Source organism: Podarcis filfolensis (assembly GCF_964270895.1).
Source record: "Podarcis filfolensis genome assembly, chromosome: 1".
Classification (NCBI taxonomy): Eukaryota; Metazoa; Chordata; class Lepidosauria; order Squamata; family Lacertidae; genus Podarcis; species Podarcis filfolensis.
The window spans coordinates 124,611,526-124,755,704 of record NC_139604.1 but is presented as its reverse complement, the minus strand read 5'-3'; the positions used below and the strand labels follow the sequence as shown (position 1 = coordinate 124,755,704).

Sequence of the window (144,179 nt, the reverse complement as noted above, 5' to 3'; positions counted from 1 at the left end):
AAATTACCTTTCTCCTTCAACTAATGGCCATAGTGATACAGAGATCCAGCACTTGAATGGCAGGGCCTTCGAAAGCGAAAAATGAGGCTGGCACAAATAGAGAGGAGATGCAAGCTCTCTCCACTGATGCAGCTGGAACACCACCAACCTTTGATTCCTCCTCTGCTTCAGTTGTGTCCGTCCCATGTAGTCATTGGACGAACTTGTACCTAAGAACTGGCATCCGAGTTTGCTTATTTCCTCCCCGCTCACATTCCTTTTTCCTTTTGTGCCGTGCCTTTTTAGACTGTACAACTGGGTTGCAGGGACTGTCTCACTTTCATTGATCTGGAAGCCATTCTGTGAGCCTTTATACGTAAGGGGAAAGTTTCAGGGTGAAACCTGGCCTTGAAACCTCTACCGATGTGCGAGACCTATCCCACCGTCAGCACCAGATTTAGGGCAGTGTGGGTGGTTCCCCCACATAGGGTGCCGGAGCCAAGGGGGCAGAAAATGATGATGATGATGATATTTTTTTAAAAAAATACTTAAGTACAGAGGGTACCTCAGATTAAGAACTTAATTCGTTCCGGAGGTCCGTTCTTAATCTGAAACTGTTCTTAACCTGAGGTACCACTTTAGCTAATAGGGCCTCCCACTGCTGCCGCCACGCTGCTGCTGCATGATTTCTGTTCTCATCCCGAAGCAAAGTTCTTAACCCGAGGAACTATTTCTGGGTTAGCGGAGTCTGTAACCTGAAGCGTCTGTAATCTGAAGCATCTGTAACCCGAGGTACCACTGTATTTGTTTGGGGTAACTTGGACCATTTGGTTTCCAACCAGTTGGTCCTGGGTCTCAACAACAACCATATTTATAGAGGTACCCTATATGTATACAGGTACCTACTCAAAGTTAGGGGTTGTCAAATTTTGTCCTCACTTGGGGCACCATATTACCAAGGTCTGCTTCTGTCATTTTGTATGCAGCCTACATGCTGGGAAGCCATTCTGAACTGCCCCTAACCTATCAGTGACTCAGGTTATTCTGCCCCAATCTCGCCTTTGTTGGCCTTTGTTGGGAACAAAGGTCCGTATGGTTAAAGCCATGGTTTTCCCAGTAGTGATGTATGGAAGTGAGAGCTGGACCATCAAGAAGGCTGATCACCGAAGAATTGATGCTTTTGAATTATGGTGCTGGAGGAGACTCTTGAGAGTCCCATGGACTGCAAGAAGATCAAACGCATCCATTCTTAAGGAAATTAGCCCTGAGTGCTCACTGGAAGGACAGATCCTGAAGCTGAGGCTCCAATACTTTGGCCAGCTCATGAGAAGAGAAGACTCCCTGGAAAAGACCCTGATGTTGGGAAAGATGGAGGGCACAAGGAGAAGGGGATGACAGAGGACAATGGTTGGACAGTGTTCTCGAAGCTACGAACATGAGTCTGACCAAACTGTGGGAGGCAGTGGAAGACAGGAGTGCCTGGCGGCTCTGGTCCATGGGGTCACGAAGAGTCGGACACGACTAAACGACTAAACGACAACAACAATCTCGCCTTATAAAACCATAGTTGTTCTTGCCATACTTCTTTAGTCTCAACAACTACTCTGCCCACCCAACCACTTCTTCCTCAGCTTCTGGCGCATGCACAAGCTCTCCCTCACCTTGCCCCATATCACAGCTCTTGTCCCTATGGCAAGAGCTTGCAAGGAACCCTCCGTTTTGGTGTGTGGGGTTATGGCTGCCAGATCTCAGCCAAGATAGCAAGGTTCGGTGCATCTGCTTATCACATAAGCAGCGATAGTTTGTGAAAGCATCTTTGCCGCGACAGATTTGTCTCTCCCAAAGTAGCGCTGACAAATGCAAATGAGGGCTAATTAATGTTTTCCTGCAGTCATGTTGGCAATGATAGCCCGGTATTCATGTCATTTCATTGCGGGTGACAATGTTGCTAATGGAACTGGGTGCAGATGGGTGGAATTGTGTTGGAGCCCACATGGTTATCATGGAAAAAAATCATCCAACAGAGAGCCGAGTTTGTGCGTTGCTGGGAAAGAGGTGCGGTTCACATACGGGAGGTGTGATGGAGAGGGGCGATGGGAGCTAGATTCCAGCAACACAGAGCCTCGTGTGTGCTCTGAGAAACAGGACCCCAGACAAGGCCATGCTCCTTTGCAGAACACCTTTGCTGATGAAACAGAATTCCCCACACAAAATGCCTCTGCCAAACAGAACACCTGCTGCATCAGAAGAGAACACATTATTGGATCTTTCTGCATCCTCCTCAGTCTGTTCTGTGCTCTGCTGTCACCTAAACCATTGCATTGCTCCATCTTGCGCAAGAGAGTTCACCATAGTTCATATTAAGCGTCCTCTTAAAATCATATTTGCTATACAGCAGCCTTACCCAGAAAACCATGTTTCTGGATGACCAAAATATTTGTGGTCACCAGGTCCACTCTCCTAATCTCATCTCTGACCTCGTGCTTCACTTCCAAAACGCAACTCGACACCGGCGACAAACCCAAGAGTTGGGGAGTAAGGGGATTGCACCTGGAATTGAAACGAGACCCACAATTCATGTTTTGCTAGATAGGCACATGGTAGAAGCTGAAGCCCAGAGAGCTTTCCTGTAAGTTTGCTAGAGAGAACTCTGTGAGAGACACTCCCACTCCTACAGCATAGCTATACAGTCATACCTCAGGTTAAAGACGCTTCGGGTTAAATCTTTTCAGGTTGCGTCCCGTGGCGACCCGGAGGTACTGGAAAGGGTTACTTCCAGGTTTCGCCACTCGCGCATGCGCAGGCACTCAAAATGATGTCACGTGCATGCGAAGAAGCAGTGAATCGCGACCAGCAGATGCGGGTTGCGTTCTGGAACGGATCCAGTTCGCAACCAGAGGTACCCCTGTATATACAATGGTACCTCGGGTTACATACGCTTCAGACTCCGCTAACCCAGAAATATTACCTTGGGTTAAGAACTTTGCTTCAGGATGAGAACAGAAATTGTGCAGCGGCGGCACAGCAGCAGCAGGAGGCCCCATTAGCTGAAGTGGTGCTCCAGGTTAAGAACAGTTTCAGGTTAAGTACAGACCTCCAGAACAAATTAAGTTCTTAACCCGAAGTACCACTGTATTCTCTTACCTGCCTGGGCACATCCTTTCTGTTTCATCACTTTCCACCAAGCAAGCAATGTGAAAATGTGAGCCCGAGCTACATGATGGAGCTCCGACAGCACCTTAAGCTAGTATGTCTTTGTAACTGAATTACCATTTTAAGCCTGCCTGATCAAAGCTGCTGTATCTGTTAATTAAATGTTATTTTTACAAGGCTGTTTGTGCAATTATTGTTTTTAGGGGGAGAAAAGGGGGAATATACCAGGAAAATCCAGTCTGGCTTAAGGCATCCTGGATAACTTAAACTAAAAGCCTAACACTAACTTATGTAAGCTTCCTTTTAAGCTGCAAATGAATGCACTCTGCCAAACTCACAAACATGAGGTAGGAAGGATAATATCTAAGAAATATATCCTCCCCGGGCATCTATTCACATCCCTACATCATTTCTATCTCAACAGTCAGAATCGCCCCTTCCATTGCAATAGGCTACTGAGATTTTCCAAGCCCAGCAGAATTGCAGGGACAACTCCTGCCCTCCTCATTGCTGAAATCCATCTCAAGCTCCATCGCAACACCAAGAAAAGGTTGGGATAATGTCTGCAGTTGAGTACTTCTTAAGTGCAGTGCAACTCTCACACACGACCACTTTCCAGTGATTCATCTGTACTCATTGCGCTTGCAGATGGGCAGCTGAATCTTGCCATTGCAAAGTGCTTCAAGTGAAACTGGGGACCTCAGGTCTCAACGTTTTGTTTATTTCTATTAGGAAATCCTGACATGCTTTCTGCCCACTCCCAATCTGACTAGCAACGGCCCTCAGAGTTTTAGATGTGAGTATTTCGCAGATCTAGTGATGTATAGAAGTGAGAGCTGGACCATAAAGAAGGCTGATCGCCGAAGAATTGACGCTTTTCAATTCTGGTGCTGGAGGAGACTCTTGAGAGTCTCATGCAAGAAGATCAAACCTATCCATTCTGAAGGAAATCAGCCCTGAGTGCTCACTGGAACGACAGATCCTGAAGCTGAGACTCCAATACTTTGGCCACCTCATGAGAAGAGAAGACTCCCTGGAAAAGACCTTGATGTTGCAGGAGGCAGTGGAAGACAGGAATGCCTGGCGTGCTCTGGTCCATGGGGTCATGAAGAGTCGGACACGACTAAATGACTAAACAACCACAACAACAACATTTTGCAGATCTATCTGGAGATGCCAGGATTTGAACCCAGGGCTTCCCGCTTGCAGACTGTATGTTCTACCACTGAACCATGGAACCATCTCCAAATGGGCAGTGGTTTTCCGAACGCGGAGTTCTTGGGAAGCAAATCAGAGGCTCCTAAATAAAGGGATCGACAATAGTGGGTGGCTTTCATTAAACCACAAACTTGGCCACCACTACAGTATGGATCTTCCCCTACCAGGCAGGGTGTTCAGAGTGTTCTAGAGTATTGGCCTTTCAGGAGTTGGTTGGGATTCCCAAATGGACCACTCTCTGCCCTAATGGCTCTGTGTCTATTGTGCAATGGATTCTTTTGGTTGAATGAGGTTCTTCCACATAATCAACAAGCAGGAAATGCAAAGTCAGTACGTATTGGGAAGGGGAAAACGTTTTATAATATTTGTCTCCTGCAGCAAAAAAACAAAAACAAAAAACCCTCTTGCCTCTCTCCTTTCCTGGAACAAAGTGGATTGTGCATTAGTCATGGTATATGAATTATTAGACTATTACTGAAACAAGGTTATAGAGGGAGAAGAGTGCTATTTAAGAGGAACCCACTGCTGCTGTAATTTTGTTATGGAGCGTGGTTGCAGTTAAAAGCCTTTTAAAAGTAGGATTCTTTACATCCTTCCTCTTGATGGGAACTTTCTTTGATATCAGGTTGGATCCAAATGGCTGCTTCTAACACATTGGATAATAAAGTCAAGCCACATTATAAGTCTGATCTTTGCCACATTGACTTTCTAAAAGATGGCTAGCATTATTTTTAATTGTATATCTCCCGTGAGAGATTCCTGTGCTGAAAAGGAATACAGAAAGCAAGAAGTATGCTCTGCATCAAGATGACAACGCTGGTACTTTCAGCTTAAAGTAAGACATTTCAGTCAACATTTTAGCAAGATAATATTTCCTGTAAATGCATGTAAAAATAATAACACACAGGGCATGTTGTTGTTGTTGTTGTTGTTGTTTAGTCTTTTAGTCGTGTCTGACTCTTCGTGACCCCATGGACCAGAGCACGCCAGGCACTCCTGTCTTCCACTGCCTCCCGCAGTTTGGTCAAACTCATGCTGGTAGCTTCAAGAACACTGTCCAACCATCTCGTCCTCTGTCGTCCCCTTCTCCTTGTGCCCTCAATCTTTCCCAACATCAGGGTCTTTTCCAGGGAGTCTTCTCTTCTCCTGAGGTGGCCAAAGTATTGGAGCCTCAGCTTCACAATCTGTCCTTCCAGTGAGCACTCAGGGCTAATTTCCTTAAGAATGGATGCGTTTGATCTTCTTGCAGTCCATGGGACTCTCAAGAGTCTCCTCCAGCGCCATAATTCAAAAGCATCAATTCTTCGGCGATCAGCCTTCTTTATGGTCCAGCTCTCAGCCAAATACCCAGTACAAATGATTGAGTAATATCCGAGATACAATCCATAAACGCTTGGTTAAAATAAATTCACAATGAGTTCTACGTCTTCCTTGGATTCTCCTTTCTTCAATTTCATTCTTCCAGCATCCATTTCAATCCTGGATTTTCAGGTCACCTATTTTTCCCCACCTTCTTCTACCTACCCTTTTTCTTGACCAGCTGCCCTAGCAACCCCTTATCCCTCCATCACAACTGTCAGGGAACTGCCATCGGAACTAGAGGAGGAGGCGAGGCTCCACAGCGATGCTGGAGAGGGGCCAAGCAGGGAGAGAGGCAGGTCTCCGGCTGGGGAAGAAAATCAGCGCAACACCAGGGATAGAGGGGAGCCGATGGGGGAAGCAGAGAGGAGGCTCCAGGACTCTTCGCAGGAGACCAGCGAGGAGAGCACAGGTCCTCCGCTGCCCACACCCACCCTGCGCAGAAGACTTCCGCGCAGGGAAAGTAGGTGGCAACTTGGTGTCAAAGAACTTCTTTGCTGGAAGAGGTTCAAGAAACGCCCACTGACGGATTCTGCCAGCGACTGAACAGCCACGGAGGGGATGGCTGTCCAGAGAGAAACGGTTTAACCAGGCAACCTAGCCCAGAGCGGCGGTAACTTACGCACAAGCAACCCCTAAAGCCATTACAACAACCTTTCCCAACATGATTCCCTACAGATAATAGAACTAATCCAGAATGCGGCAGCTAGACTGGTGACTGGGGGCGGCCGCCAAGGCCACATAACATCGGTCTTGAAAGACCTACATCGGCTCCCAGTACGTTTCCGAGCACAATTCAAAGTGCTGGTGTTGACCTTTAAAGCCCTAAACGGCCTCAGTCCAGTATACCTGAAGGAGCGTCTCCACCCCCATCGTTCTGCCCGGACACTGAGGTCCAGAGCCAAGGGCCTTCTGCTGGTTCCCTCATTGCGAGAAGCAAAGCTACAGGGAACCAGGCAGAGGGCCTTTTTGGTAGTGGCGCCCACCCTGTGGAATGTCCTCCCACCAGATGTCAAAGAGATAAACAACTACCTGACATTCAGAAGACATCAGGGAAGTTTTTAATGTGTGACATCTTAGTGTATTTTTGGTCCTTGTGGAAGCCGCCCAGAGTGGCTGGGGAAACCCAGCCAGATGGGTGGGGTACAAATAATATATTATTATTATTATTATTATTATTATTATTATTATTATTATTATTTGGACTGCAACTCTCATCATCCCATGCCACTGACCACATTGGCTGGGGCTGATGGATGTAGGAGACCAGCAACATCTGAAGACTCCTCTCCTCCCGATCTTCTTCCTGTAAAATTTCTTAAGGCACCCTCTCCGAAGGTCCTTTATCTCCTCTTCTCCCATTTTAAAGAAGCCTAATTTTACACCTACTCGCCATTTACTTTCCTCTCAGAGTTAGTTGCCTACTCTGCACTAATGCCTCAGCCTCCTTGCCTCTAAGCAACCTACCCATTCGCTTTCCAAAGTCCTGTGATCCCATCTCGGATCTCAGCCCTGCCGCGTAAGGCTTCGACCCTGGCAAACTTGACAATTTCCCATTCTCTATCAGAAGCTGAATTGAAAAGCACATTGTTCCCTGATCAGCTGGGCATTCCATGCCACCACAGCAGCTCAGCCAATCAATGACCGTCAAGGCCCAAGCGGGTCAGAGAGAAAAAGCATTGCCCAAACACGTAAATGGTCAGATTCCAAGGACTAAGATGGCAAGAGGCAGAAAAGATAGTCCAGGACAGGTTGGCCATTGGACACAAATCAAGATGCCTTCTCTTATGGACAAGTGGAAAGCCAAGTCTAATAAAGGACCAGTGGACCACCAGATGCTTCTTAGGGAGACTGCATATAGTTTATTCTTCTTGCCATTATCAAGGGAGGATCCTGTGGTTTCGCAAAGCTCTGGTCAGGCAACTGACATCTATAGCTGCCCCTGTGGCACAGAGATTAGAAATGCTAGTCCATTAATTATTATTATTATTATTAATACCCCGCCCAACTTGCTGGGTTTCCCCAGCCACTCTGGGCAGCTTCCAACCAAATATTAAAAACAATACAGCATCGGACATTAAAAACTTCCCTAAACAGGGCCGCCTTCAATTATCTTTTAAAAGTAAAATAGTTGTTTATTGCCTTGACATCTGCTGGGAGAGTGTTCCACAGGGCAGGCGCCAATACTGAGAAGGCCCTCTGCCTGGTTCCCTGTAAATTGGCTTCTCACAGCGAGGGAACCGGCAGAAGGCTCTCAGAGCTGGACCTCAGTGTCCGGGCAGAAAGATGGGGGTGTAGACGCTCCTTTAGGTGTACTGGGCTGAGGCCGTTTAGGGCTTTAAAGGTCAACACCAACACTTTGAATTGTGCTCGGAAACGTACTGGGAGCCAATGAAGATCCTTCAGGACCGGTGTTATATGGTCTTGGCGGCCGCTCCCACTCACCAGTCTAGCTGCCGCGTTCTGGATTAATTGCAGTTTCTGAGTCACCTTCAAAGGTAGCCCCATGTAGAGCGCATTGCAGTAGGCCAAGCGGGAGATAACTAGAGCATGCACCACTCTGGTGAGACAGTCCACAGGCAGATAGGGTCTCAGCCTACGTACCAGATGGAGCTGGTAAACAGCTGCCCTGGACACAGGCCGCTCTGTGCCTCCATGGACAGCTGTCTGACAATCCCTACTGCAGGATTCTCTGGTTGGAACCAAGTGGCCCTAACATTAGATAGATGGTGGCCGCAGTGGATGTTGGAAGGAGGCAATGGGTTTTATTGTGGGTCTAATTGAGGTTAGACCCATAATACAAAAGCCCTTGACTGTGTTGACCACATCAAACTATGGCAAGTTCTTAAAGAAATGGGAGTGCCTGATCACCTCATCTGTCTCCTGAGAAATCTCTATGTGGGACAAGCAGCTACAGTTAGAACTGGATATGGAACAACTGATTGGTTCAAAATTGGGAAAGGAGTATGACAAGGCTGTATATTGTCTCCCTGCTTATTTAACTTATATGCAGAATTCATCATGCGAAAGGCTGGGCTGGATGAATCCCTAGCCGGAATTAAAACTGCCGGAAGAAATATCAACAACCTCAGATATGCAGATGACACAACATTGATGGCAGAAAGTGAGGAAGAATTAAAGAACCTTTTAATGAGGGTGAAAGAGGAGAGCGCAAAATATGGTCTGAAGCTCAACATCAAAAAAATGAAGATCATGGCCACTGGTCCCATCACCTCCTGGCAAATAGAATGGGAAGAAATGAAGGCAGTGAGAGATTTTACTTTCTTGTGCTCCTTGATCACTGCAGATGGTGACAGCAGCCATGAAATTAAAAGACGCCTGCTTCTTGGGAGAAAAGCAATGACAAACCTAGACAGCATCTTAAAAAGCAGAAACATCACCCTGCTGACAAAGGTCCGTATAGCTAAAACTATGATTTTCCCAGGAGTGATGTATGGAAGTGAGAGCTGGACCATAAAGAAGGCTGATCGCCGAAAAATTGATGCTTTTGAATTATGGTGCTGGAGGAGACTCTTGAGAGTCCCATGGACTGCAAGAAGATCAAACCTATCAATTCTTAAGGAAATCAGCCCTGAGTGCTCACTGGAAGGACAGATCCTGAAGCTGAGGCTCCAATACTTTGGCCAGCTCATGAGAAGAGAAGACTCCCTGGAAAAGACCCTGATGTTGGGAAAGATGGAGGGCACAAGGAGAAGGGGACGACAGAGGACGAGATGGTTGGACAGTGTTCTCGAAGCTACCAGCATGAGTTTGACCCAACTGCGGGAGGCAGTGGAAGACAGGAGTGCCTGGCGTGCTCTGGTCCATGGGGTCATGAAGAGTCGGACATGACTAAACGACTAAACAACAACAATTGAGGTTTAAAATGTGGGTGTCTCACAACCAGGCCCAGAGCTCTGCTCAATGGGTTGCTGATGGGCACATGGGAACTGCAGAAAAAAATCTGACAAAGTCCTATCCCAAAATTATCTCGCAGGCACTGTCGAAAGAAACTCTGGAATGCCAGGAGCATTCCAACCGTACCAAGTATAACGGGGTCCCTACTGAGCTGAGCTAGCACAGCTGCTCCTCCAGATCAATGGCAGATCGTTCATTTGGAAAGCTAGGGATTCTGTTCTGCTTCTCAGAGGGACTTCCTTGCATACCAAATGCACATATTCTATGCAGGCTGGAAGGCGGCAGAGAGATAAAGATGATTTGTGAAGGCCTCTGGACAGAGTGGATGGCCCTCGAGGAGCAGAGAGCGTCCCTGACACATATAATCTTTGGAAAAGGAGAGTGGCACTGTGGTTTGAAATGAGGCTGGCTGACGCATCCAGCCGTTGTTTGCACACAGCGCTTGTTGCACCAAAACGTGGGCAGATGCAAAGAAGTCAAAAGACCGTGGCAATAGATGCCGTCAGGAACCAAAGTGTTCTGCAAGCGGTTGTAGGCAGGGAAGCAGTTCTGAGGAGCACCAAGTAAGACAGGAGTGCCTAGCGTGCTCTGGTCCATGTGGTCACGAAGAGGTTGGACACGACTAAACGACTAAACAACAACAATCCTTATTTAATCCATACTGGACATGCTAGTCACATAGACAAGGGGAAAAACCTTCGTTGTCCGATGGACTGTTTTTTTGGTTTGGGTTTTTAGTGAAATACAGCCTTGGGGAGGAGGGAGCCATGAATTCCAATTGCAGCTGCAGCGCTAAGGGGTGGCATGCAAAACGTTCTCTCTGCAAGCCGTTTCTGCAACCCAGATCACCTCCAAGCTACTTTCTCACCAGTGGGCAGTTTTGATCACATAACTATCCAGCAGAGAAAGGTTTAAGGAGCTTATTTTTCTCCGTGCCGCTGCTATGATCAAATGTGCAGCCCCCTGGAGAGGCATTTCAAGAAAGAAGTCTTAGCATTGCATGCCCCAGTCCTTTTTTGCTGGGTTATTTATAACGTATTTGCAGCAGCAAGTACTACATTGTGGTCTGACTGGGTTATAGCCCTTGGCACAATGACACATCTAGATTGCAAAGTTTTATCAGTCAATGACGTTTATGCCAGTTTGTTATGCCTATTTCCATAGATCTGTAGCTTGTTCAAGGAGGAGCTATTAAAGGTCTTATGCTGACATTCCTCACAAAACTACAGCAAAGCTGTCAACTTTTCCCTTTTCTTGCGAGGAATCCTATTCGGAATAAGGGAATTTCCCTTTAAAAAGGGGAAACGCTGACAGCTGTGAACTACAGTTCCCATGATTCCCCGAGGAGAGGGAATGACTATTGAACCAGTTCAATCTCAATCTCAAACCTTTATCGGCATATAGACAAAATTCTGAAAAGTTCGGTACAATAAAAATCAGCCAGCAAAATCTGCATATAACGATTAAAATTCTGTTGTATAACATTCGCGAATCCTCATCTCGTTTTGCTTTTCGGCCTTTGGGCTAAGATCAAGGCATAGGGTAATATTAAATACTAATAAAGTCGTGCTGGCATGTCCATAGTGGTGTTCTGGAAGAAATGCTACCCCTAAGTTTTCACCACCTGTGAAAAGCACTTTTGGCGACTTGTCAGTGAGGATCTGCAGGCAGAGCAAAAGGGGCCCCATCTATTCTGAGTGAGGGCCTGAAGCATTGCCCTTCCTCTGAACTGCCTTCATGGTGTTGTACTAGATGACCCTTGGGGTTCCCTCCCTACCCTACAATTCTATGATTCTATGCCATCACATGGCTGAATCTGATTTGCTGCATGGTGTGACTGCATCATCACGCTGGCAGCAAGATCCCTGACTGGCTGGGATCGCATTATCAACCAGAGGAGAATTTACAAAGAAAAGTATGATCAAAACAACAACTAGGTGGCATGGTGTGGTCGGGAGAATACTTGGGGCGCCTCCAAATTCTCTTCCCTGTCAAAACATTTCCCCCAAAGAAAGGAAGTCAGTAATAATAATAATTTTTTTAAAAAAAAATTAAATTAAATTAAAATTTGTTTGTTTGTTTGTTTGTTCCCCGCCCATCTGGCTGGGCTTCCCCAGCCACTCTAGGCGGCTTCCAACAAAATATTAAAATACAGTAATGCATCAAACATTAAAAGCTTCCCTAAACAGGGCTGCCTTCAGATGTCTTCCAAAAGTCTGGTAGTTGTTGGTCTCTTTGACATATGGTGGGAGGGAGTTCCACAGGGCGGGTGCCACTACCGAGAAGGCCCTCTGCCTGGTTCCCTGTAACTTGGCTTCTCGCAGTGAGGGAACCGCCAGAAGGCCCTCGGTGCTGGACCTCAGTGTCCGGGCAGAACGATGGGGGTGGAGACGCTCCTTCAGGTATACTGGACCAAGGCCGTATCCTTGGTTCTCTTCATGTCAGCCCAGTTTAGTATTGCAGATTCCTCAGCATGCCCTGTCTCCTCCACAGGATGTTTGGAGGAAAGGGAAACCAGAATTAAAAGTGTGTTTCTCTGGGTCCCTGGACCCATGTTGTCCTGGTGTGGGATGTAACATAAGCAGTCAAGTACAGCACTTCCTGTTTGCCCAGAGTGGACACGCAGGGGGATGTTACTCCAGCCAGGAGGACTTCCTGTCACACCTGGTCTGGAGCTTCCTCCCCTTGCGTGTGACCCTGGGAGACCCCATAAAAGAGCTGGTCATGCAGCCATCTTCCCTTGTTCTTCTTCTTTTGATGCTGATACTGATATATTTTGCTGTCTGCTGGCTCTCAGCCAGCAGCACATGGGCGCATTCCCAAATGGGATGAACTCAATGTCTTTTCTGTAACTACAGGCTAAAGTCTGCCTTCAGGGAAGCTACTGTGAACTGAATGTGAGTAAACTTCTTATTACTTTTAAAGAAGATTGTTGTGTCTGTATTCTTTATAGGGGAATTTGCCAGGAACAAAACCCAATCTGGACAAAGAGATTCAAATGAATCTACCAACTAGCTTCCTGCTATATACTGGGGAATGTACTCTGCTACTGACTCACTAGTATGAGTGAGGAAGGATAATATTTAATCAATATATCCTCTTCTAGTATCCGCAATATTCTCGCACCTTGCTCCCAGGAGCAACCTTGCAAAAGAACAGAACCATCGCATCCCATTGCCAGCACCTGGTGCAGTGGTCCAATGCGTGCAACAGCTCTGTCCGACTGGCGTCGCTGTAGCCGGGCTGCAGAAGCAGAGCTGTCTGATGCTGTCTGATGGGTACTGATGTGGTGTGCTCCAAGATAGACCCACTAGACCAGTGTTTCTCAAAATTGGGTCTCCATCTGCTGTTGGACTACAACTCCCATCGTCCTTTGCTGGCATTACCAGTGGTCCTACATGAATATATCCAGTCCTCTTTAAAAGCCATCCAAGTTGGTGTCCATCACTACGTCAAGTGGGAGCAAATGATCCACATTTTGATGGGGGCTTCTGTGGCCTTCCAGATGGTGCTAGACTTCCATCCACCTCCCTCAATCGGGGATGATGGGAATTGTAGTCTGGAGGGACACCACCCCTGCAGTAAAAAAAGGTAAAGGGACCCCTGACCATTAGGTCCAATCGTAGCCGACTCTGGGGTTGCGGCGCTCATCTCGCTTTATTGGCCGAGGGAGCCGGCGTACAGCTTCCGGGTCATGTGGCCAGCATGACTAAGCCGCTTCTGGCAAACCAGAGCAGCGCACGGAAACGCCGTTTACCTTCCCACCGGAGCGGTACCTATTTATCTACTTGCACTTTGACGTGCTTTCGAACTGCTAGGTTGGCAGGAGCAGGGACCGAGCAACAGGAGCTCACCCCGTCGCGGGGATTCGAACCGCCGACCTTCTGATCGGCAAGTCCTAGGCTCTGTGGTTTAACCCACAGCGCCACCCCTGCAGTAGAGAGGCTTAAAAAGTAACAATACCAGGTAAGAATATTCTGCAGGGCGTTGCAGTCCACAGTGCGCAGCTCCTGGTTTTGAGGAGCTTGTATTTCAATGCCACGTTAAAAAATCAAGGATCACTTCATTTCACTGCTTAATAAACGTCCAACTATTAACTTAAAACTTTGTCATATATTCAAACACAGCGCTTCTTACAGGATCATCCCTCAGAATGGCTTCTGTTTTGTTTTGTTCCCATATTCCAAGTACTGCAATCTAGCACAGAAAACCCTCACCATAGCAACTACCAACATTGTTAGAATTTTGCCACTTATAAAACACACACACAAAGGGGGGGGGGGAGACAAAACACCAGAACCCAGGCTGTTTGTTTACCTCTTGGGGATGAAAGAGCAGGCCAAAAATTGCTAGTGGATTGCTGTAAAAATGAAGATTGACAGGCTGACTCTGATACATAAGGCACACAATAATTATTATTGTTTTTGTATTAAAGAGACTGTGGGGTGGCCAAAAAAATATATTTACAGGGGCCAGTGCACCCTCCAAGCCAGTCACTTTTGGCAGGCAATAATAAACAGAGCAAAAAAGGTTTCATGGTTTCATACTGCATGCTATCATGCCATTGACATAAACACAGAGCAAATGGTGTAGAGCCAAAATGCGAAATATCCCCAACTCTTGCAACATAAAAGCCGCTTATCTTTTCCTTACAAGCAAGGACAAGCTTTCTGCCACACCTTGAATAAAACAGAGATGTCACTGGGGCTTGCGATTGTCCTAGACCCTGTCTCAGAGGCTCTGTTGCCACCGGCTGCAGACTTGGACCAGGTTCCTGTCTCCGAGCCTGCCGCTGTTGATGAAGACCCAACGGAACCAGAGCTAGGACTCCCACGGGTGCCTCCCCTTGGGCCCCAAGAACCGAGTGCCTCCCACCCCCTTCTGGCTGGCTCAACAAAGCAGGGAGCACCGCAGGCGCGAAGCCATGGAGTGAAGAAGCGGCCATTTTCAGGCCAGAGGACTGGCATTTTAAAGATTATCAGATAGGTGGGAGAGGAGAGGAGAGGCAAACCGGAGGCAGAGGACCAGACAGCCTCTGTTCATCCTCCAGGCTCCACTGAGGCAAGCTGCTCACCTGGGGAGGTTGTGCAACTGCTGGTATCCCTTGATGCATTGGGCTCCCCTTGAGGACCAGGACGGAGCAGCGGTTAGCTGGCATGGAATTTGTCCAGCTCATAATGCTCAGCTGCATCATGTATATATAAATCTCAACAACAACAAAATCCTATACTCTGGCTAAAACTCCTATCAACTGCTATGGCCTACATAGCTGCCCCAACATGGCTTTATGATACAATCACATAATTGTAGGATTGGAAGAGACGCCCCCCATCCCTTGGGTCAACTAGCCCAACCCCTGCAATGCAGGAATCACAGCTAACGAATCTGATTAATTCCTGAAAATTAATCACGAGGGAGACAGACAAACCTCAACAGTAAGAGCATTCCAATACGGGGAACCACAACCAAGAAGACCCTGTAAGAGGTCAATGCCAACAGGGCAGCCTCCAGCAGTGGCACCATCACCAATAAGGCCTCCCCCATAGAGCTGACATGGGGGGGGTGTAAGCAGAGAATTGTCCTCAGACAGCCCTTCAAACAGAAGACTTTGGCCACCATGTTTGTCAGCAGTGGCAAACCTTGGTAATATGGTGCCCAGAGCAAGGACAAAAAAAATTGCCCCTTAAGTATTTCTTCTTTTCACAATAATTCCTTTAGGGACAGTTGCTTTTTATAGATCTTCTCAGTAGTTATATAGGCTTTTAAATTATTATTGCTATTGCTATTGCTATTGTTATTAGTGCTTCCTTAGCTTGGCAATTCGTATGCTTGCACCGCCTTAAATCCTGCACAACTCATACAAATAGAGGGACAGAATATTTGCAGAGAGGGAGCGAACAAGCACAAGAGGGCTAGTTCATCCCATGGCCATTTAGTCCACCCTGCAAATCACACACAGATACAACCAGCCAAGCTTAATAGGAATTTCAGAGCCTGCTCTGCACAAGCGGTTAAAAATGTGGTCATTTGCAGTGGAGAGTGATCAGGCAGATGAAAAGACATGTGTGTGTAGAAACTAGTCTGGTTTACCAAGGTAAGTAAAGGTAAAGGGACCCCTGACCATCAGGTCCAGTCGTGGCTGACTCTGGGGTTGCGGCGCTCATCTTGCTTTACTGGCCGAGGGAGCCAGCGTACAGCTTCCGGGTCATGTGGCCAGCAGGACTAAGCCGCTTCTGGCGAACCAAAGCAGCGCATGGAAACGCCGTTTACCTTCCCGCCAGAGTGGTACCTATTTATCTACTTGCACTTTGACATGCTTTCAAACTGCTAGGTTGGCAGGAGCAGGGACTGAGCAACGGGAGCTCACTCCGTCGCGGGGATTCGAACCGCTGACCTTCTGATCGGCAAGTCCTAGGCTCTGTGGTTTAACCCACAGCACCACCCACGTCCCTTTTTACCAAGATAAAATTAACGCTAATTCCTCTTTCCACTTTTGCCAGTGGCATGCGGCCCTCTATAGATTGCAGTGTGGCCCCCGGGCTTATACGCTTCCCTGGCCTTGCTCTTCTCTCTCTGGGATCACACCTCTTCTTCCCTGTGATGTAAGGAGCGCTCAGAGGCGCTCTACTTTTTGCTTTTCTCAAAGAAAACAGCCTGCGAAGACTCTCAAGAGCTTTGTTCAACTCTTTAGCAACATCTATGTGCAGAGACCCACAGATGCTCCCATTGAGAGCAAAGTACTTCTACATATGGACTGGAAGCTCATATCCAAAGCACAGCTTGCCTTCAGCAAACGACAAAAATCCTTATGCATTGTGGAAATGAATCTAGTATGAATCACTGAATGGTTCCCTCTGCCGCAAGTTGTTATGTTTTTCATCTTGGTCCTCTGCCAGAGATTTATGAAGCCTCTTTTTTTTTTTTTTTTTGTATATTTGGTCTTTGGCAGGTGGAGCGATCTGTTTCTTCCTAAGTGACTGCCTGCTTGTTCCATGGCGCTGCCTGAACCATTAATGTTTTCTCTAACCACATGCTGACATTTTCCCAGCAATCTGGCCTTGTGTAAACACCTTCGCGAAACTGTTATCCCTCTCGCGAAGGAGAAATCATTACAATAGATCAGGTGCAGGTCTCAGCAGCCCTGCTGAGATGCGCATCCCGATCCTAAGTGCGTTGCTTCAAATGCCAACTCGCTAGAGTTCTGCGGAGGTTAGTCTAGGAGGATGAACAGATCCGTTAGATTACGTTTCCAATTTTTCCAATCTTAAGTCCGGCTGACATTTCCACATCAGTTTGTCATTTTTAAGTCATCGCAAAAATCTGCCAGCATTTTAATGAAAATTTCTACTTGCACATTTTTGTATGCATTTCCCCCAAATATAAAGCATAATAATAACAACAACAACAACTTTATTTATACCCCACCTATCTGGCTGGGTTTTCCCAGCCACTCTGGGCAGCTCCCAACAGAATATTAAAAACACAATAAAACATCAAACATTACAAACTTCCCTAAACAGACTTGCCTTCAGATGTCTTCTGAAAGTTATATAGTTGTTTATTTCCTTGACATCTGATGGGAGGGTATTCCACATGGTGGGAGCCACTACTGAGAAGGCCCTCTGCCTGGTTCCCTGTAACCTCACTTCTCGCAGTGAGGGAACCACCAGAAGGCTCTAGAAGCTGGACCTCAGTGTCCGGGCTGAACGATGGGCATGGAGACGCTCCTTCAATTATACTGGGCCAAGGCCGTTTAGGGCTTTAAAAGTCAGCACCAACACTTTGAATTGTGCTTGGAAACGTACTGGGAGCCAATGTAGGTCTTTCAGGACCAGTGTTATATGGTCTCGGTGGCCGCTCCCAGTCACCAGTCTAGCTGCTGCATTCTGGATTAGTTGTAGTTTCCAAGTCACCTTCAAAGGTAGCCTCAGGTAGAGCACATTGCAGTAGTCCAAACGGGAGATAACTAGAGCATGCACCACTCTGGTGAGACAGTCTGCGGACAGATAGGGTCTCAGCCTGCGCACCAGATGGAGCTGGTAAACAGCTGTCCTGGACACAGAATTGACCTGCGCCTCCATGGACAGCTGTGAGTCCAAAATGACTCCCAGGCTGCGCACCTGGTCCTTCAGGGCAGTGGCGGAGCTTCATGCTCCAGCACTGGGGGCACGGGGGGGGCGGAGAGCAGGAAGAGCTGGTGCGCATCTCGGGAGCGTGGTATACATCCTGGGGGCGTGGCGCCCAGTGCAGGCAGGGGGGGCAGCCGCGATGGCACCCCACTGGCATCACGCTGCTGGGAGCGGTGCGCTCCGCCCACACTCCTCTTCTTCCGCCAGTGCTTCAGGGGCACAGTTACCTCATTCAGGACCAGGGGGTCCTCCACACCTGCCAGCCCCCTTTCCCCCCAAAACAGTACTTCTGTCTTGTCAGGATTCAACCTCAATCTGTTTTGGTATACCTGTGCGTTTTTATCTACTTCCCTGCCCCTAATCTGTGCACTGTTGTACACATCCATATTTAACCGGAAGACTGCACTGCAAAACTTGTAGGAGTGTGTTTCATTTCAGAAATTGTTTCAGGAACTCTGAATTAGATAGGCCTGTGTTAAAAGTGTCAACTGAATCGAACCTTGCCTTCACCCCTATGTCAGACTACTGATCAGGTATATTTGAATCTTCTTCCACATAAAGAGTTCATTGCAACCAGAACAGCAGGGAGAAGGCTGGCCTTGAATTATAATATGTTATTTATTCATAATTACAAGGTGTTTGTTACCTGGAGGAGAATTCAAAAACAATACCCCACCTGTAGTTTGAAATGATGCCATGTACAAATTCCATTGCCTCCGTCTACCACCTCATCCCCCTGCATGATATAGACCAGGTCTGAGACTTCAGATGACAATAAAAGCTTCTTCAGGTTGGAAGGTATTCCAATTTATTACCATTCTGCACACATACTGTTTTCAGGTTGCCTCGCTTTGGTTTTACTATGTCAACCGTCTTTTTATAAAATGCTTTAATGCAAGTTGCCTTGAGCAAATGTTCTCTGGAAAGGCTGCTAATACATTCTAAAATCAATAAATAATATTGTGGGAAAGCTTACTGTCAGCCACAAACTTACTTAGAAATCAGATTCCATAGTTGCTGCAGGATGCCTGCAGGAAACAGTGAACCAGAGGAGGCCCAACAAATTGAAACCCAGCCCTGACAAGATGGCGGTTTAGGGTGGCCCCCTCACACATTGCCAAAAAAGGAGAAATTACCTCCCACCAAAAGGAGCACAGATTTGCCTGTTTTATACTACAGACTCACATTGCTAATTTATACTATAGGCTCACATTTAGAAAGGTTTATTGTATGAATCAAAAATTTGCAAAAAAAAAAAAAAATCAGTGAAAATTGCAGTATGAAAATAAACTATGACTAAATCAACCTGGCTTTGTCTGTGGCTGAGATGCTATGCTTCTGTTTGAAAAAGGTACCCACAGAGAGAAAATACATCCTAAGTTCTGTTTTTTTAAAAAAACAAAAACAAACCTTAATACTTGTTTTGTATATCAGGCACTCTGGACAAGCTTAGTGCTTAGTACACAGACAGGGGTGTGAAACATTTTGAAAACATGACTGGCAGAATCCGCGACCAGGGAGAAGAGTCGGCAGAAGAAGATTGGAAGAAATTTAAGGACTATTTACAGAAACATTGCAAAATTAATGAACTTTGAAAGATGCTGGATTGAATTTATGTGGTCTCTAGCTGTTATGCTAAAAAGAATTGGTATAAATATTGTTTAAGTTACAAAATTTAAGAAGTTGATTGGAAAATAAGGTGTTAGTTAAATGGAATGTTAAGAGATTAGGATTTGCTGGATAAACAATTTGAACTAGAAAACAAGAAGGGGAGGTACGAGGAAGACAAGGAAATATGTTATTGAAAATTGGTATTGAAATTGATTTGTTTTTAATATTTTTTTTTCTTTTTCTTCTTTCTTTGTATAAAATGGAAAACTCTAATAAATATTTATTAAAAAAAGAAACATTTTGAAAACAAAAATAACTGGATCTTTCTTTTTAAACATAGTGCATGCCGCTTTGCGGAGGATTTCTTCAAAAAGTGAGCTAAAAATTGTGGGATAATGATTAAGTCTTTCATATCCCCCACCCCCATTTTTAAATATGGAAGGTATTCCCCCCCCCCCGACACTCTTCCTTTTGCTTCAGGATGGGAAAAGGTGAAATGTCACTCACAGAGATGAGACCGAAATTTGTTTTGGTCCGCCAACTCTATGAGAAAGTAACTTACTTGCACTTCTTGAATCAATACGCCAAAACAATCATACAAGACTTACTTACGGAAATATAATAGTGGTATAATATCTATGGCAGCATTTGAATGGCTCTTGTTTAAAGTAATTGTTAAGAAATAAGGTAATGAGTACAAACTGTTGTAAGAAGGTATTAGAAAATACAGAAAGAGTAAGGTGATAATGTTAAGTACATTCAACACTAGAAAGAAAGTTTACATTGGGAAATGATAGAAAGTCTATTTTATGTTAGTAAAAAGATAGTTTAAATTTATACAATCTCTTTTTTCCTAAGTTTAACTTTTGTGAATCCAAAGAAGAGTATTAGTACATGGATGTTTTCATTTTTGTTGAATTAAGAGTGTGTATATTATGTATATTTATGTTATTTATGAATTTCAATAAAGTTATGTTTTTTTAAAAAAAAATCAATACGCCAGCTGTGAAACAGCCACCGTTTGAAACTCACGCTTCTCTGAATTCCACGATAGGTTTCTCCAGGCATTCACAGATAACGGAAGAGCATGCATGTAAACGCCTACGTCTGTGAACGTAACAGAGCACCTTGAAAGACACAAAAAAAGGGAACACTGTTCAAGCTGCATACCAGAAAAAAAAGTGTTTGTTGGGAGAAAGATGTACTGAAACATGACGAATCTTCAAAAGGATTTACTTTTAAAAAATCACAAACTGCTGTGGAAATGAAATGAAGATTTGTGGAGGGGTGTTTTTTTTTTTGGGGCGGTGCAACCAGAATTGACAGATTCCCATCCCCTCTCAGCCCTAATCTCTAGGCAGCAAAGACCAGCCTCGGTATTGGTGGCCCCAGAAAAGCACGAAGGTACGGACAGTGGGAAAAGCAAATAGTATATATAGGTATTAAAAACCACACACAATGACAGCACAGATATGGTTAAGGTGCTGAGGAAGAAGAACTGCAGCAGCAGCAGTGTGCGAGAAGCTGCCATCGCTGTAGCGGAGGCCTGGGTGAGCAGCTGGGCTTCCATTTAGCAGCTGCCGTGGTCTCAGCTGAGGGGGGGGGGCTGCAGCTGCGTGCTGGCCATGAATAGCCAGAGCGGTGTGCCGGCTGGCGAGGCTGGGGTGTCAGGCTGGGCTTCTGAAAAGGAGTGGGGAGGTGGGGCAGGGGGTGGGGGTGGCTGGCTTTGTGAAAGGTTTCCTAGCCCAGCAGGGAAGCTGCAGTCCTTTGACTTCTGGGTTATTTGTTCCCAATGAGGCTTTTCAGTGGGGCATGGGGACGGAAGGGTTAATGGCAAAAGGGGAACGTGGGGGGGGTGTCCCATGGCCTAAAAGGTGAGAGCTGAGTTGTAACACACACACACACCTGTTTGTGTAGATGGCATGGATCAAAGTCCCTGTTTTCTGCTGCTCTGGAGAGGGAAGGAAAAAACCCCACCTCCAAACAGCTGGAGCCAAAGGATTTTGCTACAGGTGCCTGAGCAGCTTTTGAAGAGGATGCAGATGTTGCTGCCCAACTGATGATTAGGATGGCCAGGTGGGGGGGGAGGAGGAGAAGAAGGGGGCTCTTGCACCTTTTAATGGCAGTGCAGAAGAGGGAATTTCAGCAGGTGTGCCTGTTTAAATTCCCCCTTCTGCACAGCTATTAACCATTCCTCTTCTACAGCTGCTGCCCCCCTCCTCCTTTTGATGATCTCAACAATCACTCCTAACAGCAGAGTAAAAAGGGGGGGGGGCTGAAGCAGAACTACTAACAAAATATTAAACTATTCAGAGGGAACCCTGAGGTTTGCGCATGTGTAGATGACTGCCTCCCCCTCCAACCCCCCAAAAGACCTTGCTCATGGAGGACTGACCATGCTCAGTGGATGCTGTGGAAAGCTGAGCATCAGCTGGGGCCGTCTCTCTGAAGCCCAGTATCTGATGATTCAGCCACAACCGGGAGATGTTCTTGGGATGACAAATGCATAAGAGGACAGAGCTCCTGCGCTTTTAAGCATCGCGTACAAGATGGAATTCCAGAAGGGGCAGTTTCCCATGCAAGGGACACCTGATGAAATTCCTTCTGGGACACAAATATTAAAGTTGGCAGCAGCCTTGTCTTCATTTTACCTCTGGACCTCAGCTTCCCATCACTAGCACAGTATTGAGCATAAGACCAGAAAAAGCTAGGTTCAGATACCCAATGAAGTCATTAAGCCAATCATAAAATATACACATTGATGCTCATGGATTATAGGTGATAAACAGAAACTGAACCAGGACAAGATGGAGGTTAAGAGAGTGATGGACTCTAGAATAGGGATTCAGCTTGTTTTGAACAGGATACTGACAATTCCTTTTTAAAATCAGGTGTGTTGTTTTGGAGTACTCTGATCTAGAAGCTGAGACAGTCACTGTGGCCAGCTGGTGTCTCTGCTCGCACCCTGGGACATGTCTTGGTTATGTCGAGACTGGATTACTACAATGCGTTCCTCCCTTCTGAAGACTCTTTGGAAAGGAAAGGATGTTAATGGGCACTCACCCAGGTGATATGTTTATTTCTATTATACAACAGCTCCACTGGGTGCCAAATTGTTTCTGGGTATGGTCCAAAAATTTGACTGGATTAAATATTTGTATGCCACTTTCCCAACGACACAGTTGACCTCAAAACAGCTCGTGACAACAGCAGAACATTAGAAAGGTACATTGCCATCAATATAATATCACAGCTCCATTACCGGAGAAGCAAAAACAGTTGAATGCCGTTCAAGAGAACCACGTAACTCAAAATAGTTTATCAGAAAATGGTGCTGAGCACCAGCTGAATTTGATTACATTTTAAGGTGACCGGTGCCTCCCTTTGAAACTGTGAACCAGGGAAGGCCAGAATCAAAGAACTGAGTTCCTCTGAACATGTTCTAAGTCTAGGAATTGATTTTCAGTACCAGAACTGAGCTAAGCCAACAGTGTGACGCGGCAGCTAAAAAAGCCAATGCAATTCTGGGCTGCATCAATAGGAGTATAGCATCTAGATCAAGGGAAGTAATAGTGCCACTGTATTCTGCTCTGGTCAGACCTCACCTGGAGTACTGTGTCCAGTTCTGGGCACCACAGTTCAAGAAGGACACTGACAAACTGGAACGTGTCCAGAGTAGGGCAACCAAAATGGTCAAAGGCCTGGAAACGATGCCTTATGAGGAACGGCTAAGGGAGCTGGGCATGTTTAGCCTGGAGAAGAGGAGGTTAAGGTGTGATATGATAGCCATGTTCAAATATATTAAAGGATGTCACATAGAGGAGGGAGAAAGGTTGTTTTCTGCTGCTCCAGAGAAGCGGACACGGAGCAATGGATCCAAACTACAAGAAAGAAGATTCCACCTAAACATTAGGAAGAACTTCCTGACAGTAAGAGCTGTTCGACAGTGGAATTTGCTGCCAAGGAGTGTGGTGGAGTCTCCTTCTTTGGAGGTCTTTAAGCAGAGGCTTGACAACCATATGTCAGGAGTGCTCTGATGGTGTTTCCTGCTTGGCAGGGGGTTGGACTCGATGGCCCTTGTGGTCTCTTCCAACTCTATGATTCTATGATTCTAAGTCATAGGTAACTAGGAAGCTGCATTATACTGAGCCAGGCCATTGGTCCATCTAGCTTTGGATGGTCTACACAGACTGGCAGTGGTTCTCCAGAACTTCAGAAGGCTCCTCTCTCCCAGCCCTACCTGAAGATGCTGGGGACAGAACGAGGGACCTTCTGCAGTTCAGATGCTCAACCACAGAGCTTCTGCAATCCTTTCACACAGAAGTCCACACCTGGTAACGCCCAGCTTTCTTCATTTTAGCATCCAGTGATCCCTTCCAGACTCCTGAAGGTTGTTGTTGTTTTGCAAGTGTATTATGCAACAGCATGCCATTGACACAAGAATAGTGCATTAGATTTATAGCAGACGGTTTGCACATCATCCTGCTTTAGGAGTTATCCTGCGATGCTTCGCCAATGTTCCCGCAATACTGTCGTCTCAAGGGGAACTCTTACGTTATATAGAGCAAGGAAAGTGGGGCAAAACCACCTCCAAACCATTGGTGGTATAGAAACTTGCGGGATTTCGGCAAGGAGTTACAGGACACGCACTGGTGGGAAACGAAACAGTATGCGCACCCAGAAACTCTTGCAAGTGCAAGCAAACTGGAAGTGGGTTCTCCTGTAACCGCCCCAACACCATCATCAGCACAAATAATCATGAATGCAGAATAGAAAGGACATCTGGAGGGGTCCTAATTTAAGGAGGAAAAGCCTTGTCAGTCTACATGCAAAAAAAACTACCATTCTGACCTGCATTCTGCTCACCCTGCCATAAATGGCTCAGGTGCAAGACACCTGACAGACCATCTCCTCTTGGACCAGGTTGCCCATTCCTGAAGGTGTACTGCAGACCCCTTTCTCTGTGACCCACCTATTGCTGAAGCGTGATTGGTAGAGATGTGCAAGAAAGGAATTCTTGGTGGTTGCGCCGATTTTTGGATTACCCTACCCAGCAAGATCTGTTTGGCTCTCATTGTTTTTCTCGGACTGGCTAAGACCTTCCAGTTTTTATCTAAGCCAATCCAAGCCATGCAAGGGCAGATGTTATCTGTGGATGGCATTTGACTACTCAGAGCAGACCCACTGAAATTAATGAGCATGACTAAGTTTGGACCATTCCATTTCTATTGGTCTACTCTGATCAAAGCTTAGTTGACCGCTACCCTAAATAAATGCACACTGGAGACTCAAGGGCAGATGTTTTGGACTACAGTAACCATCAGCCTTGGGAAGAGACTTAAAAGGCTTTAAGGTGCATGGGGTATACAGACCAGTGTGTCGGTGCCTGTAGAAATTAGCCTACTGTACAAAGGGACTTCTATCATTGCTTTTTCAGTCTGGCCTCTGGCCCCTGCGCACCTCAGGCATGTGGCCCTCAGGAGGCTGCTTAGAAAGAAATGCGGCCCTTCAACTGTAAAAGATGCTCCCCTAAAACAGAATTGATTTGTATGGCTCTTTTGGACTTTTGCGGTCCACCACAGAAGGGTCAAATCCTGCTGGATCTGTGTGCCAAATAGTCAAGGAGAACAATGTACGTGCTGAAGACTCCCAGCGGTTGATCACACAGCCTACCTCCTCAAACACGAGCCAGACTTTAACTCTGGTTTAGACTATTCCACCTCCACACTTTTTCGAAAGGACCAGGCTGCAAACCTGCGTTGACTTACTTGGAGATGGACCAACAGATGTCTCTCCAGAGTTGGCATCAAGGGTTTGGCACAACGAAGGACCCATATCCCCAGCTCCTCCTCTTTGCCACTGCATTGCAACCTGCCTGCTCCATCTTTCTCCTGCTCTAGCCAGAGGAGGTGAGAAAGGGGTACTGGTTGCTACCACCAGCAAATTGCTCATTGGCTCCATCTGGCAAGCAGGCAGATGGAAGCAACAATGCAGTAGAACAGCAGCAGCAGCAGCTGGCAGTCATAACACTGAGAGGGTGGGCTTACTGAGCAAGGAGGGGCCATTGAGGGTGTCTTGCTCAAGCCCCCTCCCCCCCCAAACTAGGACTGGGTTATTACTCACTGCAAGTCAGAGTTACCTCAGGCCACGCACTAAACGTTGCTACACTTTGGTAAGTGGGAGGGGGGATATTCCTGTCTCATTAGGATCATTTTCTAATTTATTAGGCCAAGGCCCTCTTAGGAATGATGTGTGTACTGCCAAAATGATAAACTTTGCAGTTTGTTGGGGCTCTAAAATACTCTGGGCTTCCTCCACTGACCTTATTTGACACAGTGTGATATTCCTAATTCCCCCTATAAAGCCCATACTCCGATGCATGCTTACTTGGGAGTAAACTTTATTATTGCACCAAGGGCCTTTCTTCCGATTCTTACTTTTCCTGCTGGGAGAGTTCCGCTGCTTATTCGAAGGCTCGACACTTAAAAAATTCAGAGTAACAACAGTGAAACGAGACATTGGTCGCTGGAGTTTAGAGGGGATCCCGGATCCAAAAATGGATGACCACCGCCTGGTTCGGGAGCCGATCCTAAGGCCCCTAGCGAGAGACGTTCCCACTTGAATAAAATATTGGGGTGGGCGCATAATTGATCACAAGACGTGGCTCAAACATGCCATTTGAATGGCAATGCCCATCAACTTTAGGGGCCCGGCCCAGCCTGCTCAAATATTAGAGTGAACCAAGGGACCACGGCACCTTGTTAGGTATAAAGAAGCTTAGGATCGCGTTGCGCGCGCCACGCAACCATCAGCGCGAAAGGCTCCACCTGCACGCGCGGGAAATGAGAAAAAAAAGAGGGCAGCCCCTTTCCCTTTTTGCTCCCTAGTTCGCGGGCGGCGGCGCGAGCCGACGTGCCGGGCGCAAGAAGGCACACGCCCGATCCGCACCCCAGTGCAGCCGCGCACGTGCTGGGTCGGGCCCGGCCCACGCGCAACAAGTGGCTTGCGCAACAGCCCGCCGCGGGGCGGACGGCGAGCGGCAGGTCGGCGGCTGCGGCGCCTCCGACGGCTCGCTGGGAAGCGCGCACGCTCCGGCGTCCCCGCCTTGGCCCGGCCTTGCCGCTCGCTCGCTCGCCCAGCCCTTTCGGGAGCCGCGTGGCCACACCCGCCCGCCGCCGCCGCCTCCTCCTCCTCCCCGGGCCCTTCCCCCTCATGAATATGAAGGCCGTGGCGGCGCCGTCTAATGGGCAATGAAGCTGTCACTCCGGCACCTACTTGTTGGCTGTTCGCGCAGCAGAGGCGCACAGAGGAGCGAGCGCAGTGGCGAGGCTGAGCTGCCGGCGGACCCGCGCTTTCCTCTGGCTGCCGCTGCGGCTGCAGGAGCGCGCCAGGCGCCCGCCAGGATCTGCCCTGCCTCGTCCGTCAGCCCGGGGCTTGGGCGATAAGGAGCGGCGGCGATCTGCAGGCTCCGGCCGGAGCTCTCCACCTTGCGCGCGGCGCCCGCCCTGCTGCCCTTCCCGCCGCCGATGCTCCGAGCAGCGGCCGGTCGATGGATTGTCTTCCCTGATCGACGGCGTTCAGCTCGGGGTAGCAGGCATGCTGGATTCTGGCAGGCGGCACTGGGTTCTCCTCGCGGCGGCGCTTAGGCTGTGGCTGCTCCTAACTTTATGGGTGCAGGTAAAACAACGCGGTCTCTATTTTTTTTGGGGGGGGGGGTTGCTGTCTTGCAAATAAAAGGGAACAACGGGAAAGGGATAGGGGAGCGGAGAGGACCTTTATCGCAGCGCCCGCCTTACCTTTCTTCTTCAGCCGCCTGTGCTGCAGCGGGGATTGCTTTTTGGATAATATTTCCCCTCCTAAGAGAGTGGCAATCTGGAGCGCACCCTATTTGCGAAACTTAAGCCCGATCTCGCTTAAGGGGAAGAGGGGAGAGAGAGAGAGGAGAGCGTGGCTTCTGCTGCAGATCTCAGCCAGCCTCCCTTTCCAAACGCATCGCTTCCAAGCCGGCGTGTTTGCTTTGGAAGAGCGCAGGCAAAGTTGCCGTGTGCAATGTTTGCATGGAGAATTTCGCTCCTCTTCTCTTTCCTCCAATTATGATTTATAATCCATTTACCTGCCCACCCGTGGAACGCTTGCTTTTTTTTTTTTTTAACAGAAAACAAAACCGGTTTGCATAGCTCGACTGGTCACCCTTAAGACTTTGCGGTATGAATCCCAAATCATTTTATTTGGGAGTTGCTTATTTCAGTTGCAAATGGGAACATTCTGCAGTTCCCTTGCACGGCTTGTGAATATTTTCCCCCTCTCTATTGCCACAGCTAGCCGGAATTGCGGCACCGTGTCCCGTCCCCCCCCCCCCCCCAGCTCTCGATCTCATCTTTTAATAGCACCGTCTAGTTGTAATAGTTGTTCGGGAAGGCTCGCTTTGCCGTAGGAAACTCCAGAGTGGCTGTTGGCTTGTAAATCTCCGCGCACTTTTTCTTCCCAAGACACTGTAGTAATGAGGTTGTATGTGTCTGTCACCCCCCCTTCCCTCTCCCTCTCCCTTATTTTTAGGTGTCCCAGTCCACGGGCTATTTCGAGCTGCAGATTAACTCGGTGAAGAATGTAAACGGAGAATTGTTGAATGGGGAGTGTTGTGATGGCATGAAAAAGCCCCAGAACCTGGACTGCGCGCGGGACGAGTGCGACACTTACGTGAAAGTCTGCTTAAAGGAGTATCAAGCCAAAATCACGACCACTGGAGCATGCAGCTACGGCTCCGGATCTACTCCTGTTCTCGGTGGAAATACTTTTTATCTCAACAACCGCAATTTTCATCAGGGGAAAAGTCACGACATGGGCAGGATTGCTATCCCTTTCCAGTTTGCGTGGCCGGTAGGTCAACTTTCCTTTTAAAAAAATATGTATGTATAAAAATGTGTGCGCGTGTTTGGAGATTTGCTCATCATTAAGCAATAGGCATAAGTGGTTTTGTGCACGGTATATAGGCTATGCGCTGAATGGTGTTTGGGGTGTGTGGGGGGGGAAGAATTATTTGGATGACCTTCCCTTTGTGGCTAGCTGCAGTTCTGTAACTTGAGGTGCTTTTCCTTCCGCCCTCTGTGGTTTTATGCGAAGTGCAGGCAGGGACTGGCTCAACTTGAATCGCGGTTCATTGCTTGGAAAATGCGAGGCGTTTTATTCTAACTGACAGAGGAGAGGCGCGCACTGATCGTTTTCTCTCCGCTTCTCCCCCGGAAAGGAGAAACGAGGAGCGGTTGTTTGTTTCCTGGGGGGTGGGAGAGAGCAGCCCCGATGCCGCTAGGCTTACATTATGGATTTGCAGGAGGGCTTCCTCAGAGCAGCGACAGACAGTAGCAGACAAGTGACTTGCACCGCGCGGATCTGCAAGGATGTGGCAGCTGGTGGTGCAAATGGCTGGTTATTTACTGGGAGCGGGGGAATCGGGCAGTGGAGAATTTTTTTTCAGGGAGCCCCAGGTGTTGGGGATAATGAACTCCTAGCAGCGTGTTGCATGGAAAGTGGGGAGGGGGGGGCGATTTTGCCTAATAAAAAAAACCTGGGAAAGGGCACACCCAGTGGCATCTCCTCATAGGGGCGTGCCTGCTCCTCATAGGAGCAACTGCGAGCGGCGGGGAGGAGGAAGTGCGTTGCGTGACAGCCTCCTCCCCGCGCTTTGCAAGATCCAGGTGTGAGCGGCCGAGGCTGTTTAGAGGGGGGGGTACTGTAGATGCGAAGGTGCTGCTGGCTTGCACGAGCTTTGATCCATACCCTTGGGTGTTTGGGGACACAAGGCGCTGCTTGATTATTTTTGTTTTCTTAAAAAAAAGGGGGGGGTTGGAAATGCTGTAAGCAATTCCCGCCCGCTGCCCCCCCCAATGGGGCGTGTATTTGCAAAATAAAAATAAAATGAAATGGTACCATCTCCAGCAGGGGGCGCGTGCGGCTAGCCTTGCGCTCGTGCCGTTTAATTACATAGAATACATGCATATATAAAATGCACAACACCATCCCGCTCTCAATGCAATGCCTAGAGAACATAGGGCGGGGGTGCGTGTGTGTGTGTGTGGAGAAGTGTGCCGGCAGGGCGTGGAAAGAGGCGGCGGCGGCGGTTTCGCAGTGCAAAGCAGCTGCGCTTTAGCCGCGGGCTACGGGGAAGCGCGGGGCGCGCGTGCTGCTGCTCGCTTAGGGCGCGAGCGGCTTGGCTCCTGGGACCAGACCTGGCGGGGAGGGCGGGGGCGGGGCGGGAATGGCTCGCCCGCCTGGCGCGCGCCTCGGCAGCGACCGTTGGAGCGGGGAGGGCGCGAGAGGGAACCGCCAGCCTCTCCCTCCTCCCTCCCAGGCTCTGGGTTCAAGTAGGGCGCACTTCTCTGAGGGAGGAATTCTGTGGAGAGAGCAAGGCACCTCTTCTCAACTTGGGGTCTTTTCAAAATGCATCCCTCCATGCCCAGAGTTTAAACTTCTGCCCATGAAAACCACATGCAACTGCCCCTGCCTTCTGATTTTATTTTTTTTAATAGGAGTAACCAGAGAGGCGCACGCCTAGTGAGGTAGTCATGGCACAGTGTAGTGGCCTACAAATGTATACTTGGGGTGAACCTGTTGACATTGACACACTACTGACTGACTTAGGGATGTTAATCTCGATGGGTTAGTCGTACGCAATTCCGGTGTCTCTGAGCAAGTGCAGAGTGACTTGTGTCCCATACAAAACGACGTTTTCCTCAGACGTTGGGTGGCAGGTGGAGGATGCAACCTGAGAATTTGTCTGAGGCCACAGGTCTCTTTTTTATGAATCTTAAGCCCGGATTGAATCTGCTTCTAAGTTTATCCATATGCACACAGCCAGAGTGGGGGGTGGGAGAGAAAAAAACCCCAATTCCTTCCTGTCAGAGGCCTGTGACTGACAGAAAACATCCTCAAGTCCAACAGCTGCTATTATTGCCACGATGTATGATTAAGAGAGGTTGTTCTGATCCGGTGAACTTTGGCGTTTTGGCCATTAAATTACCAGAGTTTTGGAGGTAGAAGTTTGGCATACTTCATTTTATGTTTATAAAATTGTGTCCCCTTTTTGATCTCGACCTGGTCTAAATGGGCAGACCATGTGAAAGCTCATGAGGGTTTGGGTCTGGTCAATACCACATATACACAACCTTGGGTTCCACGATTGAAGGAAAATGGGGCTAAAATATAAGTAAACGTTCATGTGTTGTAGCCTTATGAGGCTTTGCCCTCGGGTGGGAAAAATATTGCGCCCGGGGTGATTATTGAAGCCTGGGCTGATTTCAGACAGGATTTGGGTATCTTGTCCCTTCAGTGTGACTCAGAGTTTTACTATGTCTTCCCAAAAAAATGCGCACATCAAGTACACAGCAACTGTATGGGTTTTTTAATTGCCATTTTCAGCCTCTCAGCAGCTGTGTGATAGTCCATTTCTCATCAGCTGGTGTGCACATGTGTCAGTCAAAGAGACCTATAGAAATACTGGTAGTCATGTAGTTTGGTCTTCTCTTGCTGTGTCCACAGGATGACATCGCAACTCCACAATAGCAGGTAATAGAACAAGGTGTGTCCTGTGTGCTATGAAAAGGAGTTGTCTAAAACACGTTGGTTGATCTTTAGAAGAGCTTTGGAATGGATTCCTCTGGACTCTTATAGTACGTAACTGTTAGCAGTAAGCCCAGCTGCCAAAGACAGACTGGTAGATGGTTTTGTATATATTGGAACACATCTTTTTCATGCTTCTAGATAGAAGTATGTTCTGTTACTTAGAGAATTTGCTTTGCAGACTCTGGGGTGGGAGTTAGGCAACTAAGTGTTGTGGAAGAAACTTGATGGCAAGCTGTGTTTGTTCTAATAGTTCTAATTTCTGTTTTAATGGTTAAACTATTTTAATGGGCATATTATATGTTTTAATGATGGATGTTTTATAGGTTTGATGAAGTTGTTTTACTGTGTATCTTGTACATGCTCATTATTATGCATCTTAATTATGGGCGGCTGTATTTTTGTGAGTGGCTTTATAGTTTACTTTGCTGTTGGCTTTTTTATGTTTGCAAACCACCTCTGTATTTCTTCTTGAAAAGAAAGGTGGTATATAAATTCCAATAGTAATGCTGTTTGTTAGGGGCCGGGCTCTGAGCTTAGAAATCTGAAGAAAGGATTGTGTGTTGAGTCGTTTCAGCGCTAACAAGTACAGACCATGCCACCTTCTGTATTCAGCAGAGTGTATGTAGTAACTTGCTCAGTCTTGTGGCAATCCTCTGGACAAACATGCAGTGGAGCTGATTGAGAGCAGCGCATCCAATATCCGTCTCCTACCCAAATATTTGTTGCTGGTATTCATTTTATGGATTGCTAGTCTGATTGCCATAGTCATTCTCTTTAAAGGGTACCTGGTTGAATAAGACTTGTGGCTGGCCTTCGTATTCTCAACAGGGGATACTTAATGATACCAGAAAGCGATTCAGAATCTTCACAATTGCTAAAAACAAAGAGTACAGTTTTCAAATTAGTGGGAAATCCAGGTCTTTATGTGGGATAGTGCTTCCATTGCCAGGAGTATTGCAGTTTCTAATAAACCAAAATAGATGGTCTTCATCATAGCAGTTCTGTTCTGTCGAATACAGTTGTGTGAATGTGATGAAAACCTGTTAGGTTGCCTGCTACATTAGTAGAATTGCCAAATACACTGTGTGCCATATGTGCCCTTATGAATTCTAAGAAGCTGTAGTTCGGTCTAGAGACTGAACGTGTACCCCTCATGCCTCTCATGGGGGGAGTTCATGTAGCCAGGGGTGGGGGAAGCAAATATTCCCACTGAGAAAGCTTCTTATTCCCCACTCGGCAAAGTCCCATCATATTGTAAGACAGGCATAGCTTAAGAATTTCTGAGATCATCTTCCTAAGTCTCAGCTCCACCTATCCACACTGTTTATAAGCAGTAAACAGGAAGATAGCCATACCTCTACAGCTCTACTATGGAATACCTTTGCACTGCAGTTAGTTTCTGCACATTCTAAAGAAATACCCCGGAACCTAAGCATACCTGTTGTCTTGCTGATATCCTGTACGTATTAACTGTGTTTGTGCCTTAGAATGCATCATTACTCTCCTGTAATAGCCCACTGAAGATTAAGCTCAGTAGTGGGCAACAACTGATCCAAGTCAGAAATCCCTGAATGGCCTCTGTGGAAGCCTAAGGCACCCTGGGAAATAGACGGAATGGCCTTTTTGTAGAGCAAGTGATTTGCATTCTCTTGCACCTGCACACTTTGATTATGTAGGTGCCACAGGATGTCATGCTCATCGGGGCTAGGATGAATTTAGCATTGAAAGAGAAGTGTGTTGTTTAGAAGTGTTGTGTCTTTGTAGATATATGTACCTGAATATTTCAAAGTGGTGAAAATAAGTCTTGTTTGTCTAATCTTAACTTGGCGGCTCCTCTATATTTTTGAGGACTTTAACAGAACTATAACTTTTACTGAGACCTCTGTGTATAGGGTAGTATATAAATTCAATAAATAATAATAAGAGTGTCCTAATTCATGATCTCTAAAAGCCCCCACCCTGAGTCCTCTTTTGCAAGGTGATTCAGGTGAGGAGAGGTGCTGGCTCATATTGCTTCTGTTTCAGCCCCACTGAAATGGAAACAAGCCCAGTTTCTCCTCTTCCCAAATTTTCTGATCTGCACAGAGGGCATGGGGTGTGCTTTCACCTCTTGCAGTGCTTTCCAGTAGGCACTAAATGGCATGGATTTCTCTTCTGTCAAGGCTTGGACTGCACCACAAGCCTCATCATCTTCTGCAATGCTGGTATGAAAAGGAAATACCTTTCCCTAGTGCTGTTGAATTCCTGGAGAACTTGCAGGAGGGGATCGCCACTGTTAAGCAGTTTAGGGGTTCCTTAGAGCACTAAACGCAACTGGTTATTGTATTTCCATGCTTGTATCTTACGTTTGTTTATATTAACATTGAGCCATTAAGGTTACGTTTGTCCCTTGGTCTGTGTTGACTGTGACTACAGCTATTGCAGATAAATGAGTATAGAACAGGCAGCTTCTCAGATACCAGAGTCCCAATCTCTTTGGACTAGTCTGGAAAAATTGGTGTATTATTGCAGCTACTGTACTACTTGTATGATTTCTGAGTTTTGTTCCCTTTCTTCTTTGTAATTCAATAAGAAATATTGAAACTGCCTTTGGGTCTTCTGTTTCCTTGTGCATAATGTTGCAGAAACACTTATTCCTAAACATTTGATGTATACCTTCTACCCTTTGATCTTACCCCTATTTGATTTCAAAGAGACGAGTGCTACATTTATGGTTGTAGGTCTAGTCAACAGAGTGGGATAGAACAGCATTTAATTCCTGCATGATGCAGCCAGCTACAGAAAATTCCCTTTCTTCAGCTTGGATAGAGCCTACCCTCTGCTCTGATGCTAAAACTATCGCAGTTAATCTGAAGCACATGTGTGTTTTTATTTTAATCCTGGTCACCTGTGGAAAGTATAGTGCATTCAACAGGCATATTGATTGCCATTTCTTTTCCTTCTCCTGTCCTCCAGGCTGTTGGTATGCTACAAAATAATTTACATGGGTATAAGTTGGCAAGACGCCATTATATTTGTAGGTGAGTAACTCGGTAGACTTACTAAAAGGCTTTTATTATGTCTGAAAGGTGTTTGCAATGTTTGGGGCTGTCATTCCATGCAAATTTACTTAAGGATAAGTTCCCAAGTGACACTTCCTTCAGAGATAATACATCAGGGTCAGGCTCCCAAGTTATGCCTCTAGAACAGTTAACTCTCAGCTCTTCAGATAGTGTTGTACTTAGAACTTTCACCAGCCCTAGTGAGTAGGGCCAGTAGTCAGGGATAATGGCACATGTGGTCGTGGTTCCTTGCAATTCATTTCTGTTTTACAGCCCTGAGCTATCTGGTGCTGTTGGCACCTTGGCTGCCTTGCTGTACAGCTTTAACTTTAGATAATTTATGTGCAAGTTTAAAAGCACATGCCCCAATACTGATCCTCGGAGGACCTAACGTCTTACTTCACTTATATTGCAATCCTAAAAAATCCCATGGATTCAGCGGAACTTATAAGTAAGCATTCTTTATGTTGCGCTGTCAGTGATGGTGTGCTCTTTTTCTGTTGTCATAAATCCAAAGCCTTTAGCTGTTGAAACATCTTGATCTCTTTAGAAGTGCTTAGACTGCTACCTTGGGGAACATTCTGTAGAAATCTGGTAGAGTGAGTCAGGTGTGGTTTGTATATGCAGCTGTCCTTTCATTACCGCTCTTCCATACTCCTTGCCCTAAACTTCGTTTAAAGTTTTCTTGCTTGAAAAGCTTTAACTTTAATTGACACTTTATTAGCTACTATACAAACACTGTGGACAAACTGTTAGATAAGCAAATGACTAAAACCGGCTCTTAGAACACCACACAGTTGGTTTACTATGGTTTAAATGTAGTTTAAATGTGACTTGATCTAAAATCAAAGCTTTAGTTGCTTTTTAGTTTCTTGGCTTTCACAAACTTTTCAAGTGAAGTTAATGGTCCTGCAAATGGTTTATAGTTTGAAAGCCATCTACATGGCTTCTGGTTTCATAGTTGGTACAGAACTTTACTGAATGGCTACAATGCAATCTCCTTTTATGTTAGTTCCATACTTGGCAGGCAAAGAGTTTTCTGGGAATTTCTGGACCTCAATTGCTAGGGAATGCATTTTTTTAAAAAAATGCTGTCAAGATCTTCACAAATTATACTAGAATAAAAGTTGCTATAGCAACCAGTAAATGACATGCTGCCTGATACCAGCACTTAATTAGGGTTGTTTATCCTTTACTTTGTGTAATTTGGCTTTTAACATTCTTTCTTTTTTTTTTTTTTTTTTTTTTTAAATAATATTTATTGAAGTTTCCAAAATACAGAAAGAGAAGAAAAGAAATTATGAAGATACATTCAGAACCTTATTTTCAAACATCCACTTTCTGGGACTCCCCCCTTCCCCCACCCCTACCGTATTCCCCTTTCATATTGTTGTTTCCACAAGTTCTATTTCTGATTTAAAGCACAATTTATATACCCCATTGTTCAAATTTAAATTTATACAAACCTTATGCAACACCCTTGATAAAAAAAAAGCAAAAGATCTCTCCCCATAGCCCACCCCCTTTTCTTTCCACAATGTCCCCCTTTTTTCCCATTAAAGTAAAAGCACACAGAATAAAAGTATAAAAAAATAAAAAATATATTAGAAAAAAGAAAACCAATTCAGAAAATAGTTGCAAGCCTTTGGATTCTAATTCTCCCTCCCCTTCCCCGGTTTAATTTCCCTTATCCTCCAATCTATGTTTCCAGCCTGGAAATCTTAAGTCCATCAATCCCATTTTTCCCCCAACTCCTTGCAGAATTATTTCCCATTTCTAGGATTACTTTCTTTAAAAATTAATTCCTAAATCTTTAAAAATGTCAAATTATAAAATTCCCCCCATTGTTCTTTCAAGGTTATAGTCCAGCTTCCTCTTGTTCCGCTGCTAAAACTTTCTTATTCAGAAGTTTAGTAACTCTACATGGGTTGTTGTTATTCAGGAACAAAAACTTGCGTTCAGTCCCTTCCTTCTTCAGTAAGGTATTCTGTTGTCTCCTTTTAGTCTAAACACCCTGTAGACAAGATTCAGTTTCCGTTTTGCAGCTTTCCCAGGAGATAACCAGTTCTGTGAAATTCCGGAGTGTTGTATTTTTCCCGGCTTACGCCCATCTTTGTAATGTCCCGAAACTCCTCTAGGGGGGTTGTTGTAACTTTGTTTCCAAAAATCCGATTGTTCTCCGTATTTTCGCCATTTTGTATTCAAGTCTTAACAAATTATATCAAGTTGTAACAAATTTGACCAGCAAGGTCCTTGTAATAAAATCCTCTTTAATATTCCGACTTTGACAGCTACTTTGACAGCTGTCAAAATCACCGGCTCTTTTCACCAGGCTCACTCCTCAATCGCCCCGGTTCCCAGGGAGGGGGGTGCATTTTCCTTCTCCTTCAATTCTTCCTCCAGCACAATTCTTGTACTTTCCCATCATGGAATTCTTAATTTAGCAAAGATACCGTTCTTTTTGGGCCTTGGCTTCCCAATCCTTGTTTTAAAATGTCTACAATAGGGAGGGGGACTGACTTCCTTTTTAGATCCCCCCCCGCTCGTCTCAAATCCCAAAAATTTTTCTTCTTTTAAACCCGATTTCCAATTTACTCACGGGTTGTTGTTAAAAGTCCAAATTCTCAATGGAAGAAGTCAGCGCTCTCCGCCGGATGGCATGCGGCTTCGCTCGGCAGGGATGGCAGAGGACTCAAAGCACCACGCTTCTCCCCGGCACCCGATCCGTAGCCTTTAAAAAGGCTCCTTCACGAGTCGGGAGGGCGCTAGCGGTGCTAGCCGAGTCTCCAAGTCCACGGCCCCCGTGGCCGTGGTTTCTAAGGGTCCCCGCATCGCCGGTGCGGTAAAACCCAGCCCCTGCCGAGCCGGCTCCCTCCGGAGCTCGGAGGGAGTCCGCCATTCGGCGATGGCGCCAACCCGGAAGTCCTTAACATTCTTTCTACCCTATTGAGAGGGACCTCTTAATCTTAAGGGCATGTTCTATTTGGTATTACCTGTATTTGAGTTGGTGTTCATAATTCAGGGGGTCTGATATATCACTAATAATTTGAATTACCCCTATCATTAGGTACCCTTTTTGCAAGGGATACATCCAGCATTTTAATTGTTTTCAAGGACAAGTAAAGGGTTGCTCAAGAGAACCCTTGGAGCACTTGGCTTTTACTACTGTAAAATTCCAGGGCTTACTCTTGTAAAGGTCAGAAACGATCTTGTTGTCTTGTTCCATTTAACAGGTTTCTTCAAGCCTGCACATTCCTCTTAGATCATCCATACAATAGAACACATCCTCTGACTCAGGTTAACGTGATGCTAACAGAGTGCAGGAAAGATGAAGGGGCACAAAGCCAGAGGTGCCTAAGGGGCAAGGGATAAGTTTTAACAAAGCCACATGACTCAAGCCAGCAGCATCATGAGATGCAAAGGGAGCTGGAGGTAGCATTTTACAAGTTGTCAGGCAGTTTGACATGAGAGAGGATGGTGGGGTGAAAAGGGGAACCTTCTCCAGTGTGCAAAATTAAGCAGACCAATATTCTGTGTACTACTATAAACAACTTCACTGGTATTGTGTACAGCAGTATTAATTATTGCTATCTTTCCTGATAAAATCTTAAGATTGGATTTACTGTCTTTTATGGCTTTTACTTAACCTCTGTTTGGCCTTCCATTCATGATTGCCTTGTACATTCATTCTGATGAGTAATAACTCTTTTGACAAGTCTTTCTAGATGCACTGCATTACAGTTAATAGAAATGGGCCATAGAATAGTTTGGGTCTGCACGGCCAGGCCCTAGGTTCCTTCACCTCTCTTGGGTCATTTAGACAAGTGGGCACCTATCAATCACATGATATCACAATGACGACAGGTCACCCAAATTAACATTTTTCCTTAGTGGGTATGATAGAGCCATGCCTGCAAAGGAAGATCCTTTGCATTGCCAGTTTCAGTTCAACATTAAGTGTGGGCAGGTGGACATGGTTTGGGGGAAACTATTATGGGCCAGATTGGGACCTGTGCTAGGTCTAATTTGGCTCACAGGCACTGCTATACAGTATAGTATTCATTCTTCTTTTTTCTTCCCTTTTTTCTTCCTAAAGCATTTTTCTTCTGGCTGTTATTACCAGTTGGAGGGTGTCTGAGCTGTGAACCTTTTTTCTGTTTACTAATCTGATGACAAAATCTTCTGATTGCATACTGACAACTTTTTCAAATCTTCTATAAACCATTGCCCTCTTTTTCTAGCTGCTACAATCTCTCTCTCCCTTGAAAATTCAAATAGGTGGTGGGGCAGCAGTATTTCCTCACCAAATACCCTGTGCTTCGGTTGGGTTTCTACTAGTCTGTGAGAAACTTTATGTTCAGAGTCCTTTAACTGCTAGATTTCTCAGTCTTCAAGCTTGTCTAATGTGTCTCGACTACATGGGAACCAAATGTCAAGTTTCTATGCACTTTAGCAGTTCTCTTAAATGAAAGTTGACGGTTGCTTTTCAACTTCAGCACTGCTAAATATTCCATTTGAAATCAAGGGGGAAACAGATAATAGAGCTGTTTAGCCCCCAATTTTAAACTGCTTTTAATGCAGCTCTTTGAAAAGACCTTAAATTAAGAAGATAAACATTTGTATTCTGTGCATCACCAAAAGTAGATTTCACCAGCAAAACTGAGTCCTTTTTAAGACTATAATTTCACATTTGTGGATTCTTCACAGCTTATAGATTCCTAAAAAGTGCATAGAAATTGAAAATATCTGGAGGCTTTAACTTACCTTGTGTGATTACATATTCATTATCATTTATGTTTAGAACCATCAGAATGAAGATAATGAATTTCAGTGAAGAGAAAGAGCATGAATGCTCCATGTTGCTAACTCTTCCATGACCCATCTCCAAAGATCACTTAATAAGAGATAACCTTTGCACATGGATAGGGCTTGGTATGAGAGAACCACAGGTCTATGAGAATATGACACACATGGTCTATAAATATGACTTTTGTAAGTCATATCCGCGTAGTAAAATTCTTGTTGCAGCTTGGAGTAATTGAGGATCCACTGGAATTGTGTGAATCTGAACACAGAACTCTTTCAGTAAGAGCTCATGTTTAAGTAACAGATTTGTATGTTTTCCCTGGATGGATGTGGTGGTGATGGTTGTTTAGGTAAGCATCTAAATTTCTTTAGCAGCCTGGTGGCTTCTTTTCAAAATAGGAACATGTTCTCTCCTTCCAGTAATAAGTAGGGATAATTGAGCTTTTCCTAAGTTTTCATTTTCGTTGCAGCAGTCAACTCCTCATTGTAACGTGGCAATTGGATATTACCCGGTATATTGTAGTTCTAGAAATTAGAAAATTGACTCTTCTGCATAGGAATGAATGATGGGGGTACAAAGGAAGGGATTAAATAAATTGCAAGTCTCAACATGGGCACTAGTGACATCCCTTTAAGTGGGAACAGTATGGTGCTTATGCTTATGTCCTGTTGCTGAACTTAGATAGTGGCTTCCAGTATCACAGAAGTTACTTCTTTCCTTCCTGAAGTTTCCCATTTCTTTCTAGATTTCAAGTAGGAGTCTTCTGATGCGTCTTCATTGAAGGACACATGTAGGAGAAATTTAACCCTCAGCCTTGTACTGCTCTCAGGTTTTTGAAAAATGTAGTAACTTTTAAAAGCATACACCAATAATGTCAAAAGAGTATGAAGACATTTGCAACACCTTACTAAGATACTTCATAGGTTCCAGGTAGGATTGTGTATGTGCAGAAAATCAACACGTTAAAATAAAGAGGTACTGGTAATGATGAAAGAAGGAGCAAGGGTCGGTGGTCACGATGATGAGCATTTGAGACATTAGTACATAAGCAAGGTGAAGTGTGGAAAGGCACATTAAATTATAATGAAAAGAATCTGAGTAAATCAGCATAAGTTGTATAAAGAGCCGGCTGCTAAAGTCACTTAATGTTATTCAGTATCAATAAACAAAGGTCAAAGGCAATTCAGAAATCCTGGAACTTGTTCAAGCATGTGTAGAGTATCTTTGCCAGATAGAGAAACAACAGCTGGTCCTGCACATCTGCAGTTTCAGAAGACAAAGCTTCTAGTTTGTGGTTAAGATTTGTGGCTGCTTACTGGGCACATCTACATTACGTCTAGATTCACTGAAGCTCCTTCTCTTGCATGGAATAGATGTTTCTTGTCCACATACACACCTAGTGATACTTACATATGAAAGGGGAAAGTATGGCTGCTTTGTTGAAAGATACGCATTGGGGTCTGATGGAACCCTCAAGCTCAGCATAATTATCATCCAACCTCTACTTAAAGACCTCCAATGAAGGAGAGTCCACCGCCTCTATTGGGAAGCTGTTCCATTGTCAAACAGCTCTTACTGTTGGAAAGTTCTTCCTGATGTTTAGTTGGAATATCCTTTCTTGTAAATTGAATCCATTAGTTTGAGTCCTTTCCTCCAGAACAAGAGAAAACAAGCTTGTTTCATCCTCCATGTGACAGCCCTTTAGATATTTGAAGATGGCTATCATATGAGTCTCCTCTTCTCCAGACTAAACTTACTCAATTTCCTCAACTGTTCCTTGGTTTCCTGACACTTGATCATTTTGGTCGCCCTCCTCTGCACATGTTTCAGCTTGTCAATATCCTCCTTAAATTGCGGCGCCTAGAACTGGACACAGTATTCCAGGTCTGTCCAAGGCAGAATAGAACAGTACTATGCCTTCCCTTGAGCATAACACTAGACTTCTGTTGATGCAGCCTAGAATAGCAATAGCTTTTTTGCCGCTGCAATCACACTGTTTACTCATGTTCAGCTTGTGGTCTACTCAGACTGCTAGATCCTTTTCACATGTACTACAGGCAAGCAAGGTGTCCTCCATCTTACATTTGTGCAGCTAGTTCTTCCCACCAGACTTTGCCTAATCTATCTCCCAGCATATCATTACAAGCTTTCACTTATGAAATTTTTATTATTAGCCATGCACCTTAATAGGTTATATACTACGTACAAGCACAGTTTGATCATTCCTCTCTTCACAAAAGTACCCTAAGATTGTACCCTAAACAGCCTCGGCCCAGTATACCTGGAGTTTCTCCACCCCCATTGTTCTACCCATCCACTGAGGTCCAGTGCCAAGGGCCTTCTGGCGGTTCCCTCACTGTGAGGTTGCAGGGAACCAGGCAGAGGGCCTTCTCGGTAGTGGTGCCTGCCCTGTGAAACACCCTCCCATCAGATGTCAAAGAAACAACTATCTGACTTTTAGAAAACATCTAAAGGCAGTTTAGGGAAGCTTTTAATAATTGATGAATTATTGTATTTTAATATTTTGTTGGGAGCCGCCCAGAGTGGCTGGGGAAACCCAGCCAGATGGGCGGCATATAAATTGTTGTTGTTGGTGGATGGTTTCACTTTAAGATGCCAGATTTGTAACAGAACTTAGTTAGCGATCCTGGCATGTTTGTGAAGAAGCAAGCCACACTCCTGGATTTAGTCATAACATGAAGCTGTTACCTTCCTTGTTTCTTCGCCTGATTGTGTGAAAGGAGAAACAAAACAGGAGGAGCAGTCAGGCAGTGTGTGCAGCGCTATTCATCCCAAGGTTCTTCACTTGTCATTTTATGCAAATGTGCCCATTTCCTGTAAATGGAGATCTGCTAGGAAGTCAATGCCCCCCTTCCTGCATAAACTCAAGAACATAATATCATGGGAATGTGTGGCATTATGTTTGTATGCTGAGTTGATGATGGACGCTTCCTGTTGAGTTCAGGTGGCCAAAAAAAAAGATCAGCAGTATGCTTTACATCTTTACAAGTTACTATTTGCCATCAGTTTTGTTCTTGAAGAGTCTAGACTCTGGTGGGTGAACATATTTGCATTTTTAAATCTCCTTCTTTGCTCTATATACACTGGGTTTCTGATATGTGCCACCCCACCTGTGTTTTTACTGGCCATACCCTATTTGGATATTTCTGGCTTCTTTATTTGCCTTGCCATAGTTATGGTTAGATTTCCCTATAATATATTTTTTTAAAAAGTTGCCTGATATCCGCACTCCTGTAAGATCAAAGGTGTGCTTTATGGCCAGTGTTTGGATTTCTAACTGCTTTTCTTTGTAAAGTTTAGTGAATACAGAAGTACACTATCTACATGTGAATACAAAGCAGGTTCAGTTGGACTTTCTGACTTCAACTTTGTGCTACTGTAAATTAAATAGATTAAACTGCACCATATAAATATGTGTTAAATCCATGCAACTGTTTGAGTTGTTCTGCATTATATAATGTTTATGTAGTGCCACCTTACGGCATTATACTATCCCGGGGGGTTACAGTCTAAAAATAGATGCAACAGAGAGAAACAGAGGCAGGGGTAAACAGTAGAGAGAACTAATAGTGCATATATATTTGTAGGGTAGGCACCTACAAATATAGGCATTAATATATAGGCATTGATCACAATAATAGACATGTGTGTTCATACACTAACAGAGCATTGGTGACTTGTCAAAGGCCACCTGTTGAGTTGATGACAAAGACAAGGGATGGTATTTAACAAATGTTTTACTATTCAAATTAAAGGACCTCACTTAATCATGTTTTATGATTAATTCAGTGGATTAATTTCAGTGGATCTTTTCTGAACAAAACTTAAGCAGCATTCAATTAAAATTTTGACTTTGGATTGCGAATGCACCAATATTGCAATGCCGTTATACAAATTTATGGTGTGTCTCTATTTGGAGTACTGTATGCAGTTCTGGTCGTCTCACCTTGAAAAGGATATTGTAGAGTTGGGAAAGGTTCAGAAATATGAAAGGGCAACTAAAGTGATCAAGGGAATCGAGCGACTCCATTATGAAGAAAGGTTGCAGTGCTTGGGACTTTTTAGTTTAGAGAAAAAGTGAGTGTGAAGAAACATGATAGAAGTTTATAAAATTATGCCTTACATGGAGAAAGTGAAGAGAGAGAGAAAAAAGTCTCCCTTTTTCACAACACTAAAATTCATGGATATCCAGTGAAGCTCAATGTTAGAAGATATGAGATATGTAAAAGAAAGTGTTTCATGCAGCATTTAGTCAAACTATGGAACTCCCCCAGGAAGCAGTGATGATTTAAAATCGGTTGGGAATTTAAAGTGGGTTAAATTGATGAAAAGAACACACACTTTCACATTCTAGATTTTGGAAATGCAGCTGGAGAAACTTCCTGAGACCTGAGTTGCTATCAGAGTAGATAGTACAAAGTTAGATGGACCAAAGGTGTGCTACAGTACAAGACAGCATCATGTAGGCGGAAGAAATTGGAGGACTAGGGTCAGATTATGCAAAGTGATCTGAAGATGTGTGAAGAGTGATATGCAATAGACTTCCAATTTGTGTCCATTAAACTTGCACAATTGCAACTTTATGTGCTTGGTGGCTGGCCAGTTGACATCTCACAAATTAAACACATGCGGGGCAGAGAGCTTAAAAGCTCTTTCCATGATGGGTTTTCCCGCCTTGCTTGGTAGGCATGGCCCTCTCAGTGTGTCGGCTACAGAAAGATAGGGATGGTCACGTGAGGGCGGTTCCAGGGTTCTAAGTAGACATGGTTTGGGGTTTATGTTCAGTGCCCCAGAATGTAATGCCTGCACAAGTTGTGAGTTTATTGTACTCAAGTTTGGAAAATGATTCTAGTATTTAGAATAGCAGAACACAAAACAAGACAGGATCCAATTAGAATGGGCACCAAAATAGCGGATGAAGTTAAAATTGAAGTTCTAAGCAGCACATGTTATGGCAAGTAATCCTGGACTCATAATTTGTTTGCAAATTAACGAGTTACTAGAGACACTTTTCTAGTAGAAAGCTCATTGAGCACTTTTGTCTTTGCATTGCGCATTACTGTAACAGACGCTTCGGGTAGAAATAATTAATTGGAATACTATTACGTGAATCTAATGGCCACTCATATTTAGAATGTTGTTTGCTTTCTTCTTCTCAATGATTAGAACTGTTATTTATATACTCTCTTCATTAGATGTACAGAGGCCAATTAAGTATCAAAGTATCTGGGTATGGATAGGATTATAAACTTCACTGGCATATGAAAGAGGGTTTTTGTCAGAGTTTTTAATGTACAACATGCAATAAAACTTGCCTTCCACACTTTTATTTATTCTCTCAACTTGCTTATTATATAGACCATGGAGAAAACATTACCAGCAGGCCCCCTGATTACATTGTCTTGTTTTAGTAAACATCTGCCTTAAATATTCATAGTCTCAGCTATGAAACTTTCAACCTGTAGCCTTGTTTTGGTTGCTAACTTGGAACATTAATTGTTTTAAAGATGTTCACCCTGTTTTCTGCTGTTGGTTGTATTTTGGAGCTGTTCTAAGACCATGAAGTATGCTTTGAGGCTCTGACTAATTCTTGGCTAGCTGAAATCTATAGGGGTCCACAGACTTACTATCCTCCCTCCCCATAGTTTTGCATTGTCCTGGAACTTGGCAGGTAGTAGTTCTGGTTGCAGGTATTGCTCTGACTGCATGTGTGACATATTTTACTATACAATTTGAATGTTTGCCATCAATATCCAAGTTGGGAATCTACTGTGTCTAACTGAATAGCTCTTGTTGAGACATGGATCATGTGAATGTGGCTGGATTCTGGTCAGCTGCTTGCAGTTAACCCCATAAACCACAATATATGTGGATGGTATACTTGCATATGAAGAGATATCACTCACTCAATGAGCTGCCGTGGCGAAGAGATTGCTGCACTGTCGCTTAACAATTCATTAACAGTTAGTCATATTTCCATGAAATATTCACTGCATTGTTGCTACTACCCATGCCTAAAACTTATCCTGGGGTTTGTGTATGCACATGTATAATAAATAGTGAAATGGAATATGAACTCGTATAAAGGAATGTACTTTGAAGCTTTGAAGGGTTTGTTGGTGCCTGTTAGTATGATTCATCATTAAAATTCTGTTACCTTTTTACTGACCTACTAGCTGCTAGGTATAGGTGCTGGCAATAACCTGACCTCATTCAAACATCACTTGGAAAACTATGTTTTAAATGTGAATGTACAGTGTGTTCATGCACACTGCTGAAATTATGAAAGCTTCACTCAACCGCTACTGGGAAACGAGCTATAATCCAGTTTAGCATTTTGTCTGAATCTCCAAACAAACCCATCATTGGCCAAAGTCTCATATTGGCTTTCCACAAAATAAATCACAAGCCTGGGTTTGGACACAACACTAAACCATACCAGGGCTTGTTTCCAGCCAGGGTCGGGAATGAGTGAAGCACCGGCAATTTCGTACTTTCTGCATGTATGCTGCATGTTCATACTTAAATGACAGTTTAATTGTAACCCTGGTTTAAGGTGATGTGTGAACTAGACCTGTGTTTTTGAGCCTCTGGCTCAGTGAATAAAACTGTTAATACGAAATCTTCTTTTAACTGGAAAGATCATGTTGGAGGACTGATAACTAAATTATAAACTTAGGCTTGCTTCATGGGGAGGTTGCTAAGAAACTGATGAATAGTCTCTAGAGTAACCAGTTATGTGTTGTCTGGCCAGAGGCATGAGCTTGCTCTCTGAAGACTTTAGCTCTCTTGCTGGCTCATAGCTTGCTTCATATCTAAGCACGCAGCTAGCTTTGCATGTTTTAAGTAGCTTTACATATCTTTCTGAAATAGGAACCTCTGTTCCTTAATACTGATTCTGGAGCCTTAGTATTTAATGTTCAGCACTGTTTTTCTCATAACTTGCAGAAGCTAAGAAAAAGATCTTGAGTTAAGAGCTAGAAATTGAGATGCTAAATTTAAAAATTTTAAATTTCTGCTGATGCAGAAACTACAGAACTGGAATAGTGTCTTCTTTTTTCCAATAATGCTCAATGCTCCATCCTGCACATGCCACTTTCCTGCTGGAAATGATCCTTCTGATAGTTTTGAAAAAAGAGGGACTTTCAGCTGGAAAATGGGATGGAGAACAGTCAAACTTCTTTCCTCCTTCCTCTTGCACCATAGTCTTGATCTGTGAGTAGGGGCTGCTCTGATCCATCACTGGGAGGCCCTGTAGAGGAAAATAAACGGGGAAGCCAAAGTATGTTCAGGCATGATATTAAAATGATATTTAGTGGCTCTGTGCATATTATAGAATCCCACTGATTTCAGTGGAGCTTATCAAAGTGAGCTTTAGTGTCTGTCCAACTGAACCATGACTTCAGCAGACCAGTTAGGTAGATTATATGGTTAAAAGGGAGCCAAGTCTTTGCCCTGCAGATTGATAACACTCTTGTTCATCTGAGCCCAGCCTAGAAAAACCCCTGTGAAAAGCAGACTGTGAGGAGATAAAACTACTGCATGCATACTGGTGTTTTTCTGCAGCAAACAAATGGAAGACACACATCTGCTGTGGGACATAGCTGTGTACATATAATTTGGCTTGCTGTGGGAAGTGCAAAGTTGCCTTAATCTTTATCTCTTGTAATTCATTCCCTGTGATCTAGAAATATGTACATTCAGCCCCCATATCTCTTCTAAATTATTGTGAGGTTCTTCCTGGCTTTACTTCATCCTGCCACATACCAATAAACTACTGACTTCAATTGTCCCATCTGCTTGCTTATCCATTGTTTCCCATCCCCTCAGTTAATGTCGTCTTTTGTCCTTTCTGTTTAGAGCAGGCTTCCTCAACCTCGGCCCTCCAGATGTTTTGAGACTACAGTTCGCATCATCCCTGACCACTGGTCCTGCTAGCTAGGGATCATTGGAGTTGTAGGCCAAAAACATCTGGAGGGCCGAGGTTGAGGAAGCCTGGTTACCTTATTGGCCCGAATATAAGCCACACCCGAATATAAGCCACCCCTTTAAAATTGGAGGGGGGGAATACCCAAATATAAGCCACTCCCTTCCTCGCTGCTCCTGGCTACATACTAGGAGCGGGGGTGGGGAGCCACACGGTGTTGCCAATGGCCTTTCCCCTTCCTCGCTCTCTTCCCAGCCTTGGGGGAGAGGATGGGGCACTACGCGTGGGGTGGGCGCCACTTTGCCATGCTCCTGGCACTGTTTGCCCTGCGCTCCTGGCTGCATAAAGTAAGGTTGCGAATATAAGCCACACTTTAACTTTTCATGGTTGGAATTTGGGGGGAAAGTGTGGCTTATATTCAGGCCAATACGGAGCCATGCAAGGCACATGCATATGGAGCCATGTAAGGCACATTGGTCCATCATACAGGGGCCAGCCCAAGTTAACTTAAGTTATTTAACCACTGTAAATTTGGTGTTTTAACACTTCCATATGCACACCCATTATATAGCAATACTACCAGTTGTTGTTGTTTAGTCATTTAGTCATGTCCGACTCTTCGTGACGCCATGGCACTCCTGTCTTCCACTGCCTCCCGCAGTTTGGTCAAACTCATGTTGGTAGCTTTGAGAACACTGTCCAACCATCTCGTCCTCTGTCATCCCCTTCTCCTTGTGCCCTCAGTCTTTCAATACCAATTGTAGTTACCCCATTAGAATTGTTTGGAGTTTTCCGTAGTTCACTTGGCGCTTTCTGCAGTCGAGTGGGAATGGAAGGAACTGAGAAACAAAAATCATATATGACATAAAAATGTGGGGGAAAATGTGAAGTGAACATTTGTAGCTTTAAAGGTATTGCAGAAATGAGACAAGAATAGCAGGCATTGGCAGACTGGACTGGAATCCAACCTGCATTCCAGTTCTTTACACTAAGTGAATCCTGATTGAAATGATGGAAATGAGCTGATTGAAATGAGCCCTACTGAAATAGGGTAAGTGTTCTAAGGAGTCCACCTTAAATGTGAATTACCAGGAATGGAACATTTTCAAATTCCTTTGAGCCATCAGCAAATTTAGGGACTTTTTGAGACATGTTTTAGAACCTAAATTTATTTATTTATTAGTTCTAGGAGTAAAATGTTGACACTTGCAGTTTGCCAGTATTTTAATTCTTTGGTACATGCATGCATGTGGTATTTCAGTTCTGTGTTCTGAATGAAGATGTAACTAAGTTAGAACAGCTTATGGTAACAGTAAATGGCATGCGTGTAACTCAATATTCTGGATAGTTCTGCAACTTACATTGGCAGTAACAGATGGCTTCCTTTTTTAAGGTGCCCTAGTTGGAGGCATTAGATTGAAATGATCTTACAGTATTGTAGAACAAGATTTGTTGGGTACAGAAACAGTAGATCTCTATTGTTTCATCACCTGTCCTGCTGTGCTGCTACTGAAGAACTATCAAATGTTCTGTGCTTCTGTGAATATATTACTGTTTGAGTGACATGTGGCATTATTTCAGTCCTGCAAAGCATTACAGTATATTAAAACTGGAGTGAATGAAGCCTGGCACTGAACTTTTGTCCATAGTAAAGTAGCTAGGAATGGGGGAGAAATTTGATTGTTAACACATCCATCCTTCAAAATTCACATCACTGAATTTTACAATATGATTACCCAGCCAACTAATTGTTTACAAAAACGTATGTACTATGGTGCAGTGTAGATAAAACAATATACAGTAAAAAATAATATACAGAAATGTATCGTATTGGGAAAAATGAATGCAAGTGTGTAGATTAGGGGAAATTAGCACTAAAATGCCAATTAATTTTAACGATGAACACATTTTAAATCTTGAACTTATGTGAAAAAGAGCTGAATTTAAGATTGGAAAAATGAAAAAACAAATCAACAGTCCCTAAATGTAATGAGTAGCTTAAATATAGTTCTAGACCTCACATGTCAAGTCCTTTAAAAAAAATCATTCGTCTCCAGGCATGATGATACTTTGCTGTCTTAGAGATAACCCATCTCAAGCCTCGAACGAACATTTGCTTTGGGAGATGCACTGTGTGTATATGAATGCCCTGTCCCAGCTGCACACAAGGTCTTCTGGGCATATCTAGTCTTGGTGATAATGCCTTTTCCACACTAAAGTTCTTCCGTGAGGAACACTGTGGGGAAGGCTAGCATTTTGTCAGTGAGGAACCAACTATTCCAATAACACATTCTGGATATGGTCTTAGTCAGACCTGGCACTTGAGACTATAACACTGCTTATTCGCTGTATATATTGATAAACTGATAGTACCTTTTGATCTCCAGAAGTCTCTGCAGGGAAGCATGGAACTGCATATTGGAATATGTGTTTTCTTCTCCATTCTCTTCTTTCCCCAATAACTCTGTAGTCAAGGGAACCCTGGGTTTTGTCAGCATAAATTGCTTTCACATTGTGTAATTGCAGTCAGTATATTAGCACTGCCTGCTACTCCACAGCTCGCCAACACACACACACACACACACACACACACACACACACACCAGTGAAGGTGAGGAAAAGAGAAGTGGTAGATGTCAGCAGGGGCAAAGCAGAACTGGGGTGTAGCTGTTGGAAAGTTGGCAGGGAGGTCAGTGAGCTGTTATTACACTGTAGTTTGCAGTGCCACCTGTCAGCAGACATGTGAACTACATGGTGATGACACCCTTAACAATTTTATTATATGTAGTAGGGGACTATTCTCCCCAGACAAGACACTGCTTGCTGAATTGTCCACCCAATCAAGAAAGCTTCCCAGCTTCTCCCTTCTCTTCTGTAGACCCATTTTCATCTTCATTCCCATATCCATGCCGCCTTCTCCCCCACCTCCTTTTTTTGAAACCCTTCTTACATGTAGACCAGAATTGTGATTCCAGAATTGACCTCCACAGTCACTTATGGACTCATTGTTAAAACCGTGTTTATGGAAGACAATCTTACTTGGCTACAAGTGATTGCCAAAGAAGAAGACACGTAAACCATCAACATCCTGCATATTCTTCCTCTCACACATTGTAACTCCTCACCACCCTTTTACCTTTTGCTGAATTATGAAGCCAGTATCCTCTCCTACTCTACAGCCCTCCTGCTTCAGCAGTTAATAGTCAGAGCAACCCTGGAATTGTCCATTTAAGCTCTCCACCTTGCTTACCAGGCTCTGGGAAGCATAGACTCTGGGAGGCTCCATCAGGAGACCTTCCCAGAACCTGGTAAGCAAGCCTGAGAGCTCAAAAGCTCGTTCTGTGGGGGGAAACTTGGTGCATACAGAGCTTTTAATCTGTGCGATGTCAGCTGGCCAGCCACCAAGAGTGTGTAAAGCTGTGATCACACAAGTTAAATGTGCACATGCTTGTTAATAATAACCTGTGTTTTAAATGACTGAATTGAATCTGGAGCTTCATATTGAAGACAATACATGGTAACAGTAGTAAAATAATATTTGGGGGAACTGAGAGGGAAAGGGGGTGGCAGCTGTAAAGGTTTGAATAGAACAAGCGGAGGGGAACATTGAGAGAGAAATGTGGTTTAAAACAAGGTTTGAGTACAGCAAGAAGGGAGTTTAGAGTTTGTTGTGCTAGCTTTTTGGAGTTGGCTTCTGTATTGTACCCATCTTCTATTTCTCCTTGCAATTTTCTTTTAAAGTACCCCTCAGTTTTCCTCTCTTTCCAGTCTGTTCAAACGCTTCTTGTTGTTTTAAACCATTTCCCTCCTCTCAGCGTTCATCCCTTCTTCCTCCCATGTCACATCCACTACTACTGTGCAACCTTTCTTCTCTTTTGCGCCCCTTCCCCATCCAGACTTCATGCAAATGCAGGCTTGTGATGTGGCACTACAAAGATTCCAGCAGTGATGGACAGACATAGACAAGCTAGAATGGAAATCATTCAAGGGAGAGGGGAGGCCAATTAAAGTGGACATCTTTTGCATCAGTGTTTATGTCTTCCTTTCTGTAGCCTGATGGAATACTGTAGCTTGTTTTAAAATTGCCTTACTCACCAGCATATCAGATTACTTGTACTGAGGTTCTGATGACAATATGTAAACTTAAAGGATTTTGTTTAATTGGTTTTGTTTACTGTAAACACATTGTAAAAATTGTCAGTGCCATATAAGCCATTTCAGGCTAAATGAATGACCACTGGTTCTATATATTCTGAGTTGCTGACCCTCTGTATTTTGTCTCGATTCTTTGCAAAGATAGGAGCGCATGAGATATGAGCATGCAATGTGATTGGCGTTTCTGTTTGGAAACATTGTGAAGAAGATTGTGTGTGGGCTTGTGTGTGTGCGCGCGCACAAACAGTTCGTTTGATTAACTAATGGTTTTGTTATTTAAGGCATTAGCATTTCTAAGTGGTGTACATAAAATAAAGGTAAAGGTAAAGGTACCCCTGCCCGTACGGGCCAGTCTTGCCAGACTCTAGGGTTGTGTGCTCATCTCACTCTATAGGCCGGGAGCCAGCGCTGTCCGCAGACACTTCCGGGTCACGTGGCCAGCGTGACAAGCTGCATCTGGCGAGCCAGCGCAGCACACGGAAACACCGTTTACCTTCCCGCTAGTAAGCGGTCCCTATTTATCTACTTGCACCCAGGGGTGCTTTCGAACTGCTAGGTTGGCAGGCGCTGGGACTGAGCAACGGGAGCGCACCCCGCCGCGGGGATTCGAACCGCCGACCTGACGATTGGCAAGTCCTAGGCGCTGAGGTTTTACCCACGTCCCTCCCATACATTAAATACAGGGGGTAAAAGAAAAAAACCATCTAAAAAAACCCAGATATTATCTTAAAATGCTTCCTGGAAAGGGAAGTCTTTGTCAAGTGCCTGAAGTTAAGGAAGAAGGGTACCTATCTAATCTCAGTCGGGAGAGCTTTCCCTAAACTTGGGCCCCACAACACTAAATGTATGGCTTCTGGCAATTAGGAATCAGACATCTGAGCCAAGGGTGACCACCAGCAGAGACTCCCACTAAGATCTCAGTGATCAACCAAGAGTATAAGGGAACATGTGCTCTTTATGATATCATGGACCCAAGTTGTTTAGGGCCTAGTAACATATGGGCAGCTAGTGCAAGCTTGTATTTACCACAGTTATGTGCTGGCAGTAATCTATCCCCATCAACTGTCTTGTACCAGCTGCAACAACTGAACCAGGTGCAAGGATCCAGATGTAAGGGTAGCCAGACATATAGAACACATTGTAATAATTCAGTCTTGAGATTACTAGTGCGTGAATCATCATGGCCTGACCAAGAATGGCCATAGCTTGTAAAAGGTGCTGCTAGCCCTGGAGCATGGTTCCAGGAGCACTCCCAAAGTATGAAACTGTTACTTTAGAGGGTTATTAAACTCTATCAAGGATGAGCAAAATTCCTGGACATGGGACACACACATCCTGGGGCCTCCACCTTCTCATGCTTCAGACTCAGTTTATTAGTCCTCATCCATTCCACAACTGCATCCAGACATCCTTCTATCTAGGCCATGCCCAGTCTCGTCTGACTCAGATGTTTGGAAGAAATTAGCTGTATATCATCCATGTTAACCTCAAGCAGCAGGGGTTGGTGGAGATGCTGACCAAGGTTTCAGATATCTTAAAAAACCTATTCTACTTTGCATAATATATACAAGTGGTATAATTCTTCTTTTCTTGATGGACACACAGCAAGGTAACCTGAACTGAACTTGATTCTGTATTTGAGGCATCTGAGAGTTCTTCTGTCCATACACAGATTCCTAATGGTATCATGTGATCACCCTGAAGGTTTTGAGGATGCAAATTACCTTGAATGCAGGAGTGCATATGACACCCCTTTAGTATCAAGAGCACAAATAATCCCAAATGAATATTAAAAGACCCATATCACTGTCTAATTCTGAAGACTGTTGTGTGTAAAATATTCATACTGCACATGTTGGATGAATAAAGCCTTGTTTTTAAAGTATTTAATTCCAAAGGAGAAAATACTTTATATGAGTTTTTTCCCCAGTGTTCCCCAATTCTTCCAGATTTTCTAATGGGGAAAAAATGAATTTTTCCAATCCTTCACATTTCTTGTGAAGAGCTGAAAACTATTGTGTTGCACTTCCTTCTTCAAAAGTGGATCTACTTTATTAACAGGAAAAGAGTTGGTTGTCCTTTCCCCCCACCCCCCAGGTTTTACTACACAGGAATTAGTTTGTCAAAGTGGTTTCCTATTGTGGGTCTGGGAGGTGAGAGTGATGCTAGTGATAATCTCTGGCCAAGATTTAATAAAGTCTGAAATGGGGGGGGGGGAGCCCCACTTCTGAAACCTAGATATAAACTGCTTTCCTTTCCTGGCCAGTACAGAATTTAGGGTGGTTCAGTTTGTCTCTAAGGTTCTCTACACACTTCAGAGTGCAAAACCTGTACATTCAGGACAATTTCTCCTTCATTCTTCAACTTACATGTGTGTACTGTAATGAGACGCACATGAGCAAGGCTTCCTCAGCAGCATTGGGTAGCCTCTTCATTGGTTTACTGGCCAGAGGCTTCAGATGTCTCCCACCCTAAACTGTGTTTCCTCCCTTCTCTGATAACTGAGAGACTCACTGCTTGTGTGCAAACATGAATTAAACCAGCAGTATCAATTAATCACTCTTCTATCACCACTATCTTGCTCAGTTGAACAGAGATGATTCATTCCCAAAAACAAAATGTTAATCTTTGACGATGAATTTATTCATTTATCATAGGAGTATCTTTCAAAATATGTTCATTGTAGTTTCTGACTCAGGACATACTAACTTACGCAAACTTTAAAATCATGAATACTAATAACCTGGTAGTCTGTTTTGTGATGTTACCTCTTAGCAAAGAGAAATGGCTCTGCTGTGGACACACACGTGTTTCAGGCCAGAGGTTGAGTTTCTAGCTCAATATCTCTCTGGAATATTATCTCTCTGGAGTATAGCATCTAGATCAAGGGAAGTAATAGTGCCACTGTATTCTGCTCTGGTCAGACCTCACCTGGAGTACTGTGTCCAGTTCTGGGCACCACAGTTCAAGAAGGACACTGACAAACTGGAACGTGTCCAGAGGAGGGCAACCAAAATGGTCAAAGGCCTGGAAACGATGCCTTATGAGGAACGGCTAAGGGAGCTGGGCATGTTTAGCCTGGAGAAGAGGAGGTTAAGGGGTGATATGATAGCCATGTTCAAATATATAAAAGGATGTCACATAGAGGAGGGAGAAAGGTTGTTTTCTGCTGCTCCAGAGAAGCGGACACGGAGCAATGGATCCAAACTACAAGAAAGAAGATTCCACCTAAACATTAGGAAGAACTTCCTGACAGTAAGAGCTGTTCGACAGTGGAATTTGCTGCCAAGGAGTGTGGTGGAGTCTCCTTCTTTGGAGGTCTTTAAGCAGAGGCTTGACAACCATATGTCAGGAGTGCTCTGATGGTGTTTCCTGCTTGGCAGGGGGTTGGACTCGATGGCCCTTGTGGTCTCTTCCAACTCTATGATTCTATGATTCTATATTTGTTGGGAGCCATTCAAATGGACCACATGGACTTGCGCAGTTAGGCATCTTGACACACGCACAGTCTAACACACAAGGCATTATTAAACCTGGCCAGTGTTGTGTTCTATTAACTGGAGCACATGTGGGAGAATAAAAAGTTTTGCAATCAGAGCCATAGCTAGGTGATGTTGTCCCCCTGGCAGAACCGTCCAGATTGCGCCCCCCTAGCCATAGACAAATTAGCTCTTCTTTCTTCCTCTCCTCCAAACCCCAACCCCACCCATTCAATTCACCCTCTATTTAAAACCTTTTCTTATGAGGCAATAATGGATATTTTACTTGACATATTTTTGCCGATTTTGCAATTTTGGCCCTCCTCACCACCCTTCCCCTAGCTACGGCCCTGTTTGCAATAGACAATGCAAAGCTTGTGTATTCAGGTTGGTAGCTGGAAGCATGTAGAATACTCTGCAAGTCAATAAATTCCTGGCCTAACATGGTGCTATATATGTCAACTACATATTTATTTACACCGTTTGTGGCATGCCATTCTATCCATTTGAGACACTCACTGTGGCTTGCAGTCCTAATTATAAAACCTTATTTGCATTAAGGTGACTGCTTCAGGCTAAGGTTAGTGGGGCCGCATCCTGTGGATCCAGACGATGGTGCAATCAGTTTTTCCTGTTTAGGTGTTTGTGGACAAGACCTGAGGAAGTAGTCAGCCCTGATCAGATATGTTGGCATGTTGTGATGCCAGTGTTGCTTACCTGGAAGATATGAACAGCATTCACATATAAAACAGCTCTAATGACAAGTTAATAAGCTTGAGCAACTAGATGTGCCATTGTTACTTTTGGTAGCGTGTAGTCCTTGTACTCCTTCATGTTGCTAACAGTTACCTAACAAAACAAGTATAAAAATGGCAGTTCTGATAATAGATATACAAACCCCTAGCCTTGGTTTAATGGTCAGTATTGTGTGTTGTGAGTATTTTTGTGAGTTTCTTGCAGGGTGGTAAGCTGATACAGACGCTATGCCTGGTATGACGGGGGGGGGATTGGTCTCATGAGTGCTCTATGGTTCTCCTGTGAAATTAGAAACCACAACCAGCAATTCCACATACAGTGGTACCTCGGGTTACAGACGCTTCAGGTTACAGATGCTTCAGGTTACAGATTCCGCTGACCCAGAAATAGCACCTCTGGTTAAGAACTTTGCTTCAGGATGAGAACAGAAATCGTGCAGTGGCGGCACAGCGGCAGTGGGAGGCCCCATTAGCTAAAGTGGTACCTCAGGTTAAGAACAGTTTCAGGTTAAGAACGGACCTCCAGAACAAATTAAGTTCTTAACCTGAGGTACCACTGTACCCCCCCCCCCCCAATATTAATGCTTACTTTCATGGCTCCCATGTTGTTCTACTGATGAGCAGGGATTTTTAGAGTGAGTCCAGGCCTGTGGTAACACAACTGAACTTTTAATCCACTTGACTGATTCTGAAATGATTGGCTTGCTTTCATCATAATACGCTTACAAAATGAGGTACGAGAAGCATTTTAAAAAAAAGAAATTTAAAGCTCTTCTATCTCTGCTCATCTCTCTCTCTCTCTCTCACTCACACACACATACACACCAATTCCAGAGTGGATGACAACTAAATTTTTTATATATGCACAGCAGAAAGCTGCAACCAAATAATAAAGCACAACAATTAAATTTGACATTAAACTTCAGTCAATGCCTGTGTAAATAGGTAGGTCTTTTAACAGATGCCAAAAGCTGCCATTTGTTTTAATTGTACCTCAGGAGTTTTAAAGCTGGGGTGCCACCACTGAAAGGTTTGATCTTGATTCTAACATCGTGTTATATTCTAGTGCTTTGTAGTATTTTAAACAGGCTCTTATCCTCCTGGCCTAGGCCATCTGAATTGTATATGTTTCAGTAAATGTGGGTTGAGTATATTATTACATAAGTGTGTACACAGAGTGGGGAAATACATAATGAAAATGTGGACTTTGTTGGATGCTGCCCAGTGTAAGCATCGGGGGGGGGGGGATCTGTATTTGGCCAGGGCTGTGTGATAGATGTATGCTCACTTGGTGAGACCTATCTCTGTGTTGCATAATAATACTCTAAAATATGGTTTGAGGTATGCTTCAATCTTGTGTGGATATTTCATGCCATTATTTGTGACCACTGCTAAAGCTGGCAGATGCAAGAGTCATGGAAAGTCAACTGTCGAGAAGTTTTGGAGTAGGGACAGCCTCCAATCTCTGCAGTTTTAGGAGAATTCATGAGAGGGGAAGGGGATTTGTTTACTGCTGTGTGTTCTATCCAGGACTGGAGCTTCTGTCAGTGGGCCTGGAGGCTTAGTCTCATCTGATCACTGCATTTGTAGAGTCCTTGATCAAAGGAAGTATTTGTGCAGGGAACCACTACAGTCAGGACTGGTAAAATTCCCTGGGTACCAGAATCAAAGTTTCTAGGCACCTGCGCCTTTGAGCCATTCGGCAACACTGGTTGTGTACATTCATTAGTGCTGGTCTTACGACTCAAACTAGTGCTGCAAGAGCCGCTACACTTTTGGAATTTGTACTTGATCTGGGATGGCTTAGTGCCAATTCAGATGTATGCACTGCTGCGGGAAGCCATTATTCCAAGCATCCAATGAGAAGGGCCAGCATTAGGGGTACTGTAAACATGTTTAGAATTGAAAGGAATTGCTGCCAACAGTTGAAGACTGTGCATAACCAAATGTTACAACTCCATATTCCTTTCCAAAGTTGTCTATTATTGTCCCAAATTGTTCTTAGAATGAAGAATAGGGAATGGAATGGGAGAGTAAAAGTAGGTCGTTTCTGTAGCTGACCTGCTACAACAAGAATTATCTAGGTGTCAGACCAGTGCTGGGAGGCATTGATAGCCTGGATGTGGGCCAATACATTGAGGTTATATCCTGTATAGCCAAGTATGTCTTGAAGTTGCACGTCTGGGAGGTGGGGAGATTGCCAGTCGTGGACAGGGTTGCACGTGCCTGGAAGGAACAGGTCTGCAGCAGGGCGAGTGCTCCTGGGTTTAGCTGGAGACTCAGGTGTCCTTTATATTGATATGGTGGATTTAGGATGCTTTGATCAGAACCACTTTAGCCACTATGCAAGTCCTGAAGATTTTAAATCTGTTGGCTATAACAGCTTATGCAGGCAGAAGATGTGATGTCATTCTCACTGATATTAACTCTCCAAGTGTACTTTGCGAAGTTTGACATCGTAAAGAGCTTCGGGTGGCAGCTTGAACAGTGCTTTAAATGTGATATTTGTATACTATGCAGAGTTGGAATTGTTTAGATTGGTAAAGGGTGTGTAGAGGAGTTTTCATTGGTGGCCATTGTGGAAGCTAACATAAAATTTACATTTTTATGGTTTTGAGTAGCTTGAAGCTGAATTGCTATTGTGTTGTAAAAGTTGGGTATTACAGAGATTGTTTTAACAGTGAAAGTTTCGAATTGTGTTGCTTACTCCTTTTAGATCTTCACTTTTTTATCTGAAAGAAGACTTTCCTCCCATTCATCACCATAGCATTTTGTTTTCTAACATACACAGCCTTAACTTTTTAGGTCTTCCTTTTTAAAAAAGGAAAAGAGGAATATTCTTGAAGCTTAGTTTGCAATGTATTTCAGAGAAGGCTGAACATATAACTAGAATTAGGAGGTGAGAACGGTGATTATTTCAATAAGTAGGAACTACAAAGAGGAGCCATATGTTGTACCCCTCTCTACAACTGTCACTTCTGTGGAAGGAGGCGAAAGTTTATAATCCGAAATTGGCTGTGTTAAATCTCTAGTAGCAAGTTTTGTAAACTAACGAGTCTTAACATCTGTAGAACCCCTGTTGCTGAGTCAGCTTTGCCATATTTTCCATATGTCTGACAAGGTATAGGTAGAATCTGCAAGATGTTTAGTCATTGAATTCCATACATTCCTCAGGCAATAGTCATCTCCCACTTTTGGTTCCCAGCAATTCAAATACATTCTTTATCTGAACCTGGTAGCCATCATGATGTGTAGCCATTTATACTTGAGACCGAGGCCCACCTCCATGCAAGTATATGGAGGGTATCCTTTTTCTGGAAGCCACCATGAAAAAAGACTGCAGGGAGGATTCTGTTAATGCTCATTTGGGCGCTTGGTATAAAGAGTTAATCTGTTTTAGCAGGAGTGGCCAACATATAGTCTCATGATCAAGGACGATGGCTTTGTAGTCTGTAAAATCTGGAGGGCACCAAGTTTGTGGCCACTGCTCTGGACTGCATTGCATGATATGAGGAGCACAATGAGTTCTAGAGGTCTCTTTGATTCTGTATAGGTCCTGTTCAAAATGGGCCTCCAAATAAGATTTAATAGGAAGGAATCCAATATGGGATGGTCTGCTCACTAGTGCTTTCTACTACCACACGGCAGTGGGACTACAGCTGTGTTATATATGTACATATATAAAAACCCTTTATTTTGTGACTTACAGGAATGGGAAGGAAAGTCAGCGTCATTTCTGTTTAAAACAATAAGCTAGCTGAAACAGCCATTCGCCAAAATTGTTCTCTATTCATCAAAATTATTTGCGGTGCAGTTCTCCAGCCAAGTAATACGTACAAAAATGCATATTTTAGGGAAGATACAAAAAGGTGTTATATGGGGGGAGGGGTTTAAAGCGAAACTAGGCTTTATTTCACCCAAGTCAAAGACCCAGTTGTCACCCCCAAAGTGCATTTGTGCATACACACACACACTGGCTGAAGCCTCAATGGCGCCCCTCTGGAGGCTTCACCTGGGGCAAAAAATGGCTAGCCCCCCTGTAGCTACAGCTTGGGGAGGGGTAGCTTTGCAAAGAATGTGTGTTAGAAATTTGCGCTAAAATGCTGGTGGTGAAAAATAATAAACTGATGTGGAAAACTGAATTCAAGATTGAAATAATGAGAAGCAAAAACGAACAGATGTCTCCATCCCTTAGTGATTTACGGTACCTCACCTACTTGAGTTGTCTGCTTCAGATTATTTGTACTTGTGACACAGCTGTCTCCGATTGTGTTGGGTCTGTAGTGGCCCAAGATCATTTGTGGATGGCGTTGCTTGGCAACAGGAGCTTATGGGCACATGTAGTGACTTCCCTGGCGCCCCCCCCCCGCCACTACTTTTTAAAAAAGACAAGCATATGCAAAGCTATGAAGTCCACCCACTTTAGATGCTTCCCCGACTTGATATTCCCCGCTTTTGTACAGGGCTAGGGATGTGTGCGTGCAAATTCAATATTGATAGTGCTTGATGTTGAACTTGATGTTTCTGTCTGTTCAACTTCAGTATCACACTTTAAGTTAAAGTTCTGTGATGGAGGAACCTTTCCTGGACTTGGAAAACAACTTGTCCATGGCACACTGAACTGTTACCTCTTGTGAAGCTAGTTTCCTCATTAAAAAAATACCAGATATTTATAGTGAAACCTGAGAAGGCTGGTTGTTAGTGTGTGAGGCAGGGAGGATTTAGTAACCAGTACAATCTGTGGCATCTTAAATTAGCTCAGCCAACTACTCCGGACAGCCGCCAGTTGCCTGCACCCGTGCCATTCTTCCTCCCCACCCCCATGCTACTGTAACAGTTATGCCAACCTCCACAGCAGGAGAGGGAAGGGACAAATAAAAGCGCATGTACTGCCCTCATAGTGTTGCCTTGTTTATAACTCTTCGCCCTCCTCTAGGGCTGTTGGCTCTGAAACGAGAAAGACCAAGGAGAACCGTGTGTGTACAGTCATACCTCGGGTTAAATGTGCTTCAGGTTGAGTGTTTTCAGGTTACGCTCCGCGGTGACCCGGAAGTAACGGAGCGCGTTACTTCCAGGTTTCGCTGCATGCGCAGACACTCAAAATGACGTCATGCGCTGAAGCAGCGAATTGCGAGACACACAGGCGCGGGTTGCGTTCGCTTCAGGATGTGAACGGGGCTCCAGAACGGATCCCGTTCGCATCCAGAGGTACCACTATTCTTTCATAGAGCTCCATGCTTCAGATGGAGCTATGTAATGATCTAACCTGCTGAGGTAGCCTGCTGTTCTCAACAAGCCTGTCACAGATAAGTCTGTAGTGTGCTGCTAAAGGACATACTCACTCCCCTGTTCCTTGTTGCGCATTTTTGTTTGTTATATTTATAAACCTCCAAGGAGTTCAAGATGGCATACACCATTCTCCCTCTCTTCATTTAATCCCCACAACAACAACCTCTTGAGGCAGGTTTGGTTGGGAGGCTCAATGACTGGCTCAGTGTCGCCCAATGAGTTTCATGGCTGAGTTGTTGGGGGGGGGGATTTGAATTTTGGTCTTCCAAGTCCTAGTCAGACACTCTCACTTAGGGTGGTTCAACTTTTCATACCAAGTGGGCCACAGTAGACACAGAACCTGTAGGCCACACAATGCTTTGCCATCCAGGGGGGAGTGAGGGCTAAATTTGATGCCCTCCCTTGCCCTTTCATTGCCTTTCCAGAGGGCTTTCCTAGAGCCCTCCCATCTCTTTCCCAAAGCTGGGAAAGTGCTAACTAGGCTTTTGGAAGGACTCTGTCAGAGCCCTCATATCTCCTTCCCAAAGCCCAGCACCTTTTGCTTACCCAGGTTTGGTAAGGCTGTGGCGGGGTGTGTGCGTCAGATGTTGTAGAGTAGGCATGTCCAACAGGTAGATCGTGATCTACCGGTAGATCACTGGACGTCTGTGGTAGAGCACCAGTAGAGTAGGCCCCCCCAAGAAGCTCATCAACTTTTGCTCCCCTAAAAAAAAGCTCAAAAACTTTGGTGTATGAGGCTGGCCTTGGAAAGCAGAGGGAAGGAGGGGGGACATGCCAGCAATTGGGAGCCAATTTTAACAAATCTGGGCTGGGCAACCAGTATTGCTCCTTGTTCGCTTCCTGCCTGCTAGTCCTTAATCAGGCATCCCCAAACTCGGCCCTCACGATGTTTTGGGACTACAACTCCCATCATCCCTAGCTAATAGGACCAGTGGTCACAGATGATGGGAATTGTAGTCCCAAAACATCTGGAGGGCCAAGTTTGGGGATGCCTGTCCTTAATAGTCACTAGCTAGTTATTCACCTCTGGAGCCATCGGTGATGTCTAGCAGGAGCAGCAGCCTTCACCCAAGCTGCATTGCACCAATGCTTAAAACAGTGTCAGAGTCAGCCTGATAGTGCATATACCTGCCGACAGGATCAGCACAGGTGACTATTGAAGCAGATGTGCACTCAGGAGGGCCATCCCTCAGTGGCGGAGTATCTGCTATCATGCAGAAGATTCCAGGTTCAGTCTCCAGCACCTCCTGTCTGAAACTCTGGAGAGCCTCTGCCAGGCACTGCAGGCGATACTGAGCTCTGGTGAGTCTGATGTTGGTGCAAGGCAATTCCCTGTGTTTCCGCACTTTGATAGGAAATGGGGGGCCCATCGCAACTGCAATTCTGGAAGTCTCAACGGCCGTGTTTCAGCGGATCCACTGGTGTATTTAGCTTGAAGCTTTGGTATGATTCTGGGCCACACCGTATGGTGTGTTCAAAGTGGGTGCCCTTGATGGAGCAATGTCACAGACATAAAGTGTACTAGGAAGCGGTATGTGACACTCTCAAGCTCATCCTCTAAATGACATCTCAGGGCAGGGATTAGTGATTACCTGGAAAAATAAAGCACATTTTGCTGCTTCCCAGGTGATGCCGATACTGCTTTGGCATTACTAATAGAGAAGTATTTATGCATACATTACAGCGGTACCTCGGGTTAAGTACTTAATTTGTTCCGGAGGTCCGTTCTTAACTTGAAACTGTTCTTAACCTGAAGCACCACTTTAGCTAATGGGGCCTCCTGCTGCTGCTGCACCACCGGAGCACGATTTCTGTTCTTATCCTGAAGCAAAGTTATTAACCTGAAGCACTATTTCTGGGTTAATGGAGTGTGTAACCTGAAGCGTATGTAACCTGAAGCGTATGTAACCCGAGGTACCACTGTACTGTTTTCCCTGACACTATGATGTGCTGATCAAGGTTGGATGCTAGTCATTAATGGGTGGAATCAGGGATGTGGGATGGAAAAAAATCAAATTATATTTTTCAGGGGGAAATTTATAAAAATGCTTCTTCATAAACGAATGGCTAGTTGCAGTGCCAGCCAAATCGTGCGGTTTTCACACAGGCTTGCAGATTATCCCTATGAAGCACACAGGTGTTGTTTTTTTAGTTGTGCTTAAATGTATACTAACACACCCCAAAAGTTATGCATGATGTATCTGTTTTCTATGCATTTGTTTTGCTTAAATTTTAAGCAGTGCAGGGAAGTATATACGTTGCTGCTGCTGCTTCATTTGTCTTGTGTCTTTAAAAAGATACATAGTAGCTTTTAGTTTGTTTGAATATAGCATTTAAACCACTATAAGTGCACTTAATTGATTTTTTTTATCACATACTTTAGTTCAGCTCCTCTCAGCATTTTGAACATTTTTATGGATTTATACAGTGCATAAAATGAACATGGTGCACTTTAAACAAAATTAGTATTGTGGGTTTGGAAAACTTACAGGTTCAGTTTTTTAAAGAGAAAAAAAAATCACTGGTGAAATCAATCCAAAATGGCCTAGCATTCCAACCCTTTTGTTATAGGTACCATCAAACTTTTAGACACTATGATTGATTCTGATACCTTGGGATCTGATCAGAAAGGACTTGAGAGCCTGCAGTGTACAGTCTCTTGCCTTTGTAAACTAAAAGCTAGTGTTTCTGTAGAGGGCCTGCAACTGTAGTTGCCTTTTAATTCCTATGCTGGCTGAAAACTTTTGTTTTTAACTTTTTCTGTTTTTACTGTATGGTTTTATGCATTTTGCGGTTGCTCTGATACTTTTCATGAAAATGCGGTCTATAATTTTTAAAAGAAATAAAATGAATGAATGAATGAATGAATAACACAGTGTTTCATTTCTGGAAAGCATATCTGCTTTACTGAATTCATCTTGATCTACTTGTTCCTAGTGAACTTTCGGTTAATGAACTTTCAGAAGAATACCTGGACCTAGTTCCCTTTTATGCATACCATGTGTGTATAAGGAGATTGCTCTTGAAGTCTGAACCCTGATGAAAACTATCTAAAATTGCTTGACAGCCAAGAATGCCTTTATTTGTTCTGGAGTTGTCCTCCAGGTAACAGCTTAACATATTTGTATATACAAAGAGCAAATATTAAAATACTCAACAGGCACTGTAAAGTGAAATGAAGCGCTGGCTCCTTTGAAATCCAATAAACTCACAATAGCCAAATCTCTGCATTAAGGTAGCTGGAGCATAAAAAGAAGTTCTGATATTATTTGGGGGAAACTTCAAGACTGAACAAGACACCATAGTTTACTTAAGCAGAACAGTCCTCAGTGAATAAACCAGGCTTTGGGTCATACGTCTTCATTTTATAAGCGTGTGTTGTGTTGTGTTGTGTTGTGTTGTGTTGTGTTGTGTTGTGTTGTGTTGTGTTGTGTTGTGCTTACATGCTCTGGGAATGCTTTTATATATTCCCAGTTCGAGAAATATGTCACTCAGCTGTGTGCTTTCCTAGTGTAGCACAAGATTGTTAATGTCAATCTTGCTGGAAAATGCCCCTAAAATTGATCAGGTGTTGTAAAATGTTTTTGTTTTAACAGTTGACAGTGCATATATGCTTTCGGGGGGGGGGGGGCATTGTTTACTGTGCGCAGAACATTTTTCAGTGAGTTATGCATGTGCTGTTGCAATGCACATTATGTTGTATGAGCATCATGTTTTGAAGCAAACACTCTTTTGCCCCACAGAAGCAGTGGTTGCTAGAACTAAAGCTAATAATATATTTTTAGTTTTGCAAATGGAATTTTCTAATATTTTGAATAAACTCATACAGTATTCAGCTACGCTTGCCAACAAAAAAATATTCTAAATGTTAGCCTCTTAAATGTTCAGCCTTAAATTAAAAGTGTTTAAATAGTTTTCCTAAATCAACCTTCCTCCCCCGCACCCCAGAAATAAAAATGTTGGAATCCACTCTTTTATTTCTCTGGAAACTATTATATTGTTGCACAGAGACATGTGCGCACCTACTTTATTCAACAGAGTCAAAGCATGAAAAATTGGGGCTCACGTCTATCCACACTGTCTCCCAGTTTGATTTTGGCTTGGACGCTAACTCTTAAACTGGTTTATCCCCTCTGATTCATAACATTCCATCATTAAATTTTTTATTGCACCAACTAAGACAATCGTGAATATGTAACTCAGATATTACACATGTTACATTCTCATATCCGGTCATGTTTGACTACTGAGGACACAGAATATGAGTGGCTTCAGACGTTGAACAATTGAGGGAAACGGAAAGTGCAAATGAACTTATGCTTCCTGTTTTTATGCTTCTGTTTTAACACGTAAAGCAGGGGTTCATTCATATCTTCCTCATGAAAATGCATGTTCCCTCTTCATTTGGAGCTCTCGCTTGATCCCATAGGGAAAGAGGTGTTAATTCCACTTCAGAAGTTACACAGAATTATGGAAAAACAGAAAGCAAAGCTGGATTCTAGACAGTCCAAAGGAACGAGGAAAGGACCAGTTATAAGTATACTCTGAGAAGTAATGCAATCCACCCAGACATTTCTGACCCAAACCCTGGTCATTCAATTTATTTGAAACAAAACTTTATCCCAAAACATGTACTAAATTCTACATTTCCCTCCTTCTGTCCTCCTCCTGTAAGAAAAGAAAGTGCTTTCTTCTTCTTCTAGGAAATATAGGTGCTGGTACTCACCATGAAGTTGTTACAATAAGTGCCACACTTTTAAACGACAAAAAGTGGTGCCGGTACTGCGTACCCTTGAGCCCCCCCCCCTTTTTAAAGCACAGCCTAGGATCAAGGTAAATGAAGAAACCTGATAGAGCAGGTCTCCATTTCTATATGGTTGTCCCCAAACAAATCTTCTGAGCACTTGTTACATAATGCCTTACTTTGCATGGTTGCCAGCTTTGGTGTGGGGTTAGGGTTCAGTTTGGGTTCAAGGGGAGCAGGTTTAAAGTTAGACTGAGTTCCGGTTTACTGTATCTCTGACCTAGCTTTTGAGTTCAACTTTGTGATTACAAGAAGGAACCCAGTTCCATGCACTCGATCTTCTCTCTCTCTCTCTCTCTCTCTCTCTCTCTCTCTGGGTTTTCTCCCTTTGCACCAGCTGGGAGGGATTGCTGCTCGCAGGATCTGTCCAAATAGCACAGCAACCCTGGTGCTAAAGCAGCTATGTCCATATCAGCCGTGATATTAATACCCCATTCCGGGAAAGAGGCAACACAGAAGCGATTAGGAGTTATGGCATTTATTTATATTGCCTTCAAGCAATATATAATGATATCATGCTTGGTAGTGTCTTAGTTCCTCCTTAGAAACACCTTTCAGGTGAATACCAGTGGCACCATCGAGATAAATACCTTGCTTGAGGCTGCTGTCACTCAAGGAAACTGTTACGCTAAAACTCCTAGGTCCCAATATGTGTGAAGCCTTTCTTATATGCAACTTTGAAATGACTTCACGTGGATAATTCATGCCTTGAATGAATAGTTGTGTGCATTAATTTTTGGCAAAACTGAGTATTTGCATTATTTGTGTTTATCTAGCGCACAAAGGTTTTAAAGATTTTTCTTCTCTCCTTGTGTGAAAAGGAGAGACATGTTGTTAGATATTCCCCACTATTCTTTATGGAACCTGCCACTTTTTAATCCACAATGCCCCCAAGATGATACTTAGTCTGGGACATTATGAAGGATAGAAAATGTAGGCCCAGTTACCAACACAATTCCTGCAATGGCAGCAAAAGTAAAATGTTGGGAAGGAAGCAAAGGTTGTGCTGATGTCGCTACTAATGATGAGCCTCACCCCCAAGAAATTCTATCTGGTGAATATTTAGCAAAATGATCCCCCACAAATTGGAGATTTTGGGAAGCCATATTTGCTTGGCTTCCCTCCCACTTTTCATTGAGAGGAGCTCGATTAACAACATATATGGGCTTCTAATGTGGCATATCCTGGCCATGACCAGCCCACCTAGACATGGTAAAGGCAAAGGACCCCTGGATGGTTAAGTCCAGTCAAACTTGACTATGAGGTGTGGTGCTCATCTTGCTTCAGGCCGAGGGAGCCGGCGTTTGTCCACATACAGTTTTCCAGGTCATGTGGCCAGCATAACTAAACTGCTTCTGGCACAATGGGACACCGTGATGAGTGCCAGAGCGCACGGAAGCGCCGTTTACCTTCCAGCCGCAGCGGTACCTATTTATCTACTTGCACTGGTGTGCTTTCAAACTGCCAGGTTGGCAGGAGCTGGGACAGAGCAACTCAAACTGCCGACCTTACGATCTGCAAGCCCAAGAGGCTCAGTGGTTTAGACCACAGTGCCACCCGCGTCCCTGCCCCCAGCAAAGTTAAAACAAGTGGTATGGGCTTTATGGGAAAATTTGAATTGGGAAATTTTCTGTTTCAAGTTAGAAAGTGGCTGACCTGTGGCTCTCCAGATGTTGGTGGACAACTCCCATAATCTGTCACCAACATCATCTGGATGGTCACAGGTTAGCCACTGCCATAATAATAATAATAATAATAATAATAATAATAATAATAATAATAAATTAATTTGTAATCTGACTGGAATGCCCCATCAAGGTGTTATCTCCTACATGGTTGAAGTGTTAAATAGCTTTCCTTTAATAGAGTCTTTTTGACCATTTGTGACTTGGGTTTCTGAAGTACAATAAATTTGAATAGTTGCTACACATATCAACACTTAAGTGTAGCTGTAAAACTTGCTTTACAGTATGTGAGGTTCTCGATGATTGCCTTTTGAAGCTTTCCTTGCACAAATGACTTGTATGTTGTTGGAAGAAGCAAAATAACATTTGTGAAAACAATAGATGCTTCGGCCAAATCAGATTCCTGCCACTTTCAGAATTATAATTTATTTTGTTCCTCTCCAGTAATTAATTTGTGTTTTTGTTTCAGAGATCGTTCACGTTAATAATAGAAGCCTGGGATTGGGATAATGAGACAAAAGCTGGTGAGTATATCATTAAAACTTCATAATGTTAATTATGAAACGGAAAAAAGTAGGAAAAACTGCTGCACGCCATGAAAGCTTTGGGTGGCCAGTTAGATAGCATATGAAGTGAGGGTGTCATTACAGATTAAATTACAGCAGTTATGAATGCATCAACATACTTCCACTATAACTGGAAATGTGTTCTCTAACACATTTGCAAGGGGTTGGACTAGATGACACTTGGGATCCCTTCTAACTCAACGATTCTATGACTCTTCGATTCTAAGAGCCAGTGTTCGAAACTCCCATTGTTCTAGGCGCACTTTGCCACAGGGAATTTCATTAGCGTGAGCAGCTCCTGAGCTCTGGGCAGTACAGCGCCTAAGTTTTTAGATTAAAACTGCAGATTGGAAGGAAAGGAGGACCTTTTTCTGCCTCCCCACTTCCAGTTACTCTCTGAAGACTGGAGAAGAGACTCTCTTAAGAATATTAGAGGGGTGGACAGGGGAAGGACTAGACCATATGAAAAATGAACATAATATTTTAGCTGCAGTTCATTCATTTTCAGCTTTGTATTCTTGTTATTAAAGAAGCGTGCCTAGACATTCCATTGTTGCACCCATAACCTGGGCTCTAGCTTTCATATCTCTAACACTGCGAAGAGCAGCTGTTGCTCTCAAGCTTGCAGGTTGGTGGATAATGAGAATGACATTTTGTGGGGGGCTGATTATTTGCCTAATTTTTGTAATTGAAAGTTATGCTGGGAATACTGGTTGGGGCTGAAGACAAGGTGTCAGTTAACGCATGCTGTGTTGTCTTTAGATTTATTCAGGCTGGCCTTTATTGTATAACCAATGTATGATCCCATAAATGTATGGAGAAACGAAAGTAGATTCTGAAACATCCTTTAGGCCACTGATAGCACTTTCCCTTGGTGCTTTGGTTAAGGGCCTCACTGCATCGGATTCATTATCTGTTGGACATATACCTAGAGACATTTGGGACTCAAAACATCTTCTGTGAATCAACACTAGCAACACCTTCAAATCTCTGAAAATAGGAAATTTGCCGAGAGGTGTTTTTCCTTAAATTCTTCTTCGCCTGCTAAAAATAATGGCAATAATTTGGTTGATGCATATATTTATCTAAATGTTAAGCAGCAAAAAAAATAGTTGTTCCGGTTTGGAAACTGCTAATCTGATTGATCCTGGTTCTGCAAAACTATGGTTCACTTTACTTCGTTAGCATTAAATTGAAACCCCTGCCACTCCTTGGACGTTTCTGTGCTGTTTGTCGTTGATTTCTTGTAAGGATCAAAATAGGAGAATGCAATTCTTCTAGAAAAATGGTGTGTCTTTCTTAGGAGTCGTGGTTTTATACCTAAAGAACCATGGTTATAGTGTGTCTGCTGGTAAAGCCTGCCAAATTTCCAAAATTGTGTGGTAATTCTTCTCTACCAGCTTTTCCTTAATTGCATGCCAGCTTACAAGGTGTATATCTTGGTCAATGTACAATGCAAATGGGATTTCACCTAACAAACCCCACCAGTATAAACCCTGCAAAAGGGCTTCCACTTACACAATGAGGCTATCCTGCATGCTGTTCCTTCCAGATTGGCTCGGGGGGGGGGGGCATCAGGATCAGGAGAACACCCAGAACAGCAGGGGGGGGGTGTAATAATCAAGCTTCAAGCATGTGCAAAAAGAATCTTTGTAATAGCACAACGTTGAATTCCACTCAATACATTTTTGTTAAGGCTGGCTCAGTAGTTTCTGAAAAAGTAGTATTCAGAGAAATGCCTTGCTGTAGACAACCTGTTGCCTCCCGTCTCTTTCATAATTTTGGCTTATACTACTAAAACAGCATACGGCTTTCCCCGTAAAACAATGCTGGTTAATAAAGCATATTTAGTGAGGGCACTTACGTAGCAATGGGAAACCTGGGGTTTTTAATATGGAGGTGATCATCCCATTGAAGACAAAGCAGGGCATCTTTAGTTGGCTGTGCACCTGATTTATGACCACGGTTCTTTATCGGGCAAGTTATCATATTTGTGTGCTTGGGGTGTGAATGAGTAACTTGTTCCTCTACTTCTGGCCTTTGGAGAACTGCAGCAATCGCCCGCTTAATATCAAGAACCAACGTTAGCAAAACAACTACTGATCCGCCAAAAGTTAGCTTCTTGTCTATGAACAAAGACTGTGGGTTAATAGTCAATGGTGACTTGTGGGCTTAAAACACCCCAGAAGGTGTAAGGGGGGAAATTATATAATGCCAGTTGTTCCTCACCCCCAAAGGCACGCTCCTCCATTGTCTCCCGAGACAGACGGATATCAGTGAATGTTCCTAGCCAGAGCAAATAAGTGCTTCCTTTGTTTTCTACCAAATTGGCACATGCAGTTTCTGAATCTGAGCTTTTGAAGCAAAGCTTAAGCGGTCCAAGGTGTGGGAGGCATAGGACGCTGACAGTTGTGACGGGGGTGGGGGGTGGGGTAAGTTATGGGCACCTGCGTCCTAGCCAAGATTCATTAGCAGAAGCCTGGTGGATACCTCTATGTGGGGAGAAGTTAATTACCAGTGCCTAGTCATGTATCATTAGAGCCGGAAGCAGGGTGATGGGTAGGATGTAAGCAAAAACTAAGGGTAGCAGCAGTGTATGCCAGGCTGTGTGTGTGTTAGAGAGAGCACCTCCCAGTCACCCCCGTGCAATTTAGCACCTGCTGATTCTCCCCCAAGGCTCCTTCTTTCCTGCCCATTCAAGCTGCACAGGTTTCCAGTTTCAGAGCTATGAAATTATTTGCAATAAGAAATCACCAGGCAGGAGAAAGGGTAAGGATTCTCCCTTAAAATGACCATTTACCCCTACATTTCCTTTGAAAACCCAGTGTTTGCTCTTAACGGCTAGTTTCCCCAGTAATGTCTAGGTGGCTGCCTACATCTCTGTCCTTACCTTCACTAACTCATAGAAATCCTGCCTCCAGCAAAGCACTTGTAACAAATGAGGTTCTGGCAAACAGGATGCTGAGTAACATACCTAATAAATATTAAATGAATAGGACCCTAATGCATATCAGAGTACTGCACTTAAAAGCTTGAACTATACAGTACCTGCAGTCATCTGGTTTCAACTTCAGGCAAGGCAGTTTCCACACAGGCCTCCACCCATCCCTTTATTAGTTATACATCTGGCTACATATGTGATTGGAAGTTGTTTTGAACTGTTTTCAATACCGTGCTTAGATGATGGTGACGCACCCTGGGAGGTTAGGGTGAAGGATAGGTTATTAATAATAAAGGTATGAGCTGGGATTTTGATGATAGCCTTATGTGAACCTTCAAAAAAACAAGCATGTATGAGAAGTGCCAGCTCTACAACAAAGTCCATCTGGAAGCACCCTTGCTGAAGGGGAGTAGTACCCTGATATGTATTCAGGAGGTATATGCAGAAGGTCTGGTGAGAACCCTGCTAAGCTGTACTGTACGGAGTAGCAACGATGCTGCCTTTTGCCTTGCATACAAAGGGCTAATTCTAGCTTCCCTTCTCTGCTTGCACAGGTGCTGGGTGGGTTGAAGGGCAAAATGCCAATGCAACAAGAGAAGGTCAAACTGGAATTAACCCTCCTATACTGGAACATGCAGGAATCCTGCAGTTTGGAGTTGCAAGAGCATGTCTTAGTACAGTGGATATTTTACAGGATTTTTAAAAAAGGAAAAAAAAGCTTGCTCGCTGTAAGCCATTGTTCTTAGATTTTGTGTTTACTGCGTATCTGAGAGAGCAGCACAGAGACTTCCTCACTGCCGCCCCTCTGCATTTTTGATTTCAGGATTCCCTTCTCTCTGACACTGTCTAAACTAGCTGCAGCTTCCTGGTTCACGGTACATTTTTAAGCTGGCCCTTTGTAGTGAACAACATGCCTCTTCTTGCATATGGGAGAGAATTTCCTCTCCTCCCTTCCCCCAAACAATCTAAAATAGTTTGAGATGAAATTTGAGTTCAACTCTAGTAGAGGCTAGCTGTGTATTCTCAAGTGGGTGTACTTCTGAGAAACTGGCTACAGGAATGTACCAACTTATTCATGCCTCTGGTATTTTCCCTTTAATGTAAGTAAACCCCGGAGGACCGCAAACGTAAAGGCTAAACTATAGCTGTGACATTGTTAAATGCATTTAGCCCTTGCGTGCATGCATTTAGTTTTGTTTTAAAAGTTGGTGTGGAGGGCAGGAGGTGAACTGGATAGAGACTGTGCTGTGTGTGTATAGAGGGGTTAAAAATCAAAGCATCATAGAACTATAGAATTGGAAGCAACCGGGAGAGTCATCTAGTCCAACCCCTTGCAGTGCAGGAGTCTTTTGCCCAACACAGGGCTTGAACCCGTGATCGTGAAAATAAGAGTCTCATGCTCCACCAACTGAGCTATCCCAGCATGTCTCATCTGTCCTGGAGCCCTGTGCTTTGAATTCTCATGGGGTGGGGGGGAATCACACAATGGTATCATATTTAATTCAGTTTAGCAGCAGCAACATAGCAGGATCAGGATTGTTGATTTGTTAATGTTGATGATTGTGCAGAGTCCTGCGAACAAGCCACAAGTTGACTTACGCTGACCATTTTGTCCCTATGATAGGAGCTACTGTGTGTCAGAATGGATATGCACACTTTGGATACTGAGCTCTCTCTTTGTTTTTCAGATGAAGAACTATTAATTGACAGAGTGCCATTTGCTGGTATGATCAACCCAGAAGATCGTTGGAAAGCGCTTCAGTTGAATGGTCATGTTGTTCATTTTGAAGCACAAATACGAGTTAAATGTGATGAAAACTACTATGGCCCCCAGTGCAATAAATTTTGTGGCCCTCGTGATGACTTTGTGGGCCACTACACATGTGACCAAAATGGAAATAAAGCTTGTATGGAAGGCTGGATGGGTGACGAATGTAAACAAGGTACCACACTACTCATTCTTAAAACTGAATATTACGCTTGTATCTTAAAATTCTTGATTCTTTGTTCATGACCTGATCATGCCACAGAACATTGTATAATAATGTTTAAAAGGCCCAAGTTTGCTGCATACATAGACAGACCATGGATTTCTCTAGACCAGCCTGACACCTTCCAGATGTTTTGGACTGCATCTCCTATCAGTAGCACTGGCTATGCTGACAGAAGTTGTAGCCCAAAACATCTGGAGGGTGCCTGGTTGGCAAAGGCTGAACTAGTTTACAATTGTCTTCTCCGATAATGACCCTCCAAGCTCTTGGAGGACTTATCTGACCCTACAGTCCTATATCGTTTTAAACTGCAAATGCCTGGAATGAAACCTGGGAAGGTCTGCATGCTCGCCATGTGCTCTTACACTGAATCATGAAGCAGAGATTGACTTTCATGTTCATTCAGTGTACTCCATCAAATCTGAAACTCCTAGATAGGCAAAGAATCCCGGAGTTTTGGCTGCATGCAGTCCTTCTCTTGAGTTCTTCGCATGCCCACCATCTGCCTTCATTAAGCCATTTATTGAATACAGTGGTACCTTGGTACTCGAACGGCTTGGCTCCCGAACACCTAAAACCCGGAAGTGAGTGTTCCAGTTTGCGAACATTTTTTGGAAGCCAAAGGTCTGACACAGCTTCTGCTTGAGTGCAGGAAGCTCCTGCAGCCAATCGGAAGCCGCTCCTTGGTTTAGGAATGGTTTTGGGAGTTGAACAGACTCCTGGAACGGATTAAGTTCGAGAACCAAGGTACCACTGTATTTTTATCTCACCTTTCAATTTAAAAAATGCTCAAGGCAGCTTGCAAGGTAACTTCACTCGCCTTGGTGTACCAATAATAATCACTTTGTATTTTTCACATACCCTGGTTGTAGCTGGGAGTTGGGGGGTTTTATCCAAGGACATTCTTCTTTCAACATACTTCAGCCTCAGCTTTAACAACTTGAACATGTAAACTGATGGTCAAATGAGAGGCTGGATTGCTCTACAAGCTTAATCTGAGGGGACAACCTGAAGTCTGACTGTGGTGTAGCAACTTGAGATACTTATGGAATGGATTTTTGTGTAGACAGTTTCTGTTTGAATTTTTTTTTAGAGCTATGCATATTTTAAAAGCTGCAGAGCTTCAATATATAATAGGAGTTCGTAGGAGTTCTTATATCATTGAATATGTATCTTTCCAGAATTAGAAAGTGTTCTTGGCTGTATAAGAACAGAGATAAATGCCACTTTAGACATGAAACTCCTGTAGAGGAACAGGAAGCACAATCGTCTTATGCTTCCCTTCCCTCTGCATTTCTTGTTGTGTCTGAAATAGAACTTCTGCATGTCTCCTGCCTGGAGAAAACAGCTTTCATATTCAGGAGATGCTGAGAAGTAGTTAAAATGCTTGATAGGTGTGTTATTGAGGTTTGTTTCATGAAGAAAATGCAGTGTTCAAAATGAAGCCATTTAACTAAATTTTCTAAAGTGTTGGCATTCACTGATGTTTAACCCTTTTTCTTTGATAGCTGTATGCAAACAAGGATGTAATTTAGTCCATGGGGGCTGCACTGTACCTGGGGAATGCAAGTAAGTATATACGCAGATTTGGGTTTGGGGGGTGTATTTTCTTAAATCTTACCTTATGCTCTTGTGAGAAAGATGCAGTGGCTAAGCAAACCTTCTAGATTTCGTATATTGGTCTGGTTCACATACAACTCCAAGCCATGGTTTGTTAAACAACCATAAGATGTTCAGCCCATGGCTTGTTTCATGAATGCTTGGTTTGTTTTCCAGATGTTCTTGCCTTGTCCCATTGTAGCTTAATGGATTTCTGGCATATAATGTCAGACTAATTAAAGCTTCAAAAACAGACTATGGCTTCAGGTTATGGTTTGTTAGTAGTACACAGGCCATATTTAAGGTGCTGGACATGATTTGGATGATAAAACAAGCCATAGTGCAATAAACCATGGCTGGCTTTAACATGCAAACCAGGCTATTGACTTCTTAAGGTTGATCTTTTTATTTCAGATATGTTATGTCCTGCTTTTTAATTTGACCCTAGATTTCCAAAACAGGTGCTTTAAAAAAATGCATATAGCAGCAAACCCAAAGTGTGTTTTTATTTTATAGTCGAAATAATCTGAGAGGTGTGGTGATTATTTTGGTCTCCTTTTTCCATTTCACCTGTTCTGGAAAGTATGGCAGCCTGTCTCCAAGAACAGGCAATTCTGAACCCTATTGCTCACATTTCTAGCAAGCAAAGTGACTTGTCTCCATGATCAGCTGAATGTGTGTGGCAGGAGAGCCTGTGTATTACAGTAACATACTGAATTACATTTGTTTGCTTAAATGTGTTCAGTTACATGGAGTTGTTATTACTAACTGTTGGCAGCTGAAAATGGGCTGGTGCCATTACACTAACTGTTCAGTGTAATGACACTAGCCTGCTTTGAGCTTCCAGCACAAAACTACATACCTCCTTAGGGTAGTTAGTCTGAGATGACTAATGGTGATTAGGAACATGACTGCCTAATCCAAGTCATAGCACTGGTACATTTAGCTCACTGTTGTCTAGCAGTTAGTCTGTTCTGGTTGGCAGTGACTCCCCATGGTCACAGATAGGTCTTTTGTGGCCCGACCAGAAGGTGCCAAGGATAGAACATGGACTTTCTGTACACAAAGTAGGTGCTCAACTACTGAATTACAACCTTGTACCAGCACCGTCTGTTGTCTTTGTCCATGGAGTTTTCTTGGCAGGGATACTGGAGTAGCTTGCCAGTTCCTGCTCCAGGTGGATCACATATGGTCAGAACTCTCCCCTATGACCTGCCCATCTTGGGTGGCCCTGCACAGCATAGCTCATAGCTTCTCTGAGTTATTCAAGCCCCTTCGCCACGACAAGGCAGTGCCGGAAGAAATATCAACAACCTCAGATATGCAAATGACACAACCTTGATGGCAGAAAGTGAGGAGGAATTAAAGAACATTTTAATGAAGGTGAAAGAGGAGAGCGCAAAATATGGTCTGAAGCTCAATGTCAAAAAAACTTTAATGGCCACTGGTCCCATCACCTCCTGGCAAATAGAAGGGGAAGAAATGGAGGCAGTTAGAGATTTTACTTTCTTGGGCTCCATGATCACTGCAGATGGTGACAGCAGTCACGAAATTAAAAGACGCCTGCTTCTTGGGAGAAAAGCAATGACAAACCTAGACAGCATCTTAAAAAGCAGAGACATCACCTTGCCAACAAAGGTCCGTATAGTAAAAGCTATGGTTTTCCCAGTAGTGATGTATGGAAGTGAGAGCTGGACCATAAAGAAGGCTGATCGCCGAAGAATTGATGCTTTTGAATTATGGTGCTGGAGGAGACTCTTGAGAGTCCCATGGACTGCAAGAAGATTAAACCTTTCCATTCTTAAGGAAATCAGCCCTGAGTGCTCACTGGGAGGACAGATTGTGAAGCTGAGGCTCCAATACTTTGGCCACCTCATGAGAAGAGAAGACTCCCTGGAAAAGACCCTGATGTTGGGAAAGATGGAGGGCACAAGGAGAAGGGGACAACAGAGGATGAGATGGTTGGACAATGTTCTCGAAGCTATGAACATGAATTTGACCAAACCGTGGGAGGCAGTGGAAGACAGGAGTGCCTGGCGGCTCTGGTCCATGGGGTCACAAAGAGTCGGACACGACTAAACAACAACAACCAGCACCATCGTCTGCATGTCACTAAAGGCTTGTCCGCACTTCTGCTTGTTCTGTGCTTTGTAGGCACAAGCCCAGGTGGTTTCCCCCTTGCCCTGCTCCTTTTCCAGGGAAAACCTGCTCTTTAGTGCTATATTGGAGCAAACATCAATCCATAGGAAACAGGAATTGCCGTGACAAAAGGAAATGTGGATAAGCCCTAACTCAATAGCAGTGGCGGTGGTATGTTTTGAACTGGGTGTGTGTTTACCCCTTCCTATGATGCAGTTGGCTTCTGAAATTGAGATATGCACACACACATCTCCACTAGTCCTTTCCTGTCTGAAATGTTTTACCTAAATTTTCCAGTGCAAGCATATGTGTAGGAGTTTGCTTTCATTAGGCTGATGGCCGTGGTAGTTCTTTAAAAAAAGATAATGTGCACCGGATGCAGTTGTGTACTTTACAGGTCCACCAGCAGTGTGGAGTATTTCGTAGTTTTTTCTCTCGTTTAGCCTCCACCCTATTGAATGCATTATGGCTCTTATTTTATGCTAGAGATGGGGACTCTGTGGCCCTCCTGATGTTGTTGGACTACAGCTCCCATTGAGATCCACCATCATGGCCAGTGGTCGGGCAAGATGAGAGTTGTAGTTCAGCCACATCTAGAGAGCTGCAGGGTCCGCCATCCCTGTTTTATGCTGAAGTGCCTTCTCTTCAGAAATCCTTGGATTCATTCTGCTTCTGAAATGTTTTGAATGGAACTCTGGTATATCCGTTCTGATCTTTGAATGGGGATGTTGAAGAATCCTGCTTAGTCAGAGCTCTTGAATGATTCCTAAGGGAATATTATGTAGAAAATCAACATATTAGAAGTTAATTGTATGGTGAAGAAAGCTCTTGAATTCATGAATAGGTGGCTATGTGTCACACACAAACACACGCACCAAAGTTCAATTGTTTTTTATGACTGCTGGCAAAATAGTTGGGCTTTTCAGAGGCAAAGGGGAATTTGTGTGACACTGTATTTGTGGTGCCTTGGTGATACAGACGTTACTCTTTTAATTCTTCATAACAAGGTTCGTAATAAACATTTTGCAGTAGCAGTTTTTATGTAGCCAATCACAGAACAGTCCTGTTAGTTCAGCAGTGAATTAAAGCTGCAATGAGCTCAGACTCCCATTTTTCTTTCCCCTTTCTTAGTTTCAGTCATGATGAAGAACTGTTCTCTTTAGACATCCTCTTAATTTTCCCTGTCAACATTTTAATTTTTCAGCAGGTTCTGGGGATGTGTAGTAATTCCTGAACAATTTCACATACAGAAATGAAATTAAGCTGTTCTAGCTTCTATTCATGTTGAATATGACCAGACTTCCTGTTAGGCAGGAAACCTTCAATTTATCCTTCCTTTATAGATGTGACAACTAATCAGCTTGCTGTACATAACCTTTTGACTTGTAAACACTGTGTTCCTTTGGTTAGGCAATCATTTTTACTGGTACAACATTGTAATAGGAAGCTAAGTCTTTTCTTGCAATAGGATCACATGCAGTGGCAAAATTTGGTAGCTACCAAGGGCCCATTGGTGCTGATGCCTTCTCTGGATTGGACCTTGACTTTTCCATCCCCACCTCCAACTTTGGTTTTGTGAGTTGCCTGTGATTTTAACTTTCCTACAGTGCCCACAAGCTGTGCTATGTTGGCGAGCTGTGGGAAATTTAAAATTACAGGTTGCTCATGGCCACCTGATTTTAGGAAGACAAGGCACCAGCCCCCTCAAAACCTGGAGCCCCCACCCCAGAATGTACTGTAGGATGCAAGCTCTGCAGATGTTTATGTTCAAAACTAGCTGCTTCTTAAAAGTTGTGATATATATTAATGCGCTTACTGCTTTCTTGGTTAGCGTATCAGCCACAGGGGCAGCAATATGTGTTTTTACTTGCTTTTGATAATCGAACTAGGTTGAGAAAATGCATTTTTGTAAAGCAGCAGCATGTTTGGATAACAAGAACCCTTATTTAGCCAAATGCTTTCTAAATTAAAGTAATGGCATTAAACTGAACCAGTTCTGATGTTATGAAGCTAAAATACCAGGGAGATAGTTGTTTCCGCATCCCCCTCCTAATATATAAATTAGCATAGAAGTGGGCTGTTGTGGAATATTGTGGGATGTGTGACAGTATACCGAATCTGCTGTAGTGGTGAAGTAAACTGAAATATTCCACTTTAATTATATCCTATCTCTTAATTTTCAGCTGTATTAACGTGTATCTTTATCCGCATTTCAGTTACATATTCCTGTGTCTAACTTTCCATTATTTGAGTATGCAAATAATATTAGAGACACTGGGCTGAGGCAGAGACAATAGCTTGGTCAAAGATACTTAACTGAGTTTATGGCTGACGTGAAATTTGAATCAAGGACTCCCTGGCCCACGGGCATATTTGCATAGTGGCAATTACTTGTTTTTGATTCTGGAACATCATTTTGAGGAGTATCTTTGAAGGCATTGAGGAGAGTGGGTGGATGGGGAGAGAAACACAAATTCCCATTTCCCCATACGTCCTCTTGCATTATTTACAGATGTTGCCTTTCTGATGTGTGGGCAGAAAAAGAGTAGCAGGTGGGAGTCTCCTGAGCAGTTTTGAAATTCTCTGCACGTTGGCGCCAGTGCAAACTTCTAACCCTTTTCCCATTTAACTTTATACCTTGTGAAGTGTCAAAAATCTGCAAGGTTAATAGATAAAAAAGTGTGAAGGGTTTCTGGCATTTGCTTTTATAGCAAATTTAGATACTGACATACACGCTGACAAAAGGGTTGTATAAGGGAATAGGAAGGGCAGCTCTAGCTTGTGTACATTACTCCCCCTCCTTTTTTATCTTCACAACAGCCCTGTGAGGTAGGCCGAGCTGGGAGTTTCTAGTTCAGACACCAAAATGGTGAAATTGCACTTATTTAGATTATTTTTGGCTTGTTATTTATCAGGGTTGGCAAACGTTTTTTGGAAGGGGGTGTTTTGTGGCAAATATCAGGACTATGAAATCTTACAGTTAAAGCTAGAGGGGTTGCTTTTCCAGCTTTGTGCTTGTTTGTTTTTCTTTACATTCATGGCATCATATATTTGTGTTTCATTTTTCCTCCCAGTAGCTCAGGGTCGCGTACATTGCCATATTCTCCCCTTTTTATCTGTGTTACTGTCCTGCAAGGTAGACTAAGCTAAGTTAATACATGTATGTAAGCAGCAGTTCTTGGTGGGGATTTGTGGAGGTCCCAATCCGCACACATCCTAACGAGCCTAGGAAATCCTGTTGGCATCCCTGAAAACAGTTCCCATAACTCATCTCCTGATGTTGCAGCATGCAAAAGTTGGTTTCTTTCGAATTCTGGTGTTCCTGACACTACTGCTCTTGCAAGGCCTGTAGCAACTCCAGGAAAATAGCTCCACATGCGCAATCAAACTGTCATAAGGTGCTGGGGATTGTCTCACAGGCCAGGTGGAATGGGGTTCCTGGCTTATCTTGATGGTTTGAGCCAAGAAGGTTAGGGACACTGGGAGAACATGGTGTTAAAAGAGCCTCTGCCTTACTCTTTGTTCAGAAGGGCAGCAATGGCAAAGACAAATGAATAGTGAGGATGAGGCTGTTTTAGCACTCCATTCCCTCTGATCAAACGCCAAGGTTGCAGGTTTGGTCCCTGTATGGAACAGCTGCGTATTCCCACATTGCAGGGGGTTGAACTTGGTGGTCCTCAGGGTCCTTTCCAACTCTACAATTCTTGGATCAAGGGAGGGAAGATGCAAGGGGAAGAGACATTCCATCTAGGGCTAAAAGGTAAAGGACCCCTGACAGTTAAGTCCAGTCACAAACAACTCTGGGGTTGAGATGCTCATCTCACTTTACTGGCCGAGGGAGCCGACGTTGGTCTGCAGACAGTTTTTCCGGGTCATGTGGCCAGCATGACTAAGCCGCTTCTGGTGAAACCAGAGCAGCACACGGAAACACCGTTTACCTTCCCGCTGGAGCGGTACCTATTTATCTACTTGCACTGCTGTGCTTTCGAACTGCTAGGTTGGCAGGAGCTGGGACCAAGCAACGGGAGCTCACCCCGTCGCAGGGATTCGAACTGCTGACCTTCCAATCGGCAAGCCCTAGGCTCAGTGGTTTAAATTCCTGAAATGACGCCCTAAATCTTCAGTTCCTGGGCGTAGAAACCTCACAAGGCATATTTGCCTGGCTTCCCTACCTCCATTCACTGTGCCAGTTCATCTTGCACCTGAAGCCTACAGCCTCAGCAGTCAAGAACATGCAGCTTCACTCTCCCCTTTCAGCAGTCTCTGTGGGAGGCTGCACTTTGGGAAAACCCGTGCTTTGTTGTTTAGGTTTATGAGGCACCCAATTATATGCCTTCCTCCCCCACCCACCCACATTTGAGGAAAACCTTCGCAAGGATCCCTTGCTGTTCTAGATTGTAGTTGCAAGAATGCATGCCACGCTAATACAGCAGGAGCTTTTGTCGTTTAAGCACCTAGCAACCCCTGTTTACCAAAACTCTTTAATTATCCAAATGAACTCGCTGTCCCTTGAAACATGTTGATAGTGCGGCACAAAATCAACTAGATCTTTACAACTTGCATGGTAAGGGAGCATGGAAAATGTGGATACTGTGTATAGTCACAGGCTTATTTATTTGGTTCCTGCAGAAATTCGGCAGTTAAACCATAAGCCTTTTCCATGTGCAGGTAGCTGGTTTGCATGTAGGCAAACAAAATGAATGTAAATGAACCTCTCTGGTTTGCTTTGTTCTACTGGGTCTTTAGCTTTATACTGCCACCGGGTAAGTTCCTGGTAACAATACCTGTTTCTTAAATGGAAAGACTGTTCCCCAAAGAAATGAGATTCCTCCACGACTCCTCCCATGTGGCTTCATAATGTTCCATTTGCCTTCCACGTTTCAAAGCCAACTGTGCTTTGTGGGATAGACCCATGCAGTATTTTCTCATTCCATTCATGCAATCATTCATGTAATCATTTCCAGTTTGGGGCGGGGGGGGGGGGAGTGCTGTTGTTTACATACAGCCAAAGCAGCACTACCCCTGCACAAGAGGAGTGACATTGGCAGACTTGCATGAGGAGGAGTGTTTGGAAATCCCAGGAGAGGCACGGAAAAAAACTTCAGGATGAAAAGAGGGTTTTTAAAAAAGAAAAAAAAAGTCTGAAAGAAAAACTTGAAGATACATGTTTTGGGATGGTGGGAGGAAAAGGGAGCAAATGAGGCGAGAAGACTGGTCTTGAAAAGCTCCTGCTCATAGCAAAAGTCTCATGTTCATTGGGTCTTTTGGGGAGAGGGAGGCTAAAGCAGAAAGGGCAGTAGAAGACGTGATAGGGAGAGGCAAGCAAAGAAAAGAAAAAGACCTGTAAGATAAAGGAAGGAGGAAGGGAAGAACACGGCAGAAGCAAAAAGGAAAGGAATTAAATAGGAGCTACAGCAAGAAACAGAATGACAGACAGAGCTGTAGCTAGGTGGTCTTGCGCCCCTGGCAGAACCGTCCAGATTGCGCCCCCTAGCCATGGACAAATTAGCTCTTCTTTCCGCCTCTCCTCTACCCCCCCCCCCATTCAATGTACCCTCTATTTAAAACCATTTCTTATGAGGCAGTAATGGATATTTATATTTATGGACATATTTTTAGACGATTTTGTGCTACCCCCCAACGCTTGCGCCCCTGGAGGTGGCCCACCTCGCCACCCCCTAGCTATAGCCCTGGTGACAGGTAGGGGAAAGGGAAGGGAAGCTGGAGACAGAAATGAAAAGTTGCCTGCTTAGCAGCCATACACAACCTAAGCGGGCAGGAGCAAATCCTCATGGGACTCTCTGTGCCCCACATGTAGCTCCACAACTGCCCTCCATCATTCCATTCTTTCCAACTGCTCTTCATGGGCAGAGCATTTCATTGGAAGGGGTTCCATGTCACCTTCATTTTCTGTTTTGTGATTGAGTTATTGTTGTGCTCAAGCTCTTGTAGGGGGAGTGAATAGTTTTTTTGACCAATAAAAAAGGCAAGCTGTAATGAACCAAGTATTCCCGAGACCGGCAGTGCTCAAAACTGGGCCAGGGACTGCTAGTGTGTCTGCTCGCTTTCAGATGCAGCCCATCCCCTCGTCATTCAGTAGCCTTTGGATTAGACTGTCTAGCAGCAGCTCCAAGAGTAATGGTAATAATAAAATGGAAATAGAGAGGAAGTGGGTAAGAGATGGGAGCTTCATAAGAGCAAGAATTGAATGTAAAAGGGACAGCAAATACCTGTTACCCAATGCCAGCCTCCCAAGCTTCCGGTTTTAGTGCAAAAGGAGAATGCGAGAAGAAATGAGAGGAGATGGGTAAAAATGCTATGAGGAGCATATGATGAGGAAGAAAAACATAAAGCAGAAAGCCTTCTCTACTCAGATTCGTAAAATCGATACCTCCAGAACCAATAACTGTATATAGCTTGAGGAAAGCTGAACTACCTGCTACAAGAAAAATTCCAAAAGGGATTAAATAGAAAACAATGCCAGTAATTTCCAGTTGATTAAGCCAATCTCTGCTTCCATCTGCCTCCATTTTTTTTTACTGCTCTGCCCTTGTACTCCTGTTTTGTGACTGGTTGGCCTAAGCCATTTTTAGGCCTCTCAAATGAGCCCTGGGGTTTGACTATCTTGTAACTTATTGTAAGTAAGCAGGGACGCTGCTGTAAGCTTAAAGAGCATTGTGAAGACAGATTAACTTTACAGTCCTATGCACATGTAAGCCTCATTGAAACTGATGGGATGTATTAAGCAATAAGTATGCTTGGGATTACAGCAAATCTGACACAGTCTATCGAAATGCCATTGAAGTAAATGGAGTTTGAGCATCATAATGGCAACTTGGAGAGCTTTTCTTTTTGGGCTATTTCTGGGTCTAAAAAACGAATCGCACATCTTGGTACAAATAAGCTGCTCTTGTCTAAAAAAAAATTCCGCTTTGTCGGTTGTTTCGGCTGCGGTGGAGCTATATTTCTTTTATATATGGAGGTTTTTCTGGGCAGAAGTCCTTTATTCACCTGGGAACTGCCAGGTTGTTTTTTTAATCCTTGTAGAGTATGGCTAGCACATCATGAGATGCGCATTCTGACAGGGGAACACAATAATACTCCAGTATTCTGTTACATGTGGAACAATTAGCCTGCTTTAAATAATAAATGCAGTGCTCTGAATATGTGTATTATAGATAATTAAGCATCATGTTGCTAACATTTAACATGCACTTATGTCTAGGTGTAATTATGGTTGGGAAGGGCAGTTCTGCGATGCGTGTGTCCCCTACCCAGGCTGTGCTCATGGGAGTTGCAACGTCCCCTGGGAATGCAAATGTGAAACCAACTGGGGTGGTCTGCTCTGCAACAAAGGTACTGAACTTCCATTCATAGTTAAAATTTAAATCTCATTACTAACTAGTAACCTGATCTCGATTGTTTTTGCCAAGCATGTGCTCACTACAGAGAGCATCTGTCTTCTAACTCTCTGGTGGCACTTGCCTATTGCATTTAAGCAAGCAGGCAGGTTTTGCCATTTGCAAGCTTGCCCTTGCATGGTTTGCATGTCACGCCATCCCTAACCATGGCTTAACATGAGCACGTGGGCTCCCAGAGAAGAAATGCATCCACTTCGCTCCTCCCCAGTTGTTTTGCTGCCACACTAACAGTGAACTAACCCATGATTTGGCTTACTGTGTCATCCAGGCCCAGCTATGTGGTTTAGCTTTCTCCAGACAAGCCACAAACTCTAACCAAGGTTGTCCCTATGGTTTACGGCTTGTGGATTTTCCAGAAAGCTAAACCACAAGCCAGAGTCAGGACAACATGCTAAGCCCAAACCATGGCTTAGTTCAGTGTAGCACAGCACCAAAAGAGCCAGGAAGGAGCAAAGCAGCTGTGATGTCCTCTTCTGGATCCTTCAGGCTCACCTCAAGCCATGGCTTGATTTAGTGTGATGTGCAAACCAGGCCAGTGTGAGTGTAATGCATTTATTCCTAAGAGATTTGCTTTATATTGTCTTTACATCACAGATGTTGGTTGAGACGGCAATATACCCAGTGACTGATACGAAGCCAAAATGAATTAAAGGGGGAAGGTGGGCACAGGTGTATGGGTGTTAAAGATACTCTGCCTGCCTCTACCCTTCTCTTGAAAGATCTCCACGTAGTAGTTCTGCATCTTCTTGTGTCAAATAACCCGACTCCACCTTCGCCCTCTGTCTAGATTTAAACTACTGCGGAAATCATCACCCATGTGTGAATGGTGGAACCTGCATGAATACAGAACCAGATGAATACAGCTGTGCTTGCCAAGATGGTTACTCTGGAAAGAACTGTGAAATTGGTACTGACAAACAATTGCATGTCTTTTTGTTGTTGTTGTTGTTGTTCAGCTTTCTACGATGACAAGAATGTTCCTCCATATACCTTTCATGATTAAATGAAACATAGCTGTTGGTGATTTTGTCATTATTTTTCGCTCTTGATGACTAATCTAAAATCAGTTTTCTTCAGATGGCTAAATACCAAACCTGTGTGCAGATTGATAAGACTTTGGGCCCCTTTAGATATGAACAAGCTTTGAGGAGCTTTGTTCCCTCCTCTTGTTCCTCTCCCCCATCCCCAGTGCTTGTTTGAAGCAAACCACAGTTTGTTGTTTCATATGGATAGGCAAAGTAGGGTCAGAAGTAGGGGATCACTACCCATGAGTGAGGAGAGCCTAGGAGTGCATGCGCCAAAAGCTTCTGCTTATGCCAAACCAGGATTAGGAATCTGAGTAAGCCCTTTGTGTTGCGTAAGGAAATTCTAGTTCAAGTGCAAATAGCTTACAGAAGCAGACAAATTTCGGAGTCTGCAAAAGTATTCCAGATAGAGCTTCCAGTAAACTTGGGAAGATGGCAAAAGGCTCTTGTGAAGGAAGGGCAAGGCCTTCGTTACATACTTGTAGATAAAAGTGTTTAAACCTGGATTTGGGTACTGAGGATAAATTTTCTTTTCTTATTAGCTGAGCATGCTTGTGTATCAAATCCCTGTGCTAATGGTGGAGTTTGCCACGAAATTTCATCCGGCTTCAAATGCCAGTGCCCAGCAGGCTGGAGTGGACCAACGTGTGCTATTGGTAGGTACAGCTTGGTTTCAGATATATTATGACTTGTATGTGCACATGAAACAAACTGATTATGGAAACACCCCTCTTAGGTGCTTGTAACTATAGCAAATGAATGTTCATTGAGTGAACTGAAATGGCACTTCCACTTTGATACAATAACAGGATTGTCACTTAGCTAATAAAATTTTAGTTGTATGAGTTTGTCAGTCGATGAATCAAATCTGCATGATAAAGCAACACATCTGGAGGAGAACATCTTCTACATCTTTAGTCACGCATGCATGTATGTATCACAGGCGGCGCCATCTTAGAAATCGCATTGGTTCTATCATATGTGAGAAGAGCAGAGGCTACTTAAGATGTCGGCTGCCATTGTAGTTTTAAGAATTTTTTTGTGGTTGTCCAGTTATTAACATCTTTCTTGGTCAGTCAAAAGCTTAATTGGTTGATGTAGCAGATTAATAGTTAATCGAGCATTGCACAGCACCTAATGAGTGCAAGTGCTTAAGAGCCTTGCTAACATGCTTATAATCAAAAAGTTCCTGGCAAAGAAACTTTCACTTCAAGTGTTATCTGGGGGCTGTTCTCCTTTTCCTTGTGGCCTCTGCAGCACCACATTTAGGATTACACATGTATAGGATCAAAACAACAGAACTCTCTTGAAAGTTGAGGCAAAAATCAAATTCTTTGATTTCTTCATGCAGCAGCACATTTGCGAGGAGGTGCGGGAGGAGAGTGGTATATTTTTGGAGGTGATGGGTAGCAAAATAATCAGTAGAGGCGAGTTGTGTTTTTCTGTTTCTGCTGAGGGCTTGCATCGCTATTCCTTGATGTAATACTTTGCTCTCAAAGGCATATGGTAAGGAATTAGGCCCCAAAATGGACTTTGGACATGCTTTGATTAATACCACAAATTGTAAAGATATATTTACACTTAAGCAAATGGTTAGTGAATGAGAGCTGGTTGCCTTTCTTTTTTAAAAAAGAATCGGGATTGTTCTTAGAGTTCTCACGCTTAATATCGTGGAAGGTTTAAAACGTGTCTGTTTATGAGTTGCACTGCAGTGGAACTGCTTTAGGATCTTAAAGGGGGATGATCACTTACTGATGGGGAGCACTTGAGCATAAACATATCAGAGCTTGAGTTGGTAATTTCCAAACTGTCCATGAGATTTGATAACCTTTCCCTAAAGAGTTATGGTTATGCCCATTTATCTGCATCAAAAACAACGTGTATGGTTGTCTCAGACCATTCTTTTCCTCCCCAGATATTGATGAGTGTGCCTCTAACCCATGTGCTAGTGGTGGAACTTGTGTTGATCGCATTAATGGGTTTGAATGCATATGTCCACAGCAGTGGATTGGGGCAACCTGCCAGCTTGGTAAGTCAAGACTGTAAGCTATCTTTAAAATTAATCGCATTCATTATTGTAAGTATATTGTTGTCATTTTGTGCAAATGGTTCCTTTGATGTTTTAGCTGCTTCTGAGTCATTTTGGATAAATGCTTCCTTTGATGTTCTGAGTTAATCTTGTGAGAATCAGAGTGTGTGATGCTTTTAAATGCCTCTGAGTGCAGGAAAGGACAGTGTTGCATTCTGAAAAGCATCCTTCCCTCACTTGCTGCAAACTTGAGCAACGTATGAAATTGTCTTCAGCATGATAATATTGGTGGACTTGACTCTTAGGGTGGCTAAAATTAGGGCATGCTTGCACTGTTAAGCTACTACACTTGGCTCCTGTTGCCTCGGGTTGTGTGCTTATCGACTGCTCCCTTATTCCTGCACGTTGCTTGACCCAATATATTTTTTCCTGTACTACATGCATGCCTCAGGGCTATGCAGAACCATTTAAGTAGTCTCTGAAGATGAGTGGGCAGGCTAGACTTGTCCGTCACCCCTTGGGCACAGTCCACCGTTAAGCACTCCCCCAACCTGGATTGTATTGTGCCCAAGACCCATCAAACCACGAGGGAAGTCACAGGAAATGGGCGAGGACAGCAGGGGAACAAGTCAATGGATGCACAAGTAGAGGCTGCTGGGCCCTCGTGGTAACCAACATGGCAGATTTCCAGTTTCATTCTTCCAATCTGCCGCATTTCCTACCACTTCTATAAAATTCTTAGGCATTGTCGATGCTGGATATCATTTACATATTCTCCACACCTGGAAAAACTCCTACGGTAGCCGTCATTGCTCACAGTTCCCCAAACTAGTATTTATTATACTTTTGATCAAAGACTTGGGGAGCTGGCCTGTTCAGATAATCTCTATTAGCTGCATAACTGGAGTTTAATAGAACCACAAAGTCTGAAGCTTATAATCATTGGTGCTTGCTTTATAGGGAAAATTATGCAGCATGCATGTTGAAAATATCAGCAAACATGTGTCACCGTGACATGTAGCTGATATTTTGGAGGCTCTGCTTTGGTGCAAGGGCAGTCTATTTCTGGGTTTGTTCTTCACTCCCTGCTTTTCTTTCTCTTCTTTCACAGATGCTAATGAGTGTGAAGGGAAACCCTGTCTTAATGCTCATTCTTGCAAAAATCTTATTGGTGGATATTACTGTGACTGCATTCCAGGATGGAAAGGAGTAAATTGTCACATCAGTCAGTATTTAATCTTGCGTATATATATATATATATATATATATCTGACCCTAAAAGAGCTTTTATTTATAGAATATATCAAAACATTCCTAATTCCTAATTTAAGACATCTTTAGAAATGATAAAGATATCTTTAAAGCCTTTCAAAGAACCATGTATGGTGACTCCCTTAGCAGATGTTTCCTTGCATCTAAAGCCTTAACATTTGAGTTGTGGAATGAACTAACTTGGGGAGTAGCTTCAGTATTCCGGTCTTGGGAAGACTAACTTGACGTTTTTGCTTGAATATTGCCTGGTATTCAAACCTTCATCACCCATACAGCTTGTATTTCCTTGCCTCTGGAAGACTTCAGATTGCTTATTAAGAATGAACAGACGTTGCTAACTCATCTTCAGTCTATTCGTTGCAATTGAGTTCCAGTCTTTTATTTTTTATTTTTAATGTCATTTGTATTTTATTCCTAGATATTAATGATTGTCATGGGCAGTGTCAAAATGGAGGAACTTGCAAGGTAAGATTAAATGCATTTGTTTTGTTTTCTTGTTTTGAGGTGCTCTGGAGCTGCTCCTCCTTAAAATTCAAGCTATGGCCCAGTTCACATGTTAATGCTAATCCAGGCTTCCTCAACTTCAGCCCTCCAGATGTTTTTGGTCTACAACTCCCATGATCCCTAGCTAGCAGGACCCAGTGGTCAGGGTTGATGGGAATTGTAGTCTCAAAACATCTGGAGGGCCAAGGTTGAGGAAGCATGCGCTAAGCCATATGATGGTTTAGTTATATGCTGGAAGTTGATCAAAGTGACTGGGGCAACCAAGTCAGATGGGTGGGGTGCAAATAAAAAAAATATTACTATTATTACTACTGTGAATGAGCAGGTGTGTGGGCTCCTGGAAAGAAAATTGCAGCTGCTTTGCTTCTCCAATTCTGCTGCTGTGCTGAGTGAAGTCATGGTTTGGTTTGAAGTGTTGCCTTAACCCAGATTCCTGGTTTCACTCCCCCAGACAAGCCACAAGCTATAGCCAAGGTTTATCCTATGGGCTTACAGTTCATGGTTTGTCTGGGAGATTTAAGCCATGAGCCTGGGTTCACACTAAGACAGGCATGGCCAAACTTGGCCCTCCAGCTGTTTTGGGACTACAACTCCCATCATCCCTAGCTAACAGGACCAGTGGTCAGGGATGATGGGAACTGTAGTCCCAAAACAGCTGGAGGGCCAAGTTTGGCCATGCCCTCACTAAGACAACCCATGGTTTCACTCAGTGCAGCATCAGAACAACTGGAGGAGGAGCTAAGTGACCATGATCTCCCCTCTGGAAGCCCACACGTTGGCTCATCTTTGCCAAGCCATGGTTTAGCTTAGCTCCGCATCTGAATGAGAACACGACAGAGCAGGTAACACTGGTTGTCAGACTTGGAACTGCCCCTCACCTTCCAGGTGTTGTTTCCCTGTAATTCCCCACTCTCCTCTTCTCTCCACTCTAACAGCTCCTCAGGAACAGTTTGAGTGTTTGGGAGGTCTGCAATATATTTGAGCTGTTTTTCTTCTGGCAGCATTTAGCCTTGCATTGATTATCACAATATATTTTAAGTTGCTTGTTCATTGCTAGTTTAAAGAGTAAATCAAGCCAGCCTAGACAAAACCATATTTGAGGGCAGTGACGTGGGTTTTCTGGAAAATTTGGATAATTTGCATGAGAATTTTTTTCAGATGCCAAGCTTGTTTTATATCATAATTTGCAGTTAGCAGCCATTCGTTGCTAAAGAACTTGCAAAACGGGGGGAAATTCCATCCCGCGTCACTGAGGACCTCCTTGTATCATGCTGCTTGTTGTGCTTCACATCCCATACACGCATATTTCTTTTTTGGGAAGTTGAAAATTATGCTAATGAAGGGATAAAAGCCACAAACAATCTAAATAAATGGGATACTATGTAGCCAACCTGAGTGCTTTTGAAGCACAATTGATTTCAGTGGGAGCAATTCATATCCCTTCCATTGAAATCAAACGGACAAATGTCTAAATTTGGTAGATTGTACCTGAGTAGTTATTGAACCGTATGTGCCTACTATTTTGGTTCAGACTTGTTTCTTCGAGAGCAGTTAGGTAGAACTCTGTCCACACTGACCCCTTCCCTTTCTGTTAAAAAAAAAAAAAGACTGTTGACTTTATGGTACTAAGATTAGGTAGGAATGCTGCTGTTAAATGATTCTTGGAATAATCAAGAACATTTGAAGTATGGTCCACATGTTAGCATTTTGAATGGCAAACGGGAAGAACTGTTCCTCTGAGACGTTCATAGGATGGCTTTGGAGCCAACTGATTAAGTTAGTAGTACTAGGTGGCATTTGTCCAAGAATTCTAAAAATTCAAACATGAAACTGCTGAGCTACTTACTCTGGTATGTTTCTCTGTGTCATCAGTCTCTGTACTACAGGGTTGGAAAGCAACTTTCTTTCTTTTAAAAAGGTTCTAGGAATTTATCCTGGAATAATAAGCATGATTTTAAAACTTAGCTTTTTCACTTTTAACCAGAATAGCTATGCTAGGGGGTTTAAAAGTGAGCATAGGTTTGGTAAAAGAAAACACCTAATGTGATTTACATGGATAACCAATTTGGATATGTAATGAATGTAGCCATTTCATGGGTGCAGTTTTTTGGATGCACTGCAAGTTGTCTTCTCCTGAGAACATAGTTATAAAGAAATGAAATCTAGCAGCGGCTCATCAGTTTCTTAAAAGGCAAGAGGCAGAATGTAGGCCTATAAGCAGTCACTTTTCACAGTGTGGAGAAGTGAACATCCAGCAGGCTCAAAGGAAGCAGGTAGCCCCCATGGGTCTAGATTTAATCTCTATTGGAGAATAGCCTCTACCAAAGGCGTCATGGACTTTGACAAAGCACAAACTCAGGACAAAAGGGAGAAACATGCTAAGAGGAGGCATGTTTGGCAAACCCTCACCTTGATCAACTCCCTCCCGGAAACCTATGTCCCTACTGTGGAAGGATGTGTGGATCCAGAATTGGCCTCCACAGTCACTTGAAGACTCATTGTTAGCACCATATTCATGGAAGACAATTTTACTCGGCTACGAGTGATCACCAAAGAGAAAGAAAGAGATTAAAAGCTATAGGAGAATGGGCTTAGGAGCCACTCGTTCTGTACTAAAGCATAATTTCGTTGTTAATCCAGATGAATCTTGCCTCTCTTGTTTAAAAAAAATGAAATGAAAATTTGTGGTTCTGAGATTCTAGTTTCATTTTATTTGAAGAAAATGATATGAAAGTCTGTTCCTTCTAACATAAGCGTTCTCCTTTCGATCTTTCGTTTCCCGTAGGATGTCGTGAATGGTTACCACTGCATGTGCCCCCCTGGTTTCATAGGAAAGAACTGCGAAACAGAAGTTGATGAATGCATGAGCAACCCATGTCAAAATGCAGGGCGTTGTGAGAACTTGGTGAATGGATTCCGCTGTCTCTGTCCTCAAGGCTTCTCAGGAGATCTCTGTGAGGTGAAGGATCCCTTGGCCTTCTTAATAGCTTTGATGGATTGAATTCTGGAAAGAGTCCTGTTATAATTTAAGCCCGAGCAACCCATGGCTGTGTAATTAGATAATTGCCACTCAGCTGTTCACTTTACTGTCCCATGTAAACAGACAAACTTCTGCAGTAAAATCCCAGTAGCTATAGTATTTAAGGTCATAATATATTTGGAATAAGCACCTATTAGTTACTGAAAATATCAATGTGATGCTTTTTTATAGGGGTCTGATTTTTACACTATGTGCCTGCCACATTCATAAATGCTAAACTTTCATATGGGCTAGAAATCAGATTCCAAATTTAACGTTGCCAATTTGTGTGCATTCATACTGCTGTGTGAATTTTCTAATGTGTTTGGACAAGTATATTCTATTGTGATACGTTCCAGAGATAAATAGTGTAGCTTATCATATCCTGGGGGAATAACTAACTGCTCCATGTCTGGGTTTCGCTGCAGGAAAATAAATTTTTCATTAAAAGGATACAAATGCCCTTGCAATATTCCCCACTAGGGAGTGTTGAATTTCCCCTCTTTCGTATTCCAAAATTGATATGTGATAGTTCTGAGAAAGATAGTTCTGAATCAAGAGTAGGTCAGGGACAACTTCCACTGTCTGCAAAAGGACTTTGCAGGTGGACATACAATAATAGAATTGTATATTTCATTGAAAGTTTTCCTCCAAATTTCAAATCTAGGAACTTTTATCAGATAGGTGCCATGCTTTTTCTATGTCTGCCTTGCTGACAGGTAGATGGTGCTTAAAGTAAATGCAGTTGGTACAAGAATACTGTATTAAGATTAATAATTTCCTTAAAAGGATTTGTCTTTGTAAATGCTTACATGGTGCAAGGCTTGTTTAAGTTTGTCCCTTTTCATCACCATAATAGTAACAAATCAGCTTTAAACCACCTTGCTTAAATGTACACACAGAATTAGAAGAGCAAGCCTTTTTTTCTCTCCCTACAATTTGAATCCCCTGCTAAATTCTCCCAATGGCTGTGTCAGCACATGCTTTTCAAAGATTTTCCCATCTTGCAGAGAAGATGCCAGCCCAGGAAAAAAAAATTGTTGGGAGATTCTCTAGAAACGATACATGTAATCCCTATCTGTATATTGCATTTTGCATAACACGGGGGGGGGGGGGGAGAGAAGTCATTCTTAACGTAGCAATACACCCTCTCGTCTTAGCAAAAGTGACACTCCCTAATTTATGCTTCTGGTGTAAACAAAAACTTGATTTGGACTGGAAAATGCTTTTGTTACTGGAAAGCTACATCCCTTATAAGTGTGTGCAACCAATTTGTAAAGACTGAAGTAACTGCAACAATTTTAACATGCGACGTTATGTGTTGGCATACTTTAGGAATGTTAACCCGTGTTGTCTTAAACCTTTTGCAGCTTGATATTGATCTCTGCAAGCCTAGCCCTTGCCAGAATGGAGCTAAATGTTATGATCTGCGAGAAGACTATTATTGTGCTTGCTCCGATGACTATGATGGAAAGAACTGCTCTCACCTTAAGGATCACTGCAAAAATAATTCGTGTAAAGGTATATTTGTCCTATAAACCTGTTTACTTGGTAGTAGCTAAGTACCTACCGTAGAAGCCATATAAAAATGGACATCTTGCAGGAAAGGTGGCTGTTGGTTAAATTGCTTTTTTTCTTAATTAGTGTGACAAGTCTTGCAAGCTTAAAAATGTAAAAGGAAGCAATACAGTTTGATTTTAGCAGTAAAACTAAAACTCTAGGAAGGAAAATAGAACAAGGTACAAAAACTAGAATGTGCCATCCTTCCTATGGAAAATTAAATGAAGGGGGGAAAACATTGCCTTCTTTTAATGTACACTTGTAGGCCCAGCTCTCAAATCTGCTTGTGAATGAAGTTTCTTAGAGCATTCTAAATATGCCTACTAAATATTAGGAAGACTTAGTTTAATGAAATGCTGTGCGCTGCAGGTGAAAAAGCTGCATTGGAAGGTGGACTGTATGCAGGATTTGTTTTGTTTTATTTAAAAGCCATATATCTTATTCTTAGTAATAGACAGCTGTACAATAGAGGTCTTCACAAATGCTACCCGGAAAGGCGTCCGATTAATTTCCTCCAGTGTATGTGGACCCCATGGACAATGTGTCAGTCAACCAGGAGGCAATTTTACTTGTGCCTGCGAGAAGGGCTTTACTGGAACATACTGTCATGAAAGTAAGTGGCAGCGGAAAAAAATATTTTATTAAAAACTAAGCTGGTATGTACGTTGTTGCTGTTGCTGCTGCTGTTATTTCGATTTATATGCCAACCTTTATCAAAAGATCTCAGGGCAGTGTACAGCATTAGAAACACATTTGTTTTGAAACCATTTAGAGGGAGAGCTTAGGCTCCTAATGGGATTTAAAGGATTTCATTCCTAGGTCATTGGTTCAAGATTCAAAGCTTGATCATGGCAGACCATTTCTATGAACAGGAAAAAGGCAGGTGTCATACCACAGACAAACATCATTGTAGTGGAAATATTAAATGGCAGCTACTTACTCCTGAATTCTTGAAGACTGATTGGATAATTAGTCAAACACCATGGTTCGCTGGGTGGTAGTTTCTGTTTCTTTAAAACATCCTGGGTACCATTTCAGCAGTTCACAGCAAAACAGTCGCCTTTTACATTCACACAGAAGGCATCTTGTAGTCAAACATTGGTTCTATTTAGCCACCACCCTCAAAAAGTGTATTAGGCAGAAGGTAGATCAGAATCTACAGGAAGATCTTGGGGAGATTTGTAGTAGACTAGCAAGGGTTTCCAGCTTTCAAATGTTTAAAAATAGCAACTCCCCCAAAACCAGCTGAAACAAAGTTTGGAGAGGACTGGAGTTTTATGTGGCAGAACTTGGAGGTTAGTTCTGGCATTGAAAAATTCTGGACTGAGCATGTGCACAGAAGCATCCATTTCCTTTAATTGTGTTCTTTGTTCCCTGATCCACAACTTCACACCTTTCTCCAGTTGCGCTCCTGGTACCTAAAAAGTATTCCCATCTCTGTTCTACAAGCTGACACACCTTTTCCAGCTGGAGCAATCATGACTTTCCTCAATAGATGAACACTCTAGTGGTGGCTTGTCACACCAAATAAAATGGTTCCAGTGGTGATTGTGCATTGTCTTCCTTAGATATCAATGACTGCCTTGGAAATCCATGCAAAAATGGTGGGACCTGCATAGATGAAGTTAACGATTTCAGGTGCTTCTGCCAAACAGGCTGGGAAGGAAAACTGTGCGATATAAGTGAGTACAACTAAATGTTTAAATAGCAGAAGTAGTCATGAGTAGGTATGAGGGAGAATTTTGTTTTGGTTCACATTTTAATGCAAATCTACTTAATTCACAGGGACGCGGGTGGCGCTGTGGGTAAAACCTCAGTGCCTAGGACTTGCCGATCGTATGGTTGGCGGTTCGAATCCCCGCAGCGGGGTGAGCTCCCGTCTTTCGGTCCCAGCTCCTGCCCACCTAGCAGTTCGAAAGCACCCCTAAGTGCAAGTAGATAAATAGGTACCGCTTTATAGCGGGAAGGTAAACGGCGTTTCCGTGTGCTGCACTGGTGCTGGCTCGCCAGAGCAGCTTCGTCACGCTAGCCACGTGACCCGGAAGTGTCTCCGGACAGCGCTGGCCCTCGGCCTCTTAAGTGAGATGGGCGCACAACCCTAGAGTCGGACACGACTGGCCCGTACGGGCAGGGGTACCTTTACTTAATTCACATGTCCTGAAAATGCAAGCTGAAGTACAGCTCTCCTTCAGAATTCACACTTCTCCACATTTTACACACTGCAGTTCTGCAATCAGATAATCTGTGCAAAAATTCATAGTTTAGGGTAGGTGCATAAAGTGCATTTTACTACAAACAAGTGGTGTGTAAATTTTGTTAATTGTAAAAATAAATTTTAAAAAATATGTGGGTGAAAGTAACAAAAATGCATTAGGATTAATTGCTTGCAAAATGTGTATATCAGGGAACATTAAATATAAAAATGTGTACAGTAGGCAAAAGGCACACTAAAATTCTGATGAATGTTGACTGGAGAACTGAATTTAAGATTGGAAAAGTGAGAAACCTTGAGAAGCCAAAACTGACAATCTTGTCCATGCCTAGCCAGGAGACTGACCCTTACCTGCAGCCCAAGTTTTACTCAGAAGTTTACTGGAGCTTATTTCAGGAAAATAAGATTATAGCCGTAAACTTGTTTTTCATTTGACCATGTGTTGCAGAGTGCATGCCTAATTTAAAAACACACACACCCCTAAAGAAAGAGGAAAATGTCTCTACTTATCCAGACTATAATTCTTAAGAAGAGTTTGTCTCTGTGATCTTGTTTGATAGCTCTCAAAATAGAAAAGGTTAATTCAGAGAAAACATCTCCTAAGTGCTACAGTACAATTTGTATCTTTCTAAGTATGAACTGTCCTTTATATCAGAATGATTTGACTTCTGTTAATTAAACAATATGTTATGACACCATAATTCATTCTGGAGCATATAAAATAATTACCATTTGAGCAGAAGCCTGGGACCTAATTTTTACTGTTCCACTTTAAACACTATAAAGTGTTGTGTCTAGACCAAACTGATCAGATTCTTTATGGATGTGAGTACATGAAGAAGCTGCCTTTATACCGAATCAGGTTACTAATCCATGTTGCCCAGTGTTGGCTGCTGACTGGCATTGCCTGTCTGCTGTGTCGGGCAGAGTTTCCTTTTCCAGCTCTACAGCATGAGATGCTTTAACTGGAAAGGGCAGGGGTTCTGGATGTGAAGCAAACACTTGTCTTACTGAGCTGTGGTCCTCCCATAGAATTAGCAGGGTTGGGAAAAGGGGGTGATGTAAGGTGCTGAGATTTCAAAGGGTGGTTTGATTCAAAAGACTTTCTGGTTTGGTGCCCAGGAGTCAAAAGAGCCTAGCCTATGGTTTAAAGTAGGATTTGCCTTCTGATTAAAATATAGTACTATATAAATACTGAGAGTCTTAATCTCAGGGTTGTGGGTTTGAGCCTCACGTTGGGCAAGTGATTCCTGGATTGCAGGGGTTTGGGCTAGATGACACTCCCTTCCAACTCTGCAGTTCTGTGATTCTATTCATCTCATCTTGGCTTCTTAGGTCATTTAATACTGAAAACAGTTTCTAATTGCTCCTGCACAAGCCATGTTACTGAGATAGGCATCTCTCTTTTGGTATTCTTTTCAAAAATTAATTTCTGCCTCTTTTGCCTAAAGTACTTCTTCCCTTGGAATTTTTTAGATTTCAATGACTGCTTGCCAAATCCATGTCACAATGGAGGCCGATGCATTGATTTAGAGAATGACTTCTATTGTGAATGTACAAGTGGCTGGAAAGGCAAAACATGCCATTCAAGTAAGTGTGCTTTAGATGGTATGGTTCAGCTCAAACCCAGAAGTTAAAAGAGGAAAGTATTGTAAAGTAACTGAAGTAGCTTTGAAGGGACTCTAAAGAACTGCAGAAAGGGATTTTATGAAGAGAGTCATGTAGAAACAAGTCCAATCACTGTCTGCTTTTCCCCAAATGAAACCACTAAGTTAAAAAAAATAAAAAATTGGCACACTATATTGAAGCTGAAGAAAGAAAGTTTGGAATCCTGTCATATCAAAATGAAAACTACAGCTCTGCCCAATGCTTGTGGCATAATTTTATGAAATTAAAACTAATTTCAAACTGTCTTTTGGAGCAATTACCTCCACGGATGAGTGAATCATTTATATATATATATCTACTCATTTAGGTTTGTTATCTCCATGCCATCCTGGAACCCCCTGAGTTGTTCCAGCGCATAAAACAAACACCCTAAAGAACAAGCTCTAAACATTTTGGCTCGTAAGATTCCATAGTAGTGTATCTGGCTCTAACAAAACATTCGTCTCTGGTTCCTAAAGCAAAAAAAAAACAAAACAAAAAAAACGTAGACATCCGATTAGCTGCTTAAATTTGTTTTCATGGCTTTTTAGGTGAGTACCAGTGTGACGCGAATACTTGCACAAATGGAGGAACGTGTTACGATGACGGGGATACTTTTCGGTGTTCTTGTCCTCCGGAGTGGAAAGGAAGCACTTGCAACATTGGTAAGTGCTTAATCTGCTCAGTAATATATTCAGATTGGATGTACGTCTGCTTTGCTCAGGAAGCTAACTATAAACAGCCTGTGCTTTTTTTCCCCTTCCCCAATCTCATTAGTGATCAGGGGAAAACATGGTTAGAACATAATAGTAAACAGGGAACCCATTACTAGTCTTGCTTTTGCTTAGCGAGCTCTCCTCCGTCACAAAAATCACAGGCGATTTTGACTATAACTGCACAGGAGAAGAAGTAGAAATGGTTTTCTTCAAGTTGGCTACCCTAGAACCATTTTGAAGCCAGAGCTGTGGGAGGAACCGTCATTTCTCTGAACAGATATGGGTAAAAATATATTTTGGCAACATCAAGCTATCGTTGACACATTTAGAATACAGTGGTACCTTGGTTTATGAACTTGATCCGTTCCTGACGTCCATTCTTTAACCGAAGCCATTCCTAAACTGAGGCGCGCTTTCCCTCATAAGGCCTCCCGCTGCCGGTGCCCCTCCACTGTTCGGCTTCCGTTTGTAGACCGAGGTAAAGTTCGCTAACCAGAACACTACTTCCGGTTTTACGGAGTTCGTAAACCAAATAGTTCACAAACAGGGCTGTTTGTAAACCGAGGTACCACTGTATATAAGGTTGCAGGTTCAATGTCCTTAAGAGATAGCTACATATTCTTCCACGGCAGGGACTGAAACATAGCACACACATGCTTGCAGTCAGAAGTGTGGTTTGTTGGTGCCAGGGAGGGCAGTGCCCAGACTACAGAATTCTCCCTGGGGGAGGCTTGCCTGCCTTTTTTTGATACTGGCTTTTAAATAACCTACGAAAGATCATTTCATTTTGGCAGGCTCTTGCTGACAATTGTAGTGTTTGGTTATTGACTATTGTATCGATTACTGTTGAAACCAGCATTGGGGTCTGAAAACTAAAAGGTGGGATTAAAATACGTTTCATAAGACTGATGCAATACTAGGACTTTTGGCTTTCATATTTTTAATTTCCTATCTTCTTCTTTTTTTTAACATTAAAGCTAAAAACAGCAGCTGCCTTCCTAACCCTTGTTTAAATGGTGGAACCTGTGTTGGCAGTGGAGATTCCTTTTCTTGCATTTGTAAAGAAGGTTGGGAAGGGCGTACGTGCACACAGAGTAAGTGTTTTCCTCTTTTGTGTCAAGACTCACACTTCTAATGGCTTTCGATTATTCCCATTTGGGCCCAATTCCCGATGGCTTCACTCACAAGGATCACGGGAACATGCCACAACAAGGTGACGATCCGGCGAGTGAGTGGCCTTTACATATAAAGCCCTAAATGGACTGCGGTATCTCAAGGACTTCACCCCCCCCCCACCAACCTGGAAACTGCAATAATCATCTGAGGCCCTTCTTTGTACTCCCTCTATGAGAGGTCCAGAGGATGACAACATGAGAACCGGCCTTTTCTGTGGTGGCTCAATGTTTGTGGGAGGCTCGCCTGGTAACTTTGGTACATATTTTTAGGCACCAAGTGAAAGCAATTCTCTATAACCAGGCCTTGGGCTGATTCTCTGACCTTTTAAATGTGGGGTTTGGGGGGGAGGGGCCTATTTGGTTTGTTTGTGTTTTTATTTTGTTATGTATTTTGTGTTCTCACTTTGTATTTTTATATTGTGAACTGCCCTGTGATCTTTGAATGAAGGGCAGTATACTACTACTACTACTACTAGTAGTAGTAGTAGTAGTAATAGCTCTTGTTCAAAATATCCAGAAAGTTCATTATTGCTTATAATTGGGAGTCCTGCATATCACCCACTTTTGAGACTGAACTATATAAATCATGTCGGAATATTTTCCTTAGTACTACCTTGGGAGATTTTAACTAGCATGCCAATATGCTGATTTGCTTAGGTGTGGCACAGTTTGAGTTTGTGGCTCAAGTCGGAACATGCACAAAATGTTATACCTAGTCAAAAACTTCAACCCTGCATTGAAATTACATTTAATTGCCTCTGTCTTGGTTAAGTTGTTAGCCCTCGCCACTGTTTATAGTGCACGGAGCTACCATTTATTTATGCCTAAAACAGCTGGCTAGGAGACGGGGGGAGGCTGTTCTGGTAGTGGCTCTATGTGAGGGAGCAGTCTGTGGTACCTGGAAATGACCTCTGGCTGTTCTTCATTCAGCAACTATTCTAGAGCCATTTAAACTGTTTCCTTACGCACTTTGCAAGTTAATTAGATAGGGGAGGAAGTTTCCTCAACACACTTCAATCTGGAATTTAGCCGCGTAATCGAAAGGTCAATGGGAAGTGGAATCTAGTTGAAAGCAAGGAAAGGAATCCTTAATTCAAATATTGTCTTGTGTTAAGTGGTCATTACACAAATTACAAACCCAAAGTTCTAAATAAGGGATCCAGCCCAGATTACTTCCACAAGGTGTGGTTTACACACATAGCCTTATATAGTGGGAAATGACATAAAAGCTGGTACTTGCTCAGCATATCTTGAGAAATGAATTCAGAGGTCCCATGCCTCCTCTTAAAAATACATTTGTTTTCCCTCATTATATTTTGATGGACCTTACAATACAATTCTCCTATATTGCTGATAGCCATATTTAAGAGTTGAAGTGGTGCCTTTACTGTCTAAAATGTGTCATTTTTGAGGTTGGTAACTGATGTTTGTGTGCCACCTATACCTGCAACAGTCATGTGACATTTCCATAGCGCTGTCATGTGATGAGAGCACATGTAATGACATTGGTCACACACAACAGAAAACCGTGGTTTAGTGGTACTCAGCAAGCTTCTAGGAGCCCAAGCAAAACCTTGGAGTTGCGTGCTCTCCCATTTTCCTCCTGTACAGTCCATCTTCTCCTTCTACATATGAGAGGAAGACTTCTGAGTTTAGTTTTACTTTCAACAAATCACTGTTTTATTCTGTTTTTAATGTTCTGTTGAAAGCCGCCCAGAGTAGCTGGGGAAACCCAGCCAGATGGGCAGGGTAGAAATAAATTATTATTGTTGTTGTTGTTGTTGTTGTTGTTGTTGTTGTTGTTGTTGTTGTTGTTGTTGTTGTTTATTACAGACCAGGGATTCTGTTTTAAAACTCTATAGTTTCTAAATGAGCCAATAAATTAATATGGGTGGCATGTAAGAAAACTGTGTGTACATAGACCTGCTAGATCAAGGTGCAGTTTTTATACTGTGTACATAATTCAATGCACTGATTCAGTTTAATTTTCTTTGTTCAGATATTAACGACTGTAATCCACATCCATGGTAAGTACTCATGATCATTCTTTTTTCAAAATGTCCTAGTACAATGGCTGAATGTGAACAATTCTGTTAATCAAGGCTACTTAAGCCCTGTACTCTAAACTATTGTGCTGGTCTTTCCAATGAACTTCCTGTATTTCTTTGCTAACTGGCATCTCTGCCAATACGTATGCTCCTATGGAGCCTGGTTTCTGCTCCGTAGTGGTAATATGAGATTTGTAGTTTGAAAAGTTCTATGAAATTAGCCTAAAGAAAATAAAAATTGAAAAATCACGCTAAAGCTATTAGGTTCATTCAGTTATAGGTATTTGGCATTTGTGTCAAGAGTAGGAGTTTAAAGTGGGAAGACTCTATAACAAAGCAGAAAGTGCATAAGTGTTAACCGTAATGAATATTGACATGAAAATAATACCAATGGTTTTATAATTGAGCATTTGAGGACACAGTGCATACGAAAGATTCCTGTGCCCATTTTGATTAAATCCTTGCATCTGAAGGGCTGAAAAGGACCTCTGCCATCTAGTTGAACGTTGTTCTGCCCCACATTTTTAGAAGCCAAGTTGTGAAGGTTTACATACATGCATACCCATAATTGTTGTCAGTGAGACAGTGTGCTATGGATGGAAGATCTTAAACATATCTGGCTTCAAAAAAATAGTTCATACCATTTCAGATAAGGGTAGAAAGCTGCCTGCTCCGGAAGAAGTCTCAATGGCTAACTAGCTTGGTATCCAGTCTGACCCAATCAGCATATATGAATGGCTGACTTCCCAGCAGCATATATGAATGGCTAGTTGACCCTTAAGTGTGAAGAACCACCTGCCCATCCTCTTAAAAGCTGCCTTGCAGATGTTAGGGATGAGGAGAGAATCCAGAAAGCTGTATCTCCAAAGTGGACACACCCTACCCAATTACTCTGAAACCCACCCTTGCCAGATTTCTATCCTCCTGCAGATTTGCACATGAGGTGGTCTGACAGCTGCTTGTCTGTCATCAGCTTTCGCTGTTTTTAAAAAAGGCAATTTCAACTGCCTAAGGGTGGCTAGCTAGTACACGGGGCTCCTCTCACCTCTCACTTTGAAATCAATGTAGAAAGCCCACCTGGAAGTAGTTGGTCTCAACAATATGCTATTGGTCTCAGTTAACTTTATGTTCAATTTCCCCTGAGACTCTATAAGGGGGATTGGATGTAAAATGCACATATAATTTCTCCTGAGAGCCAAGGTGCATCATCAGAACTTCTCTGCTCGGGCGACTTGCTACATTGATTTCAATATGTGAAGCAGTAGGAGCCTTGCACTGTCACTAGCTTACCTTAGGCTGCCAAAATTATGTTTTTAAAAACAACAGAAGATAGGCAGACCCCTCGTAATCTTTTTATTAATTTGTACGTTTAAAAAATCTGTGCGCCGTTTTAGGGATTTATATGGATTTGTCCTCAAAAGCACACCTGGAAATGAAATAGGAGAGACTTTAGTCCCATCCCATTATGAAGCAGACTGACACAGAGTTTGGCCCTGTGTCCATCCATAGCTGGGGAATACTGGTCCCGTGTCCACAGAGTGTTGTCCTCATATCTCTGTCACGCTTGTCTTGAAGCGAAACGGTACAGACATCTAGGGAATGTTCCTGGGAGTGAGCCACAACTGGCCAGTGCTCACTTCATATGTGAAGTTTTGATGTGTTTGCGTCTCCACTCTTTCCAGTCAAATATTACCAAAAGGATGCATGTTGAGGATGCAAAGGCAACACATGCTTTCCCCTTGTAACGTGCGAAGCAGCCTTCAAATTATTCAGAGAAATAATTTCTATCCCTTCCTTATAGTCCTTATCCAGTCTTTTTTAAAAGTACATTGTTCCTTCCACAATCTCAGGAAAGCTGATTGCTATCTGCTTATTGAGCAGCACAGTTCTCCAGTGCCTCTTTGTCTTTCAGTATTCCTGCCCTGTGTATAATAATTCAGACTTTGGTGTACTGTACTTTGTCTACATGTTGCAAAGCTTCCAAGTTTGTTCCCGGCCCGTGATGGTTGTAGAGTTTCTGGAACCTGCTATAACTGCATTCAGAAGCTCTGCAGTCATAAGAACTTGGAACATGACAACCTTTTTTGATGCAGTAATCTAAATGTAATGAAAGCAAGTGGATTTTAAAATGTCAAGTTAGCTTTGGAATGAGTACACATTTCTAAAGCTGTGTCTTTGCTTAAAAAGCAATTGGTCTAAGAATTATTCTATATTGCTCCTTGTATTCTTTAAAGCATGTCTGTCCCATTGTCTTTCCATTTTATTAGAAAATATGGGGTTTGAATGAAAACTGATTCATTGCTATCCTTAATATGCTGCTTCTCTTAATGGGAATAGACCCCCTCCTCTGTGCCACTGATTATTTAATTAACAATGTTTAATTGGAGAAGTTAAAACAATGCAGATGGTTTATTAAATGAGCGTACATTATGAATTAACTAAGCATCTTGAATCCTGCATGACTGAATAGTGAGACAATGTCTGTTGATACAAATAAAAGAAATTTGCATTTGAACAGGCCATTATGTACACAAACCCAAAGGTTCTTATCTCTCAGCTTGTGAAACTACCCTGACAGCCTTCATTGCAATGATAGGTTTATTATTTTTACAGTTACAATGGAGGCATCTGTGTTGATGGTGTGAATTGGTTTCGTTGTGAATGTGCACCTGGGTTTGCTGGTCCAGACTGCAGAATTAGTAAGTACCTGCGTAAGGAAAGGACCGAGGAGGTCGTGCCATTGACCTGAACTCTTTGTTGCATTGTACCCTTTGAGTTTTGATGCATTAAGCATTTGTCATCTGTATCCCAAATAATGAAGCAGAAGCTAACTGAATTATTCACAGATGCTGACCCTTACCTTGTAAAGAATGGTGACCGCTTTGTTTTGGGACAGAATTCATTTCTTCATTTGACAAATGCAACTAACAGTGATTTGCCGTAAATTGTATTTAAACTGTACACCCCAGCCCTTAGTGAAACCTTTCCTTAGACAGTATCCATAAACAAAGCATTGGTATTTTTTTTAATAGGACTTGCCCCTTGAAGTATATATTTACATGCATTTCACATGCTAAATATATGCTGCTTGAAAAAAAATAGTAATGTTCTGATACCTTTCTCTAGTAAGAATGCATACTAAAAATGGTGTAACCTATCCTGAATCTTTTAGCGGCAATACAACTCCAGTAGAACATCTTAATTCCTGGAATGCTCAGCAGTGTTGCTAGATCATCGGGACATAAATGTTAGTTAGCATGGGGAAATGTAAACAGAATTATTTGGGGGAATTTTCAGTGCACAGCCACAGGTTACACATTATACTGACTAGAGCTTCTACAGATGAGTCCTCTTACTTTTTAGCATTCTGTAATACTGTATAAGTACAAGGGACGCGGGTGGCGCTGTGGGTAAAACCTCAGTGCCTAGGACTTGCCGATCGTATGGTCGGCGGTTCGAATCCCCGCGGCGGGGTGAGCTCCCGTCTTTCAGTCCCAGCTCCTGCCCACCTAGCAGTTCGAAAGCACCCCTAAGTGCAAGTAGATAAATAGGTACCGCTTTATAGCGGGAAGGTAAACGGCGTTTCCGTGTGCTGCGCTGGTGCTGGCTCGCCAGAGCAGCTTCGTCACGCTGGCCACGTGACCCAGAAGTGTCTCCGGACAGCGCTGGCCCCCGGCCTCTTAAGTGAGATGGGCGCACAACCCTAGAGTCGGACATGACTGGCCCGTACGGGCAGGGGTACCTTTACCTTTAATACTGTATAAAGCCTGTTTTCTTCCCTTTCAGATATTGATGAATGCCAGTCCTCTCCGTGTGCATACGGTTCTACGTGTATTGATGAAATAAATGGCTACAGGTGCATTTGCCCCCCTGGGCGAGCTGGAACTAGATGCCAAGAAGGTAACTTAATGCTTTAAACTGAGAGCAATAAATATCAAATGCTACTTTGCAGTGTCTTGCACAGCAGCATGTGCTATAGCTTATCTGTTACATGAACTTGGTATTCTCTTTTGGTTTGATCCAATACTTAAAATGAAAACTATTCCCTGTTCTTTCTCTCCCCTCCCCCCCAAGTGATAGGATTTGGAAAGTCTTGCTGGCTTAAAGGAACATCCTTTCCCCATGGCAGCAGATGGGATCAAGAATGCAACAACTGCCACTGTCTGGATGGCCACATTGACTGCACCAAGGTAGTTACATGAAGTTGAACACTAAATCATTTAAATTCCCTATTCCTTCAAACTTTTCAACACTCACCGCACTCACGTGTCAGCTTCATTAATTTACTTCTCTGACATTTTCAGCATATGGTTGCATTGAGAACTGCTACTCCTCCATCCCTTTGCTCCCCCCAAGTTTCACCTGATGTTCACTTAATGCACTTAATGCTTATTATAATTTAGGCTTGACATCCCTCTTGCTCAGGAGACGGTGGAACAGGGGTCCCCATACTAAGGCCCACGGGCCGGATAAGGCCCAAGGGACTCGTTTATCGGGCCAGCGGCGACCCCCGCCGCCCGCTCTTACCTGTGCTGCGCTGCGCGACTGCCCACTTCTGGGTTGGAGGAGCACCGGAAATAGCTTGTGCTCATGCACAAGCGTTATTTGCGCACACGCAAGCATTATTTTCGGTGCACATCCGGGTTGGAGGAGGCCTGTGCACATGCGCACAAGCTATTTCCAGTGCTCGTCCAACCCAGAAGCACGCCGGAAATAGCGTGAGAGCACACGTATGGGCACGCACTCCCCCGCCCTCCGGCCCGCCACGCAGTCGGCTCTGGAGACACTGGCCCAAGACACGGTATGTTTGCTGACCCCTGCAGTGGAATAATCCCTGTAATGATTGTATGCACAATGTAAAGGAATCAGTTTGATTTGAGTGGCATTGCTGAGCCTAGAAGTGCAAGTCTCGGTGCTTTGTAATAATCACTAGAGGTAGGAGATGAGCATTGCAGTCTCCAAAATCTTCTGTGGCTTGGATTAGCTAGAAGAGAAGCCTCCTTGTTTGAACTACAAGCTCCTACATCCCTCATTTTCATGATTGTCCATTGTTACACGCTGGAAAAAAAACCTCTTCTACATTCTAGGTGTGGTGTGGGAGAAAATCTTGTTTGTTGACCAAACATGGGGACCATGCTAGTCACCAATGTTCCAGAGGTCAAGAATGCCAAGAGAAAATGTACACCAAATGTTTCCAACCGCCTTGTGCTGACTGGGGGGAATGCAGTGAATCAGAACCTCTTCCTGTCAACATCAAGTGTCCCCCCAATTCGGGTTACTTGGACAACAGCTGTGCAAGAATCACTCTGATTTTTAACAGAGACAAAGTACCCCAGGTGAGAATTTGAAGTCTACAAACATCTTGACAGAGTTTCTAAGCAATGCACAACGTTGAAACCTACAAATCTTGCTTGAAAAATGTGCTTCTTTATCACTTCCAACTGCCTTGGTTTTTCAGACATCTGCCATGGAGTTCAGATGAGTGATCCATAAGAAGGTACCTTAGACTGAGTTAGACCCATTGGTCCATCCAATGGGCTGATAACTGACTGTCCCTGGCTTTCTCGGTTTTCAGATAACCATCTTTCCCAGGGATTGAACCTAAGGACTTTCTGCGTGCAAAGCATTTGCTGTACCGCTGAGCCCTTTCCCCTTTGAGCTCCACTCAGCAGAGAAGGAGAAGTGCTGCTTCTAAGCACCAGAATTATTCAGCACTAGTTAGTTCTGAAATAAAGGCTTTGCGTGGGTGCAGATTAGGGTGCAGCTGGTTTCCTCCAAGGAAAATCCATTGAGACTCCTGTGTCTTGGTTTGAGTTAGCTTTGGATTTAAAGAAAGGTGTGAATTGTTTGTTTTAAATGCTCTAATGCGTTTCAGTGCACTGCCCCAAAGAACGAACATCAGTGATAGATTGCAGTGTAGAGCTTTCAGAATGATGCAAGGAAGCAAGCCAGTTTTGTGAAGGTTAGGTACAGGTGCTGTGGACCTTGGACTTTTTCCTGTATTTGCTTTTTGAAGCGTCTTTTAAACAAGCCACCAGCTTTCCAGTCTCAAAACTTGCCTTGCTTGTTAGGCCCTTATCTGCACTATGGAGTTTTCTGCAGGATGTTGAGAATGTTGCGTGTCCTCTGACATGCCAGTGGCATCTTCAGTGGGCTACCATTCCTCCTGCTCCTAGTGAAAAGGAAATGCAGCAATCCCAAAGAGCGAGCACAACTTTGGGAAAGCTTTGGATGCCAGTCCATAGAAATTATTTATTACTGTCCTTTATACTTTCCCATCCATCACCGTCATCAGTCAGTGCAGCAGTTTGGAGTTGAGGTTACTTTATAAGTAACCAAAAGACCATTTCACATTGGATTGACCTGTAAAGTAAGCCAGTGTTATGCTTTACCTTTTCTACTTATGAATTCACAAGACAAACACTTTTGTAGTGTCAGATTGTTTCCTCCCAGCCTTGAGAATAAATTCTGTGGGGGAGGGAGATCATCCTGGGAGGTGAATCCCCCATTCCTTTTGTTCAGGTCTTCATTAATACCGCCTGTGATTTAAGGCGAACTTCATTTCCCTTCCTATCTTCCCAGAAGGCTCCAAGAGAATACAAAACGGTCCAGTGAGAATGCTGAACATTGGAGCAGTGCTTCTAATGTTTTAAGTCCCCTGTTTGTGTGCCTGTGCATCAAATGATACTGGGAGATTTGGAGCGAAACTTTTTTCTACTTTACTGTTACATCAATTTATCATTTGTAAATTGTTCTGAAATTAGTGTGTACTTTAATTTTTATACTCCAGTTTTCTAGAAGAGTTGGTCTTGCTTTCTTTCTCACAGGGCACTACTGTTGAAAATATTTGCTCAGAAATCAGATATTTACCAGCCACTAGGTCCGTTTCTAGTGAGAGAATGCTATTGGTGTTGTGTGATCTATCGTACTCCATAGAAAACGCCGTGGAAGTTGCTATTGTAAGTATTAAACTTCTTTCTAAGTGTTAAAAATGTGTTGTCTGTAGTAGCCTTGATGAAAGCAGGTGTCAGAAAGACTCAAGACCCTGAGCTAGTTACCATGAGCTTCATCAGGAAACCAGTTGAAGACTTTACTTACTTACTTACTTACTTACTTACTTACTTACTTACTTATTAAAATATTTCTGTACCACCATATCATAAAATATATCAAGGCAGTATACACTGAAACAAAACATCATTACAAGGTTTCATCACTTAAAAAAAATAAAATACCAATAGTCAATTCAGATGACAACTATTCAAAAGCTAAACAGATGTTGAGATGCATTGTTGAAATGCGGCCACATCTATCAAAGAAACTGGCATAATGACAAGAGCAGAAGCGTTGGTTGTGTGAGTGCGTGAGGCAGAAGGACAATAGGGTTGAGACCTTCCTTGGGTGAGGGACAGAGGAGCAGAAGGCCTTCAGTTCACAGTTAATGCAATTATGGAAGAGGGCAATGGATGTCTTGGGTAGGTAGAAGCCAGGGAAAGACTGGGTTTAACCTGGTAGCCACTATACAAAAAAATTAAAGCATTCCACTAAGCGATCTTTTGCTGCTACCCTGTACAGAGCCAGCTTCAAAACTCCATTGTAACATTGCTGGTTACACTAAGACAACTGCTTGAGCAAAACAAAAAAGCATCAGAGAATGAAGAGAAGTACTTGATATTTGTCTTCAGCCCAAGAGCTCATCCATACTTTTAACCCATATCTTGATCAGATTGTGTACCAATCAGTTCCCCGGGTACAAGAGCTTTTCTCATCATAGCTGTGCCTTGCAAAAATCCCATCTGACCTGCTGAACTGAAGCTTGCTTAAAGCAAAATCTCTTCCAATTTTACACACATATGATACAATCTGATTCAGCAGGTACGACCTGATTTTTGCAAGGCAAAACAAGGAAAGCTCTCAGACCCTTGGGGGGGGGTTAATTGGAACACAATATGGGTCAAGCAAAAGTGTGGGTGACTCCTAGCACTCTGCTGCTTTTCTTAACTGCCATCAAATTGTTTTATGAATTGTTTTACTGATTGTAACATTTAAGTTACTGTGTATGCCTCTTTTGGTGGTGGAACAATGGGATACTTGTTTTGTGTGTTGTTAGTGGTGGTTATTTGTACCTCGTGCATCTGACTTAGCTACTCCAGGTTGCTTCCAACAAATATACAAACATAATAAAATATATATAATGCTGGAGTCAAGTGTGAATTGAGAGAGAGGCTGCTACCTTTTCTTTATTTAGAAGGAAAACATTTCAAGTAATGTAACAAATCCTGGCCCGTTGTTTTCCGTGTGGCAAAGCAGTTACGATTACAAACACAGCTCTATGTCCTAGCTGTTCCTCTGAAAGTAGAAAGTGACTTAGGACCAAAGACTGCTGTTGATGGAGGAGATGCTATTTTGTTTGCGTGTGTGTGTATGCACGCATACACACAAGAGAGAAAGACACTTAAAATCAGGTGTGGAAGTCTCCAGTTTTTTTTTATTGCGGCAGTGGTGCCAGGGAAGAAGGCATTTAACCCTTCCTGTAAAGAATTAGCTATAGGGTGAGGAAACTGTGTGAGCCTCTGTTTCTTCCCCCACCCCCGCTTTTGTGGGATTAATAGTAGCTTGTGGGGAGTTTGCACAAGGGAATATCTTCAATTACTCTCTTCCCCCGGTAAAACTGCTCTGACACACATATACACCACAGTTGTTTTCAACAAACAAAAACCAGATGGGCTAGCCAAGCACACATCTCTTGTGCCGCATCTGTTTCAGGATTTGAAGTAGTTGGTAGGCTCATTGGGAAAGCTACATAGTTGGCCCTCTCAATACATAGAGCTGGTCAGAAAATAACGGATCCTGCTTGTCTCTATCAGCCCTTAGTGCCTTCATAGGCTGGAGAAGGGAAGAGCAACGATTATAGGATATACACGTGAGGAAGCTAGAGGTTGCCTTCCTAAACTTGGTTTCTTTCTACTTGCAACATGAATTGCCTAGGAAATAAACAGTTACCTACAATTGTGCAGTTCAGAGTTTGGTTGTAGACTTCCCCTGCTGCACTGCTTCTGTTTAAAAATTGGTTAGTGAAGTCACCATGAAATTGCCTCTGATGGCTCTGGCAGAAAGGTAAGGTGAGTTCAGCTTGGAAGAGGGGAATGAACTTGGATTCCTTAAGGGCGGAAGGCTGTTAGCTGTCACCTTCCTTGTTATTAGGGCAAGGGAAAGAGGTCCTCGCGCCAAAAGGTGTAGTATTGGCCAGATATTCTTAGCTGCTCTGCTACATCTGCAGCTAAAGAATACGCTGTGCTATGATGCAAACTGGAAAGCGCACAGTTATATATATCAGATCATATCATTAGTGTAGATGCCTAGTTGGATACCTTAAAAGCCTCCAAACGATGACTAAGTTTAGCTCAGAGGTGTAAGTAACACGGAAGTTTGTCATGTGTATCTTACCCATACTGCTCTTAATGGGCAGGGCGCACACTGCTAGCGTAATATTTCTATACTGGCGTCAAACCAGCACTCATCCTTTAGCAGCAAACTGGGATTCTCAGGTTCTCAGACTTGAGCCTGGTCCCCTAAATATAAGGTAACATGGCTAAAAATACCTCATTGTAAACTTAAGTTTCCTGTCTGTCTTCTCTGTTCCCAGTCTTTCATCTCGCATCAAGAGGAGACCGATAACAGCCTTATTCAGAATGCAGCCAACACTATAGTAAACACCATTACAAAGCGACAAAACAGTACAGTTATGCTGGCAGTAACTGAAGTCAAAATAGAGACCATAGTGGTTGGGAATTCTTCATCAGGTGAGTTGTGTGTGTTGGGTTATTTGATGGCATAACTCAAGAGTTAAGCTGTGCATTGCATGCCATTCCACGAGGCTTTTGTGGGACGGTTTTTGTTCCGTTTTTACACAATGCAGCTGCTGAGGTTGCAACTTTGAAATGGAAGGCCAGTGGGGAGGAGCCTCTTGCATAGTCCCCCCTCCCCCCCCCCCGCACGCGCTAAAAATAGTTTCCTGGAGGCTATTTTTACCTCCACTAGGAAAAAGATACCTGTGTCTTTTCCCTATTAGGGGTAAAATTAGCTGAGGGGGGAGATTATCAGCAGGAAAATGGTGCAGGGTTTAAGAAGCACCACTCCCCCACTCCAGCTGGTTTTCTACCTCAAATTGAGGGGCTGCATTGTGTAAGGGGTGTGGGCAAGGAAGACCAATAAAGAATCATAACGCGTAGCATTATGCTTCGCTTTTATTCATGCAGTGAGCAGTGTTAGATGCAATTTCAGCCCGCTCCCCCTTTCTGGAACAAGGGCCGTGTGATTCAGAAGAGGGCCTGCATATCACTGCAAGATTATTCTTTCTAGCTGTGCCAAATGTGACTGACTGGTGCAGACGTACCTTGGAAGTCAAACGGAATCCGTTCCAGAAGTTCGTTCAATTTTCAAAACGTTCGGAAACTAAAGTGCGGCTTCTCACTGGCAGCAGGAAGCTCCTGCAGCCATTCAGAAGCTGCAGAAGCCCCATCGGATGTTCGGCTTCCAAAAATAGTTCGCAAACTGGAACAGTCACTTCCGGGTTTGCGGTGTTCGGGAGCCAAAACGTTTGAGAACTAAGCTGTTTGAAAACCAAGGTACAACTGTATTTGAAATACTAACAAATTTGATACCTACCATATTTGGCCTTTCCTCCCCCCCCCCTTTTTTTTTTTTAAAAAGTGTTGAAGTCTAGGCTGGCTATTGAGGGGTTGTTGTTTTTCCGTCCATGTCGCTTCTATTTCCTACTGGCTAACAGATACCATTGCTTGGGCATATTGTGTCCATAAAGGTTAGATTTTGTGTTTTAGTAAACTGAGGCAGGCGCTTTACGTGGAAGCAAGTTCCACATGGGACAGCTGTAGGGACAAGGGGTTTGCGTTGTTGCTTTCTGCTTTCCACACAATGCTCTTGGAGGACCAAAATGGGCAAAACTTAAAGAAAAAACCAAAAACCTCAGGGATCGTCCACACTCCTATTCGTCCTGTGCTTCGAAAGCATGGGTCCAGATCCGAGCAGTTTCCCCCTTGGTCTGCTTCTTTCTCAGGGAAAACCTGCTCTGAATCAGAGCAAACAGTCAATCCAGAGAAAACCCAAATTGCCATATTTTTTTGCTCCAATTGAGCGTTAAAGAGTGGTTTCCCCCAGGAGAAAGCAGCAGGACAAGAGGAAGTGTGGAATGAGACTTCAGTTGAACAACAGCTAGATTGTTAATGTCCCCTTGGAGCAGTATTTATCACGCCTCTTGGAGACTTTATTTGCACATGCCTTCAATTCTGTCTTGCTTAGCAGTTGCTCACTAAGCTGTGTGTTTGGCTTGTGTTTTCTAGATTACCTGGTTCCAATCCTTTGTGTAGTTTTTAGCATTGTGTGGTTAACCTGTATAATTATCTGTGTGTGGTGGACGCGAAAGAGAAGAAAAGAAAGAGAGAGAAATCGCCCATCCATAGAAGAGGCTGCAAATAACCAATGGGCGCCTCTAAATCCCATATGGAATCCTATTGAGAGACCTTGCAACCGCAAAGGCATTCATTATGAACCCAAAAATTTTATAGCTCCTCAAAAAAGAACTTACGATGGAGTAGAGGAGTACACAGAGTATGAGGAGGAGGAGGAAGAGGAAGAGAGAGAGGTCATGGAAATGGACAAATTCCTCTCTCACAAACACTCTAAGCCTTTGTCAGCGAAGGCAATGGACTCCTTAGAGAATAGTCCTATTAAGAAATCTCTTCAGACAACCAAAATGGACAACAGATCTGTAAAAAATGTGAACACAGCAAACCTTGAAGGCGGAAGAGACTAAATCTTTGTTCGGACCATATCCGCGCTGTCAACGTTGAACAGAGTTGGAGAAATTGGCGTCTCCGCTTTGCACCAAGGACTTAATTGTCTGGAGTCAAATGTTCATAGTTACTTTATTTTGAATAAAAAAAAGTTAAAATGATAAAAACTTTATTTTGTTTCTTTTAGCCTTGTATAAATTATTCAATGACTGTCAGATGATAGAGTAATCTTTGATAGTTGCTATTTTTGTAAACTTTACGTGGAGAACACTTGCTGTGTTGGCAGAGGAGGGAAGTTTGTATTTTCGATTTCATAAAAGTTTATCACCCAAGACTCTACACTGTTTACAGAACGTGTTTCTTTTTACCTGTTGTAACAGTAGCTTAAAAACCTCCTGGTTGAGGAAGTTACTGGACTTAAGGGGTAAAAAAAAAAACCTCACATGAACTGTTCTTTTGAATCCATACTTAGAAACCACTCCCTGCGCTTAGGTTCTGCAAGTTTCCCCCCACCCAAAAAAAAAATGCCTTATTTTTTTGGAACAAAAAAATCCTATAGAGATCTTTCAAACTGTGGTTGGAAAAAGTGGCCTTTTTAATTTGACTATGTAAATTTGTTTTAATTACCTTAGGATTGCAGTATTGAAGCACGCGTCAAGTGCCTTGAAATTTCAACTTCCTTTTTCTATAGCAACTGTCAAAGACTGCCATGCCCATCTAAGTTTACCATAAGAGGATACCATATTTGGTATTCTCAAGACTGACAACAGTTTATTTTCAGATTACGAGAGTGTGTTTTTGTAAATATGTACATATTTAAATGAATCATTTCTGTATATTTGAGTTAATAACTTAAAATATTTTTGGTCTTTTTTTTTAAACGTCATTCCTTTTTAATTTATGTCACAGAAAGGGAAGTTTTATGGCAGTTTCTAAAAAAAAATGAAAAAAGAATACAAATAAAACTTATTTTGGTATTATGTCCATATTAGGAAGTGATGTTAATGCAATCAATGTTGGGAATCTGTTGATCACTTTTTTTTTTGTACTTTTCCAATGTATCACCATCATTTCACATGTAAATAGATCCAGACTGTTTCCTCCCATCTCAAGAACGCAGAGTAAGTATACTGTACAGTATAAAAACAGGGCAATATTTTTCTTTCTTTCGTGAATGTCTTACATGTGGTATTGCTTTTTTGCATTTTATTTTTTTTAAAAATACAGGCCTAATGAAGGGAACAATATTTTTTTTTTCTCATTTCTTGTTTCTGTTTTGCTTATTCACCTCTGTGGAACAAGGCTGGCAAACTCAGATTGGAGCCAGGCATTTTGGCAGATCCCACCTCTGACACCAAAAGAGCAGTCCTGGCACCTCTTTTGTCTCCCTCTTTCCTTTGATACCAACTAGCGATTCGGAATGTTTTGACATGACAATGCCCCCACCGCGCTGAGTTTCCCTGCCTCTGCTCTACTTCATTGGCTGCTACTAGTGGGGGTTGGGAAACTTGTAGCACATCGTGCCACACCTTTTGTGTATTAGATGTCCGGGGGACTGCTCTTCTTCACCCCATGATGCCCAGGCTTCCACTAACATGGACTCCTGGCTTGGTTATTGTTAAAGGCTTTGTTCCAGAATTCACTGCAGCGCCCGAGCATAGATCAGGTTGCGTGATTCAGAAGTCACTGCAGAGCAGGGGCAGAGGAAGGAGGATGCAGTAGGTGTGTCACCACTGAGGGAGGGGTGACAAAATGCCAGGTGGCACTCGCCGTGGGGCCTGCAGCGCGCCCAAGCCACGCATCTCTCTTTTTTTAATATAATTTTTATTAAGTTTTCCATATTTTATTACATTTCAGTATCAAAAAATAACTTACAACTTTGCTTAAATAAAGCACCGACCTCCTTCCTTCCCTCTAACAAACTTCCATATCTCATAACCAATTTCTCCACATTCCTAAATTCACTTTTTTACCTTAAATCAATCTTTTAACAATCACCTACTTATAAGCAAATCAGCTCCTTAATTTCCCATTACCAAACATTTCAACTTAAACCTACAAACGTGTTCAACAATTTTTTTTTCATATAGAGTATAAATTTGCCCCAGTCCTTTTGGAACAAATCATCACAGCGATTCCGAATCTTCGCTGTCAGCTTCGCCAGCTCCACGTATTCGACCATCTTTACTTGCCAATCTTCCAATGTGGGGAGTTCTTGTTGCTTCCATTTCTGGGCCAGGAGCCACGCGTCTCTCTTGGGAGAGACACGGTGGCTTGGGCGCCCGCAGGCTCCGCATTCCCCAAATGGTCCTCCCGTTGCCTTCCCCCAGCTGTAGGGCGGCTGAGTGGGAGGAGACAGGCAGACCCCGGCGGCTCCGTAGTGCGCTCTGCAGAGCTCTAAGCCGCGTGGCTAGGTGTAAGCTAATAGGCCGCAACACTTGAACCACACCCTAGGCTCCGCTTTAGGAGACCGGGCCAGTCATCCACGCGGTTGTTTTCACAAGCCTTGGGTCTGGGCAAGCAATTGGGGACTCCTGCAAGAAGGCTGAGTCTGCTGCTGCAGATGTTGCCGTGTCCTCAGTGACACAGCTGGCGTGGCCAGCTCGCTGTCCCTTCTCGTCTCAGCCCTCTCCCTGGAGGCAGGCAGTGCTTCCCTGACAAGAGACAGCAGCGGGAGGCAAGTCAGACTGTTCCCTGTGACAGCCAGGGTTATCTGCTGTCACCAAGGCAAGGCCTCCTCTCTCCTAGCCTGCTCTTCTCCCCAACTCCTAGACCAGCGCCTCCCTGGGAACCCCAGTTCTGCCCTCCCATCCCATTCCTCCTCCTCTCCTGGCCAGTCCTGCCAAGATGTCTCCAACTGGGGTCATGGCACAGCATTTGTCAAAATGCCTGGTTCCGTCTCAGAAGGTGGAATGCCTTGCAAGAAATGGTTATTCATAACGGAAGGCTTGTGCATTATTTGTGGGGTGGTTGTTAATGATTTTTTTAAAAAAAAGAAAAAAAAGCTTTATTATTAAAGAAATGAGCTATATCTTTATTTTAATTACTGGGAAAACTTAACCCTACGTTACTTAGCTATCCTATCATTGCAAAGAAAATTGATGTTTCTCTCTCAACGTTTTGGCCACTCAATGTAACCCTGAATGTTTTTTTGAATCCACTTTTATTTTATACAGTACATGAATGCGGGAATTTGCAGGAACTTCTGTGCAGTACATTTTGTTTTACATGTTCTTCGATAGCTTTCGGAAGAAAACTATTTATTAAAGCATTTTATAACAAATGTTGCCAGTTGACACTTTTGTTCCCCCTTACTTGGCTCTTTAAATGTTCAAAATGGTTTTGGGACTATCATCCCAATATCTCCCTTCTCATTGGTTATTACTCTACCCCCCCAAAAAAAAAATCTAATGCAACTTTGAATGGGAACCTTTTTTAAAAAAAAAACATCAATTGTTGCCCTTGTATAGCAGTGCCACTGCCTTCCAAAACCTAGTAAAATGGTTTCACTGGTGTAACATTTCAAACTGCTTCTCCAATGCTTTCTGCTTTCCTAGTTCCTTGGACCTTGTGGTCGTTCAGATTTGGAAGGCAAGATGTCAAGCTGACCGTGATAATAGCAACTCAATTCAAATGCTCAGTCCCAAAAAGACTCGGATGCACAGGCGCTTGTAACTGCAAATCACTTGAGGGGGGAAACTGTTCTTTACTTAATCCACCCAAAGTGTGTCAACAGTGGATTCTGAAGGAGGGGAATTCAATCTGCACCTCCTAATCTGATCATGCAGAACTTTGGGCTGGCACTGCCATTATTATTATTATTATTATTATTATTATTATTATTATTATTATTATTGCAACCCCTTTCACTCACCAAACGCCTCTGATGTTCCAGCACCAATTTATGCAGCCTGTAGTTCTTTTGGCCATTTGCCGTTTTCTGTGTTTGTTTGTGTTCTATCACCAACCAGGATAATTAACCCTCGGGAGATCAAATAATACTTGAGTGAGACTCTCCTGCTGCAGAATGAATCTGAGGGAGCTGGCCTGCTTTTATAAGAGGATTCTTGGGGTGTTGTGAACCTCTTGGATGTCCATGTCTTCCCCCATTCCACCCCCCACCTTCAGTGGGTCTCTAGCTTCTGTGCTGTGGGCCTGGAGATCCGTTTCCTAATAGAGGAATCCTGTGAACACTCTTCAAAAGCCAGCAGGGTCCAACCCTTTGCAGAATCATTGGACTGGGCTTTTAGGGTTGTATTCTGGATACAAAATGGATTTTTCTGTTGCAGCTTGCAAGCAGCCACTTCCTTTTCTCCCTCTCTCTTGGCATTTTGCAGGCAAGTCCTGGCAAGATTTGAGTTTAGGGTGGAATCTGGGCCAGGAACGGTAGAGTGCAAAGGCATGCAAGTAGGCCAGAAAGAAGAGAAGCATAGGAGGCAACAGGCAAGTAATAGCAAAGGTCCTATGTAGACATTGTCAGTTAAGCACACACAGAGAGAGGATAATCTCTGGCTTCTGCCCCTTCTGCTTTAGGATGTAACTTCCCAGGCCATTGCTGCAGACCATACATGATTATTTGGACCTGTGTGCTGTGTACAGATGCCAAAGGCACAAATTTTTTTGCCTTAAGGGAGGAATGACTTACATGTTGAAATTAGCAATTGGTCACCAAACATGGAGACATCTGGTCTTCCAGATGTTGAACTACAGGTCACATCATTCATGACTGCTTTCCATGCTTGCTGGGGCTGAGAGAGGCTAGAGAGACCCCAGACATCTAGAATACCACAAGTTCCCTACCCCGGGTACAATGACGTGCTCTTCAAAGATGCTGCCTTCTCAGTGGTTTACTTGGGATCTATCAAGGAGTGGTAGTTGGAGAAGGATCTTCTCCTAGATCCACTCCTTCTGGAAGATGGCCTTAATAGCATGTGGGTGACCGTATTAATCCCTGGTGCGCATCATTTTTTTAGCTGAGCCAGGGAGAGGTTGATGGGGTGGCAGGTCAGTTGGCAAAAGAGCACATTACTTCAGTGTCACGTATAAGAAGAGGGAGCTTCAGATAAGTGTAAAGTCCTGCACTAGAGCAGTGGTGTGGTGTAAAGCAGGGTCTCCAGTTGTTTTTGGACTACAACTCCCATCATGCCTAGCTAGCAGGACCAGTGGTCAGCGATGATGGGAATTGTAGTCTGAAAACAGCTGGGGACCCAAGTTTGGGAAGGTAGCTATACCACCTTAAGTGCCTCTGATTCAGCCCCCTTGGGCTGTTTGGGGATCTGGCAGAGTTGGAGAAGGTTTGGAAAAGGGCAAACGAAGTGATCCAGAGGATGGAGAGAGACTCCCCTATGGAGGAAGGTTGCAGCATTTGGGACATCATGGTTTATAGAAAATGTGAGTAAAAGCTGACATGATAGAAGTTCCTAAAATGATACGTGGCATGGAGAAAGTGAATAGAGAAAGGTTTTTCTCCCTCCAAACACCAGAACAGGGGACATCCTGTGAAGCTGAATGTTGGAAGATTTGGGGCAGATAAAAGAAACTCCTTAATGCAGTACATATTTAAAGCTATGAAACTTGCTATCAAAGGAGACAGTCATGGCCACCAACCTAGATGCCTTTAAAAGAGGATTGGATTACTTCGTGGAGGGAGGGGGCTGCATTTCTACATTTATTAAAAAAGGAATTTCAAAAAAAATTAAGCATTTTCATGAGAATTTCTATTAATAAGCAAAATTGCATGTATATAACCAACACAATCTTTGCAATGCAATTTCCCCTAACATAATGCATTTGTTATATTATTTTCACTAATATATGCATTTTATAGACACTTTTCTGCAGTGTATGTGTGTGTATTTGTGCACAATACTTGGCTGGAGAACTGCATTGCAAAATCTGAGAAGTGTGGTTTTTTTGAAGGACACTACAGTTTACATCTTGCTCTGGAAAGTGAGGATTAGGTAACTTCCCTTTAAATGCAAAGTGGGTGGTATCCCTGCCCCCCCCCCATCCCCATTCTGGGATTGCCTGGGCAATGCAGAGTGGTTGAAACTTATTGAGTAGCAGAATGTCTTGAGCTGGCCTTGACCCAGGCACAGCACAATTAGGTGCATATTTTATGGAGAGCAATCTCTTCTAGCTCCTATTGGTGATTCTGATTTCAGTTGCAGACTTCCTTCTAGCTGAGGGCAGGACAAAGGAGCTGCAGGTGGACCTCAGGGTGGGCTCCTGAGGACGTTAATCCACAGAAGCAACCTTTCCATTGCTATGTTGCAGGGGCAGCCAATGACGTGCTGAAATACAACTCCCATCATCCCCATCCATTGGCCATGGGGACGATGGGTTTGGAATCCATCGACATCTGGAGATCATAGCACTTGCTGCCCCTGATATATTTAGTAAAACAGTATGGAATTTGCAAACATACCCACTCGGTAAGTTTTGAGGAACTGACTCAGCAGTTCGGATGGGATGAAGTGTTCACCAGCTCAAGTTGTAGATATTGCATGTGCGCATGCATATGAATATGATAGCATCTTAACGCTCGTTTAACTTGTGCAGTTGAAGTCCAACCGTCTGAAATTGCACCAATTAAAATGCACACGAGGCAGAAAGCTTAAGAGCTCCTTTTTGCTCTGGGTTTTCCCAGTGTGGTAAAAGTTTTTAAGCACTCTGCCTCGCTTACCTGGCAAGGCCCACTCAGCACACCGGCTCTTGAAGCCTGGGAATGGTTACGCGAGATCTCATGGGAATTTGGAGGGCTCTGCGAAATCTCCCAAGAGCATCCCAGAGCCCATGTACTGAGCAGGCCTTGCTTGGGGGTCCAGGACCACTTGGAGCACCAGCTGCAGAACGATGCTCATATGAGGGGCGCGGTTCTAGTGTATGCATTTTTGCATATACATGGAACCCTTGGAACGGAACCCGTGTGTGTGTGTGTGTGTGTGTGTGTGTGTGTGTGTGTGGAGCAAGATTACAAATGACGATGCTCAGTTCCCCACAAAACCATCCCCATTAAGCTTTTAGGAGGCTCCACTTTACAACCGATTAAACTTCTCTTCATTTATTATGGATTAGTGCTGGTGGAGGAAAACGAGTCCCAGCAGAGCGGGCAGCGGGAATTGAAGAGGACCTCTGAAAAGGGCAGAGCATTTTCAAGCTGAAGGGCAAACAGAATAGGCTACCTTAACCTTACAGTGTTGTAAGGTAAAGGTAAAGGGACCCCTGACAGTTAGGTCCAGTGGTGGCCGACTCTGGGGTTGCGGCGCTCATCTCGCTTTATTGGCTGAGGGAGCCGGCGTACAGCTTCTGGGTCATGTGGCCAGCACGACTAAGCCACTTCTGGTGAACCAGAGCAGCGCACGGAAATGCCGCTTACCTTCCCGCCAGAGCGGTACCTACTTATCTACTTGCTCTTTGACGTGCTTTCGAACTGCTAGGTTGGCAGGAGCAGGGACCAAGCAACAAGAGCTCACCCCGTAGCGGGGATTCGAACCGCTGACCTTCTGATCGGCAAGTCCTAGGCTCCGTGGTTTAACCCACAGCGCCACCCGCATCCCTTTTTTCCAGTGTTGAGTCCACATCCAATTACTATGGTGGGCTGTTCCTTTTTTGAATGGCTGCCCCTGAGGAAATCATGTCCAAATGCTTAGAAGTGGGATCGCATCCATCATGATTGGGTATATTTTGCCAAATTAGTTTAGGGCATCTTCCTTTCCTCTTTTGAGGACTGCATTTAGAATCCAACATTCACCTGTTGGCCTTCTATAACTATGCATGCACAATCTAACATGTCTGCTGGCCTCTCGGAGTGTCGGGGGAAAATATCGCCGTACTCCAGATATCAATCTGCAAACAATGCAAGAGTCTGGACTTACTTTTCCGGGCATCCAGGAAATCCAGCCGGTTACTCTGAATTATTTCTAAGCGTAACAACAACAAAAACGAATCCTTTTATCACAATCGGCTCTACTAGACATTAAACAGCCTTTTCATTTTGCCTCAGTCCAAAGCTAGGTTGAGAAAGGAAAACCCTTTATTTTGTTTCGGTGAATATGAAAAAAGAGTGGTGTGGGAAGAATAGCTAAATAAAAATAGCCGACAAGACTTCAGGGGATTCAGCAACAATTCGGCTCAAGGCGCTGGGGGGGGGGGAATGTTGTTCCAGCCACGAAGAATGTTAGGCCAAGTTAACAATGGACACAGTTTACATCAAACTGTATGATCTGCTGCCAAGATCATCCCTTGGAAAGGAACTGGGAAGGCAACTCTGCAGAGTGTGGCCGTGGAGATACCCCACAGCATATCCTGCTCCCTGTCTAAGTCTGCCTTTGGAACGGAGTGTGAAATATTTAGCTTACAATAGCTTTAATATCTAAAAGAAACCTAGAGTGGAGGGGGAGGCCCACCCTTCCAGCAGGTTGCTTAACCCACAAAGAAAGCGGATGGATTTTGTGCTAGGTATACAAGAAAAGGATTCTGCGTAACAAAAAGCACGCCCCCATACCTAGCCTCGCTGGAGGAGGCCTATATAACCAGTATACTTTTTTTTCTAAAGTGACTTCATTGTGGCGCTTCCATGCCACCAGTGGCGTAGCGTGGTTTGCCGGTGCCCGGGGCAGGTGCACACACCAGGGGAGTGGGGTGTGGAGGGTGAACGGAGCCTGCCGCACGAGCCCTGCCCTTGCCGCCAATGCCCCCAGAGCGGTGCCAGCCCCCAGATTCTTTGCAAGGCTGGGAATTGGCTCGGGCCTGGCAGGGCAGGGTGAGAAGGACACAACAGACATGCGCCCTTCGATCCCAACCTCGCCAAACAGGGCTGTCAAGGCAGCGTCACAGCCCTCCCCGAAAAATGCACCCAGGACCATTGCCCCAGCGGAACGTCCCCCCGAACTATCTGTAATATCATCACACAAATGCAATAGAGGGCCTACGAAGGGAGAGAGGAGGCAGAACGAAAACCTGCCACTTAAGAACGGGGGATATTTCTTCACGCAGCATTGTTGAACTGCGGAACTTGCTCACCCCGGGAGGCAGTGATGGCCCCCAACTTGGATGCCTTTAAAAGAGGATTGGAAGGTTTCATGGAGGAGAAGTGTAGAGGGTGGCTATGCTCTGCCTCCACTGTCAGAGGCCGATGTGGTGTAGTGGTTAAGAGCAGCAGACTCGTAATCTGGTGAAGCAGGTTCGCTTCCCCGCTCCTCCACATGCAGCTGCTGGGTGACCTTGGGCCAGTCACACTTCTCTGAAGTCTCTCAGCCTCACTCACCTCACCGAGTGTTTGTTGTGGGGGAGGAAGGGAAAGGAGGTTGTTAGCCGCTTTGAGACTCCTTCGGGTAGTGATAAAGCAGGATATCAAATCCAAACTACTACTACTACTACTCCTTTCCTCCTCCTCCTCCTCAATGCCAGGTTCTGGATATCACAGGCGGTGAGAGGGCTCTCCTGCTCAGACTCTGCCTGAGGGTTTCCCACAGGCGTCTGGTCGGTCACTATGAGAACAGGATGAGCCATTGACCTGATCCAGCAGATTCTTATGTTTTCATGTTCTTATGAACTTTCTGACGGGGAGATGCGATGGTCCGATACCCATTGCTTGCTTAATTCTAAAAGTGACATCAACCAAGATAACCGGTTGCTTTGTAAGGTTATATAAGTGACCAACTCTGGGGTTGCGGCGCTCATCTCGCTTTATTGCCCGAGGGAGCCGGCGTACAGCTTCCGGGTCATCTGGCCAGCATGACTAAGCCGCTTCTTCTGGCAAACCAGAGCAGCACACGGAAATGCCGTTTACCTTCCCGCTGGAGCGGTACCTATTTAGCTACTTGCACTTTGACGTGCTTTCGAACTGCTAGGTGGGCAGGAGCAGGGACCGAGCAACGGGAGCTCACCCCATTGCGGGGATTCGAACCGCCGACCTTCTGATTGGCAATCCACAGCGCCACCCGCGTCCCATAAGGTTATATAGATCCAGACAAATTTCATAGAGCTCTGAAAAACACAAGCTGGTTTGCAACGAAGCTTTGGCCTGTTCAATTTCACTCCTAGGGGAGGGAGGGTGCTGAATAAGAAGGTTATTATTCATATGCCACCCATCTGACCAGATTTCCCCAGCCACTCTGGGCAGCTCCCAACAGAATATTAAAAACACAATAAAACACCGAACATTAAAAAAAAAAAAACCTTCCCTATACAGGGCTTCAGATGTCTTCTAAAAGTCATATAGTTGTTTGTTTCCTTGACATCTGGTGGGAGGGCGTTTCACAGGGAGAGTGCCACTTCTTAGAAGGCCCTCTGCCTGGTTCCTGTAGCTTCACGTTTCGCAATGAAGGAACCGCCCGAAGACCCTTGGAGGTGGACCTCAGTGTCCAGGCTGAACGATAGGACACTGGAATGGTTGTTTTCTTTAAAGGTCTACATGAGCTAAAGGGTGGATAGGAACTGATGGATCAGAACACAATCCTTTCCAATACTTTTTTTAAAAAATGCCTCAGCCATTGGCCTAGTGGGGACATGTTGATCATTGTGGGTAACTGGACCTAGATCTGAAATGACTCTCCCCTGGCAAAATGGCAGCCTCTTCTTCCCTTTATCCCATAGGAGGCAAATGCACCAAGCCTGACCCAAGCATAGTTGTCGCAATGAAAAACAATGCATTTCTTTTCTTCCACTCATCTGGAGCACTTTCAACTCTTTGATGTGTTTGTGTGCTTTTAAGTACTTGAAGGAATATGGGCATCCTCTGTGCCATTGAGAGCCAAGATCGGGGACATACCTTGGAAGGACACACATTCCTGAAAATAATGGATTTCTTCCAAAGATGCCCAGGATCACAAGAAGCATTGTTCCGATAGTACTTCAATGTGCCTTTGACAGTTGCCCCTACAAGAAGAGGCAAAGAGGAATGGGTGAAAATTAGGATTCAGTTTCCATTTAAAGGTGAACCAACCTAATTCACTTTCTCTGAAAGCAAATTTCTGAATATTCGCTTTCTGAATGTAATTTCGCTTTCTGAAATTTGGAGAACAGAATTGAAGATAGGAAACGTCAGAAACGGAGAGCATCAAAATTGACAGCTCCTTCCCTCATTGATGCAGCATGATTTTGTGTGGGTGTTTTGCAGTGAAGGGATATCAACAGGCTAAGGGACATGGGTGGCGCTGTGGGTTAAACCACAGAGCCTAGGACTTGCCAATCAGAAGGTCGGTGGTTCGAATCCCCACGACAGGGTGAGCTCCTGTTGCTCGGTCCCTGCTCCTGCCAACCCAGCAGTTTGAAAGCATGAAGTGCAAGTAGATAAATAGGTACCGCTCCAGCGGGAAGGTAAACGGCGTTTCCGTGCGCTGCTCTGGTTCGCCAGAAGTGGCTTAGTCATGCTGGCCACATGATCCGGAAGCTGTACGCCGGTTCCCTCGGCCAATAAAACAAGATGACCGCTGCAACCCCAGAGTCGGTCAGGACTGGACCTAATGGTCAGGGGTCCCTTTACCTAATATCAACAGGGGGCCTCCTTCGTATATAGAAATTGTCAGTGTGTCTTCTGCTGACATGGAATATTTCTGAGCTACTGGGAGAAAGTTTAATTAAAACGAACCAGCCTTTAGCTCTTGAGGCGTTTTTGCTTTTTCTCACCAAACATTGGGAAGGCGCCTTTTCAGCCTTTTCTAGCTCCCTCCCAGAACCAAGTGGGAAGGGAAGACGAGAAGAATCTAAGGAGCTGGAACTCCTGTTCCAAGAGCTTTCCCCTTCTTTTTGCACAAAATAGGACTGGTAAAAAGAAATACAAGAAAGAATATATAACAGGGCTATTCCCCACCCCTTTAAAAAGAGAGAAATAACAAGCCCTTTCTCTCTGCTTGAAACCCTGCTGCATGCCCGAATACCACTCGCAAGAGTGAATGCTGGCTATAATAAAGGAGATAAGATCTCTTCATGGAGGTATGGCAACAGGTAAGAGCTCAAGGGAATTGTGCACATCTATCAGGCAGACTGGTTAGCATTCCAGAAAAGAACAGCTCTGCCCCACTGCTTCCTGGGCGAGACCAGACCAGGCACGCTTGCCCAGGGAGGAATGCCCTGTAGTGGCAGCTTGTGTGCGAGAGAAGAAGAATGAAGCTAAGCGAACAGGGAGGATAGTTATCTCATTTCAGCGGGATTACAAGACGCAAGCTCCCATTGGGCCTCCTTTACCTTTTGGCGTGTGCTTGGTACGTCCACCATGTGCCAGTGGCTGACTCCTTTAATTAACTTTCTCCTGGTATTTCATAAATACCCCACAATCACCAGGAGGATGGGGAGGAAACAGTTGCCCAGCTTTGGGAACAGCGAGACGTTCCAGGGAGAGAGGGGTGGGGAAGGGTTGCAATGTTTGGGGCTTCTATGTTCAGAGGTGGGTAGGAGGAGACATGGCAGGAGTTTGTGAAATTATTCTTGGCATGGAGAAAGTGGCTAGAGGAAAGGTTTTTCTCCAGCTCTCATAACCCCAGATCTCGTGGACACGCAATGAAGCTGAATGCAGGAGCCCTGTGGACAGATAAAACAAGAGTCCTTCTTCGCGCTGTGGTCTAAACCACTGAGCCTCTTGGGCTTGCTGTTCAGAAGGTTGTTGGTTCGAATCCCCGTGATGGAGTGAGCTCCCATTGTTCTGTCCCAGCTCCTGCCAACCTCGAAGTTCGAAATCACACCAGTGCAAGTAGATAAATAGGTAGCACTGTGGCAGGAAGGTAAACGGCGTTTCCGCATGCTCTGGTTTCCATCACGGTGTTCTGTTCTGTTCTGTTCTGTTCTGTTCTGTTCTGTTCTGTTCTGCTCTGCTCTGCTCTGCTCTGTTCCAGAAGCGGTTTAGTCCTGCTGGCCACATGACCCGGAAAGCTGTCTGTGGACAAACGCCAGCTCCCTCGGCCTAAAAAGCGAGATGAGCTCCGCAACCCCATAGTCTCCTTTGACTGGACTTAACTTTGCCTCTACTTTAGTTTAATGACTGGTGGCAGTGATGGCTACCAACTTGGACATCTTTAAAAGAGAATTGGGGGGGGTGGGCATGGAGGAGAAGGCTCTGTGACTATTAGCCATGATGGCTATGATCTTCCTCCACAGCTGGAGGAGGTAATGTTTCTGAATATGAGTTTCTGGAAACCACAGGAGAGGAGAATGCCTTGTGCTCTGGCCCTGCTTGGGGGTTTCTGGTTGGCCACTGTGAGAACAGGATGCTGGACTACACGGGCCATGAGCCTGATCCAGCAGACTCCTATTACATTGTAAAAACTTAGGTCTTTTGGCTTCCTTTAGAGGAGAAGGAGCATATCGATATCTATAATCTGAAAACAGGCAATCAGGAGAAGAGAAGGTTTGCTTTGAGCTGAAGACCGAAGGCACCCAGGAATTCTGGAAGTAGCTTGCCAAATGAGGTGGGTTCGCTGTGCCAGCTTCAGCTTCCCAGCAGGTAGGTTGCTGTTGCTTTCCAGGAGGAGGGAGGAGAGATGCACCAGGGGGGGGGATTGTAAAGGAACCAGCAGGAGCACCAGTTTGGCTCTACCACTGCATTTGGAGATGCTTTTTGTTGTTTAGTCATTTAGTCGTGTCCGACTCTTCGTGACCCCATGGACCAGAGCGCACCAGGCACTCTTGTCTTCCACTGCCTCCCGCAGTTTAGTCAAACTCATGTTAGTAGCTTCGAGAACACTGTCCAAGCATCTCGTCTTCTGTCGTCCCCTTCTCCTTGTGCCCTCCATCTTTCCCAACATCAGGGTCTTTTCCAGGGAGTCTTCTCTTCTCATGAGGTGGCCAAAGTACTGGAGCCTCAGCTTCAGAATCTGTCCTTCCAGTGAGCACTCAGGGCTGATTTCCTTAATAATGGATAGGCTTGATCTTCTTGCAGTCCATGGGACTCTAAAGAGTCTCCTCCAGCAGATGCTTTACAGCAGTCCTTTAAAGGGTGATTAGACAAATTCATGGAGAATAAGGCTGTCAACAGCTGCTACTTTATATCCTACTTCCATGATCGGACACAGCCTGTCTCTGAAAACCACTGGCTGGGAAGCAGCAGCAAGAGAGGTCTATTGCACTAACATCTGGCTGCCCAAGATGTCAGACTTGAAAAGCCATTGGCCTGATTCAACAGGGCTCATGTCCTCCTCTGGCTCAATCCAGCTTGTGTGCATTTATCAAGACGCACCCTCTGAAAATATCCCCTCTACTGGGGCTCCCATTTTTGAATACCAGCTTTAGCTCATCGGGAAGGCCAGAGACCCACGGCTCTCATGACAGCCTTTGACTTAGATGGCTGCCGACAGCCTCTCTGCAGGCTGCTGTCATCACACATTCCATTCCTCTTCCCTCCTTGGATAGACTCTGCAGAAAGCATCCTGCAGGAGGATGAAACCTCGGCCTGAAACATACAAGCCCGTTCGTTCCAGACCACTTCCTGGATGGCTGCCTGCTGATTGGCTGCTGTGTTGGCCTTAGAATGGAAGCGGGATGGAGACGGGAAATGAACCATGCAAGGAATAAAATGATGGAAGGGTACCTGAAGAATGAATGCTTAATTTTGCAAAATGGCATGGTTGCCTCTGCCACTCCTCTTAGTCAGAAGGGAAGTCATGTTTCTCCACTGCAGCAAAAGCCCTGACCTGAGAGCAGAGCTGCCACTGGGCGTGAGGAGCTTGGCTCCAATGAAGGAGCCTGTGGGAGTGTGTGCCTGGTCACTGTTGTTGTTGTTTAGTCGTTTATTCATGTCCGACTCTTCGTGACCCCATGGACCAGAGCACACCAGGCACTCCTGTCATCCACTGCCTCCCCCAGTTTGGTCAAACTCATGCTGGTAGCTTTGAGAACACTGTCCAACCATCTCGTCCTCTGTTGTCCCCTTCTCCTTGTGCCCTCCATCTTTCCCAACATCAGGGTCTTTTCCAGGGAGTCTTCTCTTCTCATGAGCTAGCCAAAGTACTTGAGCTCCAGCTTCACGATCTGTCCGTCCAGTGAGCACTCAGGGCTGATTTGATGTTCTCAAGAGTCTCCTCCAACACCATAATTTAAAAGCATCAATTCTTCGGCGATCAGCCTTCTTTATGGTCCAGCTTTCACTTCCATACATCACTACTGGGAAAACCATAGCTTTAACTATACGGACCTTTGTTGGCAAGGTGATGTCTCTGCCCCTCTCAAAAATGTGCCCGGGCCGTTGCATGCCTGCTGGCATGTGTGTGTGACATCAGCACACCACAGGGGGTGCCGACATCAGGTGTGCTGATGTCAGACACCCTTGTACCCATAGTGTGCATGGCCCTGGGCACTCACAGTCCCGGGCCCAAGCCAGCAGGCCTGATAACCAAAAATGGATGTAGCCCTAAACCAGATCCAGCCAAGGTTTCATTTAAACAGAACATCTTCAGCTGGTGCCCAAAAAAAGACATGAGCGAAGAACGCAAGAACATAAGGCAGGGATCAGGAACCTTTGGCCCTCCAGATGTTTCTGAACTACAACTTCCATCATCCCTGACCGCTGGTAATGTTTGTTGGGGCAGATGGGATTTGTAGTCCGAAACATCTGAAGGGCCCCACATTGGCTCCCTGGCATTAGTGTAAAGGATTTGCTTGGAAGCTCATGGGAGTGGCAATGCTTTTAAAAACTGGAGTGGCGGGAGGCACTGCTTTGGGCAGCAAAATGTCTTCTGCTAACACCAAACCTTTTGGGATGGAAGAATCACGTGCAGTAACTCTCTTTGCCTATTGCAATTCATAAAACAAAATGTGCTTCAAGGGAAACCTCCGTTTACATTTCCTACTATGGGGAAGGAGTCTCAGGAGCAGAGAGGGAGAGTTGCAGTAGAAAAGCGATGGGAGGGAAATGGGTTAAGCACACTCACCCCTGCTGTTTCTCTGCTGTAAATCCGTACACACCCTGGCTCCTTTTTCTCTTAAAAAGAGGCAGAGAGAAAGAGAGAGCAGCCATCTGGGATTTTAAAATGTTTGCACCTAATGTGCCAAGCCTATCAGAGGTTCAGGGGATGCAGAGCTAAGCAGATCAGCCCTGGCCTTGCGAGAACATCCTGTGCCCCACCTGTGTCCTCTGTTCCAGGGTCACTGAAGTGTTCAGCTCCTCTGTGAAGCCAGGCCTGCTCCCTGGCCCCCCGTGTATTCGTGCTGCCATGCCACCAGTCTCCTGCGTTGAGGTGCTGCTATGCTTACTGGTCTCCTGAGGGCTACAGCTTCCCTGCTGGGCAAATGAAGGCTTGTTTTCTTTCCTCTTCTGTAACAGAGTCTACCCTGGATAACCCCTAATGCGCCTAAATAAATAAGCAAAGGGGGTTGTGCCGGTTGCTCGCTTCAGCACGTTGCTGCGCTCCTGTGCTCAGAATATGCGCCACCTTCCTGGATGTGTGTTCGGAACAGAGGGGGCCAAGGAGGCTGGACTTGCGGGTGGGGAATCCAGCTTGAGTTAGCAGGGGGGTGGTTGGAAGCAGGTGAATATTGGGGTGTTTAGGGCCACCATCAGCCCCAGCAACTGTGCTCTCTCTTTTATTATTTATTTATTTATTTAATTTTATTAGTATTTTCCACACAACAGCAACAACACAAAAAATACCAATACAGTGGTACCTCTGGTTACATACTTAATTCGTTCTGGAGGTCCGTTCTTAACCTGAAACTGTTCTTAATCTGAAGCACCACTTTAGCTAATGGGGCCTCCTGCTGCCGCTGCACCGCTGCTACACGATTTCTGTTCTCATCCTGAAGCAAAGTTCTTAACTTGAAGCACTATTTCTGGGTTAGCGGAGTCTGTAACCTGAAGCATATGTAACCCGAGGTACCACTGTACACAAAACACAAAAACCAACATACAAAAAAACCAAATCCATATCTTAAAGGTAAAGGGACCCCTGACCATTGGGGTTGTGGTGCTCATCTCACTTTACTGGCCGAGGGAGCCAGCGTACAGCTTCCGGGTCATGTGGCCAGCATGACTAAGCCGCTTCTGGCGAACCAGAGCAGCGCACGGAAACGCCATTTACCTTCCCGCCGGTGTGTTACCTATTTATCTACTTGCACTTTGATGTGCTTTCGAACTGCTAGGTTGGCAGGAGCAGGGACTGAGCAACAGGAGCTCACCCCCATCAAGGGGATTCAAACCGCCAACCTTCTGATCGGCAAGTCCTAGGCTCTGTGGTTTAACCCACAGCGCCACCCATGTCCCCAATCCATATCTTACAAGTTAATAATATAAACACTAAAAAGAAAAACAAACATTGACTTCATTCTGGACCATCTGGACCGTTCAGGATAAGAAAGAGGGATTTATATCTAGATGTTAGGATAGAGAAGATAAGGAAAACAGGAAGACACAATGAGAGGTAAAGGAGGTGTTGTGGGATTGGTGGAAGTCAATGCAACTGTGCTCTCTCAGCACATCTGAATGGCACTTTCTTGCAAGCTTCCCAAATAGGCACATGATTGGCCACTGTGAGAACAGGGTGCTGGTCTACATGGACCATTGGCCTGACTCAGGAGGCTGATCTTATATTCTTATGTTCTTAACCCACTCTGGAAGCCAAGAGGTACAATGGATAGAAATATCACCCAGTGTCATTAGGAAGATAGGGCCCATCTAGCCATAGCTGTCAACCGTCCCTTATTTGGCGGGGAAGTCCCTTATCCCAGTGCTGTGGCCCGCTGCTGTCCCTTACTGATGATGTCCCTTAAATTTCCCGGGTTTCAAAGGAAGCAGGTCCTCTCCCTCCCTCCCTGCCGGCCAGGGAGGAGGAAGGCTCCAACTGTGTTGCTTGGCTGTGTTGCTCACCCAATAAGGAGTCTGAGAACAACTGGGGGGTGGAGATTGCATGCCTTGTGCCCATCAAATCGGCCGCATTGCCTGGGGACTCGCCTTTGCTCAGCGCTTCCCAGCGGAGAGGTGGCGGTGGTTTCCCTTGCTGCATCCCCTTTGCCGGGTTGCTGTGCTGTGGGAACCACTGCTTGAGGCTTTGTTTGGCTACTGGCTGGGCTTTCTGCCTTTGGCTCAGAGGGGCTCAGAAGTTGAAGATACCTGTGCTTGGAAAATTCCTTATTTTGGCTGCTGATCCCTTATTTTCGAGGCTGCTGGTCCCTTATTTTCAAATCTGTAACTTGACAGCTATGCATCTAGCTCAGTATAGTCCACACTGACTGGCAGCAGTTCTCCAGGGGTTCATGCAGGGCTCTCTCCAAGCCCTACCTGGAGACACCAGGGATCGAACCTGGGACGTTCTGCATGAGAGGCAGATGCTCTTCCACTGAGCTACAGCCCTAGACGATTTGGAGGTCTGGATGCTTCAACCCCTGGTGCTTGGGCAACAGCCATGCATGGAGGACTTGCAGTAGGGCTCAGTTTAGCTCCTTCCCTTCTTTCAGCACTGCCAGCATCTTTGCTGCACAAACGGCAAATCAGGGAGGACATCAGGGAGGTCAAGGCTGGAGGTCTGTGTGCACGTCCCTCATACCCATCTGGCTTCCCCGCTCTGCATGAGGTAGGTTAACTCAGGCTTGGAGATCGACTCAAGTGTATGCAGGAGAGAGGGAGGGCTATGTTGAGGATAAGGGAGGCACACAGAGACATCGGACGAGCCAGTGTGAGAATAAGGAGGCCACCAGCTTGATCCAGCAAAGCTCGGCTTATGTTCCTCTGCTCACTACATGATTGCACCCACATACCCTTCAGTAGTTCTCCAATGAAAATAGGGACGTCTTATTCAATAATAATACAGTGGTACCTCTGGTTGCGAACGGGATCCATTCTGGAGGCCTGTTCGCAACATGAAAAGAGCGCAACCTATGGCGGCGCATCTGCGCGCGCACGGGTTGCAATTTGCCACTTCTGCGCATGCGCGTGATGTCATTTTGCGTTTCTGCACATGCGTGAGCGGCAAAAGCCAGAAGTAACCCTTTCTGGTACTTCTGGGTCACCGTGGGACATAACCTGAAAGAACGTAACATGAAGTGGATGTAACATGAGGTATGACTGTAATAATAATTGTTGTTGTTGTTGTTGTACACCAGCCATTGAATGTTACAAAACATCCCTATGCATTGAATGTTACAAAACATCCCTATGCAGAGCTGCCTTCAGATGTCTTCTAAAGGTTGTATAGTTACTTATCTCCACTTCTCGGGGGTCAGATGACTCCATTCCCTCCAACATTTCTCCAGTCAAAATAGGGCCGTCCTAAGGAAGAGCAGAGGGATGCGGGTGGCGCTGTGGGTTAAACCACAGAGCCTAGGACTTGCTGATCAGAAGGTCGGTGGTTCGAATCCCCACAACGGGGTGAGCTCCCGTTGCTCGGTCTCTGCTCCTGCCAACCTAGCAGTTCAAAAGCACATCAAAGTGCAAGTAGATAAATAGGTACCGCTCCGGCGGGAAGGTAAACAGCGTTTCTGTGTGCTGCTCTGGTTCGCCAGAAGCGGCTTAGTCATGCTGGTCACATGACCCAGAAGCTGTACACCAGCTCCCTTTGCCAATAAAGCGAGATGAGCGCTGCAACCCTAGAGTCGGCCATGGCTGGAAGAGCAGGACATTCTGGGATCAAATCAGAAATTGGGGTGGCTTCTGTAAATCCAGGACTGTCCCTGGAAAATAGGGACACTTGGGCAGTCTGTCCTCAGTGCTTTATGGTGAGCAATTGTGGGCAACCACAATGGCAGCTGCCCAGGACACATCAGAGCACCAGTAAAGGATGTCCCGGCAGCTGTAGCTTCAGCAGCAGCAGCTGTGGGCCCTTGGCAACTGTTTGTGGATGAAGCTTGCTTCCATACAGAAAGATCCTAAGCCAACTTTTCACTTGCTGTGTTGTCGCTTTCAATTTACAGGGCATTCTGGGCAGGTATTATTATTATTATTATACTTTATTCGAAGAATTTCTGGGGAAATAATTATCTGCAAGTAAAAAGAAAAACTCCCTTCGGTCAACCTAACCCCACCCTTCTCAGATTCTGGGCTGTCCCTTGATCAACTTGGTTTCATTTCCGGGGTGGGGAGAACGGGGAGGGCAAAACGGTTGTGTGTTTAACTGAGGTAAAACAAGAGGTTTGAAACTCCCTGCTCCACTGCGACAGCCTTCGTTAATTGCACCATCCAGCTCACTAAACATGAAAGACGACCCCAAATCACTGCAAATCACTGTGCCTAATGGTAGGACCGGCTCTAGGGACGGCATCGGCCGGGTACACAACATTGATCCTGGTGAGCTTTCTGATCCAGTCTGTGGACTAACATTGATCCTGGTGAGCTTTCTGATCCAGTCTGTGGACTAACACAATGGACGCTATTCTGATCCGGGTTTTGGTGAGCTGCTTAGCTAGCACTGCTTTGTGTTACGACTTGTACATAAACACACACAGAGACACAGAGAGAGGCATGTTTCGAGTAGACACAGGTTTCCGGAGAGACTATCTTTCTGCTTCCCCTTGAAATGTCAGCCTTAAAGCAGGATGTGCCTTGGAATTCCACTCACGCGGGTGCTCTCACGACACCTCTGCCAATCTGCCCGGGCATTTATATAGTGGCTAACCTGATCCTCTTCCCAGAGCACGTTTATAAGTGTCCCAGGGGCGGACGAGGCCTTATCTAATAATCCTCGCATTCCCCCACCATCAATCTAAACTATAAATGGTCAGCAAGGAGTTATTTTAGAGCCAAAAGTTGGGTGGCAGGTTTAAAGGCTTGCCTCCCGACGGGCTCTTTATCTCCTCCCTTAAGTCCCCTTGTCTCTATCCTGCACCCAAAGCAACCAGCCGTGACATATTTGGTGTGGCTGCTGTGGCTTCTCCCTTGCGCTCAGCTGCACGGAGAGCCGTCAAGTGTGCATTGGATACGACAAAGTAGAGACACGAGGGAACAGGTGCCGGCTCCCATCTGCGATGCTCCAGATCCCTGGAGGGTCACAAAGGATGAAGCATGGCCCCAGAGGGATAAAAAGGCTAGGAGGCAGGGGCCTGCCGAGATCCTGGCATCCGGTGTAATTCTACCACCTGACAGAGCAGAAGGGAAGGCTGGCTGAAGCTCTTTGGCCACAGCAAAGTCCCGGCAGAGGCACCAGATCAGTGCGGGAACTGGGAATGAGATTCCCTCCCCCTTTTAAAACAAGCAAGCAAACATTTTATTTAGTTAACAAAAATATATGCCGCTTGATTGTGAACAGGCCATCTAAGCGGCTTGCAGAAACAAAACATAAAATTATCAGTGAGAAAGGGTTAAAAAGAGCTCCTCAGAAAGTTTATAAAGTAAAGCAATGAGCTATAAAACAGCAACAGATTACTTTTTTATTTATACTTTTCAAATTTATACATTTCATTAGTTTTACAATCCATGCAAATGGTTCACTGAATATTACAGATAACTTGTAAACAGATAAAAACATTAGCAGGATTGTTGTTAATAACCTGCAGTTGTAGAAGAGTATATATTTACAGTAGATAATTAAATGAGCAAGTTAAATGATTTTGGATATGCAGAAGATATTAAAAATAAATTTAAGGAGCCGCAGAAAGAGGGGGAAAGGAAGTCAAATTCTGAAATGTTAAATGGATTGTAAAAAACAACAAAATACAGGTGAGAACACATTTAGACTTCTGCATTTCTGGATAGTTTTGCCTGATCAAAAATGCTTCTTTGCAGAATTATAGTGACAGCATCTGCCTGCGGGTGTCAATAAGCAGGGAGTTCTGAAACTTCGATGCTGACATGCTACAAGATCGATTTCTTACAAGTGCGGAACAAATATAATAACTGCTAATTCTGCAGATCCAAGTTGTCTAGTGAGCACATATGGAGTAAGGCAGTTTCTCAACTAAATTGAGGGCTTTATGTATTAACGGTACCATCACCTAGAATTTGTTATTGTAACAAATAGACAACCAGTGGATTGCCATCTATTAGCGATATCCTGCACACCCACTCTCCCTATTTATCAAGGAAACTCCCTATTTTGCAGGGGGGCTTCCCTATAGAGCTGCATCTAGCACCTTCGTTCCCTGGGCTTTGGCAATTATGGTATTCTGCTTTGTGGAACCCACCACTTTAGCTGAATTTACACTGTTCTGTTCTCGCCAGAGCTGTTTTGTTTGTTTTTCTATATTTTACTCTTCGATCCCTTTCTGCAATTGTGTTGTAACTGGGGATGGGGCAGAAATCTGATTTTGCTTGCATTGCAATGAGAAACGACCTAATTCACAGTTCTCAAACCCATACGTGAACCGAAACCCAGCAATCCTTTGAAATTCACACTTACCTGAATTTTGCAGTTCTTCGACAAACCAGTGTGCAGAAAATTTCATATGTTAGGGCAGAGCTTTCCAAACATGTGTGTCGGCTGCAGTGTGTAGGTGTGTCACATGAATGCATGTCTAAAAAGTGTGTCACCAACGTGAAAAATTTGGAAAGCTCTGTGTTAGGGTGAAATTGTGCATAGAACTCATCTATTCGTGAAAATAACTTGCAAAAATACTGGTAAATTTTCATGAGAAAATTGTATTGTGAATATGTGCATATTGCTCAAAACTTCATCCAAAAATGTGTTTATTGGGAGAAAGCCACATTTAAATGCTCATGAGGATTTTGAGGGTGGAATCCACAGATTGCTGCACAAATGTGCAGAATAGATTCTTAAGATTGGAAAAATGAGAAACATGGTGGAGGACATGGAGAGATCTGTCCATTCCTAGTTGTGACATGCCCTGGGACCTTTGGTGAAGGGCAGGTAAGAAATCTTATAAATGAACAAGTAAAATAACAAATAAATCACATGCCCTATTTACCCCTCCCTCTTTGGAGATTCATTTTGGTTTAGTGGTCACAGCAAAGTAAGAACTTCAATTGAATCTCCCACAAGTGGCTGGAACCACGCCTGATGCTGAAACAAATAAAAAGGTACATTAGATTAGATGATTAGATAGATAGATAGATGATAGATAGATAGATGATAGATAGATGATAGATAGAGTCATACTTCATGTTGCTTCAGGTTACGAGATTTCGGGTTGCGGACCAGAGGATACCCGGAAGTACTGGAACGGGTTACTTCCGGGTTTCGCTGCTTGTGCATGTGCAGAAGCCCTAAATCACACTTCACACATGTGCAGAATAATAATAATATAAGAAGAATTTATTATTTATACCCCGCCCATTTGGCTGAGTTTCCCCAGCCACTCTGGGTGGCTTCCAATCGAGTGTTAAAAACAATACAGCATTAAATATTAAAAACTTCCCTAAACAGGGCTGCCTTCAGATATCTTTTAAAGACAAGATAGCTACTTATTTCCTTCACATCTGAAGGGAGGGCGTTCCACAGGGCAGGTGCCGTTACCGAGAGGGCCCTCTGCCTGGCACCCTGTAACCTCACTTCTCACAATGAGGGAACCACCAGAAGGCCCTCGACGCTGGATCTCAGTGTCTGGGCTGAACGATGGGGTGGAGAAGCACTTCAGCTTGTGAACGCTGTGGGTTGCAGACGTGCCTCCATCACGGATTACGTCCACAACCCAAGGTTCCACTGTAGATAGATGATAGATAGATAGATAGATGATAGATAGATAGATAGATAGATAGATAGATATAAAAAACCCAAAATTAGCACCAGGAAAGGGCATTCACTGGTTAGAATCATAGAACTGTAGCATTAGAAGGTACCATGCAGGTCATCTAGACCTCATCTAGGTCTAGCAGGAATCTCTTCACTCGACGTGGGGCTGAAACCCACAACCTTGAGATTAAGAATCTCATGCTCTACCAGCTGAGCTATAAATTGTGGTGCCACAGCCCAAAATACCCTCTCTCCAGTTGCAAACTGTTTCACCTGCGGAGGGTGGGTGCCACATGTATGTCCTTCTGGACTCCATTTCCAAAACTTCCAAAAGAGAGAGAAGGAAATCTCAAGAGGAGGGAATACCTGCAACAGGTTGCAACTCAACCCACAGTATCACCCCATGTAGCCAGTTAACTTTCCCTAACATGAGAACATCAGAGCCTGCTGCATCAGACCAGCGGTCCACCTTGTCCATCACCCTCTTCTCACAGTGGCCAACCAGATAAAGGTAAGGTAAAGGGACTCCTGACCATTAGGTCCAGTTGTGGCCGACTCTGGAGTTGCGGCGCTCATCTCGCTTTATTGGCCGAGGGAGCCAGAGTACAGCTTCCGGGTCATGTGGCCAGCATGACTAAGCCGCTTCTGGCAAACCAGAGCAGCGCACGGAAACGCCGTTTACCTTCCCACCGGAGCGGTACCTATTTATCTACTTGCACTTTGACGTGCTTTTGAACTGCTAAGTTGGCAGGAGCAGGGACCGAGCAACGGAAGCTCACCCCGTCACGGGGATTTGAACCGCCGACCTTCCGATCAGCAAGTCCTAGGCTCTGTGGTTTAACCCACAACGCCAACCAGATGCTGCCCCCCAAAGCCCAATGGTGACTGACTCAGGGGCCATGAAAAGCTGACTGCGATTAAAGACAACAAACTGGAAAGCTGGGTGTGATGGGAAACGGAATGGCTTGCCCTGGGGGTGTGTACTGGCCTGAAATACCCCACACTGTGCAGGTCTCGCTTATATATTTAACACAGCTCTTCCATGGTGCCCTTAAAGCAGTGGTTCCCAACCTTTTTTTGGCCATGCCCCACCTAAGCATTTCTAAAATCCTGAAGCCCCCCTGTGACATATAATTCTTATTATTCAAAAAGTGAACTATTCACATGGAGGAAGCCTAAAAGGCTATTCACTGTTGTGGCAATCACAGAGGGTCCCCAGACGTTTCACCGTCTATTGATCCCTGTGCCCTGTGTCTATTGATCCCTATTTCTCGCTGCCACCACCCAGGCCCTACCTGGTACAATACTGAGTCCAGTCAGGGTTAAATTGGAACATAAACTTCTGTTTATTTATTGCAGTTTAAGAAGCGTGTGGTTTCATAAACGGTCTCAGTCAATTACAATCATGGGGTGCCTATCCAGACCTATAACTTCCGCTACCTGCTCTCACTCACTAAACCACCTCTCATATATTTACTTGTCTTCCTAGTTCCTAACTGTTCTTGACTCAGCTTATTTCGCGACACTGACTCAATCTACCCACAGACTCTATCCCAATTCACTCCCACTCCAACCAACCACCCAACTCCCAACAAACTCCTCCCTTCGCCCCTCCCAGAGCTGGTTTTTTGGTCCCTCTGACTCCACCCCCTGGGTTCTGATTGGGTACCTATTTAACTATTTCACCTCCAGCACTCTCATGTGTTAACGTCACAACTGTTAATAACTCATTCTTGTATTGCCCCCCTTAAAAATCAAATCGCCCCCCTGTGGGGCATGTACCCCACATTGGGAACCACAACCTTAAAGTCTGCAGGTGGCCTTTTCTTGGGGCACTGACCCCTCTCAGACCTGCTTAGCTTCTGCAGTAGGATAGCTCAGTTGGCAGAGCACGAGACTCTTCAATCTCAGGTTCGTGGGTTTCAGCCCCATGTTGGGTGGAAGATTCCCGCATTGGAGGGGGCTGGACTAAATAGTCCTCGTGGTCCCTTCCAACACTGCAATTCTATTATTCTGCAAGGTTTGCTGCAACGCTTGCTTTCCAACCACACCCTGGGCTCTGGCAAGGCAGCCGGCTACAGCTCATCAAGATGATCTATTCCCTTTGCCCCAGCCCCCTCCCCAGACCTCTTACGCTGGGATTATGACATGCTTGTAATTTACTATAGTGGGAGACCTCCAAAGCGGCAATGACATGGAAAGAATCCCAGAGTTTCCATCTGTTGGATTCCCAAATGACAGTAACCCGACTCCTGATGGCAGGGACGTGGTCTGTGTTATTATTGGGCCAGCGGATTGAGCTGCCTCGGCTCCGGGTTATGCATTATTAAGTGAGCTCACCAGGAGAGGGGAGAGCTGGAAAGCGGAGCCCCTCGCATGGGGGGAGGACAGGAGAGGGAGGAATGTCTGTCACGCTCATCTTTGTCGGGGCTGCGTTAAGATGGCAAGGCAGCCATTTTGATCATCCAAGCTGAGCCTTCCCCTCCTCCTCCTCCTCCTTCCCGGCTGGAAGTGTTGAATCAAAGAGGTGGTTGGGCTCCTGCACACATCACACACACAGAGAGAGCGAGAGAGAGAGTGAGAGAGAGTGCATTTCAACCATTTCATCTGCCAGATGACGGGCCCTTGCACACGTGTAAATGACCTGCTAGTAAAAAGCACCAATTGCTCCCAGCGAATGCTTCTGTTATACCGAGATCAAATATCTGGCATGGGAATGTTTTGCAGCATTGTGCCGGTGCCAGCGAAGGTTGTGTAACCCCATCCTGCAGCAGAAAACCAGCTGCCTGATGGACCGAGTGATCCCCCCAGTGGCATTTGCCCAGCGCTGGATGGGGAAGGGAAGCAGCGAGGGAAGGTCGGAATCTGGTGTCAATCTATCTTCTGTCCTGAGTTAGCACTGTGGGCAGGAGCGTCTGCCCAGGCAGAGCGAGCCACGCCGAGGGCTTCGTGTAGGTCAGGCGTGGGGAACCGTATCCGGATTCCTAAATTTACCACCCTAGCCAACTCTAAAAGGTGGGCAGGACCACCCACCTGTCAGTCACCTGGTGTCATCATGACATCGGGTGATTGGCACCAGTCAAAAGTCAAAGGAGGTCACTGTCACCATCGGGGAGCTGATCATCAGTTGCAGCAACGTCCTTCGGAGACAGGCTTTCAGAATCGACCAGGTGATTGACACTGGGAGTTTGCCTTCAAGGCAGCTTGATGGGTTGCATTCTGCATCTTGAGCCCATGGGAATGGTGGAATTTTGGGGGCACACAGCCCTTTGCTGTGCTTGGGGAGCGGATAAATGCCAAATGATCTGTGCCTTCTCAGGGTTCCTCCAAACCACCTGTTTATTAGCACTCATCCTGATTTGCTTACACAAAGTTAATAGTAGTATTAGTAGGATACTGCCATTCTCCCGTAGATCTCAGGGCAGTTCACAGCATAAAAACACAAGTTAAAAACACAAAATGCATAATAAAAGCAAGAACAAGAACCAAAACAAACCAACAACCCCTCTGCCTGCCCCTCACTCAACAACCCCACTCAAAACTAATAACTTTCCACACCCAAAGCTTTTGTGTGTGGAGGTTAGATTATTTCTGGTCTTTATTGATTATTTGTTTTGATGTATGGGTCAGTTATACAACCATGAGCATTCATCCTGATCTGCTTGTGGGGTGTTTTCACATCTACATATTATTCATTCATTCATCACATCACCAGCACCTGGGAGACCAAGGTTCCAATCCCCACTTGGCCACAAAACCTAACCCTGGGCCAATTGCTGCCTCTCAGCCTAACCTCACAGGGTTGCTTTGGGGATTATCAGAGGAAGGAGAGAACCATGTATGCCACCTTGGAGAAACAGTTGAGACATAAATGCAGTAAATAATTAAATAGTTTCCAGCACCAAAGTGAACCCTACAATCTGGAGACGATCTAAACCAGCCTTTCTCAATCTCAGGTCCTCGTATGTTGTTGGACTACAGTTCCCATCATTCCTAGCCAGCATGGTCAGTGATCAGGGGTGATGGGTGTTGTAGCTCCAGAAAATCCGGGGACCCGAGGTTGAGAAAGGCTGGCGTGGCGGGTTGGTCATTCTGGCGCAAAGGCTGAAAAGTGAGTTGAACCCAGAGGACTGCCCTCCAGGACTTCAGAGTGAAACAATTCACAATAGAACTTTATGTGACAATGCCATCCCACTGTGCATTTTCAGCTGACTTCTTATGCTTCTGCTCTGATAGCCCTGCAGACTGCGGCAGGAATTAACAGCGGACAGATCTAACGCAAGGTCAACTTGGCTTTGATTTTCCTCGGTGTCGTTTTCCTTTGGCTGCGAAATGCTTGCTCCTGAATTTTACGGCAGCCGCGAGCAAGCGGATTTGGGTGGGGAAGAGAGAGTGGGACTATTGCAATGTGTGTTGCGGGTGGAGTGGGGGGAATTAGGAATTAGTCTTAGTCTAGATCAGCAATGGCCAATGGGCACTTTTATAGCCCTACCACATTTGAAGCAGAGAGCCCTGACTATCTTTCACTTTTATAAGTCTAGGTCAGTTTTGGTTTACTGAATTTACGTGTCACTGCCCAGAACAGAAGTCCCTGAGTAATTTATAGCAGCAGTAAAATACAAGAGTGAAAATACAGAAGCATATGAAAAAGGTACGAGTAAAAACATCCAGTGATTGGTGCTGCCCAAATGTCCAAGGAAACAGAAATGATAATAAAGTTGTTGCCTCCTTGGGGAAAGCATTTCATAGACAGAGAGCTACTACAGAAAAGGTCAAAACAAAAAAAAAATTTTTCCTTCCAGTAGCACCTTAAAGACCAACTAAGTTAGTTCTTGGTATGAGCTTTCGTGTGCATGCACACTTCTTCAGATACACTGAAACAGAAGTTGCCAGATCCTTCTATATGGTGAGAAGGTGGGGAGGGGTATTACTCAGAAGGGTGATGTGAATGGGTGATTGGCAGATAGCTGTGATGAGCCTGTTGACGACTCTTAACGACTGCAATAGGTCTTACAGGAAAAAGCAAGGGGTGAGAAGGTGAAAAATGGCTTTGTCATGTATAATGAGATAAGAATCCAATGTCTTTGTTCAGACCAGGTCTCTCCATGGTTTTAAGTTTGGTAATGAGTTCCAATTCAGGAGCTTCTCTTTCCAGTCTATTTCTGAAATTCCTTTGTAGTAATACAGCTACTTTGAGAAAAAAAGAGAAGCTGCTGAATTGGAACTCATTACCAAACTTAAAACCATGGAGAGACCTGGTCTGAACAAAGACATTGGATTCTTATCTCATTATACATGACAAAGCCATTTTTCACCTTCTCACCCCTTGCTTTTTCCTGTAAGACCTATTGCAGTCGTTAAGAGTCGTCAACAGGCTCATCACAGCTATCTGCCAATCACCCATTCCCACCACCCTTCTGAGTAATACCCCTCCCCACCTTCTCACCATATAGAAGGATCTGGCAACTTCTGTTTCAGTGTATCTGAAGAAGTGTGCATGCACACGAAAGCTCATACCAAGAACTAACTTAGTTGGTCTTTAAGGTGCTACTGGAAGGAAAAAAAATTTTTTTGTTTTGACTATGGCAGACCAACACGGCTACCTATCTGTTACAGAAAAGGTGTTCAGATTGGTGATTCTCCCAAAAAACTTGAAGTCTTTCTGCAAGCAATAATTGGGGGTTCCAAAGAGGTTGACTAATCTTTTTTATCTCTGCAACAACCGCAGCCAGATCTTATATGTGCAGAAATGGGAAAAGGAAGAGACTTCAACCCAAGAACAACTTATCAAATGAATGGATTTATATTGAAATGGCGAAATTGACTGTAAAACCAAGTGAGTGAAATGATGAACTGTTTATGGAAAACGGGAGAGGCCTTTTGGGGGACTATCTGTCAAAATATTTTAGCAACATGAAATCTCGTGCAGGATTTGAGATACGAGCGGGGGGGGGGATGATGTTAAGATGGAGTTGGGGGGGTGTAACAAGTATAGTGCAGGATTTAAGGATAAGAATATAAGCATTGGTGTGGGAGGGGTGGGAAGTCAAAAAGAAAAATATAAGTGAGTAATGTATGTGAAGTAAATTTGTTTTTAAAACATTATTATTTTAAAAAAAACCTAATAAAATTAATTTAAAAAAGGGAGCTACAACAGAAAAGGTCACATGGTGTGGGCCTGATCCTGTGGGGCACGTTTTATGCTCTAATCTGAGAGCCTCCTACGCCCATGAAAGCCTCCACCATACCCAATCCCATCATTTTTGAACCCCGAGCTGCAAAATTCCTGCCCTGGGCAAGGGGATGGACTGTCTTCTGAAAGACCAGCTCCCAGGGTCAGGCTGTACACTTTTCCTTTAGTGAGCATTATGCCACACTGGAAAACAGCCAGAGTAAGGAAGACAGAGGCATTCATAGCTAGAACACGTACACATTTCTTTTAAAAAAAACCCCCACCAAAAAAAGGGAGGGTGTGTAAAATAGTTGAGCCCTGGAGCCACCGGTATTTTATATCCAAAGACAAGATCATACATATAATGCTTAAGCAGTTATTTGTTTGCATGCTCAGTAACAAAACAAACACAGTAGTCATGGCAACGGGGACTGGCTGCCCCTGTTCCTTCCTATCGTTTCCATTAAAATTCTCAGATTCCTCAAATGTCTCCTATAGTGCTTCCCCCACCCCAAACCCCCCCAGAACACATTTTTCCGGTCTTCCGTTCAGTTCTCCATGTTTCCACAACACTTTGCCGTATATATTTTTAAGACCTCATGAAAATTCATCAGCATTTTGGTGTGAACTTCTCTGAATATTCACATTTTTGCAAAGCAATCTTTCCTAATATAATGAATTTTTTAGGGTATGCCATTACATGGATATAGGCATTTTTATGCATGCTTTACCCTAGCATATGAATTTTTGCACGCATTCTTTTGCTGGAAAACTGGTGGATATGAGGCATGTGTTTCAGCCATAGGGACTACTGTGACCCCCCCCCCAAGGCCTCCGCAATCAGGTGGGTATGTAAGGAATCAGGTGGTGCTTAAAGTATCCTGGACCCATGTTATCCTTAGGTTCAACAGAGTTGTTGCATGAACAGAATGAAGGTTGGGAACCCCAAAATAGATTTAAGAGATGTATTGGGGGGGGGACTCCAGTTGCCTGAGCAGAACTTAATACAAGAACTTTGAATTTACCCTAGTCTCATTTGGGCAGCCTGTGCAAAGTTTTAAGCTCTTGAGATATTACTATTATTATTATTATTATTATTATTATTATTATTATTATTATTATTAAAATTTGTATGCCACCTTTCATTCGAAGATCTCAGGGCAGTTCACAAAGTTATGAGTAGTTAGTTTTTGACAGACAAAATCCAATAATCATTTTTTAGTGCAGTGGTACCTCTGGATGCGAATAGGATCTGTTCCGGAGCCCCATTCACATCCAGAACGCAACCCGCATCTGTGAGTCTGCGCGTGCGTGGGTTGCAATTTGCCACTTATGCGCATGACGTCATTTTGAGCACCTGCGCATGCGCGAGTGGCGAAACACGGAAGTAACGCGTTCCGTTACTTCCGGGTTGCCGCAGAGCGTAACCTGAAAACGCTCAACCTGAAGTGACTTTAACCCAAGGTATGACTGTACAGTGGTTCCTCTGGTTGTGAACGGGATCCGTTCCGGAGGCCCGTTCACAACCTGAAAGGAACGCAGCCAGCGCGTCTGTGCATGCGCGGGTCGCAATTTGCCGCATCTGTGCATGCGCGAGTTGCGAAACCCAGAAGTAACCCTTTCCGGTACTTCTGGGTCGCCGTGGGATGCAACCTGAAGACACGCAACCTGAAGCAAACGTAACACGAGGTATGGCTGTATTTAACAACTCTTGCTGAAACCAATAAACACAACAACAACAACAACTGGCCACTAAAAGGACTGACAATGAGTGTATAACAATGCATATTGGGACTTTTGAGGTCAACGTTTCAGAAACCAAACATGACGTCTTTAAGTTT

The 144,179-nt window shown here is 44.1% G+C and overlaps 2 protein-coding genes across 7 annotated transcripts in view; both read left to right on the top strand.

Annotated features, from left to right (window-relative positions):
- Positions 1-20,657, top strand: part of NUDT14 (nudix hydrolase 14) — a 123,950-nt gene extending 103,293 nt beyond the window's left edge. Inside the window, exon 6 of the mRNA XM_083620285.1 lies at positions 20,643-20,657. The gene's annotated coding sequence lies outside the window, so the exon portion shown is untranslated. The remainder of the gene's footprint in view (positions 1-20,642) is intronic.
- Positions 20,658-26,381: 5,724 nt separating this feature from the next.
- JAG2 (jagged canonical Notch ligand 2) lies at positions 26,382-115,906 on the top strand. 6 transcript variants are annotated; one of them, XM_083610845.1, is made up of 26 exons: positions 26,597-27,044; positions 27,924-28,244; positions 67,416-67,470; positions 72,142-72,396; positions 73,953-74,013; positions 83,408-83,538; positions 84,391-84,510; positions 85,171-85,284; positions 86,544-86,657; positions 87,769-87,882; positions 88,348-88,394; positions 91,219-91,392; positions 92,823-92,973; positions 93,461-93,625; positions 94,581-94,694; positions 96,701-96,814; positions 97,423-97,536; positions 98,565-98,681; positions 100,762-100,789; positions 103,424-103,509; positions 104,597-104,710; positions 104,885-105,000; positions 105,898-106,146; positions 107,638-107,769; positions 110,457-110,613; positions 112,171-115,906. In XM_083610845.1, exons 1-26 carry the CDS (start codon positions 26,964-26,966, stop codon positions 112,641-112,643), a joined length of 3,717 nt encoding a protein of 1,238 aa, XP_083466971.1. In that variant the 5' UTR covers positions 26,597-26,963; the 3' UTR covers positions 112,644-115,906. The 6 variants fall into 6 exon arrangements, 5 of the variants coding, with proteins under 5 accessions (XP_083466972.1, XP_083466971.1, XP_083466973.1 ...); XR_014547233.1 differs by having other exon boundaries at positions 26,608-27,044; positions 110,457-111,620; positions 111,665-113,873; XM_083610848.1 differs by lacking the exons at positions 26,597-27,044; positions 27,924-28,244 and adding exons at positions 29,653-29,920; positions 30,900-30,926.
- The last annotated feature ends 28,273 nt before the right edge of the window (positions 115,907-144,179 follow it).

Coding starts and splice junctions, on each gene's coding strand:
- JAG2 (XM_083610845.1), top strand. CDS start 26,964: ATGCTGGATTCTGGCAGGCGGCACTGGGTTCTCCTCGCGGCGGCGCTT. Junction 72,397..73,952: donor GGGTGACGAATGTAAACAAG/GTACCACACTAC, acceptor TTTCTTTGATAG/CTGTATGCAAACAAGGATGT. Junction 74,014..83,407: donor ACTGTACCTGGGGAATGCAA/GTAAGTATATAC, acceptor ACTTATGTCTAG/GTGTAATTATGGTTGGGAAG.